Here is a 144179-nt window from a genome sequence, read left to right on the forward strand (position 1 = left end):
TATTATCTGGCAGTGGGGTCCTTATCAGAACTAAAATTGGTTTCCCGGATGTGCAACTCTAATTTTGGAAATTAAAATGTGCTTTTTAGTATTGCTCACACTTACCTAGGAACGATGGCTGTGCCAGGTGGTCGGGCAGCTCTATTGTGGCAGTAAACTCCACCAAAGAGTCACGCACATCGGTGATCTCTAGAATCTCCACAAAAGCATTTTCATGCTCAATAGAAAGAACAGAGTTCTGCAGAAAGAAAAAATTAAGTTCTAATATTTTTTATAAGCACACTCCCCCACCAGTTCAGATGATTGTTTCTCATATATTCATTGTGGTCAAAAATATTCTGCCATTATACTGCAAAATCCAAGGTATGAAAAAATGTATTTTGTGGCCATTAATTAAGGATGAAAGTGCCAATTGCGTAGAATTTGTTGTATCAGTACAAAGTGTGTGTGTAATTATCTGTCTCATATATGTAAGTAGAGCTCCATGGGCCAAGGTGTTTGATCCTGGCCTTCCATCCATTTTGCCCTGAACTCTCACACCCTCCAATGCCAGTGCCGCCATATTCTTTATCCCAGGTAAAAGGACAAAAGGAAACGTGAGCAGCCTTACCTCGACTTTGCTTTTCTTGCAACCCATCACTTTTTCTCCTGTAATAGAGAAGAGAGATTGGTATCTTGCGCAGCTAAAATGGAGGCAAAATAAAAGCTGCAGAACACGGACATGGCATGACCATAGTGTCTCTTTAAATTCTCCAAAATGCTTGACCTATCACATACTAGTGTGTGTTTAGCCAGTATTGGAATAGGCCTCCTCGGGCCCAGTGGGGGAACCTGATATCCATGGCTCACACTCAAATATTAGCTATAGATACTGCTAAATGTTATGATTTATGCAGAAAATAAGAAAGGGCTGATGGGAATTGTTCTTGGCTGAAGCCCACTGGGAGCTGCTCTTATACTGAGGCCGCTCCAACCATCTCTATTGTGTGGGGTCCAGAAAGGGCCTTGGTTGACTTAATGCAGGTGTATGAGAAAATACACATTAGCAGCAACTATGGCCCCGCTACAAAGTGACAGACACACAGACAAAAAACAGATCAAAGTGATACTGACAGATCCCTATTAGATCCATAATAACTGTAGTCACACCAAAGCCCAGATATATCCCATTTTCCTGTATTTGTGGGTAGGAGAAGCCAAAGGGAAACTGTTGATATGGTGTAAAAGTACCAATTACATAACTTTATTTTAAAAAAATTTTAAAATGATTGTAAGGTTTATTGGTTTCCATTTGGGCTCCAACCTGTGGCCCTGCAGCGGATTTCCAGCTCCCAGATGGTGATATTGGCTTACACACTATAATAAATATGCCCCTGAGTGTAGGTGTGTGAGAAAATACACATTATCAGCAGCACCTGTTGCCCTGTAGCTGTTACTAAACTACAACTCCCATCATCATCCAACAGAGTTTGGCAGTTGGCTAGACACCCCCCTAAATGAGTATAGAATATGGCAACTGCCACTTCAAAAGAACAGACACAACTAATCAAAGTGATACTGACAGATCCCTACACATTTGTGTTGCTATATTTTAATATTTCCATCCATGAAGCTGCTGCCCAACTGCCATTAACTGCCATCCTGGCTCTTTAGCACTGTCAGTGGCACAGGGAATGTGCAGAAATCTCTGCCTGCTGCTAAATAAATAATGCTACAGGATGTGCAATTCCTCCCGATTTATAAATGATAACCATAAAGCTGTAATATTTAGCTGAAAAATGTACTTACAGAGAGAGCAGGTAACGCGTTGCAATCACTAGCAATAATGCTAAGCATCTGACAGGAGGCAGCCAATCACTTGAGGCTAAAGCAGGCTTAGGGGCGGGACAATGCACCTGATTGGTTGAAGACACTGTTTACATCTGCGTTACCCCAAAACCACATGTCACAGCTGCAGCAGCCAGGCATAGGTTTAGTAATAAACAGTTGGGTTTGTGCCAGAAAAGCTTTTATTGTGATACAGATACATCCCTATAATATCTATAATAACTGTAGTCTCACCAAGCCCAGATATATCCCATGTTCCTGTATTTATAAGAGAAACCAAAGGGAAACTGTTGATATGGTGTAAAAGTACCAATGACATAACTTTAGATTTTTAAATTATTGCAAGATTTATTGGTTTCCATTTGGGCTCCCAGAATCCCCAAATAGACTTGTGCTGCAAGCTGAACATTTCTGCCTCTGCACAGTCACAGACACAGAGATCCAAAGCAAAATATTCACTCCCCAGTGTAAATACCTAAATATGTGCAAGAAAATGCCTTGTGTGTAGTGTTCAATAACTGAACCCTAAGATTTACAACCTATATATATATATATATATTACATAGGATTTGCCCCAGCACTCTTCTCTTCAGTGAAAATAGGGATCTCGGTGCACGCTCCTGTAGGTTACGCTGTCTCGTTTCCAATATATATAAATCAATAAACCAATGAAGCAGCACTCAAATCATGCAAAATTAGTGTATTTAAAATTAATACATCGCCATATCAACATTTTGGGCAAGCTGCGTGCCCTTTATCAAGCTTTAGATACATAGCACACAAATTTACAGCTACCCTATAACACATGGTCTTACTGCTCTAAATAAGATCTGTTGGTCTTGGTAATGTTGTTTAACATGGATAGGGAACTGGCTATGGGATCATGTGCAGAGGGCGGTGGTTAATGGTAAGTTCCCCACCTGGAGTAGAGTTCTTACTGGAGGGCCAGAGGGTTCGGCATTAGGTCCATTTTTTCAGTTTATTCAGTAATAACTTGGGGGTTGGCATTGTAAACAAAGTGTTTGCGGATGACACTAAATTATGCACACCAGCAGATTAGGGTGACCAGATTACTAGAAAATTCAGGGACATGTCTAGAAAGTCCAGCTGGAATGCTAAAAAGAAGGATAATTTGTTACACATTTTACTATAAGCTCCACTTGGTGTATAAATATTAGGACACCCTTAACCTGAGCCCCATATCAGTGCTTCCTTCAGCCATGTAGAGATGTAATGATATGATGAATCGTTAGATAATGAAAGCTACAATTCGTTTTATTAAACTAATGATCAACAGTTACTATAATGGTGCAGATGGGAACAAACAGCAGGATTAGCAATGTACTAATGAGATTTTCTATACTTTGAGCACCTTCAGAAATATGAGTTCAGGGTTGGCTGGATGAATGCTGTGACTTGGGTTGGGTGTGTTTGGCACTGGGTGGCACACAGCGTTCATTATAATCTACTGATTGTACCCAGCTAGTGGACTGCTAATATTAATTAACTAATTGCTGTGCTATTAGCCACACCACTTTAACTAGAAAATATACACACACACACACACAAAACAGGGAAAAGATAGAAACTCAATGCAGATATTGTCCTGATCAAACTCAAACCCAAAACCCTAGGGCTGAAAGGCAGCTATGCTAGCTACTGTGACACCAAACAAAATACTGGTTTGGGGGACAGTAAGTAATGGGTTATTGCTGGATGAGACATCTCCAAAGTTATTTGTGTAACTACATTTCCCAGCATCCTCCTGCCAACTGAGTCTGGATTATAAAAGTGACATAAGGGGAAAGTATTTTGATAAGCAGGGAATCTCATTCTGTTTTCCTTTTAAATAATAGAATTTGAATAGCATTCAGGTTCCTGTATGGACCATGCACATTTGCCTTTATGCATGTAAGAGGCATCTGCCATGTTGTTTGCCATGAATTACACATTCCTACACAATAATTGGGTTTAATAGATATTGTTTTTCCCTTTGTGTAAGTATAATGCCTCAAACGAGCAAACAAAATGACACCTCCCACTCACATTCAGTAAATGCAGACACATTTCATGCACAAAATCAGTTGCATCCACATAACTACAGAGGGACTGACTCTATATAATCTGCTATGAACATACAGAGTGAATCGCTATTATACTTGACACTTGACAACGAGTGTGTTGTTACCATTTTTATAGGACTACAGAGTTAACATTTTTTTAAAGCAAACATTGAATGATCCGCGGCTTTCATATAGCCAATACCCAGACGATTATTTGGATCTGGACCCTTCCATGTTGGATTCCATTTGGAAGCCTGATTTATTCTTTGCCAATGAGAAAGGAGCAAACTTTAACGATGTTACAACAGACAACAAATTGCTGCGGATATTTAAGAAAGGAATTTTATTGTTTCTTTTCTGTTTGTAAAGCAGGTACCTAAAGTGACATTAATTAACACTTAAGTTGCGGCGAGGGCAAAATGCATAAAATTCCACCCCACTTGGAACGCAAGTTAAAGTGCTGGTAACTCAAAAGCTGCCAAGTGGTTTCTGTTTCTTACTCTCCTCCCTGGCTGTGGGCAGTATATTTCCCAATACACGTAGGCAGCCCCTTCCCTCTTTATCGTGTGGTGTAGCAGCTCACTTTTTACCACCGCTGTGTAGAGCGGAAACAGAACTAAAGATTTGTTAATGTTTAAAAATGAAATGACTCATTTACAAAAAGATAAATTAAGGGCCATGTTTTGTGCATTTCAGACCATGCTCCAATACAATTTGCTCTTAGCTCCCAGACGTGCAACTTTGTGTGCTCCCAGAATGGAGTGTAAGGATTCCTGCCTTTCCCTGTAAGTGGCTCCACCGCCATTAGGCAGCGCTAGATACAAAGGGGCTGGTGTGAGTGGGCGACAGTATGGAACTCCCAAGCTTAAGTTGTGTTTGGATGGAGTTCCCCTTTAATCCAGTGCAGATGCCGGAAGTGTTGGGAGCAAGGGCTCCTACTATTGTGCCCTCTTGTCTGCAAGGGAAAATTGATTTTACCTACGACTACAGTTGACTAAAACACACAAAGCCAAAGGCTAAAGGTTACTCCCATAGGCAGTGCTGTAATGCTGCAGTGTAGAAAAGACGGGTCTATCCCTGTACCATACTGCTGCTAAAAAGACAAGCTACTGGGGAAACCCTCCAGACAGACAAGAGCTGAGGCAAAGCCATGTGTGACCCAGCTCCTATGTTACATTTATCTCCTTCCCGTGTGTCGGCTTTAGCCTGAGATAAATTGCCTGTTTCCACTTGGTCAGTCAGCAAGAGTTTGCATGTTGCGCAGCTCCAATCAGTCCTCCTGGGCCCCCATTCTAAATGCTAATCAGCTACTGCAAAAAAATGCAATTCAGCCCGTTTCCAACCACGTTGCACATTGAAACATTCAAACTGATGAGGCCAAATGCAGATTTCCCCTGCTACATTGGAAGTCATTTCACAAAAGTCATGTAAATAGCTTTAGAATTGCTATGTAATTCCACTTACACCAGAAAATATGGATGAAGAGCGATAGCGGATCTTGTCTGACATGACAAATTATGAATAGACTTAATCCCTTAACTCTTTGTGGGGCCACTTCTTCTACTACCTATTACTGAATCCGTTATTGGTAAAGTGTTCTACAGACCATAATGTAGGTGGATTTGAATGAAGGACTAGGGAAGCTAAACCTCTACAAACCAAGCCAACACCAATAAATATTTTACATGAAGTTGGCACTGTATTTATCCTGTTGTGTTCCTGGGAGGTATTATATATACTGATAATGCATGTGTCCTATGTTGTGTTCATGGAAGTGTTGTATATAGAATTAGTAATGCGTGCATGCTATAAGGAGTTCTGGGGTTAATATGTAGGAAACTGGCACTGCATTGATGTTGCTATGTTCTCTCTGCCTTGTCATTTGTTCTTGAGTATTAAACACTTGAGATCGGCACTAAATTCTTTTCTGTTGTGTGTTCTGGGGCAGCATATAAGGTTTTGTCTGAATCTGATTACATTGAAGGGTTCAAAAAAGCAAAGTAGAGCAGCAGGGTTGGTGGATAATATTCCTACAGCAGTGTCGAGTGCCATCTTTTGCCTCTTCAGGTCCTCTTCTGAGCATGTACAGTGTCACTGACACTCAAATAATGGTCAAGAAGATCCAAGGTCAAGAGCTGCTACAGCTCAGTGTATAAAACTAAACATTTATACACAGCATTTCTAGCTATATTCTTTATATGACTTTTGTTCATCTTTAAAGTGTGCAAAGTTACTGTTGTCCAGCGTTTGTAGCTACCTGAACAGGGCTGTTGGGGACAAATCAGGGTGGGATCTGACATCTGAGTGGACTGTAGGTCTTGGAACAGTAAAGGTGATTGTTCCAATTTGAGACTGTTGGTGCATTCTGATGTAGTTTTTATGGTAGTTGCTTTTTTGATACATTTAGTATATTTTAAGGTTTTGAGGATACGCTGTGCTAGAGATAATGTCAGTAGAGAACACATGTGAATGGGTCTGTGTCAGAAAGCCTGAGGGTGTGATGGACTGACAAAGGTGACTTAAAGTTAAAAAGGAGAGGTGCATCCTTCCTGCCAGGTACAGACAGATCTGCACTTATCCTACCTGGGGGGAGCAGGACTTACGTAGCACATCTTGTTAGCTTCCCATTGCAGCCTCAGTAGGTTTTCAGCTCAAATCCCCAGGATTCAGGTGAGATTGTTAGAGGTTCTTTTGTAGATAACATTGACCTTCTAGAACGCTTCTATGAATCTAGAACATAGGGCAGTGGCATAACTGCAGAATTCAGCAGAGCAAGCAGAGGGAGATACTGTATAAATCCTGCTACAGAACAAAGGTTTACATAAGAAAAAGAACCAGTGATTGTCCCCTTATTTAGTGCTTTCTTAGGAATTACATGGAAAAGTGCAGTATATGTATATAATGGAGAGAGACATTTGGCATTAGAAGGGAACAGGATTAGGGCTGTGACAGACAGGGATATGCCGGTGGGATGGCATACGCGGCGCGGCAATTTGCCGAAATCGCCAACGTTGCCTAGAGATAAAACTTTGGCGATTTCGGCTCTGCGTATGCCATCCCACTGGCGATTTACATTCTAGCCGGTGGGATGGCATATTGGGGAGATTAGTCACCCGCGACAAGGGGGATTTGTTGCACAGCGACTAATCTCCCCGTCTGCCACGGCCCTTACACAATGGCTTTATGGAAATGGAAGGAGCATTTGGGACATCCAGGAGACAGAAAATTTGCCCAAGTATTTGTAGAAATGAATCTCTAGGGGCAATGCAATAAAAGGGGCAAATATGCAACCAGTCTAGCATCCCATATCAGCCAAATACAGTAAATGTTTGCTGTTAAACACGTGATCAGGAAATGCACCCTGCTGATTGGTTGCTTTTGTTTACTAAACTTGGTGCAAACATAGGTACCAATGGCACATTTATACTAATTGCTTGTTTACTAAATGCCTGTTGCAGTGTGGTTTATAGTTTACAGGTTTTCAATATCTTCTCACTGGAGATTTTTCATGAGTCATTGGCAGATCCACAGGCTACTAATTGGTGCATTATTTATAAATACACCCATAAAGACTGCATATATATATATATTGGTCTAAAACAGCGGCCTTGGTGGGAACTTGGCAACCCCCTCAGGCTAGGACAGCTCACTTATTTATCTAACCATACTCAAATACATAAGCCAACCCACGATGAAGATATTATGGGTCATTTGCTATGGCAGAAGTGCAAGAGCACAAAGGGAGCTTGCCCAAGAGATGAACTGCTCAACAAAGTATTGATGAATATAAGGCTTTTTTACATTTATTTGTACATTACACAGGATTAGTTCCTGCATGCTGTCTGTAAGCTTTGGAGAAGTTGTTACAACATCAATGTTTAGTCCCTCCATCCATGCCAGGATTTCAAATGATGCAGCTGAAATTCAGCATATAACAATGATGTTTATTCATACCTTTTGAAGGAACAGATTACAGTGATAGGTAAGTTGGGCATTTCTGTGTCGGGTTAGGTTCTTTAACAAATTTTGGCTTGGAAGCCAGAATTCCCCGTTAATAAAACATATTACCATAGGTTATTCTGCCTTATCTTTATTTATCCTCATATCTGTATTTAAATAACACAAATAAGTTCTTCAACAAGGCAAACAAATCCACAGATCCTCATCAGTGATACCATAATGTAGCCTTATTATTAGGAAGAATGGTGGAAATGCTGCTCAGTTACAAAGTTGCAACTCCTGAATGAGTATCGCTCATATAATAAAATATATAATATATATTATTATACTGTCAATATATAAATTTTGTTCTTCGTTAGCTATTAGCTCATTGAAAAACTTGCAGTGTGGTTCTATGAGTTGAAATGTATGGCAGCTTATGGGTTACCTGACCTGCCGCCCTAGGCCTAGGCCTTTGTGGCTTTGCTGCGCACTCACCATAGAGTTCTTTTCAAGCCCCCCCCCCCCACCACCACCAAAATCGTCTTCTGCTGCCTATGCTTTACACCAGTTCTGATCCTTGGTTTGTATTGATCACCTATGGCACCCTCCGATGGGTGAAACAATTGTTGGATGGAAGGTGATGATAGATGCCTATACCTTGTATAGAAGATTAGGGAAGGGGCAGCTTTTATGAAACCTGCTGTTGAAACATCCAGACACAAATAAGTTTATAGGGAATCAGCAATTAGCTGACAGGATAAAGGCTCTACCAAGCTGAAGAAGTTGTAAGCAGACCCTCATAAGAGCATTATTTAATACTATGCTTAAAATATCATTATAAAGGCTGCATGCAAATGTGTGGGGATGTTTCTAGATACATGTGAACATTCCCGTGACTTGGGCACTTACAAACTGAATAGACTCTATCTAATATTACTAATGCTCTGGGTAGGTCTAAAACTAGTTTGACTTTGAAAGGTTCCCAAGGGCCACATTGATGCTTCCAGTTTGCCAAATAAAAAACAAAACTTTATCCAATCTCCTGCACATTTATAATAAATACAGAGAACTCTGTAACTGTAAGGACTACACCAGACCTATGCATGAACCTATAAACATCCATCCCGTGGCGCACCATTAGTTACTGTACTGCAGCTCCGCTATATAAGTGAGCTAATGAGGGCTTGAGTTCAGCCACCACTAAAGGGACACATGGGAAACCCCATAACAGTCACTTCCTGATTGTGTATAAGTGCATGTTTGCTTTGCAAAATACTCTACTGGCCCTTTGCTGCTCACCGACCAACTACTAGTTCTGCACTTTATTTCAACAAAACCCTTTATAATAACAAATGCAATGTGCACTTGTGCAAAGTCTGGGAAGATAATAATGCAAGGGATAGCAGATCTGTGGGAGGGATCTGAGGGGAGGCTTTCTTTCCTCTTGATCTTGTTCCGTTCCAGGACCCCCGAGCCCAGCTGCACAAGTTATATTGCGAGTGGAGCAAATATCCCGGAGCAGATGGGGGAGATGCATTCGGCCAGGCTTCTGCAAACATTACAATATCTAGAAAGAAGAGATACAAGGAAGTTACATAAGGAGCAATATCAGTTTATTACAGGGGGAACACAAAGAGTGGGTTGTACCAACACGCAGCTGTAGTTCCCACAATGATGCTGTAAAATTCTGGGGGAAAACACTGCAAATAAATACAATTTTTACTCCTTTATTTCTCTGCATTCTGTTAGTGTGCACCCTGCTCACACCGGCTCAAGTTATTTCTGGGTGACGATGTACAGTTGTGCCCGTTGCTGGTCTTTATTGTCTCTGTGCAGCTTTACCTTCAGTGCCACAGTGTCATACTTCTGAATGTGCTCATATTTTGTAGGTATTCTCAGTTTTACTGGGAGGAGGAGTTCTGCCATTACAACATGTTCAATATAAGAATATTTATTTTATTAAACATTGAAGTGAAAAAGATACTTGTTCCCAACTTGCCGGTTTCCAGTGGCAAATAAATTTAAAGCTTTACTGTCCCTGTTGGGGACGAAATAACTTTAGTTCTGCCATTACTAGCAGAGCAGAGTCAGAGTGACTGCTAGTAACGCTCTGCACTCCTACCCTAATGTTCCAGGCAGCGAAGATGGTTTGTCAGAAGTTCCTTCAGGAAGAAGATGGTAAAGGTGCTCTCTTAGTGACTGACCCTCCATTCGGTGGACTAGTGGAACCTTTGGCTTTTAGCTTCAAAAGATTAAGGGAGATGTGGAAAACAACTAATCCAGGTAATTTATATTACATGTGCAATTCCTCTGTAATGTAACTGGGGCCAGGGGAATAGCCACCTCTAAGAGTCTGGTCGGTGAAGCTCTGCCCTTCATGTCATGGGCTGCTCTGAGTCCATAAGCCCCCACAATGTTACTTTGCCTGTGCCATGTTGTATACAGGCAGAGACAGACTGTGCAGTTTGCTTCTTTTCTCCTTTGCTGTAGCCAGTAGTGGGAGGAGCCATGTATGATCTGGAGGTGTGGCCACTTGTAAGAAACTCATATCAAAGCAATATTGCCATTGTACATTGTACCTTCAGTTTAAAGGGAATGGAAACTATTTTTTTTGTACATTTGTTTTGAAAATTGCATAATACAGGTATACTTTGCTGGACATAGTCATCTCTCTCTGCAGGTTTGGGGCAAATATAAGGGCTTATTCCTACTGACTTTGGCATCTTATTTTCATGATAGATGGCTTTTATTTAATTATACCACAATTTTATCAGACACCTCCCTGATGCTGCCAGCCCAAACCCTCTGCTGTAAGTGGATTAGCTCACTACTTAAAAGAAATAGCAGGAAAGAAAAGAACAATGAAGTTTTATGCATAGCCTCGCGAGGCAACTTCTGCGATTTGCGCGAGATCGCTCCGCCGCATGTGCCATCCCACCGGCGACTTACATGTTCGCCAGTGGGATGGCAGGTGAAGGCAACTCGGGGAGATTAGTCGCCCGCGAACAGGGAGTTTTGTCGCGGGCGACTTATCTCCCCGTGTGCCAGAGCCCTTATGTAGACTTTACCTGGTGTTTATATTTTATTGTTGTATTTGAAAACACATTTCTACTTTTAGGTGGATTATGATAACCTTGCCCTGTACAAGCATGGGAGACAGTTGCCCGTTCCCCCAGACAAAATTGTCCTCCCAGCAATTGAAGTCTATAGGTATGGCATCCAGCCAGCTTACATTTCATGTGATCAGATGACTCTGACGTTGCACACATACACATATTTAAGGGGCGTCATTGCACAGCAAGAAAGGGTGAATGTAATTAACCTACATAGAATGAAATCTACAGGTGGCTGCAAAATATAAGGAACATTTCTGTAAATGGAAGCACACTGAAACCAGGTGTCTCTGCACAGCTGAGCAAATCTGCACCTGTAGCAACCCATAGCAATCAATAAATAGTAAGGTATTTTCAGACAGCTGCAGGACAATGAAAGCATGAATTTGATGCAATTTACCCAGTGTCTTTAAGGGCTCTGGCACACGCCCGCGACAAATCTCCCTGGTCGTGGGCGACTAATCTCCCCGAGTTGCCATCCCACCAGGGAACATGTAAGTCGCCGGTGGGATGGCAAACGTGGCGGTGCGATTTCGGCAAATCGCCGAAAATGCCTCGCGAGGCAACTTCGGTGATTTGCTGAAATCGCCTGCGCAGCGTGTACCATCCCACCGGCGACTTACATGTTCGCCGGTGGGATGGTAGTTCGGGGAGATTAGTCGCCCGTGACAAGGGAGATTTGTTGCGGGCGACTAATCTCCCCGTGTGCCAGAGCCCTTAGAGAAGGTGATGGTTTAAGCAGAAGCTGGTGACAATGGCTGCTTAACTGATCATTCATGAAGAACAAAGTCTGGGCTGTTCCAGTGGAGGCTTATGGACAAGATGTGTCGATATGAGGGATTTTTATACTGCCCCCAGACTGGTAAAGCTTTTAAAGTCTGTCCTTTAAACATGCAGTATCGTAATATTCCTCCTACTATGTGTAAAAAGTTGAATAGCACAGTTCTGTAATATACTGTTAGGATTGAAGGGTTAGACAAAGGCAGAGTTATCAGAGCTCAGAGCCAATGTGGAGAAAGGGGCATTTTAGACAACAGTTCGACAAATTGACTGTGGGTAACAATGCAGAACATAAACAGGTAATGCCATCAAATACAGCTCACAGAGAGGAACACTATGGCTGTATTGCAGTTTATAGAGAAGTGTGTCAGGTCATGCCGGGGTGTTTGTGAGCCCGGTACTGCTGGAATGAATGCTTCTCCTGTGCCCCTGGTGACACTCGATACAGAATCTAATATTGGAGTTTATTTTGGGCAGTTCTGGATATGTTAGTCGGCTAGTGTCCCTAGATCCCCGAGTTCCCCAGGAGATGGGACCCAGATATGTTCACATAAAAGTGATAGCGCCATTCTGGTGCTTTAATGTAAGGATAGAATTTCAGTTTCTTTGAGTAGCTTGTTATTTATTGTGTCTGTATTATTCTCTGCTTGTATCACTTCAGGTTCTGCTCAGTGTGCAAGAGATTTGTGTGTTCAGGAACAAGCACTGCAATATCTGCAATCGCTGCGCCTCTAAGGTAACAGGTTAATTATTTACACATCCCTGGATTCTATACAAATCCTCTCCATAGCATTTGGCATTCAGTAGGGCTCACATTTCCTCTCTGTGTTAAGGTGGCCATACACGTTCCGATTTCAATCGTACAGTTAAATGCAACAATCAGACTGAAATCATAGGATAAAGCCTACAATGGGAGGATGTTCTGACCATGAAATAGTTGGCAGACACCAATCATACGAAAGTGACTTCCATTGTAGGTCCCTACAACCATGATATTGTGGATCTTCCTTTCTCTGTTTATTATCTCTGTATTGGAACCTAATATTCTTTGTTATGAGCACTTGTAAAAGTACTGCCTACTCTGTGGTGCTACCAATAAGCATAGTATAGCATACAGTTTTATTGGACTATTTCCCCTCCAAGATAAGGAATATGAGCTGCAGCTGATTGTGACTGTCTCACCCTACAGGATGTCAGGCCATGGAAGCACTGTACCCAATGCAACAAGTGTGTAAAGCCATGTAAGTTATAGTATTCTGGCTTCGGCCTAATTCCTTTCAGAAACCTTGCCAGCCAGCCAGCGCAGTGTGTGTGACAAAGATAATCAATATAACAATGACACCAAAACTGATTGGTTCCTGTGGTGTCTATAAGCCAGCATATTTCAGTATATTTGTATGTAACTAAATTACCAAAATCATAATAAGACATAAAGAAGCCCCATGTTGCACCAGTTCAGGTGCAACGTCTTAATTTAACACCTAATGTTTCCTGCTCAGCTTGTAACCACTGTGCTCTGCCCGGGCACCCTTGTGGCACTGCTGGGCGCGGCTGCTTTCTGTGCAGAGGAAAGGATCACAAACGCAGGGGCTGCCCCCACCAGTCTGTCTCTGCACATGGCAAAAGGTGAGTTGCAAGGGTTACTATATAGCTGATGGAAAATCTCAAGCAAATGAATATTAAGGGGAGTATGAAAAAAGTAGAAAGAAAAAAAGGAACAATCCCTGATAACTACTCTGCCAGAATTTAACACAGAGGGTCATTTATGGACAGACAACTGCCAGACACACAGGGATCTTTCCTGCAAAGCAACAGTGACTCCGAGCTCTGCACTGATACCCCCCTCATCCTGCTCGGCTAAGTACACTAAATACAAATTGTAGGTGTACATACAAACACAATCTTCGCCTGCCCAACGAGGGTGGCTAATTAATGTAGGCAGTCTCAGGCAAGATGGTCATGGTATTGGTATGTTGCAGGGTGCCATGTAAGTGTTTCGGCAATGTATGATATTCTACATTATTTATTTGGAGCATTTGTATACAGATTTGCCTGTAAACTTATTTTACTACAGTTTGCCTATTTCTTTGAAGCACAACCTTCTTATGAAAATCAAATGGCTCTTTAAGGCAGGGGCCTCATCCCAACTTCGTACTGAAACTCCTAACGCTTAAAGCAACAGTAACACCAAAAAATGAAAGTGTATAAAAGTAAGTGTGTTTGTGCCCCATAAATTTATACTAACAAAGCTGCTGTGTAGCCACAGGGGCAGCAATTCAAAGAAGAAAAGGCACAGGCACATAGCAGATAAACACTATTGTATTTGACAGAGGTTATCCATTATCTGCTGTGTAACCTCTGCCCCCGTGGCTACACAGCAGCTTATTTATATAAACTATAATAGTGCTTCTGTAGCAAACACACAACTTATACCAGGGGTAAAGTACATTATATTTTAATTACTTTAAAGGAGAAGGAAATTCATTTTGGCATTTTACTGCCAATAGATTCGCCACATTAGTGCCACCTAGAACGCTATATTTATTCAGCAGAAAGTTTTACTGAACCTGAGTAAAGAGCCCCAGAAGCTCCCTCTGATAGCAGCTGCCATTTTAGCTTGGTAGCTTCCTGCTGCGGTTATAGCATTTAGAAGCTCAGATCACACATTCCTAATGGTGGGGAAAGTGAGGAAGTCCGATACAGAAGAACATGTTCCCAAAAAAGGAGACAAGTATTCCTGTGTTTCTTTTGATAGAGGACTCAGCGCAGCATTACTGTAAGTACTTATGGCTGTATTTACATAGACCTTTCTAATAAAGCTTACTTAGCTCCTTTAAAAACACTTTTCAATAATTTTTTGCCTATCCAATTTATATTGTTTATACCACTGTTTGTGTTTATGCCTTGTAAAGCACTGGGTGCATTTTTGATGCTATGTAAGTAAAGAAATGCACACTGAACTGCATGGTGACTTGTTTCAATAAAAAGGTTGAGGGGTCACATACGGCAAATTAGTACTAGGAACAGACTAAGTTTATAAGCATGTCTCCCTCTGGTGGTAGAAACATATCAGAGCTAATAAAAGACTTAACTGCTGCAGGTCTGCTGGAACAGGTGGGGGTTATGCTGTCTCCACTCCAATTCTTTCTCCTGTCTTGATCACCCAGTTTCTCAGTCAATACCCTTCTCTATTTCCAACCCAGTATAATTACCCATCTCTCCCCTTATGCACCACTAATCTGACCACTCTGGCCTGCCTTTTGCACACCTCATCTCTCTCTATCCAGCCATTTTAGTTTTGTGCTTTCCCTTTTCGTGTGTGCCATGCACTTAGGGCTAATCTGAATCCCAAACCTTTATTTTGTGGGACTAACCCAAACAGTAAAGTTTTGCTCACAGACTAAAATACTGATTGGCTCAAGGAGTGAGTATAAAAAAAATTAAAGAAATTTAGTCTATTGCAACCCTGCAGATTTCTTTCACGTATGTGCAGACCCAACAAAATCTGATCTAAACCTCCTATGTAGTTTTGCCCTTAAACTGCTATGAGGCATTACAAAACACAAGAACCCCGGCTATAAAAATTAAATTAGTGATTGAGTTCATGGGGGACATTTCTTGTCCTGTAACTTTATACACTTTCCAACATCAGCTGAATCACCCTCACTGGTTCTGTAGAACAGAAAGAAGCAGTAAAACAATATTAAAGGGATACTGTCATGATTTTTATGGGGTACTTTTTATTTCTAAATTACACTGTTTACATAGCAAATAATTCACTCTACCGTTTAAAATGTTATTCTTGAACCAACAAATGTATTTTTTTAGCTGTAACATTGGTGTGCATTGTGCCTGAGTCTGAGCTTTCAGAAGGAGCCAGCGCTACACATTAGAACTGCTTTCAGCTAACCTATTGTTTCCCCTACTCCCATGTAACTGGAGGAGTCTTGCTCCCTTCCCATTGTTCTGCTGATCGGCTGCTGGGGGGGTGATATCACTCCAACTTGCAGCGCAGCAGTAAAGTGAGACTAAAGTTTATCAGAGCACAGGTCACGTGGCTGTGGCACCCTGGGAAATGAAGAATATGGCTAGCCCCATGTGAAATTTCAAAATTAAATATAAAATAAAATCTGTGTTTTCGAAAAACAGATTTCAATGCAGGATTCTGCTGGAGAAGCTCTATTTACTCAAGTGTTTTGTAAAAAATGAAACATGTTATCCCATGACAGTATTCCTTTAACACTAGAAATATACTCACCACACATGCAACTTTGCATATGCCAGTCAAAGAGATATAGTGCGCCTTCATGTTCTCCAGCAGCCACCCCTGACTCTCCACAAATACAGTGCGTGTTGGGATGTCTTGGTACTGCTCCTCCAACCTGCACAAAGGGCAAGCAAAAACAGATTAATCACCCCAGCAATTTGTATCATCCTTCAGTGTTCTTTTTTAACTTTCTTTGGTTCAACATTTGGTCAGGCAGATCCCCAGTGAAGCAGCAGGTACTCAAGAAATCTCACACAAACGCCCTGTAAAGGATTGTATGGCACACAAATAAACCCAACAGAAAAAAATAACAACTGCATGGCACATGAATGTGAAAGCTACTAGTACTGTGTTCAGGTGTGTGTTGTGCAGCGTAGTGCTTTTCAGTGGACTGCACCCACCGTTTGCTCGTGTCCCAGGGGAAGCCATCTTCTGTTTCTTTATCACTATACAGGGAAGAGAGTGGCAGCTGAGCCAATACCCTATCCTTCCTGTCAGGATATCGTCATCATAGAAACATGCATCTAAACAGCTGTAGGAGCTAAAGGTTGGAGAGAGTAGAAAGATGACCCCTATGTGCAATATTTCAGCAATAAAGGCAATGCACTAAACTCTTGTACTGAACTAAACATTTTTATCGAACCCCACAAGTAAATTTGCCTTTCCTTCACCTTTAAGCCTCCCCATTAGAGCATTCTTGCATGTTTAAAAAAAAAAAATGCTCACTTCGATTCTGTGTCTTCGGCAGCACTGCCATTTAAAGAGTTTCCAATACTCACAGCTAAAAGTGCATCATTTCTGGACCTGGAAACAGTAAAGGTAATTAGTCTTGCGCATCAAATTGGCATTAATGGTCTGTATTTCATCCTGGAGAGATATCCACGTAACACGATATATGGATAGATCCTTATGTTCAATGTTCCCCTGCAGATGGAGTTTACTGCATTACAAAGTACTTTCCACATCAGTGGATTCTGTACAAAGAACTGCATGGCTACTTTGTTTTCCTGATGCAGCAGGAAGATGGTCACACTACCACTGCTCTGTGCATCACATTAGCAAGTTACAGAGCTCTATGGCCAGTGACATTACATAGTACCTACAGATCAGTGTGTAGCTATGGCTCCCAGTACATCTCTCCCCATGACAGATCAGTTAGCTGCCCAAGTAGGAACACTTTAGAGGACGAGCTCTCCAGCATGCGGAATATCACGTAGTGAAGATTCTGGGACTTGTCGTTCCAGCTGTAAGCATACAAAAGTCCAATGAAGCAACCTTGCAGGCACTTGGTACAAGGGAAGGCACCGCTTTTGTTGCACAGACATTCCTATGATTTGCTGCAATGTAAGATACATGTTACTGCCATCGTAGTTCAACACTCAGTTTGGGACAAAACATTCATCTGTTTAATTCTATGTGGAAATCAGAAATGTAATTAGGTTTTTAAATTTTCTCATTGAAATGTATAAGGAATATAGACTGCTGTTCCCGTATAGAGTTCCTCACACAAAGACAGTTGACTGCTATTTGCACTTGAGGAATGTAATGTAATAAAAAGCATGGAGTATGTACCAATTTCTAGGAACCCATAGCAGCCAATCAACACGCAGCATTTGCTAACCTGCATCCACCAGAGGCACCACACTAACAATGCCTGCCATAACCCACTTATGCAAGACGAATCAAACATCCAGTCTATGCACCACCATGATCCTTCCCAACCTAGCCAATCATAATAAAGCAATTGTTCCCAGTACAATTCTCTTCCCATCAAACTGCCATGTCAGTCAAGTGGTTCTATATGAAATGACAGTCAGGTGTGTTGCTACAGCCTATACATCGCTAGGGATTATTCTCACCAATCAGGAGAATAATACAATGTACATAGGTTTACTGCTGGTTTAGTCAAACAGTGGTCAATGACAGCTTCCATTTGCCTTTACAGAGAGTGCAAAGACTTTTCAGGGTAGTAGGGAATAGCAGTGGGCTCTCTGCAGGGATGAAAAAGATTAACTAGGTCTTCAGAATCTCTTATAAATGAAGCATTATTTTACAGGTCAGCGGGGCGCTACATTTAAACACCACTATTACTTTTCCCATGTTAAATATTATGTCTACTATGATCTTCAATGAAGGCTTAGAAGAGAGGAGAAAAATAAACTTTTCCTATGGTATGCATTAGGGCAGGGACAAGCCACAAGGTAATCCACACTCTTTACTACTACTTTACTACAGCCAAACCTCACTCAGTCAGCACTTTTGTGTTCCCAGTCCTAGAACTCTGATCAGCCATTCCTTTTGCTGTGGCCCTTATTGATTGTTCTCTTATCCTTCTTGCTAGCGGTTCAACATTTTATGCCACCCCATCTTCCTATAAGATCCATGGCCTCTCTAATCATTCAAACGAAACCCCCCCTTCAAACCTAACAGTGAAAGCGTTTCATTGCTCTCCCCAAAGCGCTATTTTACCCAGTTCCTCCCTATAATGTTTACTTCTGAAACCCAGACTGTAAATTTAATGGTTCTGGCAAATGCCAAAGGGACTACTATAAGATGCTATAGACATTCAATATTTATTGGGCCTATGGGGGCTCTTTGGGTCTCTGTGTACTGTAACTGGCAGGGCCAAAATCCCAGTCTGGACCTGTGACATCTTCTAAACCAACATGCCACTCCCTGCCCACAGTTTCCAAATGAATCAGGGGCAAAGCTAGTTTGTAATGTTCAGTTAAAAGACCATATTACCTTGTTTAGTTCGGGAAGTACGTGGCCCTCTGACATTTGGAGCATGGCTAGAAAAAGACATTTTATTAACACAATTATTTTTCCCTTCACTTGGGCAAGTGGCCAGCAAACCCAACAATACATTCCCATTTACAAAATGTAGGTACAAATTAGCTTTAAAGAGGTGGTTCACCTTCAAGGTAACTTTTGGTATATTATAGAATGGCCTATTCTTAGCAACTGTGCAATTGGTCTTTTTTCCTTCCTCTTCTACACCATCTTTCAAGTGGGGGTCGCAGTAATTGCTACTTTGCATTCTTATCTTTCTGTTTAGTCCCTCTCCTATTCATATTCCAGTTTCTCATTCAAAGCACTGCCTGGTTGCTAAGGGTAATAAGGCCCTAGCAACCAGATAGCTGCTAAAATTCAAAAATAGAGAGCTGCGGAACAAAAAGCAAAATAATTGAAAAACCATAAAAAATTACCAATTACAAACTGTCTCAGAAAATCAATGTCTGTCCTACTAAAAGTGTATTTAAAGGTGAAAACACTTCTTGCTTTATGTTACTGTTCTTTTGTTTCATTTTCCACAAAGCTGTGTCAAACACTATAAAAAACATTCCTATATATATTATTTATATGATACATATTCCCTTAAGATAAGGCAATTAATGTATTGCTTACCCACATACAGCCATCTAAAGAAAGCCTTGAAGTTTTTCATGCCACTGTCAATAACTCTACAATGAATCAAACAAAACAGAATAAAAGTTGAATACAGAAAGGTTTAGAAGGCTACATATTTTGCAAGGTACAAGCACTTTACAACAGCAAAGGCAGCCATGTTGGGCCAGGTATGCCAGGAGACTAGGAGAAACATTCTGAGGTTGCTAGGTTGGCACTAGGTAGAAATTAGGAATCCAAATATGAGATTTTACTTTCAAGGCCAAATTATTTTAAATTGTTAATGCCTGGAAGGGGTTATTAAAGATGATTACAATACAGTTTAGATTAAAACATATTTAACATAGCACTGAAAAAATGAGACCAAAAAGTGCTACAAACACTGAGCTCTGTGGGCAGTGCAGGCATTCAATAATAACCCCCTAAAAGTTTTATCCTCCATATGTTTTTAAATATATATTGTAAATAATAAGAACATCATTTACTATATGTACCAAAAGTTTCCTCCATGCAAATATGTACCAAAAGTTTGGACAACTTTAGCTGGTGTCCAGCTATAGAAACAAACAACAAGGCTGGACATAAAAATCAGGGGCTCAAAAACAAAACTATTTGTTTGCAAATAACCAGTTAGACACTGACCTGAAAACACGTCATTTCAGGCATATTATTTGTTGTCAGCACAGTGACACAGAGAGAGACTTGAGATCACTAGGCAGGCAAAGTCCCAGGCAGGACCCATAAACCTGTAGAAAAAGCAGATATTTTGTATGTTGTAACATAATTCTAGTTATACCTCAGTGAATATGAATGTAGGATTCTGCTTAACGTGCAACTAAAGTAACATGTGAATTAGGCTAGTAATTATGTAATGTATAGGGCTAGAAGGGCAGGAGACCTGACAGAGAATGTCCATGGCCCATAGTTGTCTCTGAAATTCTTTATAATGGGGCTTGATTAGTATGTTGGCTAAAAATTAGTCATGCAAAGTTAACAGCAGCCCACTAAGTACATGCATTAACATGAGATGGCGAATCTATATACGGCCAAGATTTGGGGTAAGAACCCACGGAGCGGTTCAGTCGCCCACGATAGATCTCTGTTATGGGTGTGACAAACCGCTTACTAACCTAAACACCAGTTTCATATCGCTCTATAATATGATCAGTGCTTTTAAGTAATTTATATATACAGGTATAGGACCCGTTATCCAGAATGCTCGGGACCAAGGGTATTCCGGATAAGGGGTCTTTCCGTAATTTGGATCTCCATAACATAAGTCTACTAAAAAATTAGTAAAACAATAATTAAACCCAATAGGACCGGTTTGCGCCCAATAAAGATTAATTATATCTTAGTCAGGATAAATTACAAGGTACTGTTTTATTATTACAGAGAAAAAGGAAATCAATTTAAAAAATCTGAATTATTTGATTAAAATGGAGTCTATGGGAGACAGGCTTTCCGTAATTCGGAACTTTCTGGATAATGGGTTTCTGGATAACGGATCCCATACCTGTATTACCTCTGGAATTGTTGCAATTTTGTACATCCCATAGGCATATATTTCAATTTGTCCTGAGTCTCCTCCAAGAACCAAAGCATTAAGTCTGAAGGAGCAGAACGGTGCGTTAGTAATAATAAATGACTATAAAATATAAAGATATTATAAGTCACTGATGAGTTTCATTACCATATAAAAGCAGAAGGCCAAAGGCAGAGTGATGTCTAATATTCTCATATGTTACAACAGGGGACACATTATTTATTATAATACATAAGTTTCAGTGAGCCAGGTGACAAAAATGACATCACTAAGCACCCATTATAACTGATATTATCACTAAACACTGTTTATAATGGTATAATCTACAGGATATTCATGGCTCTTGTGTATTATAAAGATGTAGTCACTATATAAAGGCACAAAGTTGAAGGATTTAATTAGGTAATGGAACTTTAAAGTGACGTTATACCCTCACATTTTAACTAAAGATCAGATACACAATTTCTTGGATACTTCTTTCAAAAAATCCTAAAAGTAAATTTTTTTTAGTGAACGTTCCATTTTCGGATTGGTTAACTATGCAGCATGTTTTTCATACAGTGCCCAATTTAAGGACTTGCCTGTTTTCCACCTTTACTTCCATCCACTGCATACATGGTATCGGTGTTTCCAGTGAGAAGGAATGGAGACTTTCAGGTTTCTCTACATCACACAAAACAACTTTCTTTGTATCACCAACACCAAATGCCAGTACTGCCAAGAAAAGGAAAACTGTGTTAAACAAGTGCTCTGCTGACTTAGAACACTTGAAAGTTAATAGGGCTGATGTGCAGATTCTAGGAACACATTTTCACATTACAGAAATGAAAAAAGGAGATTTTGTGATACTCACCGTTAAATCTCTTTCTCCTCAATGGCTTGGGGGACACAGGGACAGTGGGTATAGCTCCACCTGCAGGAGGCAGGACACTAGGTAGGAATTATTAAGAAGAATGCTCCTCCCCCTAGCTATACCCCACAGCACAGCCCACAGAGGCTCAGTTTTGTCTAACAAAGAGGTAACTAGAATAACCATATAAAAACCGTTATAACAATGTAACATAACATGGCAGATGGCGCAAAGAGGATTCCGCTTCCGGGGGAGGGAAGCCCTGTGTCCCCCAAGCCATTGAGGAGAAAGAGATTTAACGGTGAGTATCACAAAATCTCCTTTTCTCACCCAATAGCTTGGGGGACACAGGGACAGTGGGGACATACCAAAGCAGTCCCCTGAGCATAATGAGCGGTGGGCAGGAAGCGGAGTCGGAGCTAGACTGCCGCTGCTTGCAGCACCTTGCGTCCAAAGCGTGCGTCAGATGCAGCAAAGGCGTCAAATTTGTAGAACTTAACGAATGAGTGTATGGAGGTCCACGTGGCAGCCTTGCACAGCTGCTCAGCTGAGGCCTGGTTTCTGAACGCCCAAGAGGTACTGACAGATCTGGTGGAATGGGCCTTGATCAATTGAGGGGCCTGTTTTCCCTTGGATATATAAGCTCTACGAATAGTCTCTCTGAGCCACCGGGAAATGGTGGACTTAGAGACAGGTTGCCCTAGACGGGTGCCCGTGGGACTGACCAGTAGGGCATCAGACTTGCGGAATTCCTCCGTACGGTGGATGTAGAATTTGAGAGCACGTACTGCATCTAATGAATGGAGAGCGACTTCCTTCGGCGATTTGGGATTGGGGCAGAAGGAGGGAAGGATCAGTTCCTGGTTGATGTGAAACTTGGTCACCACCTTGGGGAGGAAGGACGGTACGGTGCGCAGTACCGCCTTGTCCAAGTGGAAGATGAGAAAGGGAGACTTGCAAGAGAGCGCGCTCAGCTCGGACACGCGTCGGGCTGATGCAATAGCCAGGAGGAAGACCACCTTGCGAGTGAGCCAGATGATGGGAATGGAGGCGAGGGGCTCAAAGGGGGGCTCCTGTAGGGCCTTTAGAACTAGATTAAGGTCCCAGGGGGCGCAAGGAAATCGAAAGGGAGGCCTGATGTGCGTGACGCCCTGCATGAACGTCCTGATGTCCGGCAGGAGGGCAAGGCGCTCCTGGAAGAGGACCGAAAGAGCCGATATTTGGGCCTTGAGGGAACCCAGGGCTAAGCCCTTGTCTAGGCCAGCCTGAAGGAAGTTCAATATGGTGGGTACTGAGAGGGTCTGGAAGGAGAGATGTTCCTGGGAACACCAGTCCCGGTAGATTCTCCAGACCCTGTGGTAGGCCTGAGAGGATACAGGCTTACGTGCCGCGAGGAGTGTTTTGATCACTGGTTCTGAGAACCCTTTTCTCCGGAGGATCAGGGATTCAGTAGCCACGCCGTCAAACGCAGAGACCCTGGATTTGGATGGAGGAAGGGACCCTGGGACAGGATGTCCGGATCCCGAGGCAGATGCCAAGGTTCTTCTTGAGACAGAGACAGGAGGTCTGAGAACCAAGTCCGGCGCGGCCAGTAGGGGGCAACAAGGATGGTCCTCACCTTTTCCCGCTTGATCTTTTTGAGAACTCGAGGGAGCATTGGTAGTGGGGGAAAGATGTATGCCAGGTGGAAGGACCATTGTGTCGTCATGGCGTCTGTTGCCTCGGCCAGGGGGTCCCTTGATCGTGCCAGGTATCGTGGTAGCTTGTGGTTTGTTCGAGAAGCCATCAGGTCCACCTCTGGTGTACCCCACCTCTGCGTGAGTGACTGGAAGACACTGGTCTTGAGAGACCATTCCCCGGGGTCCATGGTTTGCCGGCTGAGATAGTCGGCCTCCCAGTTTTCTACCCCGGGGATGTAAATGGCCGAGAGAAGGGTGTGGTGACGTTCCGCCCACCTGAGGATGTGACAGGTCTCTGTGAAGGCTTGGTGGCTCCTCGTCCCGCCCCGGTGGTTGATATAGGCCACTGCAGTGGCGTTGTCCGTTTGAATGCGGATCGACTGGCCGTTGAGGAGAGTCTGCCAATGGACCAGCGCAAGGCGGATGGCCCGAAGCTCGAGGATATTGATGGGGAGCAGGGATTCCGAATGGGACCAGGAGCCATGGGCTGTCCGTCCCTCCAAGACTGCTCCCCAGCCGGATAGGCTGGCATCGGTCGTGAGAATTCGCCAGGTAGGCTCTGCGAGGGAACGGCCGCGTGTAAGGTTGGTGGTGTTCAGCCACCACCGCAAGGACGTCCTGGTCTTTGTGGATAGCCGGGTCTGTTGAGAGAGGCTCCTGTTCCTGTGCCATACCGAGAGAATGTTCCACTGTAGGAGTCGGAGGTGGAATTGAGCAAACGGCACGGCCTCGATGGAGGACACCATCGATCCGAGTACCTTCATGCAAAACCGGAGAGATGGTTGAGGTAAGGAAAGAAGCAGCCGGACTAGGGCTTGGATGCGAAGCACCTTCTCTTGGGGAAGGAAGAGTCTCTGAGCTCTGGTATCGAATGTCAGTCCTAGGAAGGTCATCACCTGGTTCGGATGGAGCGAAGATTTGGCAAGGTTTATCTTCCAGCCGAAGTCCTGTAGGATGTTCATGGACAGGCGAAGGTGCTCCTCCGCTGTCTGGAAGGATGGAGCTTTTATCAGCAGGTCGTCCAAGTATGGGGTGATGGAAACCCCCCTGGACCTGATGACTGCCGCCGTAACCGCCATGATCTTCGTGAAGACACGAGGAGCTGAAGAGAGGCCGAAACGGTAGAGCCGTGAACTGGAAATGGAGATTGCGGTAGGCAAAGCGCAAGTATCTCTGATGGCGAGGGGAGATGGGGACGTGAAGATAAGCATCCTTCACGTCCAGGGCGGTGAGGAATTCCTGTGGACCCATGGCCGCAATGACCGAACGCAGGGATTCCATCTTGAATTTGGTGTAGCGGATGAATTTGTTTATGCCCTTGAGGTCGAGAATCGGTCGGAAGGACCCGTCCTTTTTGGGGATGAGAAACAGATTGGAATAATATCCCTGAAACCTCTCGGACTGAGGCACTGGGGAGATTACTGCGGCAGATAGCAGGTCTTGTATAGCCGTCTGGAAAGCCTGGAGAAGGCGAGGGTCCCCGGGAGTTCTGGACATGAAAAAGCGGTGAGGAGGGGGGGCTATGAACTCGAGGTGGTAGCCTCGCGTTATAACCTCGCAGACCCAGGAGTCTTGGGCGTGGATCTGCCACTGAGCACGGAAGAGCTGCAATCTTCCTCCTACTGGAGCCTGCTGCAAGGAGACAGACGGACAGTCATGCAGAAGTGGACTTGTCCGTCTGTTTGTGTGTGGGTTTCCGGGGCTGCCAGGTGGAGCGGAATGCTCCTCCGGGTTTGTTGTTGAATTTGCCGCGAGAGGAAGAGGGTTGAGAGGAATCGGAAGGCTTGGAGGATCTGTATCCGGAGCCACGAAAAAATCTCCCCCTGCGAAAGGAAGGCCGGGACTTGTTTTGTGGGAGGAAGGTACTCTTCCCACCTGTGGCTTGGCTTATAATCTTGTCCAATTCTGGACCGAAGAGCAATTTACCCTTAAAGGGAAGGGAAGTTAGGGATTTTTTGGAGGAAAGGTCCGCAGACCAGAGTTTAAGCCAAAGAGATCTACGAGCGGCCACTGTGAGGGCAGAGGCCCTGCAGGTTAGTTGGGCCGCATCAAGGGAAGCTTCGCAGATGAAGGAGTTAGCCTCTTTGATCTGAGACACCATGGGAACCAGTTCCTGTCTAGGAACTCCCGAGAGGATGCTGTCCAGAAGGGTTTGGGACCAGGACTGGATTGCCCTGCTAACCCAAGCGACTGCGAAGGTAGGGCGCAAGGCTGTACCAGAAGCAGAGAAGGCTGAGCGCAAGAACCCCTCCAATTTTTTGTCCATCGCGTCCTTAAAGGAGGACGCATCAGGGACCGGAAGGGCTGTGTTTTTGGAGAGGCGCGACACCGGAGCATCGACGACCGGAGGAGAAGACCAGGTGTCCACGGTTTCCTGCGGAAAGGGGTAGAGGCGTTGGAAACGTTTGTTGGCCTGGGATCGCCTCTCAGGGTTATCCCATTCAGATTGCACAATATTATCTAATTGTGCGTGTGAGGGGAAACAAACGGATTGTTTCTTGTGCCTCTTGAAAAGTAGTTTGGAGGCATCAGCGGGGTTGGAGGAGGGCCCTAGGTTGAGAGTTTCTATGACTGAGGCAATAAGGGCCTCAATTTCCTCAGAAGAAGATTTAGGTAGGTCTTCGCCTAACATATCTGAATCCGCAGAGAGCTCGCCCTCGCTTAGAGATGCATCTGGTTGAACGGGAGAATCTGCCGTGAATGGAGTGTCGCTCTCCTCATCGGATGAAGGAGGTGCATGACGCTTGTGTGAAGTGGATTTAGGAGCGTCCAGCTTGGCCAATAACTTGTTAAGGGATTCTGCGAGTCTGGGAATGCCGCTAGAAAGTTGGAGGGCCCAGTCAGGAGCAAGCTGGTTAGGGGCAGGGGCCACTGGTGGAGCCTGGTCTGGTGGCTGAGAGGCACCAGAACCTGAGGGCTCAGCAGTGTCTAAGGCCTTGGGCTGAGAAGCTGCTGGGGCAGACTCAGGAGGCCTGCATAACTCACAAATGGGTTCTTTGTGCCCAGAGGGCAAGCGCTTTTTGCATCTGGCACAGGCCAGGAATTTAATATTGGCCGAAGAGGCAGAGCCCCGGGGGAATAGCTGCTGTTTGCTGCCCTCCGCCATATTTGCCCCCAATAGTGCCCCCAAGAAATCGTGAAGCTAAGGGGGGCTGCGCTGCAGGGTTGTGCCAAGTGGGAGAGAGAGAAAAAGGTTGGCCTACCTACAGGTAGAGCAATACCCGCTGGCTGATCCCTGCAGAATCGCTGCACTTGCGACGCAAGATCTCCCCAGGAGCTGCGCCACGGAGCTACAGCACAGAGAGTGGCGCGAAGAAAGGCGCTGATGGGCGGGCGGCAATGACGGAGGGCGCGAAGCAGGAAGTATGGGCCAATGGGAGGGCAGGGTTTGAGCGCGCCCTTTTCAAATGCGGAAGTAGGGCCCCCGGCGCTTCGGGTTAGCAGAACCCGGATGGCCGGCTGAGTAAGGGACTGGAAGTCCCGCCAGCGCCGCTCCGGAGAAGAGGCGCTTACTTACCCGTGCAGCCCGGATCAAGGCTGAGCGCTCCCTTGGCTAGCCGTCTATCCCTGTACCAGGGTAGGAATGCTGCTAGGTGGCCCGCGCCGCAGCGACTTATTGGCCCCAAGGGGAATCCAACGGTGGGGGGAATCTAAAGAGGGACCTATTTCTTAAGGTCTTAGAACAGCCCCCAAGTGTCCAGGCTAATCCTGGACTTTCCCTAGGTGCAGGCAGACTAAGCCTGGTCCTACCTCCTAACACTAGGAGAAAAAACTGAGCCTCTGTGGGCTGTGCTGTGGGGTATAGCTAGGGGGAGGAGCATTCTTCTTAATAATTCCTACCTAGTGTCCTGCCTCCTGCAGGTGGAGCTATACCCACTGTCCCTGTGTCCCCCAAGCTATTGGGTGAGAAAATATTTTTAACTGCACAGGCTCTTATCAAGGGCAGATACCAGGGAAGCAATAAAAAGATAGATGTGTGGCGCTCGGCATACCCCGTGCCAGTGATTTTAGGTAACCAACAAGAGTCCCACCAGTGGGTTCCTAAGAACTTAGAACCCCCACATGATTTCTAGGCATCCTTCACCTTTAAACAAAGACAAAGAGCAAAGGTCCAAATATAGGTGCCAATCAGTTCTAGAGGCACAAAGATTTGCATCTTATAGTGAATGGCATGCAGTGTCAAATTGTACCAATGTATGAGGAGCACAAATGCAGCCCACAGACATCCACGTGCACACCCCTTATCCATGCTACAGGTGCAAATGGTGCCACTGGCTCCAACAAAATTGGGAGCCCTATACTTACCAACTGCCTATGGCACAAGGTGACTATTTCTATCTCCCAATATAGTATTTTAGAATAAACAGAGTTGTTAGCCAAAGGAAACAATGACATTTGTTACTGATAAGATGTGGTCATTATGGTGGCCATGTGAATATAACTACTGGTATGTGGATACAGGTGATGTAACAGCAAAGGAACATGACTAAGCATAGCTGCATACAGTGGAGTACTGGGTTACAGAATCCCACAGTAAAATCATTTTAGGGGCCCACCTAAACTTTACACTTTCATCCCCCTTTGCGTTTTTGCCCAGTTTAGTGCAAGCCCTATATTTAATAAACCATGTGAGCAGTCAGTGCAGTCTATACCCACACAATGTAGCCCTACACAGCTACAAGACCACTTCTAGAATAAAGTAGAGTATATTCACTTCACATTTCTTTTGCCATCTGATCTCCATGCCGAACATGTAACTTCTTTTCCAGTATTCTCACTGGGGGGTAAACTCCATACTCTCTGAATATTAGCAAGCTGGTGGAGTAGGACCTGAATGGGGAAAACACCATTAGTTGTTTGAGCTGCTGCTATCCACATACCATTGCAACACAAATCCAGAACTGAGAAAGAAATCATCTGTTTTCAGAGCAGTGAACAGGGACCAGTAAATCAGTTCTTGCCTTTAGCCAACTATGCACCCAGTACCACTGGTCTAACAGGGCACAATGTGAGTCCATGGATTCTGAGATGCACTGTACATGGTTATATTCTGCAATTAAGAATAATAGCAAACAGGGAGATTTGCCACAAACTTAACTCCTCACTAAGAGAATAGGAAACCCCACCTTGTTTTACCTTTGAAACAAAACACATATATAAATATTTATTCAACCTCTTTAACAAAACAAAGAAAAAGGAAGCTGCAATTCTGTAAAACATACTGAGCACAATTTACCTCACCGGCTTTGTTGACGAGGGCAATGAGATCTCTTTTAGGGGACCAGGCCAGAAAGATTATTTCATGGGGCAGCTGCTTCTCGCCAACTTGCCAAAAGGGTGGCATTTTGACCTCCCAACATACGACAGCCTAAAATCTGCTTCCTTGTATCTGCAGTGGAAAAAAATAAAGTATCTGTAATTTGTTTAGAACTCACACTCTTGCCAGCTACAAGCAGGATGCTGCAAGTTAGAGTTTAAAAGCAGATTGTTTATCCCTAGTGCTCAAAAGGACAAAAGCTCTGTCCCAAAGCTCTGGCACGCAGTGATTGGATCATACAAAAGGGACTCTGGCCATGAGCTACTTACAGGGGCAGATTACCCATTAGGCACCCCTAGGCTATAGCAGTGCAAACAGGGGCCCATACCATTTTACTCCCAATTTTTTAAAAAAAAAATGTGTGTGCTGATGCAGGACCTTGCAGCAGCCGGGTTAAAATTGCGTGTATATGCGCTGTGCATTACCCTGTATGCCTGCCCTGGCTGTGGCCCCTCACTTCGCATAGCATTTGGGTGCGCGGCGCATCAGTGACGTCACTAGTGCACGCCAGACGTGAACGTGATGTCAGTCATTCAGGGCGCAGACGCACAGCAACTATGCATTACATTCACGTCTGGCGCCTGCTAATTGGCTAAGTGAGGGGCCACTGCCAGGGTATATGGGGTAATGCAATGTAAAGTACAATGTTTTAAGCTGTTGCTGCTTTTGATTTGCATTTATTCAAGCTTACCGGTTGGATATGGATTGATACCGCATGATATTTTGATGGACTTTTTAGAAATTATTTGACTGCTACTAATAGTTATTAATTTGAAAGATAATTGTATATTTCTAAACTTTCATTAATAGGAATAGCCTAGAACGGGGCCCTTTGGAAAAAGTAGCTGAGGGGCCTCACATCTCATTAACTCACCACTGGGCCCCAGGCAGCAGCAGCTGTAGGTGAGAAATTTATAATCACAAGTGGCGGGGTTGCAGGGGTGCGACTGCACGTGGGCCCACACCCCCTTGCGCAATAGGGGCGGAGCCAGAATAGGGGAGGAGCAACTTTGAGGGCTGGGCTAAAAAGGATTTCACATGTGCCCATGTCCAGGGAAAGGGGGGGCAGGGGCCCGAGTCCAGTAACTGCACCGGGGCCCATGGAACCCTACTTAAGTCACTGGTAATAGCTGGTATAAAGGGGGAATTACTGTACTGAGCTCCCATAGCCTTTATATGGCTCCGTAACATACTGTAATGTGTACAGCCAAAATATATTCATCATATCCATAATTTCTGCATCTTATGGGCAATACATGGGTAATTATTATGGGCAGTAAGTAAATATCAGAAAGATTCCAGAGCAACAGGTCTGTACAAGCAAACTGCAGGGCAAAACAGCAAACTGATTAATGGGGGGGGGGGGGGCTGCCTTATTGCCATGGATATCAGGTTCAGAAATAAACTTTTCCCTTTCCCTCCTCCCAGTCCCTCAGTCCCTGTGTCTCCCCTCTGCCCCCGGGGGGATTCCAATAAATGGCAACAAACATGGGCCTGGGGGAGACACAGGCCTAAAGCCCCCACCTTACAATACACACAGTACAATCCAACCAACAACTGTTACTGTCAGTACTTGTGCCATTCCCACCCCCTATACACACACATACCTGCCTCACTGCAGGAAAGGCACTTACTAACTAGCAAACAACTCCTGCTCAATTGCTAGAGATGGGACTACTGAAGGCTCTCAGGGGATGCTGGGAGTTGAAGTACAACAGCTGCTGGGCTGCAGGCCGGATATAATGAAGGGCTGTAGGGATCAGGACACATGCACCCCTACATCCCTGCCATTCCCATACACAGAGCCCCCACATACCATAGGTACCTGCCCCATACCTACCGGTAACCCCGCTAGCACCCCATGTCCCGAGTCATGTGACCCATTAGTGCCCGGTACCGGCAGGGCTTTCCCAGGTGCATGACACACACTGCCCCGCCCTTCATCCCCCCTGTGCCAACTTTGTTATAAGGCAGCGAATGCAGCACAACCCGGACTGGCAGCGCCCGGCCCTTTCCCAACTCCACACTGACTCCCCGTTACCTGCGCACCGGGACCCGTCACGGCTCTTCCCTCCCCCGTTCTGTCACGGCCCCAGAGCACAAGTTTACAGCAGGAACCCTGTAATGCTCAGCAGCTGCCACTAGAGGGCGCCCGTTCCACAGCAAAGAAAAGGGAAACTTTTTTTCCCCCACCAAATACTTTGTTTAAAGTAACCACAAGAGGCGCAAAGTGACAAAATTACATGAGAGAGGAGCTGGGTTCCCTGTGCGGTGATTGGCTGTGCCCATTGGCCTACTGTCTGACTTACACATTATTATTATTATTAATCTAGTTAATGTCTATGTTATTACAAGTGCAATGTTAGCAGTATATTCTGGGCTATGAAATAGATTTCTTTACCAATATTCCTCACTGTTATTGCCATTTACCCAAAAACTCCTGTACTTCCCACAGATAGAGATACCAGCAGTACATACATTGCACAGGCGATTACGGTCGGCCAGTGATTATTAGAGAGTGGAGGCTCCGGGGCTTAAATCTCCCTTTTAGGAACCCATTAGTTTATTCAGAGGATATTGTGTGTGCCCCCTACTGTATATTATAAGATTATTGGAAGGCACCAAGTTGTTCCAGGGCCATCTAATCGCACAAGGCCACAGGCAAAGTTAGACAGCTAGTATGGGACCCGAAGTGACGTCACGTCTGTCACACACGCTTCCGGAAGTGATGTCACGTGCATGAAGCTAAATAATGTCACCAAATGGATCAAATAATGTCACCAAATGCTTACTGCACATGCGCGCCTGGAATTCAACCCTGGAACTTTGGGAAGTTTAAATGAACTTTTTAGTATGATCTAGAGAATGCTATTTTGAGGCAATTTGCAAATTTTTAATTATTTTACTTTTTGTTTAACTGCTCTCCAGTGTGGAATTTCAGAATCTTGTTGCTAGGGTCCAATTTAACCTAGTAACTAGGAAATGATTTAAAAGAGAGACAGGAATATGAACATCTATAACATGTAAAAAATGAAGGCCAACTGAAGAGTTGCTAAGAATAGGCCAGTCTATAACATACGACAAATCAACCTGAAGGTGAAACCTGATCTGCCTATAATTTTTATGTTTTTCTTTTATTTCTTTCTTTATTAATAACATTGGCCTCAAGCAACATATTTACTGGCCAGGGCAATAAAATACCAGCCAGGTGGCAACCCTAGGGGCACATTGTCCTTTATATTCTACAAGTGTTAGTTTTTAACTTTTTACAGCAACTTTCAGAGCTTTTACTCTCATGTACAAATCCCAACACAAACTCCCTCCCGTGTCTCTCCAAAGGTCTCACTGTTCTGCTGCTTCTCCATCTGGCACTGAGGACATGCCAGCAGCTTTACTCCAGCACTGCTCGTTTCTCTAAAATCTGAAATGCTTGTATTGCTGACCCACCACGTAACACCCCGGACAACCAAGTAGTTACCCCGCTAGCCCCTTCAGCCTCATACAGAACTCTCAGCACTGGGATTCCCTACTTACACTGCTCTCACTCTTCCACCCCTGATACCCATTGAGCTGCCTTGACAGAATTTTTGCGTCACATACAGCTCCCTGCACCTTTATGTTGTGTAACGCGCACAGGGCCGCCATCAGGGTGCACAGGGGGTAGAGTCGTCCCGGGCCCGGACGATTTTAACTTTAAAAGGAGGCCCGGCTGTGCTAAAGTTTTCTTAGTAGCTCAGGCCCCCTTTAATCAATTCCGGGCCCTGTCATTGGTGGTCAGCGGGTGATCCTATTGGTCACGCCCCGTGCGTACATGCACGTCAGTACGCACAGGGTGCAACCTTATAAAAGGGCCTGTCTTCTTTCGGCACTCAGAAGTGCCTCGGTGTTGTGCAGGAAGGACGTCGCCGGAGGAGTCCGAAGCCGCCACTGAAGACACCGGAGGAGCCAAACAAGACGCGGGGGGCCCTGCTGCTACCAGTGTACTGGGGGGTGGGGCACTGCTGGCTACCAATGTACTAGGGGGGGCACTGCTGGCTACCAATGTACTAGGGGGGGCACTGCTGGCTACCAATGTACTAGGGGGACCCTGCTGGCTACCAATGTACTAGGGGGACCCTGCTGGCTACCAATGTACTAGGGGGACCCTGCTGGCTACCAATGTACTAGGGGGGCCCTGTTGGCTACCAATGTACTAGCGGGACCCTGCTGGCTACCAATGTACTAGGGGGACCCTGCTGGCTACCAATGTACTTGGGGAGGCCCTGCTGGCTACCAATGTACTAGGGGAGGCCCTGCTGGCTACCAATGTACTAGGGGGACCCTGCTGGCTACCAATGTACTAGGGGGACCCTGCTGGCTACCAATGTACTAGGGGGGCACTGCTGGCTACCAATGTACTAGGGGGGCACTGCTGGCTACCAATGTACTAGGGGAGGCACTGCTGGCTACCAATGTACTAGGGGAGGCACTGCTGGCTACTAATGTACTAGGGGGGCACAGCTGGCTACCAATGTACTAGGGGGGGCACTGCTGGCTACCAATGTACTAGGAGGGCCCTGCTGGCTACCAATGTACTAGGGGGGGCCTGCTGGCTACCAATGTACTAGGGGGGGCCCTGCTGGCTACCAATGTACTAGGGGGGCCCTGCTGGCTACCAATGTACTAGGGGGGGAACAGCTGGCTACCAATGTACTAGGGGGGCACAGCTGGCTACCAATGTACTAGGGGGGGAACAGCTGGCTACCAATGTACTGGGGGGGGAACAGCTGGTTACCAATGTACTAGGGGGGCACTGCTGGCTACCAATGTACTAGGGGGGGAACAGCTAGTTACCAATGTACTAGGGGGGCCCTGCTGGCTACCAATGTCTCATGTCTGTGAGTCCTTTTTACTGGTGGGAGAGGGGCCCAGAAAATTTTGTTGTGAGGGGCCCGATGATTTCTGATGGCAGCCCTGTAGTCTTACCAACTGCACATGTACAGGGGTCTTGAACTTGGTGCAGGAGCAAGGCTATACAGAGCTCAGCGTTTTTTTTTTCCTATGAGGCTTCTGATCATCTTAACAGGAGAAATATAGGAAGACTTAAAGGCACTATTGAGAGAACTGAAGGTATGTCTGCAGTTTGAGATTAACTCTTTATTAGCCTTTCCATCTCCTTTAAGATAGCAGCTTCAATTTTAGCTTGACCTCACTTCTCTGCTTGCATCTCTCCTGCTGCCTTGACTCTCACTGCTGAGTGGAGGGGGAAGGTGTGAACTAAGAGAAGGAAGTCTGATCCTGTAACCCGTGTATAGAACACAAGAAAGGAAATGCAGTGGTTCTTTTCACAGAGGACATGCAGTACTGTTTATAGCTGTACTTAGACCTTTCTGCTAAAGCTTAGTTTAACATTTTCTTCTCCTTTACGGGGAATAAATATTACAGTGTTAACCAATATCATTGGTGATGTTACCTATAGCAATCAGTAATTAAGTAATGAACGGTCAGAAAACACAGAAAACAAAAGCAAAGATCTGATTTGTTGCCATGGGCAACATCACTGCCGATGTTGGCTTTCACACTTATGATCCTGTCTGTAAGTCACCCACCCCACTGCACCCTAGCTGCAAATGCCCCCAAGATGCACTAAAACTGCCACAGATGATTGTGAGTTGCTGGTGGGGCATCTCTGATGAACAAGTAACTAACATTTTTGTTTCATTACTTCCACGTTCCTTCCTGCGATGCCCTAAATCCAGCCCTTCTTTATATAATGTCTTAATATAACTCTATACTGGTAAACAAACTATAACTCATGTTTCACTAAAGCTCTTACCAACAGAAGGCTCTTATATAAATGTGCATTTATACAGAGGCACAGTAGCCTTGCCCATGCCGCTACGCCATGAGATACATCCAACAGCGAAGGGCCCTGTTTCCGAGCCAATCTTGCCGCCTCTCCATACTTCCACCAATACACAACACACTGCGCCATTTCATCCAAGGCAATAATCTTACAGAGCGAAAGGCGCGAATCACGCAGGGGCGGGGCCACACACGTCAGAACAGCGGCGCTTCCCGCCAAGTGGGTGCGATTAGTGTGGGGAGAGCGATTGTATTGGGTGTGCTTGGGAACTGTGGGGCTCTCGCTGCTGTGACAGAGCTTCAGAAAAGCGATCATAAGTGAGTAGAAGTTATTGGGCGTTACAGTGTGCCAAGGTGGGGGTGATAACAATCAGAGCTGTCAGTAGTATCCTGCCCAGCCTTTCAGCCTCTCACAGAGTGCCCTCTTGGGCCTATAGAGGCAGCTTCCCAGCCAGGTAGTTGTGCGCTAATAATGTATAGAGTAAGCGGTGTAATGGAAATGTAAGGCAGATATAGCTTTATATTGCCTGAAGCTGACGCGCAAATCATTGTATTTGTGGCTCATACTTATGGGAAAGGAATGAGCCTACACAGTCCATTGGATTCTATCATTCACAGAGTGAGGTCATGTGGGGCATTTGCTGCCTTCGACTACACCTACCAAGTCGAGGGTAAGATGCACCCTAGCAACCAAATAGCTGCTAAAATCCCAAGCTGGAGAGCTGAGGAACAAAAGGCTAAATAATTCAGAACCCAACTGCAAATAGTATGAGGTAGAGAACAATATTCTTAGTTAATTTAAAGGTGAACTACCCCTTTAACATGGTCTGTTCTTTCATGGTTGCATGCAGTAGCACCCCATTTCCTGGGTGTGACAGAGGGCCTGGGTGCTATAGGAGGAATGTATCATAGGAGGTCTCAGCGTAGGAACCCGCTATACCCGACCGGCTCTAGCAATGCAGTTGTGTTTATACACATCCTTTAAAATTGGCAACATTCCAATACACATTTGTAACTTTTTAGCCTTTTTTTTTTTTTTTAAAAAGAGCTGATGACCCTCATACATTCAGACTGAAATTGTAGGATAAAGACCTAAAAACACAAAACGGAGGATGTTCTGAACATCAAATAATTGGCAGACATCAATCTTACAGTAGTGACTTAGAAGGATCTTGTCCGATACACAAATTCATGCACAGATTTTATCGTTAACCGACCAATATTTTCTAACCTGGCCAATCACCTCAACCAGGGGTGTCAAACTCAATTGCACAGGAGGCCAAAAACCAAAACACACTTTAGGTCGCGGGCCGAACAGGATAAACATTTATTGAACACACTAAAATTCAGTTGTCTTTGCTCTTATGTCATTTTATTAGAACTGGACACCTGGCATCTTTTTTTATCAACAGGGTAGAGGGAGAGAGTACACTTACAGAGGTGGGGGGAATGTAGGGGTACAGGGAGAGAGCACACTTACAGAGGTGGGGGGAATGTAGGGGTACAGGGAGAGAGCACACTTACAGAGGTGGGGGATATGTAGGGGTACAGGGAGAGAGCACACTTACAGAGGTGGGGGGAATGTAGGGGTACAGGGAGAGAGCACACTTACAGAGGTGGGGGATATGTAGGGGTACAGGGAGAGAGCACACTTACAGAGGTGGGGGGAATGTAGGGGTACAGGGAGAGAGCACACTTACAGAGGTGGGGGGAATGTAGGGGTACAGGGAGAGAGCACACTTACAGAGGTGGGGGATATGTAGGGGTACAGGGAGAGAGCACACTTACAGAGGTGGGGGGAATGTAGGGGTACAGGGAGAGAGCACACTTACAGAGGTGGGGGATATGTAGGGGTACAGGGAGAGAGCACACTTACAGAGGTGGGGGGAATGTAGGGGTACAGGGAGAGAGCACACTTACAGAGGTGGGGGATATGTAGGGGTACAGGGAGAGAGCACACTTACAGAGGTGGGGGGGAATGTAGGGGTACAGGGAGAGAGCACACTTACAGAGGTGGGGGATATGTAGGGGTACAGGGAGAGAGCACACTTACAGAGGTGGGGGATATGTTGGGGTACAGGGAGAGAGCACACTTACAGAGGTGGGGGGAATGTAGGGGTACAGGGAGAGGGAGAGGAGCACACCTTTCATTTCCACAGCAATTCACTTTCCCATCTAACTCCTGCAAAGCAATTCCCATCAAATGACTGTAACGAGCTGGCGCTCACCACACTCAACGCAGTACAGGGGGGGTGAGGTGCGCACGTCCTCCTGAGCGCAGCCCCAAATGTCCACGGGGGAGGGGGGGTGCGAGCCACTGAGCTAGCTCAGCCCAGCCCCCCTAGACTGCGCACCACTAAATCACATTAATAAATGATTTGTTTATTACAACCGCTTTAGTGACACGCGGTACCTGTGAATGCTGATTTACTTGCTCGTTATGACTTACTGACAGTAAGCGCATAACAAGCAAGTAAATCAGTAATCATTCATAGGTACCGCGTGTCACTAAAGCGGTTGTAACAAAAGGAATCATTTATTAGTGTGAATTAGTGGTACGCAGTCTAGGGGGGCTGAGCTGCTACCAATCTTTAGCACCTACCTGCGGGTACTCGTCGGGTGCAGTCACACAGTGGAGTCCGCTCCCTGCAGCATCATAAACTTAATTATTGCGGGAATGCCAAGGCAGCTGAAGCGCTGCATTATGGGACTTGTAGTTTGTTTTACCAGTGCTTGATATCCCCGGGCCGTTGAAAACAATAATAATAAAATGATCCCCTGGGCCAGATAGAATTACATGCCGGGCCGGATGTGGCCCGCGGGCAGTGAGTTTTACACATATGACCTAAACAACCAATTGCCTAATCAGCCGATGGGACGAAAATTATCGGAACAATAATTCTGAGCCCACAAACAGCCTGAATATTGTAAAGATATTGTAAGACTGATGTAAATTATAGCTGCCATCAGATGGTCAGAGCAGGATTCTAGGGGAAGCTGTCAGATGTAACTGGACGGGTAGAGCTTGTGTTAAAAAAAAGTCATAAAATATAAATAAAATATGTTTTCGGAAAACTGTTCCTGTAAAATGGTTCTGTTAGAGTCCATGTACTTTATAGGTGAACTTATCAAGCCCTTTAAAGGAGAAGGAAAGGCTAATAAAGAGTTAATCTCAAACTGCAGGCTTACCTTCAGTTGTCTCAATAGTGCCCTTAAGTCTCCCCATATTTCTTCCGTTCAGATGATCAGAAGCCTCATAGGAAAAAAAAAATTCGGAACTCTGTAAAGAAAATTCCCATAATGCCTCGCTCCTGCACCAAGACCCCTGTACATGCTCAGTTTGTAAGACTATAAAGGAAGCTTCCTGCTGATTTGCTCAGATCCACATTCCTAAGGGGTAGAGGAGGGCGTTCTTAGCATTGTTGTGGAAGAGGGGAGAGAGCTGCGTGTCTCTGGCATAGGAGAACAAAAAGACAACAAATCCTGCTTATTTTGACAGAGAACCCAGTGCAGCGTTTCTGTGAGTGCTCATGGCTGTATTTACATAGACCTTTCTGATAAAGCTTACTGTGTATACTTGAGTATAAGCCTAGTTTTTCAGCACCCAAAATGTGCTGAAAAAGTCACCCTCGGCTTATACTCGAGTCGGGTGTCATGGGTCCCTCTAGACTAGCACCCTCTCTCATTTGTGTGCAAATTAGGCCACCTGCAACCAGACCCTTCAGTGCCCTGGCCTAGGCTCCCACTAGCAATACTTATTTCCCCTTACACCTCCTCCGGGACTGGGTCTGTTGCCAGTTTGCCAATGTGCAATGAGCGTGGGGTAGTACTCATATTGTTTTTGTTGACCCTCAACAAGTCAGCAAGGCCGGTGGGGAGAGAGAGGGGGTACTGTTGTGCTGGGCCCATTGAAATCTTTGTCCAAATGGGGGGCCTGGTGAAAGTTAAGCAAAACTTTTGCAGAAAAACAGAAGCAAAACTAGTGCAATACGTACAAAACTTTCTTTGTGACTAAAATGCTAAAAGATTTTTACCGTTCTAATTTGGTGCAAAATGTGCAAATATATTAGGTGAATCGAACAATCAAAAGTGCTTATACATCAGCCCAATGCAGTGTATCACACCCACACGATGTGTCTAAAGTAAATGCTCACCAGATTTGATTGAAATAAGAGCATGTAGAGAAATCAATTCGGCTATTGATTGCAGTGTATCCTTAGTCCTCAGAGTATATGGAATGAAGAGGAATCGAAAATAGTATAAAATCGTTTAAAATGTAAAATAAAGCCCCTGCACAATGCAAGCTACTTACAGTGTGAAGCAGTATATCAGACACAACAAAATGCCTGGGCGATTTTATACTATTTTCGATTCCTCTTCATTCCATATATTCTGAGGACTAAGGATACACTGCAATCAATAGCCGAATTGACTTCTCTACATGCTCTTATTTCAATCAAATCTGGTTTGGACACATCGTGTGGGTGTGATACACTGCATTGGGCTGATGTATAAGCACTTTTGATTGTTCGATTCACCTAATATATTTGCAAATTTTGCACCAAATTAGAACGCTAAAAATCTTTTAGCGTTTTAGTCACAAAGAAAGTTTTGTACGTATTGCACTAGTTTTGCTTTTGTTTTTCTCTTAATTCCATGCACTTCCATCAACACGATTTACACACATCTGAGACCCATCTAAAAAGGGAGGGTTGCTCTTATGAGGATGCAGCACACAATCACACAGTTTCTACTATATTGAAGATTTGGTTTCAAAGAACTCCACCAAGAAGCGCTGAGTATTTGGGGGACCACCCTATTAACTGTCACACAAAACTTTTGCAGATACTGGCTAGTAACTTAAGTCACTTGCAACACAAGCAAAAGACAATACAGAGAAGCTTGAGAGCGGCTGTCAGGGGCAAGCTCCACTGACCATAAATGAATTAAAAAAACATTGTCTAAAATCCACTGCCTGAATTACTTATTAGGCTTTTAATTAACTATTTTAAAGAACTGCTTATTATAGCATAACATCAGCTGTTTATATTGGGAGCTATTTACAAATTGATATGAGTATCTCCTACATCAGTGCTGTCCAACTGGCGGCCCGCGCCCCCCCCTCTGTGTGGCCCCCCATCTGTCTCGCTGCTTTGATGGCTTACTCTTGTGTAAGCTTTAAATGGTATCAGTACTGTGATTAACTGCCCCCCTGCATGGTTCTCACCTCAGATTTAGGCTGTAATCAGGCTGTATTGTTTAAATATGTAATCCCCTGTGTTGTTCACACCTTTTAATCTCTGCGTTGTTCACCCCCTGCAGTGTTCACACCTCAGGTTTAGACTGTAATCACCCACACTGTTCCCCTGTTCACACCTCAGACAGACTATAGGAGCAGTAGAAACCCACAAATAATCCCTGCACACTACAAAAAGAACATATACTGAGTTTTAAAGTTTTTTAATATATAGTTATTGTGCAGACTGTAGGAGCAGTGCCAGCATTGTGTCAGTGTATGCTGCCTGTGTCCAAGCAGCATAGGGCAGGCAGAGTATGGCACACACAGGCAGCATAGGGCAGGCAGAGTATGGCACACACAGGCAGCATAGGGCAGGCAGAGTATGGCACACACAGGCAAGGGTAGGGCAGGCAGAGTATGGCACACTTAGGCAGCATAGGGCAGGCAGAGTATGGCAGGTTTTTGCTGTACTACAACCAATAATATGGGTATGGTCATGTGATAACACGGGTGTGGTTTCAAAAAGGGGAGTGGTCAAAACTGGCTTCCATTATCGGCCCTCCACCACGTAGGTCGGAAAAATTCCGGCCCTCAGTACCACAGAAGTTGGACAGCACTGTCCTACATGAACTTTACAACAGGGAAATGACTGTTTTTTGGGCCCCACAGGAACATCAATGGACCCCTTACTTAACTTAATAGTGTATTTAGTGCTAACAGTTTGTGGAATTAGTATGCTGTAGTTATGCTATTATCCTGCTTTTTAAAATACTAGTCAAGGACATCTTTCAGCTCGTGAAACATAATTATCTCCAAAAATGTTTCCATTTTCACGTGCTAAAACCGATTCAATTCCCATCATTATGGAAGATGTGTTCTTGCCATATTTTTCCCAAAAAGAAATACTGTTAGTCTTAAGAGATTTTTACCTAAAGTATTTTTTTTGACCCGTATGGCAATGAAACATGCAGCTTTTCTTGGAGTCAGCTGCACAGCGGGGAGGTGGCAAAACACCTTGCATCATTTTACCATTCACCTCATTGGCAATTGCCTTGCCTTCAAACTAAAGTGATTCTGGCTGCAATGTTCCTTGCAAGCCAAACAACAAGACACTTGGGTAACAATACACAGAATCACTGCCATGCCATTTACACTAGTTTTGAAGCTAGCAAAATGTTAGGTGGGGCTGTATAAAATGAAGACAATCAGATTAGAAATGCTGTGTATACAATAAATTCTCTTTTTCCCCCCCTTAGTGGAAAATGTGTACGTGTCTCATGTGGAAGATGCTGTGACATTTTGGGGACAGGTAATTTTCTTAATTCAGATCATGTATAATGAAAATAGTCTAATTATGTACGGATCAACAGAGCTGCCCTTTTATGTAGTGGTGCTTATACAATCTTATAGAAACACTACATATTCATCCTGCTCGTTGAGTTTATATTTGTATATTTTTAATATTTTTGTGCAGTTATTTAGATTTTATTTTGATAAATTTAGGAGTAGTAACAGATGTGTGTGTAAAAATTATATAGAATATTGCATAAATACCCTCCTAAAAGGAACAGGTGAATAAAATAACTGCAGAACAACTTATTTATATAAATAAATAATGGTGACATATACATATTGCTGCCATCTAGAGGCCAAAGTGTATGAGAATCCAAGAGTGACAGAAGATGATATGGATATTAATGAGTATAGGGCTAACATCCTGTAGTGTATAGGTCCAAAAGACCTTCCTGTAACATATTTGATCTTTCACTTCCCCTTTGTATTAGGTTACTGTGTCTTCTGACTCAACCAGTAGATGCTGGTTGTTAGTGCAATGGGGTACATAGCAAAAGCGGATGTTTTATAGTATGCATCATTCGTATGCACTGTGTATTTCAGGTGCGATGACTACAACAGCGTTTTCTAATTACATATTTGTTCTTGTAATTCCTATCCCTGCCCTAATATGTTTATTTAGTATTTATTTCTGTAGACCTGTTGTGGTTATGGCAATAAACATGTTTTGAGATGTATGTACATATATACATACTTTAACAGTTTTTTTTTTTTAAAGGTTTTGTGTTGGGTTTTTTTCCCCCATTAATGCACAGCAGTATAGGAAAGACATTCTTAGATCCTGTATGTTTTAGTGTATAATTGCTGCTTGCATTATAAACTATTAATATATGTTTCTATTTATATGAAAAAGGACATTAATTGTTTCTTACAGTCAATTAGCAGAATACATGACATTTCAAAACTGTCTGATTCCTTGGCCAAGACTTGCCCTACAATGAGCCCTGTTTTTGGAACTCCTGACCATGATAAGGTAAGTCTTCTAACTTATGTATTTTATTACTGGGTTGCGTTCAGCTGTTTTATGAAATCTGCATCTAAAATTTGCCACATTTAGAATAAAAGCTGTAAAGCAAATTTATTATATAACAGCAACTAGCACTGCTTTGCTACCAAAATTGATTTATGCAGCTTATTTAACATCAAGTACTAGGTTCTGTTTTATTATTACAGAGAAAAATAAAATAATTTCTTAAAATGACTGCTGTGGGAGATGTCCTTCCTGTAATTTGGAGCTTTCTGGATAATAATTTTTGAGAACAGAGATGCTATACCACTATAAGAATAGTAGTTATATTTACTCATGAGTATGTATTTTTCAAATGGAAAAAGGTTTTAAAACACCTGTCATTTGACATCTGTGACATAAGCAATAGGCTTAAAGAAGAAAGGAAAGGTAAAAACTGAGCTTTATCAGAAAGGTAAATGTAAATACAGACAAAAGCAAGTACAGTAATGCTGCGCTGAGTCCATCAAAAGAAAAACAGGATTTCTTGTTTCCTTTTTTGTAAACATGTTCTTAAGGTATCTGACTTCCTCTCAGAAAAATCCTTCATTCCCAGGGCCAGAGTCTGCACAGCTCTCTCCTCTCTCCCCTCTCTTGCTCCCCCTTCCCTTAAGAATTCATGAATGTGGAATGTGTGATCTGAGCTATAAGGGCTAGACTGCAAACAGGAAGCTATGAACACCAAGCTAAAATGGCAGCTGCAATCAGAGAAAGCTTCTAGGGCTCTTTTACTAAGCTATGATAAAGTGTTCTGCAGAATAAATATAGTGTTCTAGGTGGCACTAATGTGGGAATCTATTCTCCTTTAAAGTGGACCTGTCACCAAGACATAAAAACCTGTATAATAAAAGCCCTTTTCAAATTAAACATGTAACCCAAAATCATTTTTTAATTTAACACATCTTTACCCATTATATAAGCATTTAAAATCCCAGCTGTCAATCATATATTGCCTGACCCGCCTCTATGCCTTAGGCATAGGGGTGGGGCAGAAAGTTACTTTCACTTTCAATTCAGAACTTCTTAGATGTCACTTCACTCCTCACATGGAAATGGGTATCAGGTCCCCCCATACTGGCACAGAAACAAGATTTTGGCAGGATGCACAGCTTGCCTTAATAACAATGTCCACAAAATGGCGCCGGCCTGTTTTCTGCAATTGTGAATTCCAGTGCTGAAGGAAATAAGTTTAAAATAATTTATATAGTGTAATTGAAGTTTATTTTGCTTGACAAACACAATAGAAAATAATTTGTATTTATTTCTTAGGGTTTCTTAGGGTCCCCTTTTAATTATACAGTCTATAATTATAATACAGGTATTGGACATGTTATCCAAAATGCTTTGGACCTGGGGTTTTCCAGATAAGAGCTCTTTCCGTAATTTAGATCTCCATACTTGTCTACTAAAAAATCAACATTAAATAATAGTGTGTTCACTAATGTTTGGCACCCCCAGTGAGTAACCCTTTCCTTCTTTAAGTTATCACACAGAAATTAGTTAATACCATATAATAAAATGGTCCCCTACTATGCTTTAACTGTAAATGGTGCTGCTATAGCTCCTTATGTTCTGAGAACTTTTCTCATCAGTCAATTTAGCATTCTCAAGTGATGCCTCAGGCATGGGCAGTATGTTTACCATTCAGATTATTAGGAAACAGTTCCAGGGACTAGGGTGTGTGGATCAATTGCATTGTCCCAGAGAGGAAGAGGAATACAAAAATCCCCATGTGCTTAAGGGCTTAACACAGGTAATGTATGGTCATTTGATGAGTAAAGCTGTAAAAATTGAATTTAAAGTCAGAAGGGGCATTAAAATATTTGTAACAAAATTACATCAACCTTTAAAGAAAACAATGAGTGTTAGTCTGTATGTTGCATTGGATTAGCTTTGTATGTCTACACAATGGCTCTTTTGTTTAAATAGGGGAAAGCCATTTTAGTAGCTTTTTTGGAATATATTTGTTTCCTTTGTTATATAGAGTAACAGTAGGTCACACCGTCATTGCAACTTCAAATTATAATTGAAAAATGTTAACTGATGGGCACAATTAATAAAAATTAATATTATTATCAGGCTTCTGCCAGGTAGTCTCTCTAGTGTCCACTAAACAGGCCAACCATTATGTGATGGAAAACTTTGTAAAGCAAGACGATGTTCAATTGAGTCCTATAGTAAAATGTTGGAATTTTGACAGTTGACTAGATCAAACACATTGCCTGATTTGTAGGGATGCATCGAATCCCGGATTCGGTTCGGGATTCGGCCGAATCCCGACTTTTTTTAAGGATTTGGTTTGGGCCGGATCTGCGGTCCTGGCCTAACCGAATCTGAATCCTAATTAGCATATGCAGATCACAATTCGGGAAGGGTTAAATGGGCAGTGAATTTTTTTTAACCCCTTCAATCCTAATCCGCATATGCTAATTAGGATTCAGATTCGATTCAGGATTCGCCTGAATCCTGCTGGGTGGGTTTGGTGGTTCGGTGCATCCCTACTGATTTGTTCAGTCAAAGTCAGATTAAAAATTGTTTTAGACTGGCCAGGTTTTCATTTGCATTAACTAGTTGTAGTAAACACAAATACCCTGTTTGTGGGCTTCATTTCCTAAAAAATTTGTTTGATCATAACTTTCCTTAAAGAATTATAATGCTGTAAAATACATTTCAGGTTCTGTGTCTGTTCCCATTTTAGATATATGGTGGAATGTTTACAGCTGACACATGCTGGTATAGATGCAAGTTGAATAGTATTCTAAGTGATGATCAGGTAAGACACTTGTATTGCTTTGCATACAAGTGGTTTTTAAGCATTTAAAGACTGCATTTTAGGTGGATTTCATGTTTCACACTGAACATTATGATAGGCAGCCAGGGAATGGATTCATACATACAGTGGTCTTTATGTTGGATTTACAGTGGTGTGAAAAACTATTTGCCCCCTTCCTGATTTCTTATTCTTTTGCATGTTTGTCACACTTAAATGTTTCTGCTCATCAAAAACCGTTAACTGTTAGTCAAAGATAACATAATTGAACACAAAATGCAGTTTTTAAATGAAGGTTTACGTTATTAAGGGAGAAAAAAAACTCCAAATCTACATGGCCCTGTGTGAAAAAGTGATTGCCCCCCTTGTTAAAAAATAATTTAACTGTGGTTTATCACACCTGAGTTCAATTTCTGTAGTCACCCCCAGGCCTGATTACTGCCACACCTGTTTCAATCAAGAAATCCCTTAAATAGGAGCTACCTGACACAGAGAAGTAGACCAAAAGCACCTCAAAAGCTAGACATCATGCCAAGATCCAAAGAAATTGAGGAACAAATGAGAACAAAAGTAGTTGAGATCTATCAGTCTGGTAAAGGTTATAAAGCCATTTCTAAAGCTTTGGGACTCCAGCGAACCACAGTGAGAGCCATTATCCACAAATGGCAAAAACATGGAACAGTGGTGAACCTTCCCAGGAGTGGCCGGCCGACCAAAATTACCCCAAGAGCGCAGAGACAACTCATCCACCATAAGAAAGAGACTGGGCAAAAACGGCCTGCATGGCAGATTTCCAAGGCACAAACCACTTTTAAGCAAAAAGAACATTAAGGCTCGTCTCAATTTTGCTAAAAAACATCTCAATGATTGCCAAGACTTTTGGGAAAATACCTTGTGGACCGACGAGACAAAAGTTGAACTTTTTGGAAGGTGCGTGTCCCGTTACATCTGGCGTAAAAGTAACACAGCATTTCAGAAAAAGAACATCATACCAACAGTAAAATATGGTGGTGGTAGTGTGATGGTCTGGGGTTGTTTTTCTGCTTCAGGACCTGGAAGGCTTGCTGTGATAGATGGAACCATGAATTCTACTGTCTACCAAAAAATCCTGAAGGAGAATGTCCGGCCATCTGTTCGTCAACTCAAGCTGAAGCGATCTTGGGTGCTGCAGCAGGACAATGACCCAAAACACACCAGCAAATCCACCTCTGAATGGCTGAAGAAAAACAAAATGAAGACTTTGGAGTGGCCTAGTCAAAGTCCTGACCTGAATCCTATTGAGATGTTGTGGCATGACCTTAAAAAGGCGGTTCATGCTAGAAAACCCTCAAATAAAGCTGAATTACAACAATTCTGCAAAGATGAGTGGGCCAAAATTCCTCCAGAGCGCTGTAAAAGACTCGTTGCAAGTTATTGCAAACGCTTGATTGCAGTTATTGCTGCTAAGGGTGGCCCAACCAGTTATTAGGTTCAGGGGGCAATTACTTTTTCACACAGGGCCATGTAGGTTTGGATTTTTTTTCTCCCTAAATAATAAAAACCCTCATTTAAAAACTGCATTTTGTGTTTACTTGTGTTATATTTGACTAATAGTTAAATGTGTTTGATGATCAGAAACATTTTGTGTGACAAACATGCAAAAGAATAAGAAATCAGGAAGGGGGCAAATAGTTTTTCACACCACTGTATGTGGATTTACATATTGGGCTTCTTTGTCCTTTAATTAACTTCTGGACCCACCTTATTACTAGTAGAGTGGCACAAAAGAAGCCATTACTTAAAATGACCTGGCTGATGTGATAAAAAGGTTTTGTATTCAGATAAGAGCACAACACAGTTTTTTCAGCTACATTTACAGACGTGTATATAAAAAAAACAGAATCAACCTCCATTATTATTCCCTTGTTTTGTCACTGAGACTCCCCAACAATGTGTATTTTCCAAATACAGTTGTGTGGTGACAGTAAACAAATCAGTGTTCTTATGAGTCCCAATGTGTACATGTACATAGGTAACTGTTTTATGTGTTTCTCTTGCATTCACATCCTTTGAATGACAAAAGTATAGAACACCTTGTGGAGAAACTGAATGCATAAAAGAGTGTGCTACGGCTATTTTAAACATTGTATATTTTCGTATTGCCTAGTGTCGGGCAACATATATCGACTATGGAAATTCTGAGGTTTTAAATCGGTCCAGCATTGTTGAGCTTCCTGATGATTTACAGTTTCCAGCTATTGCCCAAAAGTATCGAATTTGGGGACTTCAGCTGCAGGAATGTAACAACATAGAACAGGTAACACTATTCCTGACATCTCCACCTTATAGTTTTTGCCATTTAACAGTTTTTGAATGGGAAAATTGCCCTGAAGTTTGCATTTTATGTTTTACCTCCCAGTACACCATCATGTCTTTGTAAGCACCATCTTCTTTCTCAATTCGCCTTTGGCACGTGTTAAACTTGTGTTTTTAGAGGGAATGAAATAGAGCTCTAAGAACCATGAAGTGGTAAAAATAGAAGGGATAAACAGCTGGTCTAGATCAGAATTGTCTGGAAAGGGACATGCTGGTAGCTCTGCTAAGGCGAGTTTTCAAGCATGAAGAACTTTTTTTCCCCTGGAAAGACACATTTTAGCAGTTGTTTTATTATAAATTTTCTGGCCATATTCTTTTTGTTTTAGGTTTAAATTCTCTTTTGGTGGTCTTCCCAATCTGCAACTCTGAGCCTGGCTGATCTCATTCTTATCTTTCTAAAGGAGGAAGAAAGACATTTCTAAGAGGATTGGCTTTTTTTCTCTATGGTAGAATATTTCCAAATTCTTCATTATTTGGACCCCCAAAAGTATCTTGTTGGGGAAGACTTATTTGGTGCCTGTTGTCTTATGGCCAGATCAAAGGGGGCATCTGCAACAAAACTGACCTTATATTTGACAGTCTGACATTAGATGACTAATAAAATGACTTTTTCCAGATTATTAATCCATAATTTAATTGCCCTAGAGGTTAAAGTTGATGCAACTTCAGGCCTACAGTATGCATTCGTAGACAAAAAGACTTTTTTTAATAGTAATCTCTAAACACTTCTCCATTGGTTTCTATAAAGCCGCTGCATCATGTATTTGTAAAGTTGTTTTGCATGCAAGAAGAACCGCAGGTGGCTTCCTAGACTTTCATGTAGGACAGTGCTGTCCAACTTATTACATTTAGTGGCCCAGTTATATCTTTTACAGCATGTTGGAGGGCCAGATTCATCTTAAATAATGATGACATATAGTAAAGTCTGTAGAGCCTTTGAGCAGACTGGGGGGGGGGGGCCTTAAAAAATAATTTGGAAGGCCATAGGCCTCCAGTTCAACAGCCCCAATGTAGTAAATACTATTTATAAAGTGCCACAGACAACTGCTATGGAGTTACCTAAAAAAAAGTAAGGCAATGGCAACTAAACCAGACAATACCTATCTCTGATGTAAAATACAAGAAGCTTATTTCTATTACATGATGTGGACATGCCCACCAATCTGTATATATTGGACAGCTTAGACATCCTGCAAATAATTACTCTGCAAATATGCATCTTAGGAATTCTAGATCAACCCACCCTATCATAATATGCCAGAAAAAAGTTTAGATTAGTGCTGTTCTATTAAAAAAAAATAAAAAAAAAAATATATATATATATATATATTATACTGGAACTAGGAGAGCCCTCCTAGGATTTAAGGAATTGTGAGCAAAATGTAAATGCAAAAATAGAAAGGTTTATTACTCGACGCATCGGCCTCACACAGAAACCTCTTCAGGTTTTGTTGCTGCAAATGGTGTGTACCCTATGGACTATTTTATATATATATATATTATAGTGCTGCTCTGGATGGGAACAACTCTCCCAGCGGTACACACATGGATACAACTGACCAACAAGGTCATCCCTATGATAAAGTTGACTGCAGAAGTCAGCGGTACAGTTCAAAGGTTCAACAAAATATGGGACCCTTGGTGTGACTTAGAACCCTCCCTTTATTGTCTGTTGTATATGTCTTTGATATCTGGGTGCCATAATACCTCTAAGTATAACCATGCCCACTTACAGCCTTAGGCAGCAACTGTTACTAACTCTGTAAATGACCTGGTAATCTAACAGACTGTATAATTTATTAACTGGCAGTGTTTTCTATTTCCTTTTTGTTTGTTTTTGTTAAAAGCAATTGAAAAATGTACCTTAAAAAAAAAAAATCAAAAAAATTCTATTTATAAAGTGCCAACATATTCCGCAGCACTGTACAATAAATTGGTGCATACATTGAACATGCTGATTTAGATACAAAGCAACCAGTAAGTGATTCAAGAGGTAAAGAGGGTCCTGTCCAAGGAAGTTTACTGTCTAAAAGGAAAAGGGGTTGTGAGACAAGGTAAGGGGGAACCTCAGCAGGATCCGTTACAACCACCTTTTCTTATCTGATCTGTTTTTCCCATTCAGAATTGATCATTAAATTGGCAGATAGTATAAATTCTTTTCTTTTCATATGCCAAGTTTAGTCTACTACATGGCTGTGGCAGAAAATAAAATGCATTTTAAAAGTTTATTAACATTTTAACTTACACAAAATGGTGTCATTGTAGACATATCCGCATTGTATATTTGATTAGATTTCTTGCAACATTCTTTATATTAATGTATTTAATAATATTGTGATATAAATAGGAAAAAGGTATATCCTCTTTATTTTTGTTTGTCTGATATACTTCTACCCCTTTTTAAGTAACTTTTCATATAAAAGATAGTCATATTGGTGCTAAAGATTAATGACTTTGATGTGCTTACCCCCTAGGGCATGACATTTCTAAACCAACTAATTGCAGACAAGAAAGTGTTTGTGCAGCAGAAAGTTACATATAAAGATGGCACTATTGCTTGCCAGGTTTGGCATGAAAACATTGATATTGGGGAAGAGGTTGCAAATAAAGGATTTGCAGAAAAATGCAGAAATGTTAGCAGTCCAGAAGTGAAAACAGACCTATCTGTATGTAGTTTAAAGTCACCTTCACCATGGACTTCCCGAAAATTTGAGAGACCTCCCATGCGTGAGCCAAAAACCTTGCCTGTATTAATCCGAAGTACCATTAATCATAAAGAATCAGACACCTGGATGGAAGTTAACTGTGGGAACAGTTTCACAGGAGCAAGGTAATTGAAAGTTGATTTAAAAAAAGAACTGCATTGTTATATATGTGGCTTTGAATCTAAAATATTAAGTCTGCATGAAAATACATGTTTTTATTAACGTGGACAGATATATGTAATCTCAAACCTTAAAGAACAAGGAAAGCCCTCAAACCTGCACTTTGTCTAATAGTAGACACCCCTGACCCTTGCTGATCCGCTACCTTATTTCCCCTGAAATCTCCTTACTTTTAAAATGTAAGAGGCCAGAAAATCCTCCTTGCTCTCAGATTGCAGATGCCTCTTAATTCTGTTTACATTATCCTCCAGACCTAAATTTCCTTGTGCACATGCGCCACCTAGTGGTGAAGCTGCAGATCTTGTTGGTTGTAGTGTGTTCCTGTGTGCGGAAAGTCCGAATCATTACAAGTATGAGTGCAAAAAATTCGTATTAAATATGAAAATTTCAGATGTGCATTAATCGTATAGTGGTGGTACAGTCTGAAAGTTACGAAATTTTCGTATCTGAATGATAGTAAATGGCGTGAAAAGCTTTCTGACTTTGAACCTTCAGTGTACCTATTTGGACTACCTATTTTCACCAATTAAAACAGAATTTGAAAAAATTCGAAGTAACCACGAAAATTATTTTCTTGGTTGTGCGAAAATATTGTGGTTGCGATCCAAAAGTCACAAAATTTTCGTATCCGAGCAAACGGAAATGCCGTGAACACCTTTCTGGCTTTGAAACGTCAATGCATGATTTTGGAAGCCTTCCATAGGACTCTACAATCTACAGCTCCAACCTGGGCAAAAGAAAATCACGATACCAAAGCTTGAATGAATTCCGAAATTGTCGTAGTCTTTGCAAAAAATACGACTTTTTTGTGGAATTTAAAGTAAACCACGAAAAACAAGTACTATTTTAACAATATTATCATGGTCAATACGAAAACTTCTTACAATTAGAAAAAATTTGAATTTTTCTCATTCGTGGTCAATCATGTTTTAATGAATGGGCCCCTTGGTCTTAATGACAATCGCACTACTCGCTGTTTGTGACATCTTCCTATACTGGTAAAGTGCCTAGTTCCTTTGAGAGCTTCAGGAGATATTGTGCAGAATATAGATGCTGGGTAAGCGATTTCAGTATTCTTTTTATGCATTCTGTCAGATGGGCAACATTTATGGTGAGGCTTTCTTTGTCCTTTAAAAGAGACTGTGTGAACTTTATTAAAATCTTATGCAAATACAACTATAGTTTCAGCATGGGTAGCGCTTGTTTTGTTTTTTTTTTGCCTTGCTGGGAAACTTTGGGGCATGGATTTTGTGATATATCTTGTATTTAAAAGCGAAATGTAAAAACGTTTTGTAAAATTGCTTGCAGTGCACATCTAAGCACCTTTGCAATATGCATTATTTTCTTCTTTTAGATTTTGTAGTAACAGTTTTACACAAGTTGTATCATCAATTTGGAACAGGCAACAACTCCAGCAGGGGATGCTTCTGACATTTCTCTGTTCAGCTATTGGCTGAGAAGTTATCAAAGAAGTGAAAGAAATGAGCAGAAAAGTGTCAGGGAATGGCAGGGATTATGTATATTTGCCATTTAAAACTGCTCATATCAAGAAAAGGAATAACACAGAATGCAGAATTTGAATTGCTATGAAAAGTATCATATTGAAAAAGTGAATCCTTCTTGGTTTTTTTTATTTGCTTCTTGCTTAGGGTACGAACTCCTGATGTTAATTTTGGAAATGCTAAGAAAAATGACTCCAAATTATTAGAAGAGATTAAACTGGTAAAAGATGAGAGAGATTCTTTAATAGCAAAATCAAGTACACTTGCGTCTCAGATCGGCAAGCTACAGCTTGATTGGAAGGTACATACATATTGTGAAATGTGTACGTTTCTTTAAACGATAAGTAAGCCTTTAAAGGGGATATATACCATAAACTTTTAAAATGCACTAAACAATAGAAGTAAGTGCTTTTATTTTAATACCTTTGGGTTCAAATATGTCCATAACTGCTTGAAAACTGTGCTCTACCCCCCCCCCCCCCCCCTTTTTGCAAGCTTCCAGCTTAGACTCTTCAGTATGTGGCTCAGAGCCCCCAGCCCTGATAGACTTCACTGACACAGCAGAGCTACTTAAAGTGCAGTGAATATGCATTGGGTGGGCGGGGCTTAGCGACTGCTCTACTCGCTCCTCTCCCCTGACCCAATGTTCTTCCGGGTTAGAAATTTAGTGTGTTATATTTACACCCATGCACAAAGTACAAACTTGAACTCAGGACCCCGGTGCTGCAAGGCAGACATGCTAGCCACTGTGCCATTGGCCATTGCATTCTTCATTTAAATTCTTACCAACATAACACTCATGACCATTGGAGCTCTGTTCCATTGTTCTGTATGCAAAATTAGAACTGTGGCGGTTTGCATCTTTATGCAAAGATTGGTTATTCTGTACTCATAGTAAGCTATGTTCTTATTATAGGTGTTGAGAGGGCATCTATAAAACCTGAAAATAAAGGTATTGGTAATTCCTTCTCTGTGAACTATGTGAAGTTTTTAGTCATCCAAAGCCTCATATGGTTGTCAAAGCCAACAGACAAGCTTTACCCATTTAAAAAATCATTTACTGTGCCTATAGAAATATAATTACTTTCATTGCATTTACTGAAGATTTTGTAGTTTTGCATGTGTGCCTTATCTAGTATAAATAAATCTAAAGCAACTGGCCTTGTTTGGTAATCATTGAAGACGTTTCACTACTCATCCGAGCAGCTTCTTCAGTTCAACTGTTGAGTTGAACTGAAGAAGCTGCTCGGATGAGTAGTGAAACGTCTTCAATGATTACCAAACAAGTCCAGTTGCTTTAGATATACCATGACCTGGATGAATGAAAATCTTCATAGACATGTGTGCCTTATGAATTATTACATGTATGGGGAGCAAGTTGTCTACTTAGACCTTTACAAATATTCAGGAAAGCCTCACAGTTTAAGAAACACAGCTCTGAGGCATTTCAAGTACATCTATGTCCAGCCCTCTGTTGGTGAACCATAAGAGGTAAAAAAGGCCAGGACAGAGCATATAAAAAGAATTCTGCTGTTTTAAAGGATTTTAGGGAGTCTTAAGCCATGAGGTAGGAACATAAATTGGGTTCCCATGCTTATAGTTTGTCAGGATGGTATAATAATAATACAGTGAAATTTCTTACAGTAGTAGACAAAAGTAATTCAAAAGTGACAGCTATTAAGAAAAAAAAAAATTCATTCTAAAACAAACATTGGATTGCAAACCTATTTCCCAGACATATTCTGGTCCCCCCGATTTACTAAAACCTAATGTGTTCATTGATATGCAATAATGTTTTGTTTTGTTCTTCACCTGCTTAAAAATAGTAAATGTCCCGGCTGTTCACTTTTTCCCTCTGTTTTGCTTAACAGAAAGAAAAGGAGATATATGAAGAAACTATTCAGGATCTAGAAAGGAATTTGCAGTCTGCAGTGGGAGACAAGTTGAAAAGTTTAGCTTCTAAATTTGAAATGCTCAGATCTGTAAGGTGAGGTAGATCTGGTTTTCATATGTGGCAGCATAGCAAAATGTAATTATTAATTGTTGCTATGCTTGTATGCTACAGCTGATCTCTAGTTATATTTTTTTTTCTAGATAGTTTCTAGAGTTAATTGTAGTGCAATTTAATTTAATTTGTAGTGCAAGAGGAGGAAAAATCTCTGTAAATATGTAGAGAGCCGTTTCCCATTGGTTTAGTCAAATAGGTGACTTAGGTCAATTAGATAAATAGATAGTATGGCTAAGGCAAAATCCAGACCTGGATGCTCCCATCTGCAGCTCTGCAGCTGTACTGACAGGCTCAGCTTCGACCTGAGTGTACTTACACGGAGCGTAGATCAGCACAAAAATGCCTGCTTTGATGTTTTTCAGGACAATCTCCACATTGGTTTTTGTAGCTGCACTCAGGCTCATGCTGTGCCTGTCAGCACACCTATACGGAGCTGCAGTAGAGATTGGATTTGCTGTTTTCGTCTGTGGCCTAAAACCTACTGACAACCCCAAGCACCCTTCAGAGGCTTTTTCCCCATCTAAACTATACCTCCATTGACCCCTAGCGCTGCACCTGTCTGTGTACCTGTCTTTAAAATGCAGGCTAACACAGCTGGGTTGTCAGGCACCATCTTATGCCACTTCAGGCTTTTTTTTTTATATCGCTGGCATGAATCACGCTCAATTTAAACTATACACAGACTAGATTTAATTCCATATGCTCCTATGTCAAAGAAGAGGACCCAAAGTGGAGCGAGATGGTGCCTGCCAACCCAGAGGTGCAAATCTGTATTTTTTAGCTGGGTGCAATTTTGGGACTTCCCAGTGCTGGGGTTTGGGTGGGACTGTGAAATGGTCCTGGGCTTGTCTGTAGGGTTTTGTGCTCCTTTGAGTAAACTGTATTGGTAATCCATACATTTACAGTGGTGTGAAAAACTATTTGCCCCCTTCCTGATTTCTTATTCTTTTGCATGTTTGTCACACTTAAATGTTTCTGCTCATCAAAAACCGTTAACTATTAGTCAAAGATAACATAATTGAACACAAAATGCAGTTTTTAAATGAAGGTTTACGTTATTAAGGGAGAAAAAAAACTCCAAATCTACATGGCCCTGTGTGAAAAAGTGATTGCCCCCCTTGTTAAAAAATAACTTAACTGTGGTTTATCAATTTCAATTTTCAATTTCAATATCAATTTCTGTAGTCACCCCCAGGCCTGATTACTGCCACACCTGTTTCAATCAAGAAATCACTTAAATAGGAGCTACCTGACACAGAGAAGTAGACCAAAAGCACCTCAAAAGCTAGACATCATGCCAAGATCCAAAGAAATTCAGGAACAAATGAGAACAAAAGTAATTGAGATCTATCAGTCTGGTAAAGGTTATAAAGCCATTTCTAAAGCTTTGGGACTCCAGCGAACCACAGTGAGAGCCATTATCCACAAATGGCAAAAACATGGAACAGTGGTGAACATTCCCAGGAGTGGCCGGCCGACCAAAATTACCCCAAGAGCGCAGAGACAACTCATCCGAGAGGCTACAAAAGACCCCAGGACAACATCTAAAGAACTGCAGGCCTCACTTGCCTCAATTAAGGTCAGTGTTCACTCCACCATAAGAAAGAGACTGGGCAAAAACGGCCTGCATGGCCGATTTCCAAGGCGCAAACCACTTTTAAACAAAAAGAACATTAAGGCTCGTCTCAATTTTGCTAAAAAACATCTCAATGATTGCCAAGACTTTTGGGAAAATATCTTGTGGACCGACGAGACAAAAGTTGAACTTTTTGGAAGGTGCGTGTCCCGTTACATCTGGCGTAAAAGTAACACAGCATTTCAGAAAAAGAACATCATAACAACAGTAAAATATGGTGGCGGTAGTGTGATGGTCTGGGGTTGTTTTGCTGCTTCAGGACCTGGAAGGCTTGCTGTGATAGATGGAACCATGAATTCTACTGTCTACCAAAAAATCCTGAAGGAGAATGTCCGGCCATCTGTTCGTCAACTCAAGCTGAAGCGATCTTGGGTGCTGCAGCAGGACAATGACCCAAAACAAACCAGCAAATCCACCTCTGAATGGCTGAAGAAAAACAAAATGAAGACTTTGGAGTGGCCTAGTCAAAGTCCTGACCTGAATCCTATTGAGATGTTGTGGCATGACCTTAAAAAGGTGGTTCATGCTAGAAAACCCTCAAATAAAGCTGAATTACAACAATTCTGCAAAGATGAGTGGGCCAAAATTCCTCCAGAGCGCTGTAAAAGACTCGTTGCAAGTTATCGCAAATGCTTGATTGCAGTTATTGCTGCTAAGGGTGGCCCAACCAGTTATTAGGTTCAGGGGGCAATTACTTTTTCACACAGGGCCATGTAGGTTTGGATTTTTTTTCTCCCTAAATAATAAAAACCCTCATTTAAAAACTGCATTTTGTGTTTACTTGTGTTATCTTTGACTAATAGTTAAATGTGTTTGATGATCAGAAACATTTTGTGTGACAAACATGCAAAAGAATAAGAAATCAGGAAGGGGGCAAATAGTTTTTCACACCACTGTATCCTTAATTCAGATAGTTTTAATGGGTTTGTTCACCTTTAAATTAATTTAAAGTATGACAAAGACATTCATTCATATTCTGAGGTAATTTGCAATTAGTTTTAATTTCTTATATTTTATTTATTTTTTCAGTTATTCAACTCAGCAGCTCTCCCGTTTTGAGTTTCAGCGGCTATCTGGTTTAAACGATTTTTTTCCCTTAGCGACCAGGAAGTGGGTTGAATGAGATACTGGAATAAGAATAGTAAAGGGACTGACCAGAGAGATAAGGATTAAAAAGTAACAATAATACAATTGTAAACTCCCAGTTTAGGGCTCTGGCACACAGGGAGATTAGTCGCCCGCGAACAGGGAGATTTGTTGCGGGCGACTAATCTCCCCGTGTGCCAGAGCCCTTAAAGGTGAACAACCTCTATAAGGATAGGTGGAGTAGAAATTAATCCCCTCCTCATATTCTTCTGCTGAACTGCCAGTAAATTTTTATTGCAATGTTTGTGTGAATAGTATGTTGTGTTTTTTAAGTGAGAGATTTCAGCTATGCACATTATTTAACAGAAATATTTTCACCAACAGACATGAAAATGAAAAAGTACACAGTGAAGATGATCTTTTGCAGGCTGTCATAGTTGTAACAGAAGAAAAGCTTGTACCTCCGTCATCGCTAAGTAATCTAGATGAAACATGGGAAAAATACAACCTGGCACAAGAAACAATCAAAAATTGCTCAGATATAGTAAGATAACAAGATCATGAATATCTGTAGGATTTTATCAGTGGGTTTATTTTTTATTAAAGTAGCTTTAACAAAGTGGCATGGGTTTTACTACAACATATGTAAAATATTCTATATTGTTGAAATAACATTAACATTAACATTTCTTGCTTAGGAATATACTGTAGAAAAACGTACCCCAAGAGAAAAGAAATAGATTCAAAATTGAAACAAAAAATAATTTACAAATAATTTACAAAATTTATAATGGGATGCTAATGGAAGTCATACCCAGTGCCACGTGGAGGCTCAGGTGTACAAACCCAGAGCCTGTCTCCAAAGTATCCAATCCCAAAAACAGTTAAGGAAAGTCAAGAAATCAAACAACATTTAAATAGCTCACCAGAGTCCAGAAGTGGTCCGGTTGCCCAGGGCCCCAAACCCGTAGCTGAAGGGAAATAACGATAAACAGTTAAGAGAACTCCAAGCACGCTGGACAACGGAGTTTGCTAAAAAAACAAACAAACGGTTTTTACTGTTCCATTTAAAGTCAAGGTGCCTAGGAATATACTGTAGGTTATAATAATGTGTAACATTGCTCTACATAACCTAAAGCCCTTCTTGTATCACAAATATAGGACTTTTTAAAATTTTTTGATATATGCTTAACTTTCTTACTGTCATTTGGTATTTACTCCCATGCACAGAAACATGACAATGGCAAATTGCTGAAACAATGTTCAGAAAACCTGTAGATGTTATATTACCAGTAAGGTTGCATCATGTATCCTGGTGGTACCTCTATACAACAGAGGTGACTACTGAGGCTATGAGCTCACTTAACACTTAGGCCGGACTGGCAATTTGCCCTTTCAGGCAAATGCCGATGGACAAATCTATCTCCTCTTAAAGTGGGCCGCTTGCTTTTCATCCCATTTCAACCCTTTAAGTGCCACAGAACGTAGAATATATGTTTTGCAGCACTTCCAGGTTTCAGGTTTGGGAGTGGAGGAGAGGCTTATAAAGGCAACAAGTGCCCCCTGAGACGCAGACATGCAAACTAGGTGTCTGCACTGCATGCACTTCTCCTTCATTGCTTCGAGCCCCTTCAGTAAGATCTGCAGCCTCTTAACACCAAATACTAATACAAACTTATTTACATTTACACGTACATACATTTTTAGGGTGTTGGGGGGCTTTTACATATTGATAGTCATAGTGCGGATAGTCATTTTATTGTTTTTTTTTTTAGCCACTTTATTGCATTTTCAGTTCTGCACTCGGTGGTGTTCGCTTGTTTCTGTCTGTAAAACTTAATTGGCCAGGGAAAAATATTCAAACTATTATCTTGATTGCTAATAACACTAGACGTAAAAAACAAAAAGCACCGATTTTAGTGGTTTCATTGGGTTTTAGTTAATCTATGCAAATTGGACATCAAACTGTTGAGTAGACCCCCTAGATTTATGATTTAGGATGTTTTATGTTGGTGTGTTATGTATGTTATATAATGGGGTCAAATGCAAGCTTTGTGACGATTTTTAGAAATTTCATAAAAATCATACTACTCTTTAACCTAGCTTTGTAATTTGGTAGTTTGCTGTAGAAATGGGTGATTTATTTTTTCTGTAGTGAGTTCTAATTTATCCCTTTCATAAATCTGTCCCTAAGGGGGACAGTTACTAACTGTGAAATCTGTTTCCCCCAAGTCGCAAATTTTTAGAGATTTGCTGTGTGTCAAAATGGCTAAATATCTGACAATTCGGCAGTTAAAACTTGCCGAGATCATGTAGAAGTCAGTGGCAATTTTTCCCACGCCTGCTTTTTCATTGCAGATTGCAGCTGTTGGATGCTGGAGGGGAGAGTTGGAGGAGCTTGAGGACGCTTGGGGGAGAGTTGGGGGATGCTGGGAGGAGAGTTGGGGGAGAGTTTAGGGAGCTGGGGGATGCTGGGGGGAGAGTTGGGGGAGCTGGAGGACACCTGGGGGAGAGTTGATGGAGCTGGGGGATGCTGGGGGGAGAGTTGGGGGAGCTTGAGGACACCTGGGGGAGAGTTAGGGGAGCTGGAGGACACCTGGGGGAGAGTTAGGGGAGCTGGAGGATGCTGGGGGGAGAGTTGGGGGAGCTGAAGGATGCTGGGGGGAGAGTTGGAGGATGCCTGGGGGAGAGCTGGAGGACGCTGGGGGGAGAGTTGGGGGAGCTGGAGGACGCTTGGGGGGGGAGCTGGAGGATGTTGGGGGGAGTGGGGGAGCAGGAAGGAGCGGGCCATAGTATGAGGACACTGGGGTACGACCAGCAATGTTTTGGGGGCCTTGGGCTGGCTACCAATGTTTTAGGGTTGTTGCCCTGACTACCAATGTTTTAGGGGGGGCCCTGGCTACCAATGTCTGTGTCCTTTGTACTGATAGGAGAGGTTACTGGTGGAGGGGCCATTGGGGGAAGGGTGTGGGAGGAGGGGGGCCCAGAAAATTTTGTTTGCTAAGTTTGCTCATAGCCTGTACAGAGAGATATCATAAAACTATGGCACATAGGGATTCCCCTGTACTAAGCACAATTCAGCAGGAACAGTCCCCTGAGTTTGCTGCATATGATGGCTACATGAAAGCTGATCAGTGCTGCTCTGTTCTGCTATTGTTGGGTGAGTCAGGGAATGGGAGTACACTGCAGGGCAAATTGCATTCTTTCCATGGGCATGGGCTCCGCAGTTGGTAAGGCCGACCCTGCACACACGGGGACTTTGAGGCACACAAAATATATTTATTGAAAAAGATCTGATGTTTCGAGCACTAACGGTGCTCTTCCTCAGGGACAAACCAGTATATGTGTGTGTGTGTGTATATATATATATATATATATATATATATATATATATATATATATATATATATATATATATATATATATATATATATATATATAGAAGTCCAAGAATTGGGTGCACACCAGGATATTTTTTAAAAATTAAAACGTTACTTTTATTTAAACATGCTGTTAAAACAGGCCAACGTTTCGGTCTCCTCCTAAGACCATTATCAACCTTGATAATGGTCTTAGGAGGAGACCGAAACGTTGGCCTGTTTTAACAGCATGTTTAAATAAAAGTAACGTTTTAATTTTTAAAAAATATCCTGGTGTGCACCCAATTCTTGGACTTCTGGATAATTAGACACATGGAGGTAGCACCCAGGTGATTTATATTACGGGTTTGGTGTGCTGAAAATTTTGTGGACTGTATATATATGTATGTGTATATATATATATATATATATATATATATATATATATATATATATATATTTATTTAATTGAAGAACAGAGTGCTGCACACACAGGGACACATGTCAACGACATCTTTGGTGTTTTTCCCTAATGATTGACGTGTGTTGATGAGATCATTCCCCACTTTTCCCGCCACTGAATGTTTATTAGACAATGGTTTTGCTGTGTGAGTCACTTTGAAAAAGGCTAGTGATATAGCCGAAACGTTAGTCTTCTCATTAAACACCATATTAATTCTATAAGTCCTGTGAGTGCGAATCTCTTCTTCTTCTCTATATATAAAGAAGAGCACCGTTAGTGCTCGAAATGTTGGATCTTTTTCAATAAATGCTTTATCTTTTTGCAAAGTCCCTTTTTTGCCAGCACCCAGGGCTTTTGATCTTTTGGATGGTGTGCTCCGTTTGTTCCTATATATATCATATATATATATATCATATATATATATATATATATATATATATATATATATATATATATATATCAAACGAAAAAAGAGACTGCTGGCACTCTCGAAACGACAAACTTCAGGTAACAAATGTAACTGGTGTTACAGCCGAAACGTCAGTTCTCCACTTTAATAAAAATACTGAAAATGAATTCTAAGTCTTTGCTGATTCTTGCACAATATTGTCATAGACCTCAGCATATATCTGAACAGAGTTTTTGTTAACTTGTCATTTCTTCCACAGACAAAACTTAGTTTTCTTATAAACAGAAGGGACAATGTACAACAAGAATTGCTTTCTTCTGTAGACTCCTTTATGCTTGAAGTGGATGAGTTACCGCTTAATGCTCGCTCTGCAGATTTACAGGTATAGAAGTATGACTGTGTTCTATGTAAAAACTTGATTAGGTGTGTACCGAGCTTGTCTTGATTGTAGAGAAGTATTATACAAAAACAGCCTGAAATGTGTTTCTGCAGGCTGGGCCACTGCCATCTTTCCCCAGCTGTCCAGGAATCCTCTTCAAGTGTTAAGGCTTTGCACATAATGTGCAGAACGGACCTTTCAGAAGGGTTCTTTACTGTGCAAGAGCCACACCTACACATAGGGGGTGCCAAAGAAGAAATTAAGAACCACAGGCCATGGGTCCTTTAAAGATTAATACACCAAGGTTTTAAGTGTTATAGATATTTTCTAAATTTGAGGTTTAATTTTTTCATGTTCCTCTCTTACAGTTTTAAAGTTTAGTAATCCAGGTACAGGTTCTGAACTGTTACAGTTTGCTGCATTAGTTGATAACAATTCTCAACAACATAGAATATTAGCAACTATTGTATCAATTATAGTAGCTGACTTTAATAAAGCACAGGAATTATGCTCAGCATTGTATGAAAAGAACTAACAGCGACCCCTCTCCCAGAGAAACATTGAAAGGTGAAAAATGAAACTTTAAACTAGTGACGAGCGAATCTGTCCTGTTTTGCTTTGGCGAAAAATTTGCAAAATGGCGCTTGTGCTATCTGAAAACAACTGAACTCCAAAAAATGGGTTTAGAAGCTGAACAATCCCTTTAACTAAACAAATCCTGCTCTTGCCAGTACAAATTGGAGTTACTTTTATGAAACCTGTCACCTCTCTGTTGCTGTAGTAAATTTTGGGGAGTAGATGTGACCCTTGTAAACAAGCAGTGTTTGAGAATTATATGGACGTGCAGCATAAGACATTATCCAGAACAGCAGGCGGTGGCCTTAGGTACAGGGAGAGTTGTAAAGGTAATTCGATATAGTCAGATGGTGGCATTCAGACAGAACAGACAGAAACCCATTATTCATATTGCTTAGACAACTGCCCATTTCATTCCCCACAGTTATTAAATTAAGGGGGTGATTTATCAACGTTCAAGCTTGATTTTTTTTTTTTTCCATGATTTCAGTTATGTTTTTAAAACTCACATGTCTGATATTTATTACGTGCAAAATCCCCTAAAACTCGAATTTAAAACATCAGCATCTAAAATCTTGGGAGATTATGTAGAACTAACAGGAATTTTTGCCCTAGGCAAAGTCAAGCCATATTGTCAATTCAACATTTTTGAGTTTTTCTAGCTTCTTTTGAGTTTGTAAACTCTGAAATTCCAAATTTTTGAGTTTCTTTTGTTCTAATGAGTTTTCTATATTAATAAGCAACCATTCAAATTTTTTTTATTTTTTCTTAGTGTTCTGTAATGAGACAGAGCCTCTTCTTGTTGAATGATGGCTTCACCTTCATAACTGACGAGTTACTGGTAACGTTCCCTGAAAATACAGCAGTGAAATTTCCTCCACTGCAGACTAATAGCTTACTTTTTTAAAGAAGGAAAGGCTCCCCCAAGGCACCCCCAAGTGACTTCAATCGCTTACCTTGTACCTTGTGGATTTTTCTGTAGTTAAACTTGTACTGTAAGTTAATAAGCAACAAAAATACATACAGTATTGGAAAATGGAAAGTTTAAATTACTTCTGGGAGTCCAGCAATTTTCACAGCTCACAGAAAATGTACAAATCCATTATCCTGGTCTAGCTTTACTTCCAAGAACAAGCAACTGACAAAATTTCTTATTGCATTGCTATCCTATTAACAAGTTGGCTATATCTTGCATCATATAGAGAGCTTAAGGCAATTGCCAGTGAGACAGTGGGGTGGGGGAAGAAGCCCATAAAAAATATCACTATTAACATGACCCAAAGATTCATAACTAATAAGCTACATGTCCAGCCATTGCTCATCTGGTGAATGATCAGAAAAGGCCACTGGTCGCGTTTTCTCCATTTCTGACTGCTCAGTTCACCAGGTGGACAAAAAAAAAAAACCCCACAAAAGATGAAAAAGGGGTTTCAGTGGTAAGGGTCAAAAACTAAAGCCTGGTCAAAAAACCTTTAAAAATGAAAAAAAGTAAAACAGGAAACCTCAATCAGAGAGCTGGACAAATATCACAGCTAGTTCTGTCTCTCAGTTATGTAGGGAAGCTTATTGCAACTAGAAACTTATGGTGGTTCTGAAGACTGTGTGTTTTAGGGAATAGGCAGATCCTGCCATTCTTATTGCAACTAGAAACTCACTGTTTGTCTCTTTTCTGTACATAGGTCTTGCTATCAGCACTTGAATCTGTTTATGGAGAACCTTGTGGCATCAAAGAAACTGATGCATGTTTTGATGACTTTCATAAATGGAAACAAGCCAAAATGGAGCAATTCACACGTGTCAGAAATGATACTGACAAGTTTCTTGGAGCTCTGTCATCATGGTTTTGTAGCAATAAAGAGGTACTGCCTTTTTAAGTTCTAAAATGTAACAGCTTTCTATTAAAAGCATAGTGGTGGTTAAAATAACAATTGTGCAGTAGGCCAGCAGTTATAGAGCTAGGCCTTCTGCTAAATTCTTAGCATCATTGATGAAGGGTAAAATTGCTCAGATTGGAAATTGGTGCAGCCATCTTTGTCTCTAATAATTTGGGCTTCTTAAAAATGCAGTGTTTGAAGATCCCAAGATTGCCATGTGTGTTATTGTCCTAATGAGCAAACCCTTGTATACGTATATTAAGCACCAGTTAGGTAAAGGAAATAATCAGCTTTGTTAGTATTTACAGGATCAGATGGCATTTGTGTTAGAAATGTTCCACTTTAGGTTTCTCCCAGCAGCTCTAATTAAAGGAACAGTAACACAAAAAAATTAAAGTGTATAAAAGTAACTAAAATATAATGTGCTGCTGCCCTGCACTGGTAAAAGTTGCGTGTTTACTTCAGAAAGTCTACTATAATTTATATAAATAAGCTGCTATGTAGCCATGGAGGCAGCCATTCAAAGGAGAAAAGGCACAGGCACATAGCAGATAACAGATAAAACACTATTGTATTCTACAGAACTTATCTGTTATCTGCTATGTAACCTGTGCTTTTTCTCCTTTTTTCCAGCTTGAATGGCTGCCCCCGTGGCTACACAGCAGCTTATTATATAAATTATAGTAGTGTTACTGTAGCAAACACACCAGTTTTACCAGTGCAGGGCAACAGTGCATTATATTTTTATTACTTTAAAGCTCTTTCATTTTTTGGTGTTACTGTTCCTTTAACACTGGGAACTAGAAAAAAATGTTTATTTATGCTGTCTGCATTCACCATTTATCTGCATTCACTTTGTCTTCACAGTTTTTTGACTTGTCTTCTGAGAACTCATTAGAATCTTCTGAAGTCATAGGGAATATTGATGAAATATTGGACCAAGTAGAGTCCCATGTATCAAAGGAATTGGATGTATCTTTGGTGGTATGTTAATATAGATATTTTCAAGCTCATGTTTTTTTTAAAAATCTAAATAAATGCAAAGGGTAAAATAATTTACTAAATTGGATCATACATTGGTTGATATTGACCACTCCAGACAATGGCCTGTTTGTCTTACATCTGGTTGGGAGTATATTGCGAGCAACCTTGAAAATCCAATAGGGAGAGGATTGCATCAGATTATGGACGTGGTCTTATCCTAATAGGTCTGCATAAGCCTCTGTTTCGATATGATAATTGGCCCAGGTTAATTTGGTCTGCATGAAGTCTAGACCTGCTAAATTATTTCAGAAGTCTCCTGGAATTTTTGAATGATTTGGTAACTTCAGTATAATAATTGATTGCTTTCTCCAGAAGAGTAAAGGGCATATTTATTAGGGATGCACCAAATCCAATTTTTTGGATTCTGCCAAACCCACAAATCCTTCATAAAGGATTAGCATATGCTAATTAGGCCACGGACGGGTTACATCTTCATTAGCATATGCTAATTAGGTTACAGAAAGGTTACATTTTCAATTTCTGTGTTTACTTGACAAAAAGTCACGTGCTTCAGTGCACAGCTGGGGTGAGGATGATTTTGGTTGGGGTTTTTGCTGTTGTGCCTGTCAGTCAGTAGTATGACCAATTCCTGTGGGAAAATAAAGAGGCAAACCCAGCCCTTGTTCTGCCTGGACAATAAAAAAGGAGGTAAAAAGCTTTCCGAACTTTTTCCTAGATCGTTACACATTAAGGGCAAGAAACAACGTTGCCTGCGCTTTACATGACTTTAGAAATCGAAGTGATGCGAATGAGCTTTCCAGAGGCAACTTCTATTGTTGCCGATGGAAACCCTTTTTGGAGCGGTTACTTGCCTGCGATAGCAGAGATCTATTGCTTACCGTAAAAGAAAATTCACCACCTAAAACTTGGCAATATCATGTAGAAGTCAATGGAAGATGTCCCTTGCCTGAAAGGTCCTTTTTTTGCCTCGAAATTTCAGAGGTTTTGGATTTTTGACACTGGTTTTTGTGCGACAATTCGAAAAAAGTTGCATTTTCGGCGGCTTTTTCCTGCTTAACCTTTTTTTTTGTTTGTAAATAAATGTTGTAGTATGTCAATAGTTACCACTGACAAACAGAAAAAATGTGAAGCCAAGATAATTTTGTTATACTTCTAAAGGAAACTAGTGTACACAAATACAGTTAATAGTAGTAAACCTTTTAAATTCCCCCAGAGAGAAACTGTTGTACACAAATACAATGAATAGTAGTAAACCTTTAAAATTCCCCCTAGATATATAGATATATATATAGAGATATAGAAGTATAGATATATCTATAGATATATAAAGAGAAAGTGACAGAGAAAAGTTATGTTTCTATTCATTTTCAGGAACATGATGAAGCAGACAGGCAAATTATAATACATGCCTACAACAGGGTTGTACAATGTATTCATGAGGAGCTTCATCTTATTTCTCTTGTGACGTCTAAATATTCAACTAGTTCTGAAGTAAGTTTTACTGTTGGGTGTTTCTTTAATCTAATTTGTGCTTAATTGATATTAATGCCAGTGTTTGTATAGCTGATATGCTTTATCTCATATGAAATGTCTTTTTGTAGATTTATGCGTCACTGTTGTTCATATCAGCCAACTGGTGTCTCACAAGCTGATACAGTTTTGAAGATGCCCAACTGGAGTCTCCACAATGCTGAGACTAAGGTGTATATGTATTATGCTGTGTAAAAAGTGGAGTAAAGCATTTCAGGAGGTGTTGCCCAGAGCAACCAATCGGCAATTTCAACAGTTAGAAAACCAAAGGAAAGCATCTGATTGGCTGCTATGAGCAACATCACTGGTAATGTTTCACTCCACTTTTTACACATCATGATAAATATACCCCAAAATCTAGTAAAAAGGGTTTAAATGACAAACATGAATGTAGCTCACTCAAATTCTTCCTCTTTAGATGAGATGGGGTATATGATTTTTATGTAATGTTGATACCCTCTCTGACAAAAAAAACATTCAAATTCTGTGTTTAAAAAAAGACAAAAAAAAACGTGTCATTCGAGTGGTGTATAGCATCATCTAAAAATCATTCTAAGGCTTTACAAGTCCTTTCCATAAGGGATGTCAAACTGGTGTTCTTAACCTTGTTTTTTTTATAGCAGATAAGGCTCTGCTCTTAAAATTCACACATCATAAAAACCTCTTGAGGCTAAGGCTGGACAAATAACAAGATGAACCTCTATGCAAAAATTCTCATAGCGTGTGCAGAGTCAGAAACCTGGTACAGATGGGTATGAGATGGGCTTACTGTCAGATTTTTGTTTTTCGGTTGACTTGGCTTTGCCATATAAACTCAAGTTGGAAAATATCCAAGTTTTTATGATGACCTTAGCATACTGTGGGGATGTTAAGAATTGTAGCAGTTAATTCTGGGTAATTTTAAAAATTTGAGTTGCTTAAAAAATTCTGTTTATATATTTTCCTTTCAGTTCAAAAAAGGCATTGTTGATTGGGTTGATTGCAGTCCGAATATCAATCAATTGATGTCGGTTAAGAAGACTATCAAAGGATTAAAAGCTAAGCTCCGGTGGAAGTTAGTTGAAAGAAGCAGTATTGAAGATGTATGTGTATTGGGTGGATCTAAAATTTTTCATCTATGTTTTGTGCTAAAACTGAGCAAGCTGTTATACCAACTGGTAGATTGCTTTGTAAAGAGAACAGTCTTATACAGTTTGCAGAAGGGTTCTGGGATAAATATAAACTCAAACTCTCAAGCTGGCCATATATGATAACTTTCACTCGTTTGGAGATATTGGGCTAATTTGACCGAATTACAGTGATGGACATAGGAGATGCAGTCCCCGATCTGACGGGAAAATCAAACCTGCCTGATCAACACCTGCCCAATTTTCAGCCAGATATCGACTCTGGAGGCCCGTCTGGGGTCCACATACAGGGCACATACACAGTTAAATCAGTCTGTAGGACTCAAATAGGCAGTTTTAATTTGCCTGCGTATGGCCATCGTTAGAGATATACATATTAGTGCTCTGCATTTCATCCTACAGTATGCAGAATATGACCCCTTTTATATTATTTTACTGTTACATGAAATTAAACTGGACTAATATAAATTATAAATATGCATGTATGGAACTTTTTCATGTATAGCTTTAGCATTTTAATCTAATTTGTTATCTAGTTGTTAGTAAATTATTGTCATGAGTATTAAAAATGAACATCTTTATTAAATTGAATTATACCAGGTACTATTTTAAACTGTCTTGCAGTCTGATGAAAGCAATGAAACCATTCTAGCCGAAATAAAGGATGAAGTTAAAATGCTGAGGAACACAATTTTTTCAGAAATAGTCAGAGAACAAGAGGAATATGTAAGTTTACCTATTAGATTTTATTTTCTGTTGATTAAAAAGCAGTAATGGAGCAGCAAATGACTTTTGCATAGTACCCACATTAGGGAGTACAGTAATGTTTTACTAATAATCTTGACAAAAAACTAAAGTATTCAAAATACAATGTCTCTGCTTTAGTCATTGGATTCCTGCTGCCTAGAGTTGAGGTCCACCCTTAAAAAAACATACACTGGCTAATCCTTTAGGTATCCAACTGATGATGGCATGGGAAAAGTAATATACAAGGTTTACTATATGTGCATAGCCACCATTCATTGTTCCACTCATTTGGACTGACAGCATCTGCCAATGCAAATGCACTTTCTTGACAGAATTGCTGAATGTATAGTCTATCAAAACACCATCCGCCACCTAGCACTGATACCCATGCTTAAAACTAAAACTAAAAACTAAAACTAAATTGCTTAACCAAATATGGTCGTGTAAAAATAAAATCTGCCACCCCCTTCCCTTGGGTGGATATATTTGCCAATGAAGTATATTAGAAAATGTTAAAACAGCAGTCTGAATGCTAGATTTTTAAGAGTATGTAGCAAATTGTTCCACAGGTTTTCCTACTAATTGGCTTTCAGGCTGGACCACTACCCTTGGGGTATTTGTAAAATACCCTACTTTTCACTTTGTTAAATAATGACAAAATAGGCTTTGCTCTCTGGGTCATTCAACTTCACTTAATTGATTACAGAATATTGAGTTCTTGAGATTTTTCACTTAGTGTGCTGAAAGGCCGGATCCCAAAACGAATCCTGAATTTGTTGCATCCCTATTGCACTGAAAGACAGCGCTCTAAAGATTTAGTTGCAAGTTTCAATAATACAGTTTGGAGATTCTTTGAAGACAGACTTAAAAGACAACGATAAATTAAGTGTTTTTTTATGAACATGGATATAGCCAGTATACCAGGTCTCCTAATTTCTAACACTCTTCTTTTTTGTGTGCATCTTAGAGGACACTTAGCAGTTTGGTCCAGAAGTGGTTTCCTGAACTTCCTCTACTTCATCCAGAAGCAGGAATATTAAACTATATGGTAAAAAAATGCAGTGATAGAAAATCTGTTTATTACTGAACTTTGCATACCATAATATACTTGTACAATACTGCAGTCTACCTGGTCCTTTTAGGCACGTGGTAGGACAGCATTATGAAATGGCAGCACAATGTGAAACAGAGTTCTGACTCCTCAACTATGAGGATGTTAGGCACCCCCAAGTGACTTTAATTGCCTAACTTTTACCCCGGGCTGGTGCCCCTGCTCGGAGAGAACAGCACCAGCCCGGGGTAGCAGCGATCGCTTCCTCCTTCCTGGTTCCCTGTGCGCGCATGCGCAGTAGAGTGAAAAGCCGAACTTTAACAGGAAAGTTGGCTTTTCACTCTACTGCGCATGCGCTGACCGCTGGCATTTTCGGAAAGGGAAGCAGGAAGGAGGATGCGCTGCGCTCCAGGTACCCCGGGCTGGTGCTGTTCTCTCCGAACAGGGGCACCAGCCTGGGGTACAAGGTAGGCGATTAAAGTCACTTGGGGGTGCCTAACATTTTGGCACCCCCAAGTGACTTTGCCTTTCCTTCTCCTTTAAGTGTTTATCTGTTTTTCCCGGACACTGCTTGTGTTTTTGATATCTGGAGCCTAAGGGTAATTGGAGCTACAAAGGCTGTGTTCTGCCTGAGGACAGTATCTATGCATTTTCTCCCAGCCATTTATTGCCAATTTTTGGCATTATTTTGGCCTATGCTAGTGTATCTCATCCACCTGATTCTGGGGACCCTCACAGTAACACATTTTGGTAAAAATATTTTAACATTGCTTCACATTATATTTCTGTTTTTGTACTTAGAATTCTGGAGGTCTTCTGTCTGGTACAGTAGAGAGGGACATTTTTGATGCAGAGCCAATGAAGGAACTTAGTAGCAAGCGTCCGCTTGTACGGGCCGAAATTGAAAATAGAATGGTCTTGTTGAAGGTAATCTACACTAATAAACCACAATATTTGTATACTACATCTTCAGATCACATCTTAAAATCTCAAAAAACAATAATGTTATGATGCTCCCTGTGAAAACGCACTGTTGTGTCACAAATTATCAAGTAGAAAATGGTTTGTCATATAAGCTGATGCTGCAGGGCTAATTGTTCAGTTCTGATGCAATTGCCCTGGTTTCAGATCTGTCATGTAATGTGAATCTGAATGAATTACTAATCGGCCTTTTACTGTTACTTTTCGGTCCCTAAGCTCAGTAAGTGACAACAGCACAGAGCATGTGCATTGAATCATCAGAAAAGAAGATGGGAAGCTACTGGGGCATCTTTGGGGGCACAGATCTTCCCTGCTAAAGGGCTGCAGTTGCCTTGGGCTGGTACAGAAGCCCACAACATTTCTGCACTACTTCTTTAGTTAGGCTTTAGTTCTCCTTCAAATAAGAACTTAGGACATGGTCACATGGAGCATTGGCTATGTTGCTCTCCACCTGAGAGAAGCAACTCCACTCTAATCAGTGCCTTCCTGTAGCTGCATTGACAATCTCAACTTCTGTCTGAGTGCAGCTACATGGAGCGGAAGTGGAGATGGGCCCGACAATGTTAAAGCAGGAATCTTCAGGCCAATCTCTACATTTAATTCACTCCAGGTAGCTGTGATTTTTCTTCAGGATATGGTTCATTTTACTTTTCTGGGATATTTCACAGGTGTACAGATTATAAGTAGACAAAATATTTTTTGCAAGCTATTTATATTAATCCCAAATAGCAGAGATTGCAAGGTCTTATTGGTTTTTAAAAGTTAAATGAATCTAGCCCTGATTCTGACTTGAACAAGAAACTCTGGAGCAATAACACTTTGATATAACATATTTTATATAAGAGCTTTCTTTTCTTACAAGGGTTATTCTGTTGGGGTGGACACAGAAGAAAAAGTGGTTGAAAGAGCTGCAAAATATCATCAAGCTTGGTCTATCCTGAAAGAGGATTCTGGATTGATGGAACTGGTCTGCCTTTTTTTCTGCAAGGTAAATTTCTTTGATTTAAATATTTTTTTATTTTTTTTTTAATAGATGTTTTTTTACTCCTTGACAGAGATACTTTCATATTCATAAGACAAATTTCTGCTATGCTTTCACATAGAGTATTATGTGAGGTCTGTGTCATCTGGTGGTGGTGGACTGCATTATGGAGTAGGGGACAATCAGGAATCACTGATTGTAGTGGGAATCACTTGGAAGAAGCCCTGTAAAGATTGTTGCTTTAAGTACTGATGATTAAAACATTGATTTAGCCATTTTTTTGGATATTTGTTTGGCTTCATCAACAGATTTTACGATATATACATATATTAGACTAATATTTTATTTTAAACCTGTAATCGAAGGGTAACAATGGTCTTTGGATACGTGATGAAGGCTTTCTGTATTTGAGAGCCATTGATTGAGCATTTGTTATTTGTTAAAAGGATACTAACCTGATTTGGAAAGGTAAAAAACAGTTCTTAATTTTAAAATCAAGCCAGTGATTAGAATAGCTTGAGGCATTAATTTAAGCCCTTTAGTTCACCCAAAACAATTGCAGTGTATGTGAAGCGATTCTGACAGTGCATCTTTCTAACCGGTTTAATTTGTTTTTTATATTAAAATATGTATGTATCAGTGATTGTAATATAATGTTGTGTTTTTTTTTTTTATCACAGGCTGACCCACTTGTGTACCTGATTGTTCCATTTTATCCCGAAGAATCTTTGGCTGCTGTACAAGCAAAACATTCTTTGACATCTAGTGTATGCATTGTATTTTAGTACATGTATTTATAGTTTATAAGTTCAGCAAATCATAACTGACTAGCAACAATTCAAATAACCTACATTCCAGTAATTATTAATATATTAGGAAGTAAATTACACAGGCACTGCAGTTTGTGTTGATTGACTTTCCATGAGAATCCAGATCTTGTAAAACTATGTACAGTTATAAAATCTGTTATACGGAGCCCTAATATTTGGAAAACTCTGTAAACTAGGACAGGTATCCTGCATGCTACTCTCCATATCCTGTTAAATCCAGACCAGGAATTATTCCTACTCCCCCCAGGGGAGAGGAGGCATGATAGTAAACAGGAATATTAGCTGTAAAACTCCTGCCAGATAAGCATTGCTACTCTAAATTAGATTTGTGCATACCTCACTGAATTTGGGGAACACCTCCTTATTAGAATGCCTAAGAATGTTATACTGTATGAGAGGTCTCATACTTTGGAAAACTAGGTTACCTTGTTTAGTATAGTACAATGTTTATGTACAGGATCACTTTAGGGAATACACTGCGTTATAGTGTGAAATAAAAGTAAACGTTCTTGCTACATTAATATGATTTATAGTTTTAATGTGACTTCATCTAATTTTTTGTGCCTTTTAGGAAATACTGAAAGTGATGGGTGGAGTTGCACACGGCTTGCAGATTCTGCATGGTGCTGGTATTGTAGTTGGTGCCCTGCATGAGAATAATGTATTTGCTATTAATCGGGAGAAAGGAATAATTGGAGATTTCGACTTTACCAGGGATGCAGTAAGTACCAAGTTAGTAATACTTATGCCATGTGTAATGCATTTTGGAACTGGATGAGACAAAGAAAGGAAAATGTTGGTTATCACCTTGTCTTTTAAATTAATCATTAGTGGAAAGTTTTGCAGAATAAAACAGGGGACTTCACTGTTGGTCTGGGTTAGTAAGGATTCCTAGTGGCTGGCCCACTCTTTTTAACTACTGTTGAAATTTCTTCAGCCATATATATTTCTGTTTTGTTTGTCTACCCCTAAATTTAAATCTTTATTTTTTTTCTACTTTTACTGACCCCCTTCCCCTATGCATTTTGGTCCCATCTGCAATTGCAGGGTCTTTTTCCTTTATAATTACACCACTGTTAAGGAAGATTCCCTTTTATCTGGCAACATTATCAGCCACACAGGTTGAACACCCTGATTGAGGTTCAGGCATTAAAATGTGGTACACTGTAAATCAGTGAGGTTCAGGCATTAAGATGTGGTACACTGTAAATCAGGGGTCCCCAACCACCGGGCCACGGACCAGTGCCGGGCCGTGGCCTGCTTGGGATGGCATATCGGGGAGATTAGTCACCCGCAACAAGGGAGATATGTCGCAGGCGACTAATCTCCCCGATATGCCATCCCACCGCTTGAATGTAAACCGCTGGTGGGATGGCATATGTGGCGCCACGATTTCCCGAAATCGCAGAAGTTTCCTCTTGGGAAATCGCGCCGCCGCATATGCCATCCCGCTGGCGATTTACATTGAAGCTGACGGGGTGGCATATCGGGGAGATTAGTCGCCTGCAACATGGGAGATTTGTCGCCCCGTCTACCACGGCCATAAAATCGTGTAGTTTCCTCTCAAGACAACTTCCGGGATTTCAGGAAATCGCGGAGCTGCGTATGCCATCCCACCAGCGATTTACATTTTCACCGGTGGGATGGCATTTCAGGGAAATTAGTTGCCCGTGACAAGGGAGATTTGTTGCAGGCGACTAATCTCCCCCGTGTGCCACAGCTCTTAGAGACACAAATGATTTCATCTCTTGAATCCAGCTGAAGCAATTTAAAAATGTCTTGGTATAGTTTGTTTATAATCTCTAATGTAGCCTGTTATGTCTTCCTGGGTCATAGGCAGTTGCCATTTTTATCAGCAGCTTTCCGGTACCACTTCACCAAAGCAAGCAACATCAAATTTTGTCACAAAAAAACCCCCAAAATTTTGGAATTTCGAGTATCTGTTTTCTTGGATCACATACCCTAGCAACATATAGTTAAAAAGATAGAGAATAGAAAAGCATATATATGCTACAATATAGTTATTGTTGTGACTTTCTTAGAAGTAGATAGAAGAGTTTTATTTTGAATAATTCTAATTGTGTTCTTGTACTTTTATGCTCTAGAATCAGCGTAGTTCCATTACTATGGTTGGGTTTCCTCATGTTACTGCTCCTGAACTGAAACTCGGACAAACTGCTACAGAAGCCTCGGATATGTATGCTTATGGGTGCCTCTTCTTGTGGGTATGTTTTTCCCAGGGTCTTGCTGTGCCACGTGTTCTCTTTAAACATTTGCTGCAGCGTAGATCAAAAGGGAACCAGGAACTGTAGAATTTATTGCATCAGTACGATGGTACTTTTTATGCTCTTTCTGTTAAGTTCAACATCACAAGAACTAATAAAATACTTTTAGTTTGCAATTTTAGTCCTAGTTTGTAGCTTTGAGGTCCTGCAAGATCGCTTAAAAACACTAGTGTTTTTATTGTAATCTACTGACACAGTAAGAAAAAAATGTTTTTGTTTTTTTTTGCTTTCTCAGTCTTGTTTATATTGTCTTCTTATGTCTACATTATAATAGTGATTGTTAATATTTTTTAGCTTAGTTTAGGAAGCAACAAAATTACAACAAAACAAGATGGAACACCTGATTTAAATCATCTTACCTTAGTAAGTATGTATCTTTATAAATGATATGCACATTGTATACAGCATATGTATGCTTGCAAAATGTTAATGTTTTTATAGTTCTTCCTCTAAAAACTATTTTCTATGTTTGGTGAATTAAGTCCAAACTGTGAGAGATTTCCATAAAAACCTACTGTTTGCCTACCAGTTTAGGTGGGTTATAAGATCATGTTGTAAAGAGAATATTGTATGTGTACCGATATGTAATCAGAATTCCATAAATAAGCATGTACTGTTTAAGTCAAGTGGCACAGTGGGGTGCTTTTACCCCTGCTGCCCTCCAATGCAGAACAGTGGCAGTAAAATGCCACTCTGCTTTTCAGCGCGCATTCAGATCTCTGGCAAAAGGTCAAAACAGATCATGCTTCTTTTGCACAGTTTCCTATGTATAAACACTATTACCAAGACTAAAAGGCTTAAGTTTAGAAAGAAAAGTGTTGCTTTTGCAATATCCAAGTCAGATCTTTTGTGGAGGATTTCTTATTGGACTGAATCCAAAAATTATGGATTTGACGCATTCACTTTCAAGTGTAACAGTGTTATTACTTTGAAACATGGCAGTGACTGTTTTTAATCAAATATGTGATTTCACTGGCAGGGTCAGAGTGAGGTGTTATGAGGTGTATTATTGTGTGCTTTGTCTCCTGCCCCCCAAGTGGTATATTCTGCATGTGGCAATGCTCTTGTAAGTACCATATCTTGTGTCAGCCACCGACAGACTGAGCCACCTGTACAGATTTCCTAACTGTATACCTAAATTAAAATAACTGGTTAAGCACACTTGCTTTTTAAACAAACCCTGTAATCAAAATATTTCCATTTTTTAATAGAGACACAATCATCTTTTAGTACTGACATTTAAAAAAAATATGGGATTAGTCTTTGCAGGTGAAGCAATCCGTTCTTCATCTGTATTTATATGCTGTAAAAGAAGCATCAATCCAGTGGCAGTGACTTCATATAAGCAGAACCCCACAAAGTCTCAACTTCAAGAGACTTAAGACATAAAGTACAAGAAAGTCATATTCAGTAAGAGCTGCCAACATAGATTATGATTATAATTGTTAACCTTGGACCCCCCGTTGGTGTTTCTCTTTATTCCACCATTGTGAATAGCCCTTCCAACACCATGCCCTGGAGTATTGAGATCGCAGTTGATATTGGGATGGTGGTAGCACATTGTCAAGTGAGCAAAAAGTTGTTTGAGCAGTGAAAGTGTGTCGCTAATATTGTGGAAAGTTACAGTAATATTTTATCTGTTCAGTGATTGTGTAAGTGTGACAACTATCTAACCCACTAAAACTCATCCTGAAACCAATTACTTCTGTTTACTAGTAAGTGTTGTTTACAGGTTGTTCTTTATTTTTATACAATGTCAGAGTGTCTGGTGCAGCAAGCAGCCTGGTCAGGGGCAGCCTGGCAGCAAAAAATATTCTGTGCTGAGACCAAACGTGTCTTGCTTTGAATATATACGGTACAGGTATGGGACCTGTTATCCGGAATGCTCGGGGATCTTTCCATTATTTGGATCTCCATAACATAAGCCTGCTAAAAATAATTTCATATTGAATAAACCATATAGGCTTGTTTTGCCTCCAATAAGGATTTAATTATACCTTAGTTGGGACCAAGTACAAGGTGCTGTTTTATTATTATAGGGAAACAGGAAATCATTTTTAAAAATGTGAATTATTTGCTTATAATGGAGTCTATGGGAGATGATCTTTCCGTAATTCGGAACTTTCTGCATAACGGGTTTCCGGATCCCATACCTATATACCTAACTACAACAATTCAGCAGTGAACCCTGAAACTTGGAAGGAAATAGATATTTTTGTGCATTTTTAAATTAAGATGCATATTTATTTTAGGTGTCACAGTCACAAACTGGTAATACTAGTACACCAGTATCTGTATGTTCTTTAAAAATTGTTGTATTGAGATTTAGTTTAGAGTATGTGGTTATTTGTCTTGTCTTATGGTAGAAATGGCACTCCTGGGCCTTTTTCTAGTAGCTTTTTCTAAAGCTGATCATACATATGAAGTTCTGGTCTTCACCAAGCGAGTGGATCTTTGTTTAGTATGACCACCTATGTGTTGGACCATATCAGGCTTTTTCAATCCTTTTGGTCCTCGGGCCAGCGATCGGATCATAATGGGTGCAAATGCATGTCTCAAATGCATGCCTACGTGGCTATCACCCTGTGGGACTGCTCGGTAAATATCTGCCCGATTCTTGACTTGCGTATCTGTCAGGGAGAAGGAAAAGCTAAGTCACTTGGGGGTGCCAAAATGTTAGGCACCCTCAAGTGACTTGAATTGCTTACCTTCTACCCCGGGCTGGTGCCCCTGTATGGAGAGAACAGCACCAGCCCGGGGTAGCAGCGATCGCTTCCTCCTTCCTTCTTCGCTGCGCGCGCATGCGCAGTAGAGTGAAAAGCCGAACTTTAACAGAGAAGTCGGCTTTTTCACTCTACTGCGCATGCGCCAGACTCGGAGTCGCAGCGAAATGAAGGAGGAAGCGCTACAGGTTCCCCGGGTTGGTGCGGTTTTCTCCTAACAGGGGCACCAGCCCGGGGTACGAGGTAAGCGATTCAGGTCACTTGGGGGTGCCTAACATTTTAGCACCCCCAAGTGACTTAGCCTTTCCTTCCCCTTTAAATGGACAGATAAGCTGCTGACACAGGCTAAATGTGCCAAATTTGAAGCTTAAAGGAATCTACTGTGAATATAAAAATTTAATTTAACCTTTATCATAGTGAAATAAGAAACTTTCTAAATATAATCAATTCATTCTGTACTATTGCTAAAGTCAAGTTCATAATCACTATCCATTTTACATCATCTGTTTGTCTTCATGCTCTTTTCATGCACAATGGTTATTATTGATATTTAGATTCAATATATCTTTTGGGGGACTCCCTGTGCTAGCATATGTATTAAAGTTAACTAATTCCAGCACAAACTAAATCTAACAAAATAACTAACTTTGGCGCAAATCTTGTATGTAGAAAGAGACAGGAATTGTGGTTATTCTAAAAGAGTAAACTCTAAATCATGATCTTGGTAAAAGAAGCCCGCCCAGCTCCGGAAACAGTTTTGCAAGCCAGTAGATAAAAGCTAAATAAAAGAACTGGAAGAGAACTGTCTCCTGTTACGCTACAGCCTCATGGGGCTGATATTTGCTCTGTGAATAAATGTGGGCGAGAATCAGCCAATCTGCTGGCCTGTGCTGACTCCTGTGTCTGCACTGAAAGGCACTGTGTTGGCAGACGCACAGAGCAGATTTCAGCATGGAGACACATGAGTATACCAACATAGGCCCATCAGATTAGCTCAGTGTCTGTTGCCTTACATTATTTAAGATTGGGGGGCAGACAGATATTGCTTGCAATAGTAATTACAAATAACTTGTTATTGTTTCATTAATGCATAATGCTTAGAATTATTATTAGAATTATATTTTAGAATTATATTTTTTTTCATTGTGTAAAATCCTTTTATTGGGTAGCTGACCCTTTCATCCACTTGATTACCCTTATCCTGTGCAAGAATTAAGATTGATTAAGTTTTTCAAACGGCAAGTAATTTTATTTTCAAAAACTTTGCTTAGGGAATGTTACATATGAAATGGTAGAGCAGCCTTTAACCAGTTTTTGAGTATGTTTTGCGACCACTATAAGTTGTTCTGCATTCTATATAATTATTTTTATATCTAATAATAACAAGAATTTTTATTTCTGGCCAGGATCCTAAAATGAAAAGTCTGTTGTCTGGTCTTCTTCGTTGCGGAGATCGCCTGCGTGCAGAAGAAGTCAGGGCGCATGAATATTTTCAGTCAGCCTCTATTTTGGTTTCCAGTACCTCTTATGAAGTAGCTGAAGATACACCAGCAGATTTTGCTTAAGTTACATGCTTTCCAAAAACTCGTTCTTAAGCTTTTCTTTTCACTTAGATGAATCCCATACATTCTCTGTTCCTTTTAGAGAGTAGGCCTGTCTAGTAAATCTGTATTCCTTTTTTATTACTAATTTTCATTCACTTGTAACTTGCAGTTTCTTACTATATTTTCATATTTGCTTAGTCTAAGCATATGTTGTGTTTGTATTTAAGTAATTCTGCTATTATCAGGCAGCACTACCTGTAACATTTTCTGTTCCTTACGTGAAGATCACCTCTCCCATTGTTGCTCTTGTAAGTTTGTCGCAAATGTGTGAATTGATAACTACATGCTATATATGGGGTGATATACACAAATTAAAGGACATTGTTAGGCTTAATCAAGCTGTGGAAATTGTGTGGTGTTACCATTTTATTCCAGTTCATGTTTCCCTTTTACGTGTAACCAGCACCTTTGCACACAAAAATCAAATGCTTCATAGTTTTTTGAAATGCCCTATATTGTAATGAAACTTGCTATTTGAATGAAAGCAAACATGCTGGAATGAATGCTGGAAAGTCACATACAAAAAATGGATCTTTCACTTCAAAATATGACAGGTATAGGATCCCTTATCCTGAAACCCGTTATACAGAAAGTTCCAGATTACAGAAAGGCCATCTCCCATAGACTCCATTATAAGAAAATAATTCTAATTTATAAAAATTATTTTCTTTTTCTCTGTAATAATAAAACAGTACCTTTCACTTGATCCCAACTAATATATAATTAATCCTGGGAGGCAAAACAATCCTATGGGGTTTATTTAATATTTAAATGGTTTTTAGCAGACTTAAGCTGTGGAGATCCAAATTACAGAAATATCCCTTATCCGGAAAACCCCAGGTCCCAAGCATTCTGGATAACAGGTCCCATACCTGTACTTTAATAGCAAAAGAAGCGAATGAGTCCAAAGTGCATAACACAACATTTAAGGGAGATGTGTTAACCTTCCCTTCCTCAGCTGTCAGCACTTGATATTTCATTACCAAAGTCAAAGGTGTAAAGCTGCAGCTGCCTTCTACTTTCTGCCAAGGTTAATGGATCTCTCACAATCCTCTGCAAAACAATTCAATAAAGAAACAGCGCTTTTATCTGCAAATAGGGGTATAAATGCAATACTTCTGTTATATGCACACACCTTGTGTTGGGAAACAGAAAATAAATTAGTCCAAGAAGATTTTGTTTGGGAGAGGATTTATATGTACTGAAACCCCTCAGGGGTTTGTAAGTACCCGGCTACACTAACTAAAGAATTCTCCTTTAACATTTCCTTTCAGATCCTGTTTGCAAGATTGGGATAAATATTTGGGCAGAACCAGCCTTTTTTTAACATTATATTTTATACATGTAAACCCCTACTTTGTAGACAAGATTATGTTCTCTTTTAACAGTGGTTGTGGTACACCACATTAGGCTTATACACACACCAAAAGGATTATTAGGAACACCATACTAATACGGTGTTTGACCCCCTTTCGCCTTCAGAACTGCCTTAATTCTACGTGGCATTGATTCAACAAGGTGCTGAACGCATTCTTTAGAAATGTTGGCCCATATTGATAGGATAGCATTTTGCAGTTGATGGAGATTTGTGGGATGCACATCCAGGGCACGAAGCTCCCGTTCCACCACATCCCAAAGATGCTCTATTGGGTTGAGATCTGGTGACTGTGGGGGCCATTTTAGTACAGTGAACTCATTGTCATGTTCAAGAAACCAATTTGAAATGATTCGAGCTTTGTGACATGGTGCATTATCCTGGTGGAAGTAGCCATCAGAGGATGGGTACATGGTGGTCATAAAGGGATGGACATGGTCAGAAACAATGCTCAGGTAGGCCGTGGCATTTTAACGATGCCCAATTTGCACTAAGGGGCCTAAAGTGTGCCAAGAAAACATCCCCCACGCCATTACCCCACCACCAGCCTGCACAGTGGTAACAATGCATGATGGATCCATGTTCTCATTCTGTTTACGCCAAATTCTGACTCTACCATTTGAATGTCTGAACAGAAATCGAGACTCATCAGACCAGGCAACATTTTTCCAGTCTTCAACTGTCCAATTTTGGTGAGCTCGTGCAAATTGTAGCCTCTTTTTCCTATTTGTAGTGGAGATGAGTGGTACCCGGTGGGGTCTTCTGCTGTTGTAGCCCATCCGCCTCAAGGTTGTGCGTGTTGTGGCTTCACAAATGCTTTGCTGCATACCTCGGTTGTAACGAGTGGTTATTTCAGTCAAAGTTGCTCTTCTATCAGCTTGAATCAGTCGGCCCATTCTCCTCTGACCTCTAGCATGAACAAGGCATTTTCGCCCACAGGACTGCCGCATACTGGATGTTTTTCCCTTTTCACACCATTCTTTGTAAACCCTAGAAATGGTTGTGCGTGAAAATCCCAGTAACTGAGCCGATTGTGAAATACTCAGACCGGCCCGTCTGGCACCAACCATGCCACGCTCAAAATTGCTTAAATCACCTTTCTTTCCCATTCTGACATTCAGTTTGGAGTTCAGGAGATTGTCTTGACCAGGACCACACCCCTAAATGCATTGAAGCAACTGGCATGTGATTGGTTGATAATTGCATTAATGAGAAATTGAACAGGTGTTCCTAATCCTTTTGGAGTGTATATATGACTACTAAAAATTTACACTGCTAATTTTTAATGTCTACGAGACATAGGAATTATGTATCCTGTAAAAATGGCAGCCTTTTATTAATTGTTTAATGAATTTAGTGACCCAGTGACAAGTTGCACCAATAAAATTTTTGCAAGTTACTAAAGCCACCATACAATAGTAATGCACTTATTCTGTTTGTAAAAAAGCAAATATTGGCTGTGTGTGTACATTCTCAGAATTTGGTCTAAAAATGTGTCTTAATTGCTTTTCTTTTGCAATAAGACAAAAGGCAAAAGGCCTCATAACAGCATCTGTAAGTGCCTTCCCTTCAATACCTAGTTATGATCACAAGATGTCAGCACAATCTGTTTTATCAACACTTTTTCGTTTCAGGTTTTCCTATAGCCTGCATTTGCTGACAAGTACTAAAAATGCTTATTTTATTTAAATATATTTGTGCAAGTTCTGTGACTATTCTTTTATAGGGTACATTGTGTGAATCCAAGGAAGTTGTGCAAGTGACTTTGCCATTCTGTGTGCTTTGTATGAGCATCAGAATACAGAATTTCATTTGAGTATGATTTGTTTCAGCAAAGTTTATTTCCCATAATTTCATTGCCCTAAAAAAATAGGGGTCATGGAGCAACTGAAGTTTCACCTAACAGCAAGGCAAGATTTCATTGACCTATGGTCTGTGTTTGTTGGAGCAGATAGCAAGAATGACTCGTTATCTGTAAAACTAACGTAAAATGTCCATATCCAAGATTTTACATTATCTTTAATGTACCCTCAGTAGTGAAGAACCCCAAAATGTCACCACTGCTCAGGGCAATGTGTTTTTTCCCCACACCTTCCTAAAATTCAACAAGGCTCTCAAGGTTTATTGAATAAAGCAGGTGACTTAAGGCTCTTAATAGCATGTCCAAAAGGTAATGTTGCCCTTCTATGCTCTTTTACAGCAATCAAAAAAACTGTGCGGAGAGAATGCACAACTAACACCCGTCCATGGCCTGCAAGCCCTGGCCCAATCACTGTCTGTTTAGGCTCCAACTGCCTATCTGTTGGGATGACGAAGATGTTTGCTTTTAAACAGGTGACTAGTAAATGCTACCTGCTGATTAGTTGCTATGGGTTACTGTTCTTGGGCAAACTTAGTGCCTTTTGTTACATAACCCCAAAAACATCTGACTGCACTATTCAGGTAGTTCATTGCTTCCACATCTTTTTCTCGCCTAGTGCTGTGATGACCATTGCAAGAGCTGCATGTTGAGGGTTTAACATTTCACCCACTTAATATAAATGCTGTGAGACTGCAGTGTTAAACAATGGCTGTCAGTGTGGCCTGGAGGAGTTATTTTTGGCTACTTGCATTGCAGTGGTTTTTTCCATGCTGTAAGAAATATAGAAATTTGCAACTCTGTTTTATTACTTTTCATGAGCAGCCTCAAATACCACACATAAAAAGCTTTTTAAATAACCAATGCTTGTGCTTACAGATTTTCCCTTCCTAGCCAAACATTTACTGCCCTTTAAGTATATGTGCTTCCCTCTACTGGAATAATGAGGGTGCACGAAGGGTGATGAGAATATGTGCTGAAAAGAAGTGCTTGCTTTATATTTTATTTACAATAACATGAATGAGGAAAGTATAAACTGTATGACCATTCTTGCTTTCCCTCTAATAGTAACAGGCAAGTGTTGAGCTAGGGCACCAGTGGGTCCACCAGAGAACCTTTTCAAGGGCCCACCAGCCAGAGTTCTAAAGCATTTGTTTAAAAGCGCAACACAGCACAGATTTTTTTATATTTAATTTTGAAATTTCACATGGGGCTAGCCATATTCTTCATCTCTCAGGGTGCTACAGCCATGTGACTGTTTACTGCTGCACTACAAGTTGGGAGTAATATCAACCCCCCCCCCCCCCCCCCCCCCCCCGATCAGCAGAACAATAGGCAGATAACAAGATAGCAACCCCTTTGACAATTGCTAAAGGATTCAGCTGCCTGCACTGCTAGTACTCTCCTGAATTTTACTGAATGGGTAAAATTGCTTACACTGCTCACCAATAATTTAGGGTGGCTTCATGCATTTGTCTGCCAGCTAAAATACACAGTGGAAGAGCTGGCCCATGTACCATTAGCCTCAATTAGCTTGTAGTAGTTCTATTGTGATGTTCTGGCTGCTTCTGAAAGCTCAGATTCACTTTATTTATAAAGCGCCACAAGGGTACGCAGCACTGTACAATCTTACAACATACAAAATTACACACAGGGAGGACAAGTGTTATAATAAATACAATAAATAAGTATAAATAAACAGGGAGTAAGTGCCATGTGGTATGAGACACAGTAGGAAGGAGTTCCCTGCCCTGTAGAGCTTACAGTCTAAGTGGTTGGGTAACATACAGACACAAATTGCAAGGTAAGAGTGCACCAGGTATGGGCATTTGCCCTTAAGCGCAGGACTAGGCAAATAATGTTTTAGTGCTCCAGAAGGTAGAGTCTGAGTTTTATCTTAAAGAGAGTGGGTGAGAGTTCCCTACGGAGGGATTCAGGGAGGATAGAGTTCCAGAGGTAAGGAGCAGCAAGATAGAAAGGTTTAAGACGAGAAAGCGCAGTGGGTGTGGATGATGTAAAAAGATGGAGGCTCTGAGAGAAGCAGAGGAGACGACCAGGAACGTGCAGAGAGACCAGTGAAGAAATGTAGTGAGGAGCAGAGGAGTGAAAAGGGCTTTGAATGTTAGCAGAAGGATTTTGTAAGCTATCCTTTGCGTAACAGGCAGCCATGTCCTATTCATTCCTATGGGATTTTCAGAAGCCTATTTATGAAAAGGTGAGTTCTAACTTTCACCCATTGATAAATACACTTCTAAAATTCCCATAGGAATGAATAGAACATTGATGAGTTTTTGTGTATTAAGCTCTAAACTCACATTTTGATTAATCTGCCCCTAATTGAGGCTGAGTAGGTTCCCTCTTAGGTGAGAGCAGGAGGATCCTGGCAGGAGATTAAGATTGCAGGGGAGAGAGGTGCGAGTCCGGGAGGCCGGTTAGTAGTAGATTGCAGTAACCTAAGCGGGAAAGGATAAGGGCATGTATTAGTGTTTTAGCTGTTACTTGTGAAAGAAAGGGGCGTATCTTGGCAATATTGCAGAGGAAAAAGCGGCAGGTTTTGGCAGTGTTATTAATATGGTTAGAGAAAGAGAGGGACTGGTCAAAGACGACCCCAAGGCAGCGTGCAGAATTAACACGGTTAATGGTCATGCCATCAATAGTAATGGTGAAAAGAGAAGGGCTAGGTTTGGGTGGGAAGAACATGAGCTCTGTTTTAGCTAGGTTAAGTTTGAAGTGGTGTTGGTTCATCCAGGAGGAGATAGCCAGGAGGCAGTTAGCAATCTGGGTTAGAACATCAGAGGTTAGTGCAGGGGTGTCTAAATATATCTGGATGTCATCTGCATATAAGGTATATGTAAGACCAAAAGAAGAGCCAAGCACAGAGCCCTGAGGCACTCTCACACTAAGCTGAGCCGCGGTAGAGTATTTGTTAGCAAGAGCAACAGAGAATGAGCGGTTAGAGAGATGCGCTGAGATGGCTGCCTACATACCAATATTACAACTAAAAAACACATTTGCTGGCTAGAATTCCAAGTAAATGTGATGTGAGAGATCAACAATGCAGTGGATACAGATAAACTGCAGAGGATAGTACAGACAGCAGTGCAGACCCCACCTATCTATGCCATTGCTGTTAACAACCCAAATTATATGATTGTTTTAGATAATCTGTGAAATCTCAGTCGTTCATTTACACTGTGCAAATTTTTCCTGAGATGCTCTCCCTGCCAGCTCTGTATAATAGCTTCCCTGGCTTCTCCTCCTTATCTGTGGCAATAAATGTGACATCTGCCTTTTCCCAACCACATCACCTAAAATAGCTTTTCCCTATCTTTCTCACCCCTTAAAGGACATGTAAAGCCTACATTTTCCTACAATGTATATCAGTTGAGAATGTCTCACCCACCCAAATGGCATTATTTGTACTGCATATATCCCCTCCGTTAGCCAGCACCATCACATTTTCTAAAGCAAATAGCAGATTTCACCTGGCGGCCATTTTTCCTCTGTTACATAATCAGTTACATTTAAATCTGCAAACAGCCTACACACACAGACCCTTATTCAGCATACATTTCATCAAGAATGCAGGCTCACACAGGCACAACTGTCTCTGATAAAAGTTCTGCTTTGTTTGAGCACTGTAATTGTAAAGCTGAGCTCAGGAGAAAAAAACTGAAGCAGACAGCTAGAGCTGAATTTCTATGGGAACCAGCAATGCTGTCTCTTCACTGGTTGCTAGACTGGGGGGCGTGTTTAGTATCTGAGCTTAGAACAACTGAGCATGCCCACAAGCCAACAGCCAAAGCAAATTCCCAAGGGAGGGGGCCGAGTGGGTTACAGGAGTAGAAGCAAATTTAAGTGATTAAGGAGATATGGCAGGTATTGAAAGATTTAAAAGAGGCTGTTCACTGATTATATTTTTGTGTGTGGGGTTTACATACCCTTTAAAATAAATGAAAACACAAGCAGCACCTTGAAAAGGTAACAAAAAAATTAATGCTCCACAAAGGGTGCAATTGGACAAATCCCAGCCATTCCAGTACTGAGTCAGAGAGAAGTGTTTGCCTGACCTAAACAAGTTCTTTGCAGTAGTTCAGGCAATGTATACAGTTCCTTATTGGCAATTCAGTATACAGAGTTCTCTGGCTATTTGAAAATGTCCCAATAATAAAACATAATGATGTAACGTAATGAAAGTAAGGAACTCTGGCATCTTATTGATACATTCAGATAAAATTGATTTAGTTCCATGGAACCAGTAATAGGATTTTATAACAGCTTCAATGTAGGAGCATAGTTATTAGCATAACACAAAACCATGTAGTATCCAAGCAAGGGAAATAGATTGTTCTATGAAACTGAAACCAGAACTCTCTGTCCCCTTTAGGACAATTCTTTCTCCCCAACCTGCTGTATGTTTTTTATTTAATTTTTCACATGAATTCCCTACTGGGATGGATGTATGGCCTACTAGAGGGTACTCACTTTGCCTTTGTGCACTGTATGGCAAGAATGACGTATAACATAACATAAAGCTAGCTAATACGGTGTCCATATGCTGGGTTACATGTCTGCAATGAAATGTGATGCCTAATTTTGTAGTTGTTTATGCTCAGTTTATGTGCACTTTCTTTTTCATTAGAAAGATGCAGGATGCTGTTTTATAGTCTAATTCCAAGGCCTCACTGTAGGATGATGCTTGTAAAACACTGTTAAGTGGGGTACGCTATGTTTTCAAAGCCTTCATTTTCTCCAGCAAAATAAGGAAATTATTATTTGCATCCTGATACTGTTTCCTTTGAGATACAGCCCTACAGAATCACGATCTGCAGTGCAGAGATAACCTGCTTTGTAGAGCCCAGAATTAACACTTTAAAGAATTGAGGATAAGAGCACAGCAGGTTCCCATTTATATATGTGCATTTTAGGGCTCTGAGTAATCACAATTTTTTTCTTCTGGTACTTTTATGGGAATATTTAAATGATATTATCTGTCTGGAAATGGATACTGCATTAATTAAACAACTGTAGTGTGATAGGGGATAAAAGGAATTTTTAGTGGTTGCCTTGTTTTGCTACAATAATCAGCTAAAATAAAAGTACAAAGATGATTTCAAAGTCATCACCCTTACTGGGCTCTAAAAGCTACCACACGCTGCTTTCTCAGCCTGTGTATAAGCACTGACCAAGAAACCACCACTCCGACCTGCTTTATAACATTTCTGCATTGGCCCGGATGGCCCGGATGCAGACACACAGCACACACACAGCACAGATACCTCCTGTAATTTGTAGTGGAATTTACCGGAAGGGTCATATGTTAACCTGCAATGTTTACTAGAATATCCAAGTGTTCACCCCAAATCTTCTTTAAATTCACATTCAGGTTGCATCCACCCCCATCCACTGCTTTGCGATGCCCACCTTGAGCCAGTCACTGATTTGGATCCTCTATTATAGAACATTTGATAACTTTCTTCTTACAGCTGTCCTTCCCCTGTTTCCACCTTTTCAGTTTGAGAAGCATCTCTTTCTGCTATATAAAATCTGAGATGTCATTAAAAGCGACATTCTGTAAAGAAATGTAGTATTTAAATAATAGTGGTTAGGCTTTTCTTTCTGGACTTACCACCATGTTTTAGAGATATCTAACTCAAAAGTTATTGGGTCATAAAACCAAAGCCAGGCGTTTTTCAGAGCTTTACAATAATTTGATCACTGTCTGGTGCTGTTTAGATTATTAAATGACCAACTGTGACTTCTATGTGTATATATAAACAAAATGCAAATAAATGTACACACACCAAAAATGTCATTCAACATTGCTGGTTTGCTACTGATTAAAGAAAATGTAGCAAAACCATAAAGGCAATACTTCAACCAACTTAAATTGGCACCTATTACATTTCTCTAATAAGACAACATCCAAATAAAATGTGGGATTTTAGTTCTAAATTATGGTCAACATGATGAATAATACAGAATATGATATTATCATGGCAAGTTTTTTTTGCTTCATGAAGACACACACTCCTATTAAGAGCAGCTTTGAAGGTTACAATGGAATATGCATACACTTTGATATCTTTTCAAATCGGAATCTGTTATTATAGCCTTTAGTAAATACTTACCTCTTATGCCCAAAGTGCCTAGAGAACATCCACCCTGGTTGTATGTTTTTAAAACATTGATTGGAAAGGCCTGGGTTATTATTGCTTGGCTGTGATTTAGGGGCAAAGGACGAGACTAGTACTGAAAGATGACTTTGGTGAACGAATTTAGAAACTTGTTCAAAACCTTTTGATCCATATTATTAACAGCAACTCATTTCTTTTCAGCAGGCTTCAATCACTGGAAACTGCCCTAAGTATTTCAAATTAATTCAACAAATAATCCCAGCTTTTGATTTATATGTGTGTCCCATGGAGAGCATATGGCTGGAAGGCAGAGATCAGCAGGAGCGGCAACAAATTAATCATCTCCTGGTGAGGCAATTAAATATAACCAACACATACTCCAAAGCACCCTTCAATTGCTCAGAATTACCATTTGCAGGAAATGTGCATAAGGGTGCTACTAGCAAGCCAAAAATCATAGACTTGGAATAGTTTTTCCTTTAGCTATGCCACTAAGATTGACCGTGTTACAGGGGGTTTTCTAACAACATAACAATCCATGACTGGGGTTGAACACTCAACCTACAGCTATACACATACAATATGTGGCTAGTACGGGTGCAATTATTGTCTATTTGTAAGGAATTGTGAGGATTGCAGCAACTGGAGCAAGCAATAAGCCGAATGTAAACATACAATACATTTGTTGTGTCACCGGAAAACTTAATATATTTAAATGTTGGTATAAAGTGTCATTTTTCTTGGAGTAACATGATTGTCAACAGAGTTGTATTCACAGTTCTCACTATAAAAATCCTTTTCCGAATATTTAGATAAAACCTAATTTCTTCTTATCGGAAGAAACCTACTGGTAAATAAAGCATTTGAAAAAAATTCTTATATGCTCCCCCTGAATATTTATACGTAGTTATCATATCTCCCCCCAAGCACCTTTTCTTCAGCATAAAGAGGCCCAACTCTGCCAGTCTTTATGGCTGACACTTTCCTTACCCTTTAACAGCTTAGTTGCTCTTATTTGGGCCCTCTCTAATTTACTGATATCCTGTTTGAGCAGTGAAGACTAAAACTGCACTGCATAATCAAGATGGGGCCTTACCGGCGCACTGTAAAGTGGAAGAATGCTCCCCCCTCCTCTGCAAATCTAAGCTCATTTTAATACAGTGTGTGCAGGATGAAGTCACAGACAGAAAAATGGGAAAGGTTCCCTAATCCCCTACAACAGTTTAAACCTTGTTCCTCTTGTAGCTGCTGACTGGCAGTGCTTACTACAGCCAAGCTTATTATCTACAAAGACTCCAAGGTCCTTCTACATTATGGTTTGCCTAGTCCCATTAAGGGTATAAGTGGCTTGCATATTTTTACATCCCAGTTGCAACACCTTACATTTATCGACATTGAATTGCCAGTTTGTCAAGATCCTGCTGCAAGAATGCCACACCCTGGATGGCCAATTTTTCCTCTGTAACTGAAACTGTCCATGCCTTTAACCAGCTATGTGGCCCTGCCTTGGACCCTTTCTAATTCAATAATATCCCATTTAAGCCCTGGAGAATAAAACTGCATGGCATATTCTACATGGGGCCTTACCAGTGCTCTGTTAAGTGAAAGAATGACACCCTCCTGTGATTTTATGCCCCTCTTAATACAACTCAGAAATGTGTTTGTCCTTGCAGCTGCTGCCTGGCATTGCTTGCTACAGCCAAGTTTATTATCTACAAGGACTCCAAGGTCCTTCTTCATTATGGTTTTGCCTAGTGCAGTCCCATTAAGTGTATAAGTGGCTGCATATTTACATCCCAGATGCATGACCTTAAATTTATCAACATTGAATCTTATCTGCCCGAAATGCCAGTTTGTCAAGATCCTGCCGCAAGGATACCACATCCTGTATAGTCATATTATATATAAATTTGTGGGTATCTGATCTAGTGCAACACAACACTGTACTAGAATCATGAAGGCAGAGGCAGTCTGACTCTTGGTATGACTACCTATGAAGGTAAAAGATTTGGTAACATTTCCCATTGATTGATGATGTTTAGGGTCAGGCCGTTCGTTATTCTACATAGATAGTGTATGCAAGTAATGTCAAGGCAGTACCTGGATCCCTAAAGTCCAAGTGTATTAGCATGGATCATCAATGAATGAGGCAAGAGAGACAATCTTGCATTCTCTGTGATAGCTGATACCTCACAGAAGTTATATGTTGTATTTAGTTCCTCTGCATTAACCCGCAGCGGTACACTATCAGAGTGAAAATTGTTCTTATTTTAAAGAACATTTGACCAACATCAAACTTTATGACAGTGACCCCCCATCTCCAAGCAAAGGGCCTGAAAAGTCTGCAGTCGTACCTGAGGGACAGAAGAGGACATTTTAGTAGACAGCAGAGATATTATTGTTACTGATATTTAAATCTGAAGTATAATCTGTACATAATTGTTTAGGAAAAGGGGTAACAATGAGACTTTGTTTACAGTGGTTATTTAATATACAACAAGTTAAAATATTAGCTGAGTGATTGAAGGAGGAATAGGAAAAGACAGAAAAAAGTAGTTATAAAAGAAGAAATCTAACAATCATTGTTCTTTATGTTTGCCAGGGTCACTGACCCCAACATGCAGGTACAGGTATGGGAACCATTATCCAGAATGCTCGGGACCTGGGGTTTTCTGGATAAGGGGTCTTTCCGTAATTCAGATCTCCTACCTTAAGTCTACAAACAAAATTAAACCCAATAGGATTGTTTTGCCTTCAATAAGGATTAATTATATCTTAGCTGGGAACAAGTACAAGGTATTGTTTTGTTATTACAGAGAAAAAGGAAATAATTTATAAAAATGTAAATCATTTGATTTAAATGGAGTCTATGGGAGATGACCTTTCCGTAATTCGGAACTTTCTGGATAATGGGTGTCCGGATAAGGGGTCCAATACCTGTAGCATTTTATATCCCAAAGATATTGTTTATGAAGTTCCCCTTTTAATCAGCTACTAAGCCCACCCAGTTCTCCATTTTATATACAGGTATTGGGGAGAATAATTGGTAAGTACTGTACTTTTATTTCTAGTGTGGATATGCTTGGGAAGTAATAGGTCCCTTTCCTGTGCCATATAGGTTCTGAGACCTGTCCTTAAGTCTCTTGGTGAGCCATATAGCTAGCAGTACATCAGGATCTTTCAGCATTACTTTTCACTTTATGATTTACCAGTGCTGCTAAGTGGATTGCTGTACTGAAAACTTCAATTGCCTGTAATAAGCATAATGTCTCTTCTCTGGTTTGTATATTTGGTTTTGAAGCTCTAATGATAATGTTCAGCTTGTAGTGTTTCTGTTTTCACATGTATCAAGGCCTCAGCATGTATTTTGTCTAATTTTTATAATCTCTGTTTTGAGAAAACTGATACAGCTTTTTGATGGTTAGCAAGGAATCACTCTTCTGTACTAAGAGTGTTGCCAATATTATAACAATATTTGTGCTTTCTCTTTGGAACACATAAGTGTGTTTTTGTTCTCATGGATATATGGATTAAGTACCTAGTCCCTCAGATCATGGTGTCCCATTGAGTTTCCTGAACTAGTAGAACTGAACCACTGTACAGTATGTGGTATCTCTGATGCATCTGAATGTTTTGTGGGGTTTATTTACACAGTATTAGTAGCAAAATAACATGTTTTATGGCATTTCCACAAAACACGTGCTGCTGCATCTGTCTGAGGACAAGTCTGTGAAGCTATGGTGCAGTGGTACATTGGCTGGTCCTAAACCTGTGAGGTTTGGTTTAACAAACTACCTCTTGGTGTGGTGCAGGGTGTTGGCTTTAGGCAGGGTGCTTGCTGGTGACTATATTGTCCATACCCTGCCTCCTCTAATTATGTAATTATACACCACCCACCTTTGCATCGTTACTTGTTGCTCAGCATTTCAGAACTATCTAGCTTTATGGTGCTTTAGGTCATTGTTCTGCAGGAAGACCCACAATCAATGACAGAGACCCTGTTTTTGACAGTGGGCTCAAAATTGTACTCCAGAATGCCTTGGTAATCTCCTGATTTCACATTGCTATGCATAGGCTTAAAGTACCCAGTGACAGGGACAGCAAAGAAACCCCAGAACACCAGACAAACATCATCAAACTTCCTCAATGTTTAATTGTAGGGATGGTATCTTTTTTTTAAGATTTAATTAAAAAAAAAGAGATATTCTCCCAGAAGATTTTTTGCTTTTTTGGGTGTGTTTTGGCAAATTTTGCTCAGGTATTCTAATTTTTCTGTCAGCTATCAGGTCTCCCTGTGTCTCCTACCATAGAGACCTGTTTTACTGATCTGGTGATACATGGAATGAGTTGCAACTGTTTTACCTTGTTTGTGGGGGGTCAGCTTGAATGGGTCTGGCAGTAGTCAATCTAATTTCTCTGATCGTTCCCTGCATGCGTGCGATCCTGAGGGGGCGCGGAGAAAGGGGGTGGCCTTTGGGAGCCCTAAAGAGAGATCCGGCGCTGCTTGCATCCATGGCATTAGAGATGGTTACAGTACCATGCCTCTCAAATTCTTGATAAAACTGCATAGAATAGACACAGAAACATTAGAATCTCTGAAGTTCTCTGCCTTCATCAATATATAGCATGGTACACACAGAAAATTTGGACTGGTTGAATGCAAGGATGTCCGCAGAAAAATTTCCAGGGGGCATAAAGGTTATCAACCTAAAGCAACTCTTTTTAGACGCCAACTTTGTAACACGGTAGCCTAGGGCACCAGTGGCACATGTAGTTTGCTACCGACAATATGAGAGTAACCTATTTGCTTTGGGGACATGGCCTATTGGGAGGCCTCTTCTCACATCACTGAATGTTCACTGTATGTGTGCATATCTTAATCTGAGGTTTTAAGCTTTTTAGCCTCATTGAAAATGAATAGCACAATGTGATTCTCTCCATGCGCTCTGGAATTTTCTGTGGGGTTTTTTTTTCCACAAACTTGAATTTTGATAATTCTGCTCCTAAATTCAGTGTGGAAGATTTTCGTGTTGAATAAGATAAATTTGCTATTTTTTTGTGTGTTGCTTCACAGCATAATTATTTTAAATTATTTTGCAATAATAATGTGGCCACAATTGTAACTGCATCATCCAGCAGTTAAAATGTCTGCCAATAATGGCTTATAATTTAGTTACACATGTCTTAGATCATGTTAGCGTGACTGGAAAGGCAATATTTCTAATTGAAAAGAAATATTACATACATCTTATCAAGTGTTTTTAGTATATTTAATACTATGGATAAACAAAATAAATTATTCCTTTGCGTCTTATTTTAAATTCACATTACATGCACAAAAGGAAGTCTCTACTATAATTACATGTTTAAAAAAAAAAAAAGAATAGCAGAAACTAGAATGAGAAAGAGGCAACAGACTGTAGAATGACTGACAATCAGAAGTTACAGAGATAGGTGGATGGGAATATCGCTATGACTGAAAACCTATCAACAAAGAGACTTATGTTCCTGGAAAATTGCAATGGAGATTCTGAACATTCAAAGCTATTCATAATGCAGGATGCTTTTTTATGTGTGTTTTGTATAGGAATTATGGAATACTTTGAAAAAATATCTTAGCAATATATATTTAATACATTTCTATTTACGTAATAAACTGTACATAAAAATGCCCCATTGATCATTTAAACCAACTAAAAGTTAATGTTATAATACAGTTCCCAGAGACCTGGGTAGCCTTGATGCTGCCCGAGAATTGTAGCTGGGAAGGAGCTAAACAGTCTAAACATTACATTATAATACCTGAAAACCTATTTTTTGAGCTATTTTGTTCCAGTAAATTGGCTATATATTTTGCTATATGATTCAGAGAGTTTAAAACTAAACATGAGTCAATTAATTTCATTTTGAACTGGCATTTCCTGGTTTGATAGTAACCCAGTGACAGTTTTGTCACATTAAATGTCCTTTTGTTGCCCTTTCGTTGCTTCTAATAGGTGAGTAGGGGACAAATGACGGATTACTTGTTCTGGCATTTCCACTATAATCCTTTCTTATCAGTAATTCAGGGAATAACTAGCACAACTACATAATTGTAATAAATCAATGCTATATTTTTATATTGTTCAACAGCTGCTCATTGAATAAATGCTAACCTTTTTCAGATTACTTAACCCTATTGTTCCTATATGATCTTGTTTTTTTACTCAAATCCAATGGAAAAAAGATAGACTTAAACAGATATGGGATCTACAATCTAGATCACTAGAACACAATTAAGTTTTCCAACCGTGCGAAAAAACGATATAACCAGTATGTCACTATTGTCAATACTGTATACTCATAGTTTATTGTAAATCTTAATTTACGGTAATTTAAAAATTGGCCTAATGATTCATATTTTTTAGGTACCGTTTGTTCTGCAACTCTGAGGTTTGGCATTTAAACCACTGTTGGTTAAATCTAACAGGAGGCAGAGAACAAGAGTCAGGGGATGGATTGCCACCTAGAATGCCTTTTACCTGGATGCCTGGAGGGTAAAAGTGATGCTTGATGCAAATGATTTGATTTATGATTGTATTCAAACTGCGTCCTTTTCACTTGGTTTCTATAATATTCAGATTGCTGAATGGGGTAGCTTGCTGCACCCAGGTTTTCCTCTGTAACTCTCTGCATTGGCATATGCTGTCCTTCATTACGCATGAACAAAAAGTATTCTTTTAAAGCAGAAGATTGCGTTATATCCATGCATCAACTCACAAACACAGCTAATATTTTGCTAACTGAGCAAGCACATTCTGATTGCTTGCTTATTTGATGCTTCTGTTACTATGGTAACATTTCAGGTCGGTTGGTGGGGCATCTTTTTGCACTTATGGGAAACAATATTTTAAGAGCTAATACCTGCTAAACAGCACTTTAGATATTTAAAAAGAAAGCAGCCTTTAAAGCCTCATGAGAATATAAAATTCCTTTCATTTAAAAATATTCTCATTTATTGAGAGGGACTCTATCACATTTTTCATATACTGATTCCTTTTAATAGTCCTCCCTGGTAAAGCTTCATTCTAGCAAACCCATTTCTAAATGAGGAGTTACTTTGCAAGCAGCTGAATACACTGCAATTAGTTTGATCTTAATATTACGTGTGGCTGCATCGTTTTGTTCCCTGTCCCACACAAATGATATCTGCATAAAAACAGTCATTTGTTTGCATTTTGTGTTCTTGTGCTTCTTTTTCCCACAAAATATATATACGTGTTCAGTGAAATGTAATTGCTGGGTGAGTCTTTTCCAGCTGCAGCTGTTGTTTTTGTTTTGCTTGCCCAAAGCAGAACAAATAAAAGATAAGCACCGCTACCTGGAATAACTCAGCTGTCTAGGTGATCTTATCAAGCACAGTTTATGGAATAATCCTATCATGTGTGCTCGCAAAGGGTCACTCGCGTACGTCAGAGATTTCACTTCTATTGAGGGATTTCTGGATGAAGGCAGAGCTGCTTGCATTGCATGGATTGATATTCTGGCTTTTTAAATCTAAGGATGCTTCATGAATTTGTAAAGAAACTTATGATCATTTACTAACCATATGGGCTTAGACCTGGTAGCTGTGCTCTACAAACATCTCACATGCATAATTACAGTTCTCTTGCACCCATAGCTATCCCCACTGACCAAACATTTAACTGAATCTCTAATTTTTACTTTAGGCATGCTCATGAGTTGACTTTCAGCAGCATGATGTTGCTGGGGCTCTGGATTTGCTCAGTACATAGTTGCAGCAGTACAGTAGCTCAAACAGCCATTATAATTACCCAGAGATATGCTGTTAGAAAAATGAAAGCAAATATCTGGTTGATATGGTTTACTGCATTGGAGAAAATCTCCTCCTGTAATAGTAAATAGTCCCTTGTGCTTCTGTTTCTGATCCTACTTTGTAGTTGAATGATATTGTCCTGAGGAAACTCCAGTAGCGTAGAAAATCTATATTCTCTTCATCCAATAAGCGTGGTTGGAAGTCCCACACAACAAAGATGCATCTATATCCAAATGGACATTTAAATGCTAAGTAGTTAAAGCTGTAAACAGGGTCACTAGGACATCTTACCTAACACCAAGCCTTCATAGAAGAAATGGCTTAGGGAGCCAGACCTGTTTTCTCAAGTCCATTAATCTCCCTGTCTGTACAGCACTAAATAATAAATTGCCTTCATATATTTATCTTTAATTTATAGAGGAGGACACCACTCCAAACTCAGTATTCTGAGGTGGTGCAAATTGAAGTTTGATTAATGTAATTGTTCAGAATGGCTTGTAGACTGATATTTCAATCTCATTTGGGGCCCTTATTAAAGTGATACTGACAAACTAAAAAACTGCTCTTCAAAATATGAATGTACATAAAAAGTTACCTATAGGTCATGTTGATCATTTTTTGCTGATAGGCTTGCTTTTGTAAGTAATTCTTAACTGAAGTTCCTAAACCTGACTGTTTAGTAAACCTGACTGTCTCTTCTTAAGTTATAGCTTCTAATGCTAAGTGACTACTGCTGCACAAATATGGCAGCCCCAGTGGCGTAGCGAGGGGGGTGCCGAGGGGGCCATGGCCCCAGGCGACGTATCAGAAGGGGCGGCGGCAATCACCATGATATTTAAATTTAAAAAAATATAGGTATATTTTAGGATTCGGTTCGGGATTCGGGCCGAAACCAGCCTTTTTTCAAGGTATTCGGTTTCAGCCGAATCCGTGCTCTGAGCCGAACCGAATCCGGAAGTGCACCCAATTTACACACAGCAAGTACCCCCCCCCATAGAAAGAAACCCCAATAGACCCAACAATCCCATCCCCATCAACGTACCCCCAACAGACCATCGGCGGCGGCTCCTTCTCTCTTATGGCGCGGCAACAGGCGCTTTTATAAGGTTGCGCCCGTGCGTATGACGTCACACGTCAGCGACGAGGCGCAACCTTATAGAAGCGCCTGTTGCCTGTAAGAGAGAAGGAGCCGCCGCCGATGGTCTGTTGGGGGTATGTACTATGGGGGAAATTGGGGGCACTGTGTGGGGGCTACTGTCTATGGGGAAATTGGGGCACTTTCCATGGGGGGGCCAGGTCTTTGTGGGGTATTGTGTATGGGGGCACTTCCTATTGGGGGCACTGTGTATGGGGCAATTGGGGCTCTGTGTATGAAAAGTAATTTACGAAAAGTAAATTTTTAATCAATAAAAAAATTTAATGCTGCTTTTTTTATTTTGTCTATTTTTTTTAAGAATAACTAAATAGAGGGGCGGCAAATTTCCGGTCGGCCCCAGGCGACGAAAGCCCACGCTACGCCACTGGGCAGCCCCCTCATAGAGGAACATAGGGGATCACATAGATAGCATAAAAGCGTTGGGCAAATACTTTTATGGCAAAATTATCAATAGCATGCAAAGACAATGTTATGATAGATGTAAAAAAAGGTTTAATTTCTGGTGTCAGTATCTCTTTTAGGCACAATACACAATATATAATTACTCCTTCTCTCTGCAAGACTTCATTTGGGGAGTTCCTCCTGGCACAGGGGATTACTGTAACATTTTTCATAAAGCTCTGCTTCTGCCTTAAGCTCCTCTCATTCATAGTTATTCATAGTTCATTCATGTTACATACAAAATGCTTTGTTGCTGTAAACAAAGAGGGGTTTATCATAACTTGGGGGCTGATTTACTAACCCACGAATCCGACCCGAATTGGAAAAGTTCCGACTTGAAAACGAACATTTTGCGACTTTTTCGTATTTTTGCCCGATTTTTTCGTAGCGTTAAAACTTACGCAAAAAGTTGCGCCTTTTTCGTAGCGTTAAAACTTAAAAGGTGCGAAGTTTCGCGTAAGTTTTAACGCTACGAAAAAAGCGCAACTTTTTGCGCAAGTTTTAACGCTACGAAAAATCGCCAGATTTTACGCAACTTTCGTAATGGCTACGAAAAACTCGCGTTTTTACGCAAAAATCGTATTGGTAACGAAAAATTCGTAAAGACGCCGAAAAAATCGCAAAAATTACGAAAAAATCGCAAAATACCGATCATTACGAAAAAAACGCAATCGGACTCATTTCGACCCGTTCGTGGGTTAGTAAATGTGCCCCTATGTGTCAAATGCTTTATCTGCCAAGCACATACGGCATTCATAGAGGTTTCTCTCTGCAAAGGTGGCATGTGCCCCTATGATTATCTGCAATGTTACAGGGCAGTTGTACTCCATTCTTTATAAGAAAAAAAACTCCACTTAGCCATTAAGTGAATGCCCTAAAGGTATGGGATCTTTTATCTAATTTTTTTTTTTAAAGTTATTTTTTCTGTAATAATAAAACAGTCCCTTGTACTTGATGGTGAGCTGAGCTGCATGAATCCATATTGGTGGCAAAATAATCCTATTGGGTTTAATTAATGTTTAAATATATTTTTTAGTAGACTTAAGGTATGGAGAGCCAAATTATGGAAGGATCCCTTATCTGGATAACCCAGGTCCTAAGCATTCCGGATAACAGGTCCGATACCTGTATTCCTGAGTATATTTTTTGGTAACTTGGCCACAGAAACTAAGAGGCCACAGCTCTGCTGTTTCTGCATCCCCAAAATCCGGTTGATACAGACTACAGATGATCCTACCTTAAGAAAATAAAAATCCCATACATATCCATGTGTCCATATGGTTTTTGGGACCTAATCAAACTGTTGCCTGTACATTTTTCATATTGCCATGTCACTGCCTTAATGGACAGCGTGAAGATTTGTAGCCTTAAACTGGAGAAGGGAATACAACCTGGCTCTTTTGCAACCTGTCCTCTTTAGGGCTCTGGCACACTGGGAGATTAGTCACCAAAATTTTGGGGAAATCACGGCGCCGCATATGCCATCCCACCGGCGATTTACATTCTCGCCGGTGGGATGGCATTTCGGGGAGATTAGTCGCCTGTGACAAGGAAGATTTGTCGCGGGCGACTAGTCTCCCCGTGTGCCAGAGCCCTTAGGGATCCTTCTTGACTGCTCTGACTAAACTTCTGTTAAAAGCCACCTTACCCTGACTCGTAACAGAAATTGGCAAGGCACTATTTAAGCCAGTGAAAATAATGTATTGAAATTTAAAAAAGAGTAATGAGGGAATGATAAGTTTTTTCTGTTATTTTTTTTTTTTTGCCTGCTCATAAAAAAGCAGCAGTAGGATTTCTGGGGTACATATAGCTTCTTATTTGTGTATTTGTTTTTTTTCTGTAAGAGCTTTATTAAAGTGAAGGCCAAAATATAAAAGAGCTGCATAAATTCCTGTCATTAATATGTGCACTTTAGCATACAAACCAGCGCTTCTCTGTATTAGCATCTCATAAGGCAGTTGATTTTTGTGGCCTTGTACTTTCAAGGAGCGAAAGGGACTTTGCAGTGCATCTTGCTCTTTGTTACCGTCTTCAAATTCACCCCTTCCGCTTCATTAGAGTTGCCATCTCTAATGCTTAGTAATATGCTGCCTGCCCTTCTGGCAAGAAGATGGTTAAATGACATCTAAATCAACAGTATACCCAGAGATCACAGGAAAAAAACTGACACCATCTGATGCATTAGTTTGTTTAAAAAATATATTGATGGACATCACTCACTCTGACAAGTGCTCCAGGGAAAGCAGAATAAAGCACTTACCAACACCCATACAAATAATTTCTCTTTACAAAGCACATAATCCCACACAGGCTGACACCATGGAAAATCTTTTAAACACTTAAGAGAATGAAGTAAAATACAAGAAAGACAGACAGGTGGGTTTTAAAACATATTACAGAGAATAATACGGGCTGGTGGGGAAAATGTTATTTTATACAATATTTTTAACCCTTCTTAATACCTTCATGTTCCTCTTGTTTCTGGTCCATAGGCTACTATGATAATGAGTCTAGGGGGCAGATTTAATAAAGATTTTATGGGGATTCCTGCAGTCATTTGATCATTTTTTTTAATACACACATAGCTGTGACATCAGTAAGCCCCAGTTATAATTGATGACATTAATAAGCACTGTTTATGACCATATATAATTAAGTACCATCTTCACTCTTACTATGTTTAATGCATTGGTATGTTATATGCTATAGGCAGTTTATTATTCTAACTGCACTACAACATACAAAGGTCATTGTTGACTGGTTCTGGAATGGAATTTTGTACCACGCTGGTAAATGTACCCCAACAGCAGGTTCCATTTCTTCATTCTTCATTGTTAATTTCCATACTGATAAAATTAACTGTACAGGTATGGGCCCTGTTATCCAGAATGTTTAGGACCTGGGGTTTTCCAGATGATGGATCTTTCTGTATTTTGGATCTCTATATTTTGTCTGCTTTAAATCATTTAAAAATTAGATAAACCCAATATGGATTCATGTAGTTTAGTTACCATCAAGTACAAGTTACTGTTTTATTATTACAGAGAAAAGGGAAATCCTTTTTTAAAATGTGAATTATTTGATTAAAATAAAGTATAAATGAGATGGCCTTCCAGTAATATGGAGCTTTCTGGATAATGGATCTATAGATATATATAAGATGTATCCAAAAAATGCAGCTCATCCCATGATTCAATCAAAACTAATTGGGTGCACATAGGTGAGTGGCTTGTATTATATACTATACACATTACCCCAGTTGCTGTGTATATAATATAGTATATTATACAAGCCACTCACCTACGTGAGCTGCACTTTTTGGATATATCTTGTATGGTAATGTCAATTTTTTCATAAAATAAATAATATAGGCACTTATTACTTACTAATATATCACAGCTTAACAAATGCCCAAAGGTCAACATGTAATTAACCTCCATGTAAAGCAAGAAGCCAAAATTAGACTGAATCACACAGAATATTATTCTGGATTCCTAGAACAGAGACCCTTATGCAACGGCTTAAACTATCAATTCTACGAACTACCCTTATAAAAGAACTTGGTTTTCACCAAATTTGGTAAATGTTTTAAAGAACCGCCACTATTTCCAAATGAATGCTGTAAGGACATGGGCAAATTTAACAGTACTAGCCCACTTGTCATATGAAGAAACAGAGAGACAAAATAGCATCAGTGTAATGTTGCAGAGAATAGTATCCTGAGTGGATGCAATAAAAATCATTTTAGTACATAACAACCAAGGCATCGATAAAATAATACAGATACACATTTACACATTAAACAGTAAGTAGTAGCAATCTGATAGACAGTACTTGGTTTATTAAGTGGAATATAAAAAATTGAAAATCCTCCTTAATATACAAGCTTTATTGGCAATGTTTTATTGACTAGTAAAGTGGATAAAGGTACTTGTATCTCAGATGATATTGCTGTAACTCAGATGCTATCACTGTATTACTTTTTCTGATAAGAAAGAGAACAGTATTTAGGTCTATTGAAATATTAACATTTTGCAGTAAAGGTAAGAGGCTGCACACCATACAAACAGTGATAATATTAGCAGCTCTGTGGCCCCAATGAAACACAGAAATATGCTGAAGTAGAACTTATCACACTCTATATTGGTGTTTATGGATATTTTTAATCTTTTGAACTTCATAAAATAAGGCAACAGAAAAGGAGGAGGCTTTATCAATTTTCAAATTTGTGTGAATTTAAATCTTTTTTCAATTTGAATAAACTCGAAGTATTACTAAACTTTAATGTTTGCTTATTTATTAAAAACTTGAATGCATCAAATTCAGATTTTACCCATCATTTCTAATGGTCTACAAACTCTCAAAAACATTAGAAAAACTCAAATTAAAAAAACGCATACATTTTGCATAGGATAGTTCCCATTGATGTCTACATGAGCTTGTAAGCTTTTATATGGCAAAGTTTTACAGTTGAGTTTATTAAATTATTTTCACTTAATAATTATCAAACCTTCAAGCTTTTGAAACTGTAATTCGAATGCATGAGTTTTAGCACCAAAAATCTGAATTGCTACAAAAATTTGAATTTGAGCGTTGATAGATCACCCCTCCCAGATACTTCAGTGCTACCTAAGGACTAAGGATATAGCAGTTGTCAAAGAGTATACACGCAGAAGACTGCAGTTGAAGATCAGAGCCAAACGCTGATTGGCTGCCATGGGTTACAACTCTAGAGTAAAAGTGTTTTTAAAAAGTCAGTCAGTTCACAGCTATATTTTATACTATATTCAACCACAGCAGCAGGTGTTCTCCTTGGTATGGCAAAAGCAATCCAGTGCTTCTTGTGCTTCCAATGTATTCATCATATTTATCATTAATCCACTTTATGCTTCATGGAACCCGAAATCCTATTGTATTTGCCTCATGGAAACATTGTGTGGGCAGACTGTTGTACTAGTTAAATTGAGCATTGCTGGAGCTAGGAATTCTGACAACTAAGACAAAGCTGGCAAATTGCATAGCACATATGGTCTCCAGGTGTAGTAAAGACAAAAAAAAATAAATGTAACTTGTATTACAGACTGGAGCTCACATAAGTACTCTTCCAAGCTGATAGGATAGCGTATAATTAAAACAGCTAAGACTAGGGCAGTCATCAGACAAATGTAGAGTTTCCCATTTCATTTTGGCCTCTATGACTTGGACAGCATTGGCAAAATTTAGCAAACCTTGCACGAGCCAGTACATTCATCACTAGTATGTTTGATATCCACTGCTAGCTAAAGCCAAAAACGTACATCACTATAGGTCCAATAGTATGTAAACACCATTTTTAAAATTGTATGTTGGACCACACTCTTCCAAACTGTCTCTTAAAGCAACACAAAAATATTTCCTGGATATCATGGGTTTTTATGGAAGAGAAGGTGCTCGCATACCTAATATCACTGCTCTCAATACCAATAGGTGGTAGTAGTGGTGTAAAGAGGTGCAAAGGTCACATCTATTGGTGTCTGGAACAGTAGAAATACATTTTCTGTGGTGATGAATAGCACTTGACCATTTGGAAAACTGATAGATGAGTATGGGTTTGCCAGATGCCAGAAAAACACTACTTGCCTGCATGCATAATGCCTCTCTTTTGTATGCTTGTAGCTAATTTGGCCAGATCAGTTGCACTTTTATTGTAGTTGTAGTAGTATATTTTACTTTGCCTTGGAGTGCTCCTGCAACCCCCTTTTTTGTACTTTAGCAGAGATATTCTGTAGGAGGAATGGCCAGACTTCCATGTGGTTGCAGCATCTCCACACCCATCCTATTAATGGTGGTCTTATGCCTTTAAAAATGGGTGTTGGTCTGGGTGGTCTCTTTTCTTTAAAAGCCACAAGTGGGGGAAGATTAAGCCTGTGAAACCAATGCTTTGGTCTTGGCAATCTCTCTCCTGTAAAAGCTAATGGTGGATGAGGATCAAGCTTGTAACTAAGATCAATGTTGAGGAGACACTTTCCATAGAAATGTTAGAATGCAAGGAGGTGCCAACCTATGAAAAATATGACCAGAGGTAAATAGTTACACCAGCCATATGGGGTTTACCTTGACATGATATGGTTGTTAAGCAATTTTATGATCATAACGTTGTAACTAAAAATTCTTGTTTGGAGATACAGTATATGCACTTGCATAGAAACTATATTATTAATGAAACAGGGGACCGGGTATTCCTTGTATATGCATCATGGCATGATGCCCCTAGTTCCAGTGATTTCAGAACTTAATTCTCAGTATGCAGGGACATTCTTGCAGTTTCATATTTCTTGCTTGTGGCAACAGATTGGAAAAGGTTTTTTTCCCTTTTTCAGCTTGATTATGCCCCCATGCATTAAGTAAGATCTTTAGACATTTGGTTTCCTAAGATATAAATGGAACATTATTTGCCTGCACAGAGCCCTGACCTCAACTCAGTTGGACACCTATTGAACTGGAATCCAGCCTTGTTCCAAGCATCTGGGCCCAGTCTCATTGAATTCTTGTCTAACATGTAATAGGAACTGTTCCCAGAAGTGTATTATAACATCAAAAGGAAAACCAGTTTCATATTAAAACTTTTAATTCCCTTTGACTGGCAGGTACTGTGCATATATTTCCCTTTTCCAATGTGGATACTACACTTTGATTTCTGTAAATACCTTTACAACCCCCAAGATGGAATGAGCTATATAAACTTTATTATTAATCAGAGAGCCTTAATGAGAATCTTTATATCCCTCTCTGAAAGCAAACTCCCTTCGTAGTTGATCTGAGAATACATGAAATTAAAACAGTCTCTATATTATCAACCACAACTGATGTTTCATACAAACACAAATTCTTCCATGGTTCTGATCTCTGGAATGTATCCATAAGCTCATTTAATTATCGGAGGTGGACAGTATATCAGCAACAGAAGATAATTATCTGGAGGTCCCACTTGCACATGGGAACGAAAGGATATATTCTGGCTACAATTGTCTTTCTGACATAAATTATTGCACATATTAAAATATATATCTTCAGGTGATGATCAAGCGAGCATTTGCAGAGATTAGCGTTTTGGAATCTGACTTTGACTTGAGGTCATTTCTACTTTTTCAAATGAGTTCCAGAGAAGAACAATTACTATGTAGAATGAATGAGTCAGTCAGGCCAGAAGAATTCACAGCTGCTGCCCCATTTTAAGGGTCTTATTTACTGTTACATCATAAAAAACACAAAATGAAATGTGTATTGTATATACTTGGAAAGAAATTCAAAGGGAGAGTTCATGCAAGGCAAACTGTTTACTTAAATGGAGGAATACAGTGCAAGACAATCACAAATTATTGTGGGATAATTATATGTACTGGGTACTTATTTTGTATTCTACTAGAATCCCTTGTGTCCAAAGGTAACCTGCTTGTTTTGAACAGGATTGTCAAGCTCCTAAGAAAACAGCACAAAAATATGATAATGTAGAACTGGGATCCAAACACTTCAATGAAGACAAAAGGTTGTGCAGTTTCATGCCAAATGCTTCGTTAAAATTTCCTTCATCTTCTAACACATGTTCAGGACAGTTTCTTGGCAATTTGCCTTCAAGAACACAACATAGAAATGCCCCCCAAAAAAGATAAAGCTTTTCCACAAGTCAAGCTAAGAACTGAATTAATAATGGAGCTGCAGACAGGCACCCTAGACAACACAGCTGCAATATTGCCCCTTGCCCTCTGCTGCATGTGTGAGCCCATGTATACACAATGTCAGAGTGGGGGAACGCGGTGACCAGCAGCAGCAGTAAAAGGTCCCAGGGTAGGCAGGAGAGCATGCTGTTGCATTCTGGGCGGGTGCCTCTCCTGCCTACCCCTAGTTCTGGCCCTGGCTGTAGACCTTATTATAGCAACAAGCTAATCTGGTGTTGGGGTGCATTTGCCAGTTTGTAAGGGAATATGCAACTATTCCAGTAACAAGATGAGTAAATATAAATGCATAGACAGGTGCTGTATTCCTATGGAAAATAATTCTCTTGCTTAAATACCATAGAGACCCTTTTTATGTGCCTGGTTTTACATTTCCCAGAATAGGCACAGTTTGTTTGCAATCCCATTAAGGCAAGCTAGGTTTTTGTCTTTCTCTGATTTAATCATTTTCCAGCAAAATGATAGAGTGAATTATTGCACCCAATCCAGAATTCGGCTCTGTATTCGGCCAGGCCTTTTTTGGCAGGGTTCAGATTCAGCCAAATTCACAGGCCTGCCCGAACTGAATCTGAATTCTAATTAGCATATGCTAATTAGGATTTGGAAGGGTTAAATGTCACCACATGAACACGGAAGTGGAAAACTTTTCACTGCTTGCGTGCCGACATTTAACCCTTCCGAATCCGAAATAGCGTATGCTAATTCGCATTTGGTTCGGTATTCATCCGAATCCCTTAAAATGGATTCGGGGGTTCGACCGAATCCAAAAAACTGGGTTTGGTGCATCCCTAATTATTCGCTATGCATACAATGTAATTTAGAAATAAAAAGTATATTAGAAAAATCAGAACAGTATCCCTTTAATGAATTCTGAAAGAAAATGTGCATTTGTCATGTTAGACCTTCTGATAGACTTTTATTGTCAAATTGTTTTTAAAGGAAAGGCATTTTGGCATTTTATTGGCAACAGATTAGTCACAATAGTTCAAGCATTATATTTATTCTGTAGAAAGCTTTAGAATACCTATAGCCTATAGCAGGGATCCCCAACCTTTTTAACTCGTGAGCCACACTCAGGTGTAAAAAGTGTTGGGGAGCCACACAATCATAAAAAGTTCTTTGGGGGTGCCAAATAAGGGCTGTGATTGGCTATTTGGTAGCCCCATGGGGACTGCTGGCCTGCAGGAGGTTCTGCTTGGGGTAAAACTGTGTCTCTGGGCTTCCAAAACTTGTCTCCAAGCCAGAGCTTTAAAAATGAGATCCTACTTTGAGACCACTGGGAGCAACATCAGAGGGGATGGGGAGCAATATGTTGCTCACTAGCCAATGGTTGGGGATCACTGGCCTATAGGCTCCCTCTGTTTGTTTAAGATAGCAGCTGCCATTTTAGCTTGGTTTCAGTAGCTTCCTGATACAGCTCTAGCTGCTGGTAGCTCAGATTACACAGCACAGTTGGGAGGGAGAGAGAGATGATGGGAGAAGGGAGAGGGAGAGAGGAGAAAACTGAGCAGACTCCTGCTGTGCCCTGAATGATTTTTCGGAGAGCAGAAGGTCTGACACAGAAGAACATGTGTATACAAAAAAAGAAAAGAAATCCTGTGTTTCTTTTGATAGAGAACTCAGTGCAGCTTTTCTATGAGTGTTTATGGCTTTATTTACATAGACCTTTCTGATAAAGCTTACTTAGTTTTTACCTTTCCTTTGATTGCCCTTCATGGGCTCTCCTCCATGTTACAGTGTAAAGAAATAGAATTCAAGAGTCTATGAGGTAGTTCCTTTTATCGTAAGTCAATATTGTATACTAAGCTAGGATGGTTTTTGAGTTGTTTTTTCTTATTAAATGATTTCTGAGGAATAGCTAATTTGATCAATAGCAACAGCATTCTGAAACTGGCTATACATTGTCAGATTTGGGCTACTGATTAAGCAACTCCTGACAGAGCTGGCAAAATATTAGCCAAAATCCCAGCCTCCCCAATCTGTATCTCATCAGGTGTTCACACATCAGTTGATATGGCTGGATAATTACATTGGGTAGAAAATATATTGAGCGAGTCTGCACAGGTCCCCCATGGGATAAGATCAAAGTGCAAAATAAAATCAGAACATTTTCATTGTAACTTCCGTTTATTACCAAGGTCTGTAACTTTATCTTCCCACACCTTCCAAACCTTGTAAAGTTCAGTATAATCCTCTGGCCTTGATACTTCATTTCTATGCAGTTCTCCTCAACATCAGTTAAGTATTATTTCATAAGCTTCGACATAAGCTTCGAGTTTTGTCATTAGAAGGTATTGTCATTGTTTAGAATTGATGTCCCATAGTCCCAGAAGTGTTCCTTGTGTTTCATTTTGTATAAAGTTCAATAATAGTAATCCTTCAGGGTATTTAAACTAAAATTAATGCAAACCTATTCCATAAATTAGTTAAAGGTCAATACAAGAAAACAAAATACACAATTACTGTCCCCTTGCAGCCCCAGCTTTTGTTGAAATACTACTTGCAAAATCCCCTCGACTGGATGCTGGGAGTTCCAATTCAGCAACTTCTAACAGTGTTTATATATATACAGAAAATATCTAGCAGAATATTTTGCAGAATTTAACTTGTCCTTTGCATTGCTTTCTACAACCTTCTCCAGTCTCGTACTCTGGACCCAAGACAAAAGCCCTACCCTAAAACCCATCTTGAGCTAAAAGGTTATAGGTTGCATAGATCGTACGGGACAATGTTGTGCTGCATGAGGAACTGTGTTGATAAGACTTACCAGCCATGATTGCTCATACAAACACTGTAATGAAACAGTGCCCCCCCCCAGTGCCAAAAGCACAATGGAACCCATCAGAACACTCACTTGCTTTATTTAACTGGTAACTTTAAGACCAAACTTGTCTTAGACATGGATGAACTTCTTACTCAGAATAAAAATGTCCATACCCAGTGTTTTTTTAATCCATGAACTGGTTAGAATATGGTTCTATGCAAGATAAAGCAAAAGTTAATACAGTGCTCACATATTCACCAGTGGTTTGTGCGTAGTCTCTTACAGTATAGTCATAGTTAATATGTATTTGGTACTTTAATATAAATGTCCTTTTCTACAAAACTGGGGGAGTGGCATATATAGGCTAAAAGAGAGATTAAGTAATGTTATATCAGTAAGGCAAAAAACATCAGGATTTCATAATATCTGAGATGTGTTTATGGAGTATGGGAAAAAAACTCAGCAGTCAGGCATCTTGATGAATAAAGAGTGTGTGTGAATGAGGTAAGGGTATCAATAGCCGATCTGTAGGAACCCACTTTGGGTGGACATGACCTTAATGAAAAACTCATTTCTACTTTTAAATACATCCAGCAGATAATTTTTATCCTAGAAACTATTAAAGAATTTTATTAAACTGTATACATATTGGCAAATATTGCCATGTTACATCTTTTACATTGAGCCACCATTTTGTGATGTATGTGCTCCCTCATTGGTCACCTGACACCGCTCTGTCCATTCTTTGGCTGATGCAGCCTAGCATGTATGCGTGCCCTTTGTTTTTGTTGGATGGCACTTCCCTTTACAAGCCAGAAAGACAGATTTAAAATGGCACAAGTTCCAGTATGGTTTGTTGTTTGTATTGGTGCTACACAATTGTTGCTGTATTTAATCATTTCTGCACATATTGGATCACCATGACAACCATACTGTTCTACCTGGATACAATATATTTCTGATTGTCCCTTTATGTCTTGTCATTTGGATTCATATATTAAAGGAGAAGGAAAGATTTAAAGGAAGTAAGCTTTTTGAGAAAGGTTTATGTAAATACAGCCATAAGCATTCACAGGATCCTTGTCTCTGTTTTCCTCTGCCAGAGACACGCAGCTCTCCCCTCTCTCCCCTCTCCTTTTCCCTGCAGGAGTGAGACATAATGGGAAATTTATTTACAGAGCTCAGCCTTTTTTCCTATGAGGCTTCTGATCATCTGAATGGGAGAAATATGGGGAGACTTAAGGGCACTATTGAGACAACTGAAGGTATGCCTGCAGCTTGAGATTAACTCTTTATTAGCCTTTCCTTCTCCTTTAATACTTTGTACATTTAATCATTATATGTTTGGTGTTTAATTGTTGATTAGAGATGAGAAAAAAAATGGCAACATTTGAAATTTTGCTAATGGGAAAAAAAAGCAAAAAGTTTTGTAAATATGACACCCATTGACTTCAATTCACTTGACATAAGAAAAACCTTGAGAAAAAAATGCCTATTGAATCTTATGCATTTGATACAGGAAAAAGCACCCATTGACTTCAATGCATTTGGCACAAGAAACAAAAACATTGACCTTAATGCAGTTGGAAATGTTTCTGCAGTTTTGCGGGATTGTTTTCAGCAATTCAGGGCTGTTTCACTCATCACTATTGTTGATGAAATCACTGCATATTGTATTAGTAAATGTGTCTGGATCAATGAGTCCTTTTTTATGTAACCTATTCTCTCTAATAGATGTCTCTGTCTGGATGTGAATCTCAGCACATTTGGGTTTGGAAATCCAGTCTATATTATTCATTATTATCCATTGCACTTGACAAACAGGTAAGCCCCTCTCCTTTGTACTGAGGAGAAGCAATCATACGAAACCTCGGTAAATGTGTTTACCTAAATCGCCACCAATATATTATTCTCTCCTTGTGCTCCTTCTCCAACTAATCCCATAATCCTCTTTAAATCTGTTAGTGCTGGAGCCTGTTGGAGTAGATGTAGCAAACATGCTTGTTCTTTTGTAAATATATTTTTTTCTGAACAGTTCTGAAGTGACATTGTTTAATAAGCTTTTTTTGCAATGTGTTTTGTGATGGATTTTGTCATAATCTTACTATAGGTAACATATACAGTAGGATAGCATTCAGCATTTACAGGCAATGCATGGATTCTATACGAAACTGAGATTTGTATTTTGAAGTAATAGTAAATAAAGCTGCATTGCCTTTTTATAATCAAATTGCTTTGTGCCTTCCACAATCCTTAGCTTCTAAAACCTACACTCATTTCCTCATGTTACAGGGGCAGTTCACATTTACAGACTATGATTTTTAAAGAGAACACAAGAAATGAAATGTTTTTTTTACTTGCTTACTATTTACTTTCTATCTTTTTTCCCAGTTTTCCTATAATGTAAGTTTTACAAATTATGTACTTTTGTTTTTATCTCTCTCATGAAAGCTCTGTAATCTGGGTTGCTGACCTTCTAAACTGTGTAAACGATACATGAGTTGCCAGATTTCTTGGCAGCATCAGTTAGGGGCTGGAGTGGCTGAGAATTGTATTTACAAGTATTTCTAATTTTAACAGTTTAGAGAGCAGGCAACCTGAGTAGGTAAAACCTTCTACTGGCTATATTAGTACCGTATATACTTGAGTATAAGCCGAGTTTTTCAGCACCAAAAATGTGCTGAAAAAGTCGCCCTCGGCTTATACTCAAATATTTGAAGATGTCATTCATTGCACAACCACCCCCCGCCCCCCCTGTGGGCGTACGCTCCTGCACGCGCACTCGCTCGCACCCCCCCATGGGCGTACGTTCCTGCGCTCACGCATGCTTGTTCGCACCCGCCCCCCCGGCGTACGATCCTGCGCGCGCACGTGCATGCATTGTTCGCACCTCATCCACCCCCCCCCGTGAAAGTACTTCGCCCTTGAGTATTTGAAGATGTCATTCATTGCATGCTGTCTTGCCAGATTCTCACTCTCTGCTTCTGGGTAATGGAAGTGAAAAGCTCAAATGCTAAATGCATATTCTGCGTATTAAACTTATATTAAGGACATATATTTTTGTGAATGCATTATAGCAGGAAGTAGATATTTGCAAATTCCTATCTATTTAGTGGGGCGGATGCACTCTCACAAATAGAAGTTATTAGACAGTATAGACAGTTAAAAAAAAAACTTAGCAGTAGCGGCTGCATTTCCCACCCTAGGCTTATACTCGAGTCAATACATTTTCCAGTTTTCTTAGGTAAAATTAGGTACCTCGGCTTATATTCGGATCGGCTTATACTCGAGTATATATGGTAGGTTATGGAATGCAAACTTTCTTGCTAGGTCTTGCTTCGGGCACTATACCATGACTGAACTGCCTAAAGCAGTGACAGTAGTACAGAAAGCTTGCATTCTATAAACTACTTAGCCAGTAAAAGAGATGACTTACTTATATATATATTTTCTTCTGTCACCCCTACTTTAAAAGCAGAGTAGGATGGACATAGAATTTCAGGAGTTTGGAAACATGTAGTAAACCTGTTGGGTGCTACCCAGTGTGCATGATCCCAGTACTGAGCATCACTTCCTACTGAGATTATTGGTTCATGTGCACTGAATTCTTTCAGTTGAGAATTTATTATGCCAGACTCACTGTTGTGTTCTATAGCTAGTGTGCGGGATGGCATAATCATGATGGCATAATAAATCTCCACATGGTTCTTTAAATGTAGTTGTCATGTAAGGAAAAAATGAACTTGGTGATCTGTTTCTGCAACATCTGCAACTTATATGTTTGTGATGCTCCCAAGTATTTACAAGGGGAAAGAAACCTGTTCTTTAAGTTTTGTAATGTCATGTTGTGATAATTAAAGGGATTCTGTCAAGTGACTAACCTATTAAAGAATCTTACCAAATTGGAATTTATATATTGTTAAATATTTACCTTGGGCCACCATTTTGTGCTCCTTTGAAGATCACCTGACAGGAAATAATGCAGCTATAGCAATAACTTGAAGAAGTGCAGAAGTAAAAGACAGAACTTTGTTCATTAATTGGCTGATGTGACCTAACATGTATGTGTGCCTTGGTTTCTATGTGTGCACCATGAATAGTATGATCCCAGGAGGCGGCCCTTAATTCTTAAAATGGCAATTTTCTATTTAGGATTACCCAATAGCACACCTAAACCTCAGTACACACACCTAAACAAAGTGAAAAATATACATGTAATGTGCTGACATGGTTGCATTGAAAGATTATTATCGAACCTATAACCAGAGGCCCAAGATTTACCTAACGCTGACCTGGGAGTATGTATACCCCAAGTCCTCCGCTACATATTTCTATAACCGGCACACACACAGTGGAGATCACATTGGTAAACAGCAACTCACTGAAGCTGAAGTTTTGGTCCGGGTGCTTAGAGCCCCGAACCCGTAGCCCAAGGGAGCAAATTCAAATCTCAGAAGAAACGGCTGTCGAAACACCACGGACAGCCAGAGAATATGTAAAAAGTTCAGTCTTTATTCACATCCTTTAAAACCCAGAATGCCTGACACGTTTTGTGCGTTTGCGCACTTAATCATAGTCATTAGTAGTATAGCACATACTATTAATAAGTATATTTTTATGAAAAAAGTTCATTTAGATTCAGTGTTTTTTTTTTATAAAGCAATATAATTTAAGCAATTTGTTTTTATAGAGACCTGCAAAGTTCAGGGGAATAATTTTCCTTTAAAGGAGAACTAAAGCTTAAATAAAGTAGTGCAAAAATGTTGTACATTATGTTTTGTGCTTCTGTACCAGCCCAAGGCAACTACAGCCCTTTAGCAGGGAAGATCTGTGCCCCCAAAAATGCCCCATTAGCTCCCCATCTTCTTTTCTGCTGATTCCCTTCACATGCTCTGTGCTGGTGTCATTAACCTGAGCTAACCATTCACAATATACTGTATATATAGACTATAAATGTCTCAATATAAGAATGATTAGTAATTAAGATAATTACTACATGGCAGCTCTGAAACAATTACAGTTATCATCAGAATTAAATAATCAGACCTGTAGCACCCGTTTATGTGACAGGTTAACCTCATTTTCTGCATAATAATTTGCGATGATCCCTAAGTTTAGCTTCTGAACAGCTGCTCAAACCACGCTTAGCATTGTCACTGACACTCCTAACAAAATCCTACATAGGGATCTCCTGTGACAAACTTGTATACCTGGGTCATTACTACTATAGAGATGCAGAAACTTTTAACTTTTAAAACAGAATAAAAAAAAAAAAACCTTTCATTGACTTTTCACTTCCTTTGATGAGTATGTTACTGTGGCTAGATTATTTTCAAACAGAAATGACAACAGAATTCTTAAAAGAACATTTAAAGGCTAATAAAAGTTCAGTGTGCAAAATGCAATTTTAGATGCAAATTTTCTTGTTTTTTAGCATTTCCCCCAGAATTACAGTATAATTATATCTGAGTGCTGAGTTTCACCCGCTGCATTAATACAATGCAAATGTAGCTGCACATATTGATGTCGGAGTCAAATGTGTCCAAGGTTGGCAGAGTGGGGTTGTGTCAAACGATTGAGCCTTTCATTGCTTTATTTTTGCCATTTGGGTTCATCCAAAACACTGGCTTGTAGTTTTCTTCCATGACCATGACTTGTAGCTTTCTTCCAATGAGGCATCAAAGGCATGGCTATATCTTAAGATGAGCAGGTGTTGGTGTTCCAATGTGTTTGTGGGTATACATGTAGATACTAATGATTATGTATAAGCTGCCTGTCCCTTTCAGAAAACTGACTGATGTTACGTGTTGCATTTCTTAAAGCTCGTTTTTTGACATGGTGCAAAGAAGTCATACAGTATCTTTAATTAGATCTCTGACCTGAAAATTGCATCCAGTAACCTCCAATAAGAAGTAACAAATTAATTTATTGAAAACATTTCTCAGTAGTGAAACATAACACAGAAAACTTCTGAGATTTACCTGCTCAGAGAAATCTTTTTTTTGGCTATCCTTAATAATCATGTACATTATACACTGGCTAAAATATACATTGTATATATTATCTGAGCTGCCACATTGAAGAAGGAGAAATATGCAGTCTGTATGTGCTATTGTGCATTACTATTGCTGTTTAGGGCCTCAGTGTAAGTTATGAGGTTTATTCTGTTATAACATACAGGTACAGGGCTTTTTTTACAGAATGCTCTGGACCGGGGCTTTCCGGATAAAAAGTCATCAGTAATTTGGACCACAATATTGTAATGGGGTTATATAATAAAAGGCACTATGTTTGCAGTAACCCATAGCAATTAATTAGCAGGCAGCATTTAATGATCACCTGTAAATTAAAATTGTTTTTCTATATAATCTGTATGTTCAGTGTTCAAGTAATTACACACATTAGGGTCAATTATATTGGGATCCAGTTGACCTGTATGTTGAGCAATCAAGCAAAACAGAGCAAACTAGTACTGTTGGGGGGGGGGGGGGTGGTTTGAAGCTGGACGCTCTATACACAAGGGCTCATTTATCAGTGTTTATCATTGCTCCGATTTGTACACCAGAACTGTGCTTATAATAACTTATAGTACATTCTAGAACCTGTTAACATATTCTAAACTTCAGAAAGGGAATTCTTTTCAGCAGACAGCCAAGCACTAAACTGGTTCTGCATGGTTTGGAAACTGTTGAAGGCAGTAAATTATATCTAGCAGTGACTGGTGGTGGATGCAAAGGGAAGGGACACAAGCTGAAATATGTTTAAATCACATTTGTGTTAACCTCCTTATTTCTGTTCTGTGTCCTCCTGTGTTCTACTGTAAAGGGAAAGTATTCCTCATAATTTATTTCACTCTAATGAATTCAACGTACAACAGTAATGGGTCAGAATGTATGTATTGCAATTATACTGATTTAGGAACAAGGTGAATCATTTTGTGCTAATTCTATAAGTACACAGAACTGTACATAGACATTGTCAGCTGCCAAGCCTTGTCACTCCTGTAAAATTTCAGAGGCAGCTCTTGCGAGGGGGCGCCACTTTATAACACTTACAAATCTATTGCAATTCAGTCCCATCATTAACTGATTGGCAGCCAGGTTGGGGGTTGTAAAACCAATGTCACTTTCTAATGCTCGATCAGTTCTCCCTAGAGATTATTCATCATAATAAACATAAAACACACTGTGAGCCACTGTAGGTTGTGAGCTGCTGACAGTTTACATTGCTTTGTCACTGTTATCTCAAAAACACAATCTTGGTTTTTATACATCATATACTCACATCTGTGGTTTAGAGTAGGAATAAGCAGTTGTAGTTGACTGCTGTAGTTTAATTAGGGAGCTGCAAGTTATAAATAGCTATTTATACAAGATGTTCTAGGTGCACAAAACACTTCATTAATAGATTAGCATCTTCCATGAGGGAGAACATACAAAACATACAACAAGGCAATTTTTTTTTTACTAGAAACTGTTAAAAGTCTTTATTCCCCCTAGTACTGTAAGCAAGAATGTGCATGACAATGATGGGATGCATTATAGGAAGAGTTAAATGAAATGACTAATCTGCTCAGAGAAAATGACAGCGCTGACAGACCTGCTGTTCCCATCAATTTGTTCTCTCTGCATAATGCCACTGAACATGGATTTTTAAAATAATGTTCCCTTGTTCCACTATGTATATGAATTGTTTGACAAGACTACAGCCAACAGCTTTTAATGTCATTGGACATTGATTTATTTGCTGTGGAAAATGTTTTGGAATGGTGGTGGTGGGGGTGGGATGGGATATAATCCTGTTCTTTAAAGGTAGATTCCTGGTCTCTAGTTTAAGAGAATCCATAATGAGCAATAACACACACATTGTAAGTTTTGGTAAAAAAACTAATGTATAGAAGGAACAGGATCAGCTACAGGTAAATGAATTTCAGGTTCAAGTTTATTAAGAAAGGTCCATAGGTTCATAAGGCAATTTATTAGACTTCTATAATTGTATAGTGAGGACCATTTATGAATAAAGCAATCAGATAGGCCCTTTGATGTGATTCTCACAATGAGCACTCATACTTCAAACAATCTGTTTGTACCGTAATGTCACATACTGTATGTACCAGGGAAAGATGACAGCAGGGCATTTTGCATGATTTTTTTTCTGACATAAATGAATTACCCAATATAAATACAGAGCTGTCAACTTTCCAGCATTGCTGGCTTGGGGACGGTGGTGAAAATTTGCAGCTTTAGCCAAAAGTAACTTCCAGAAGCGATGTCACGTGCATGTGCAAATGCCTGAGGGAAGCTGAAAAATCACCGGAAATCCTCCGGATGACGTCAATGCTTGCGTACTGCGCGCCCATATTTTGATGTTAAGTTCGGGGAATTTAAAAGAAAATCAGAAGAATGCTATTGGATGATGGGAGACATGGGGGAGAAACCAAAATCGCGTAACTCCTAAAAAAAAAAAATTGGGGTTTGACAGCTCTATAAATAGTCATTTTAATTTAATGCATTTAATCTAAACATATTAGCACTCTAGGGCCCATGTATGCCTGCAAGTGCAGAAGTGGTCCCAGCTATTCCCCTGCAGTCAGTTCTGTGTAACACCACGTCCATTTAAAGGTGTTTAAATCCTCCTTACACTTCCTTTTAGATACCCTAGAGCTAGTGCCACCTCCAGACTAGGTGGTAGCTCCATGGTTTCCCTAACGTCCTGTGTCATTTGGTTCAGTATTGCCAAAAGCACAGGGCAGACATGTCACTCACAAGCTAAACCCCAGAAATTAAACCAGCGAATACCAGAGATGATGCCAGGCATTTGTGCCCAATTTGTGATGAAGCACATGTGAATTGGACACAATTTTGCAGGATACAGTGAGATGCCACCAAGCGCATTGCCTTCTTGTGACCACAATGATGCTGGAATTCTGGAAAATAAATGCTGCCTTGTGGTAAAAAAACATAGTGATGGCACTAAAAAGTGCTTACTGCACTTGTGGAATTCTATACTGAGTAAGGAATTCCATACTGAAGTGTCAATTTTGTGTAAAAAAGGATTTACCAGTGCATTATATTCCTCTAAATATAAAAGGAATGTGCTGAGGAAAGTTGTGTTTCAGGATGACTTACAAAAAATGAATCCAAAACTCTTTTATTCCCACCCATCTGTTCCACTTCCTGCTGCCTTCTTCCCCAGGCTGTGCAGGGGGGCAGTGGCACTCAGCACACTGCGCTGCAGTATAGGAACCAATCAGCAGCTAGGTGGACCTGATAGGGAACTGAAACATGGCTTTGCTTGTGTGACTGCAGGGCTGTGATTGGCTCGCCCCCCCCTCCTACTGTGCTTTTGGAAGGGACCATTAGGACATGCCCATCCCTCATTTAAAACAGGAACAGGGACCTTAGCAGATCTATAGAGAGCTCCAAAATTTTTTAAAGATAATGACTATTTGTGATCCAAAAAATACACCATTTAAAAGCAAAATAAAACAAAGAAACACAATTAAGAATATTACACTGTGCAATGCAAATATTTGTTCTTGGCAATTTTTTTATCATTATTGTCCCCATATGTATAGACTGCATTTTACATATTAATAGCAATAAAAAGAAAACCTACATGTCCCATAGCCATTCTAGTAAGAACAGTATTCCGCAGCTAATGTCCCATTGTTGTGGTTGGCACTGGTACATCAGTAGCGTAATAATACAATATGAGAATTGTTTCATAAAAATACTTGGGTCAAAGTAGTTATGGCAGATGGAGCACCTCCAGAAAGGAAATGACAATGTTTTCCCCTGGGACTTAATGCACAGGATGTAAAGAGTTTCCAACCATGAGGCTTTGCCCACCTATATGAAGATAAAGAGCGCAATAGTAACAAATATTGCTCTTTTAATTTATCATTTTCCATATTTTTATATTATAATTTACCCATAATGCCTTATTAATCAATATATCTAGAATGATTATCAAGAGCAGTAGCCATCATACTGTTTACCCTGTCAGTATCCATAAATAACCTTGAAACAATGAACCATATACCAGTACCCTATTATCATGACGCATACAATATCATATTTTCTTGTAGCCAAACATACTCACTTATAACTCTTGCCAGGTAAATATAAAAACAAGTGTCCAAGAGGAGTCATGGCTAGAGCATTGCTACACAAAGAACTTCATCCTTCAACCATACTCCTCAGAGGATAGGAGAATTATGCATGTTTTTGGCTGGGTAAACTATAATTTATATATTTACTATGCCTTCGTTCTCCTATTAACTGTTACTTGATGCCCCCCTACTGGCATAGGATGTACATTCTTTTAGCTGTTTCACAGGGCTGGGCCCTAGAGACCTTGTGACTAATTAATAAATAAAGAGAAAAACATAGCAAGCTTCTTTCGCAGTAAAAGCAGCACTCTGAATATTTATATCATGTATTCATTTCCTTTCCTTTTAGCCAGACACTAAATAGAATAATGCCACGTGGCAGTATAAAAATGATTGTAGACAATTCCCACACTTTATTTGGGAGGTTTAAAGGCCTTGAAATATAAATATCTGATGGGAGGCTTTTGTTTTATGTGAATAGGGTGCTACATTTGATTATTTTTCTCTTAACAAAGCAACCACTTAAGATTAATGTCACATGTGGCATTTATGTTATTATTAATACATGGGAAAGTTCCATGTCATGGGGCACGGCAAGTAATTGTATGTTTAGAAAGAGCAAGGTCTACTGAAACATAAAACAGTATAATATATATATATATATTTTTTCCCCCATATGTGATTAATATATTTTTACGCTATATAAATTATAAGTAAGTTCCGGTACACATTATGGGTTTTAATTTTAGATCCTTTGGGTAATATAGGTGATATGTAGGCGCCCATTCATTTTTATAATGATTAAGTCCCCAGATACTTTGGAGTGTGGACCAGTAAATTATGGTGGGATACCAGTAATAGAGTCCACTCTCAGTGAGATGATATAAGAGATTATGTTGGAGTAGATTATTTGTGTTCCCAAAGGAGTCTGAAAGTATTGATTTTAAAATGGGGTACACTGTAACATTTTGAAGTTTTGATGGGAACACATTGGGGATATGTATATACTCTTGGAAGTTCTTTTAGATATGGATTGGATATGTTATGAGATATACACTATAATATTTTAATAGATTGATAGATTTGTGTTTTTTTACATATATGCATAAGATAATTGGTGACATGCACTGATTAGTTAACACTTGTATTTAAATGTGTGTTTCACTTCCTGTCACTATACTAACGATGATCATTAACGGATCGAAACGCGTAGATATGGGTACAGAATAAAGATTGGTGAATAACCTATGCAGACTTAGGGGCCGATTCATTAAAACACGAGTTTGAATCCCGAATGGGAAAAATTCGTATTGGATACGATAATTTCTGAAGATTGCAAATATCACGAAAATGCTTACGAAAAAATCGTATTAGTCACGATAATATCGTATTGGCAGTCCGAAAGTCACAAAATTTTCGTACCAAACGATTGTAAACAGCGGCAGAACCTATCTGAATTTTTCACGCCAGCGTACGAAAAAGCCGCGCAAGTGTACAAAAAGTTGCGCAAGTGCGAAAAAAGCAGCGAAAATACGCTTGGAGCGTTCAAATGAACGCTCCGAGCATTCGTGTCTCCCCCTTTGTGTCCATTGGTGCTTTCTACAGTATTGCAGTATATATATACAGTACAACCCCCATTTTAAGCTTTTCAGGGGACAAGAAAAAAAAATGCATTTTCCTGGTGCAAAATCTGGGAAAATGTAAAATCAGGGAAGTTTATTATATATTATATATTAGTGGGACCACAAAACAATGGTGTAAAATGCAGGAAAACTTCAGGGGATGTAAAATTGAGGTTACACTGTATGTATATAATACAAAAGAGTCATGAATATCCTGTAAATTATTGATGATCAGTTATAATCAGTGCGTAGTGATGTAATTTCAGTCACATGACTCACTGATACTAAATAATGTACCCCCTGTTGTAATATATGAGGATATTAGAAGTTCCATGACTGGTATAAAAGTACTCTGTCTTTGGCCTTGTGCCTTTATATGGTCATGAAACTCCTCTGTGACTTGTAATACTCTTCTATTTTACAATAGAGGGTAGTTCATTCCCTATATACTGCACCTTTAGACAGTGCTTTGGTGAAGCTGATCAAGTTCCTATTCCATGCTGCGATCTGCTGTATCAGCTTGTGTTTCCTTTCTCTTGTATTTAAAATGTAATGGTTTCTGCTAAATAATTCAAAGATCTAAATTGTATTCAAAGGCTTTTCTGGCACCAACTAAGAGCGGTTATTTTATCCTTAGCCTTTGATCACTGGATCCTAGCAGAGCAGTGGTGAGAGTAATATGCACTGTGATAAAACACTGAAATGAGTTGCTCACCTAGTCTGGAAAATTTCATAGTACATTCCTAAAGGAAAAGTAAAGCCTTAAAAATAATATTTATGCTATTGTAATTGCAAAGAGGTTCAGTAACCATGATTTCAACGCAGTTCACAGAGCTTGGGTCCTAGTCATTTTTTGATTAGCAGTTACATGTTCAGAGTGCTGTGGGTCTCTGTTGAAAAACTAAGCTTAGGGGTCAAGCAGACATTGAGGTTTACCAATCACAGATGCTGATGCTGCAGGGCTGTAGATTAATGCACTGGTTTCTGAACTAGCATGTAATGTGAGTTTGAGTATAAATATACATTATGAGTCAATCCCAACCGGCAACTCCAGTTGGGACTCAGCAGAAAAGAAAATTGGGGTTCTACTTGGGGCATATTTTGAAGCACAGATATTCACTGCTAAAGGACTATTTAAGAAAGCAGAATATGTAGCATTTTAGCCTACTTTTATTTAAGCTTTTATCTTCCTTTAAATCTGATTAGGGTTGCCTTCGATAAAACATTTAAGCATTTCATAAAGGGTTATTTTTTTATAAATTATTTCATTGGCTCAAAATTTCAAAATCTAATATTTGTTCTTTTCTTTTGCTTAGTTTTATAGGAGAGCATTACACCATGAAGCCTTCTTGAGACAATGTCTATCCCAGCACTTATTAATGCTTCAGTTAGTGCTACATTTCCCAAAGTAAATTTCCTTTCATTTCCTGTTATTGGACTGTACCTTTCTCTTTCACATGTTCTGGCCTAAATTCTTGTGTATTGGATTCAGCCTTAGCCATAGCCATCTTTTTGCCGCAAACTGTTACTACTCTCACTCTCTACTACTCACTCTCTTTACTACCTCATTAGACGACCATTTCTGTTAAGTTAAGCCAGCCAGGTGCCCCAGGCGACCTGGCCGGCTCTTCGCCCCCACCACTGCTTACCGCTTCCTCCTCCCACACGTAAAGCAGGCAGAAGGTAAAGGTTCACACTTACACACTCACATATACTCAGTAAGCCATGCCCAACTATTTGGGTTTATTTCCGCATGAAAGTAATTAAGGTTTTTTGGGTTTATATCATCCTTTGCAACAGGGTCAGACTGGGAGTGCAGAGCCCACCAGGACTGTCGTCCCAGGGGCCCTGCAGGTGCCCTTGCCTGTAGCCTCGCCAACGTCCTCCCCTGAGCGTGTGTAAGTTTAACGTGTCAGGGGAGGAACACCATCAGCCGGGGGAGCGCCGGCAAGGGTCAGCTCTGGGCTGTTGGGGCCCACTAGGGCTGGGCCCACTGGGTTTTTTCCCGGTGTCCTGGCAGTCAGTCCAACCCTGCTTTGCAAGAAAGAATGCAGAGTTACATAATCAAGAGGCCAAATATATGTCTTTTTTTTCAAAGACAAATAAATAACTGAAGCAATGGACTATCAAACTGGTGAATTCTCAAAAGTAGATTTTCCGTGTACTTGCTCCTTTGCTGTTGTCTGCCATTCACAGAGCAATTGATCCTAGTGTCACTGCTTTCCAAGAATGGGAGTCTATAACTAATTTTGTTGCTTAAACTGTCATATGAGGGTGCTTAGGGAGAGAATAGTGAAGATTTAAACTAAGGCTTAGCCACTGTCAAAAATCAATCTGTTTCTGTAAAGTACACAAAGAATATACGGAAGGCTTGTATCCTACTCTAAGCTTATTTCTCAACGTTTCACCCACAACAGTTGAATTTACTTAGGATGAATCACTCAAGGTAGTCCAGGCCTACTCTCTCCCTGCAACAGAATACTTCTCCCTCTCACTGACAGAATGGTCACCACCCTTCTGCTTCCTTCTTCCTTTATTGCCTCTTCATTCTGTAAAAAATGTTTTTCTAGTGGTTAGCCTTATAGGGTGCTGTCACCTACTACCCAGACCTGCACATCACTAACTGTACATATTAAAACAAACTTTACATATTAAAATGCAGCCTTTATTTTTACTTCTCTATAAATGTATATATAATAGTTCTTCAATGGAAAGACTTTTAGTGGTAGCTGCCCCAAACAAAAATGTCACCTCCCCTGTAAGAGTGTGGTTCATTCCCATATATTTCTCTTTCCATAGCTGTCTTTACTATTGGATTTTCCAGCTGATATTTTATTAACACCTTGCTAAAAAAAAACCTTTAGGGAATTAGTCTGGGCTAGAATTGCAACCAAATGAATGTCTTCTCACCTATCAGTTTATAACACACTGTGAATGTCCAAATCATGCAAGAACCAATTTAACAGATTTAATCTGCACAGTTTATTACAGAAATACCAACAGAAAGCTTTCTAGTATTTAAGCCTGAAACATGAAGTAGGTGCAGGACTCAGAGTGGATATGGAAAACACATTGATATAAGCATTTTGAATTAGATGTAAAGGGTGCCAAGCACTAATTAAAAACCACAGTAACGTTAATGAGAATCATATAATCCTTGAATATAAAAGGAACAGTGGATCAATTTATATCACCTTGATTAATAGGTAGAATTAAGAGACAGAACAACAGGCCTATGACATTTGTATGTAATTAAAACACAATCTTTTTTACTAATGTTATTAAAGCTGATCATTTGCCTTTCTAACTGGTTCAGAATCACAAATAATGTGTGTTCGAGTGCTCAGCACATTACTCATATAATAGAATCACAGTAGGTCAGTGTCAGACTAAGGTGGCATGGGCCCACCATAAAAACTCAGCAGCAGTGTTTTAGAGTATAGTTGCTTTTACAGGTGGAATAGTTGTTATGTATAAAGTCTGGTTGTCAGATAGGGTTGAAAGTGTTCTTAAGTTCTTTCACACCTCTGAAAATTAATGTGAGAAAGTATAGCTTATAATATTTGCTTCCTCTCTTCTTCCCCATGTGCAAGGTTCATTACGCACACAACGCATTGGGTACCAAGCAAAGCCTACATGACTCATTAGCTAATGCATTATTTTTGAGGAAATGTAATCACAGTATGAGATGAGGAGAATCAATTTATCAGGAAGAACATAAGCTTCGAGCAATGTTACCCTCAACACTAATGCTGCTGGTATTTACATACCAGAATTCTATAACATGTTACAGCTGTAGAACATACCCCAGATCCCCATTCTCAACATATCAATTCTACTTGAAGGTTTATTCTGCAATTGTAATCAGTGACAAACATTAAGGTAATATTTGCTAGAAAGGTAAATAAATGACAGCTATTCTGCAAAGTTTACCCATTGCTTCTGATTTGCTGATAGTGAAAGTAATTAGAATACTATATTTATCATTTATTAGCAGGAAGACTGGAAATATGAGATATTTGCCTGTGCCTTACAGAATTAAAATTCCAGTTTAGTGGTTAATACATTACCACTGAATTTAATGGAAAGTATTGTATAATTCACTGGAGATTAGGGTCACAATTCAGTGCAATATGGTTACTGGCTAAATTGAAAGATACTGTGTTATGCGACAAAACTGATCATTGAACTAAACTAAAGGCTAGTAAAATATCAAAATAAAAACAAATTATGTATTATTATAAAAAACATGTGTCCAAATATAAATATATATATATATTTATATACAGGTATAGGACCCGTTATCCAGAATGCTCAGGACCAAGGGTATTCCAGATAAGGGGTCTTTCAGTAATTTGGATCTCCATACCTTAAGTCTACTAAAAAATCAATAAAACATTAATTAAACCCAATAGGATTGTTTTGCTTCCAATAAGGATTAAGTATATCTTAGTTGGGATCAATTACAAGGTTCTGTTTTATTATTACAGAGAAAAAGGAAATCAGTTTTAAAATTCGGAATTATTTGATTAAAATGGAGTCTATGGGAGACAGGCTTTCCGTAATTTGGAGCTTTCTGGATAACGGGTTTCCGGATAAGGGGTCCCATACCTGTATATGTGTTTTTAAAAAAAATCTGATTTCCATAAAAAAGCTTCTGAAGCTAACTGATCTATCTGAAACAGCAATCTTTTAGTATTTTTTTTTTTTTTAAAACAGATTAATGTAAATTGCAAAAATACCACCTTTTCCTTGACTTTTTATTCATAAAAGAAACACAATGAGATAAATGAAAACTTATTTAGAAAATGTAGGGGATCAGGGAACCCTTCCCATTGTTCTGCCTGTGACTTCATTTAGCCTGGCTAGGGAGGCATTGGAAGCAGCCTCGACCGAGGCCACCCCCATTCTGCTCCCCCCGCACATGCGTGAACACAACCCCCCCCTAAGTTTGTGCCGACCTAGGCCCGGGCCTTTGTGGCCTTGCCACAAATCCGGGCCTGAGTGGAAGAATCCAATTGACTGGGAGCTCCAGTGCACATTTGGCAAAAGAGAAGAACCCAGAGAGAGACAGGGTTTGGAGCCAAACCCACAAGTTGGACCAGCAGAGGTTATAAAGCTGTTCCTGCTGCAACATCCAGCCAGAACTAGTGTGAGGATTGTGTCCAGGAGATCAGACAGATTCCTTCTTCAGCCTGTGGGAAGCTCGAACAGGGGTTAAGGCCCAGAGCCCCAGCTGTTTACAGTAAAGAACGCCCATTCTGCTCCTTGCCAAACTGCTAGTGTGTCTGCATATGGTAGCAACCCCAGTGAGTGGGCCACCCGAGGAACGATTTTGGCAAGGATACAAGTGTGGGGCCCCTGTGTGAGGGCAGGTGTTGTTTGTGTACCTGCTACATAGGGGTCCAAGGAGAGGTACTTTGGGGATGGTAACCCTACTGGGAAGGGACGTTTTGCATTGAAATTAATGTTCATTATCTAATCCCCTTCAGAGTTTATTGTGGGACTGTGATAGCAAAAGGACTGTGCTAGGTAGACAGTCAGTGTGTTATCTGCTAGTGAAACAGATAGGTTCCCATGTGTTACTAGTGCAGAAATGTTAATTGTATTAGATGCCAGCTGCATTTCTTTCATTTTACATAAAGTTTATTTTTGTTACTGCAAACTGTGTGTACTGGACTTTATTTTTACTAGTGGAATTCCTTGGTGTACTCCTTGGTGGTGGAGGCACTGCACAGTATCTTTCATAGCAAAGAGGTCCAGGGCTGCTGGATTCCAAACACAGGTAACCTCCAAGAAGAGTAAGTGTGTGATCCTGTTCTACAGTGTGTACCAAGAAAGGGTTACAGAAACTACTACCAGTGCTATTAAATCAGCACTCTTCTGTGTCGGCCCTGCTGGAGGCTGGTGCTGTGAGTGTCAGTGCACACAACACGGTGTGAAAGCTTTATTTTTAAATAGGAAAAAAAAACTATGAACCTGGAAAATTGGTAACTGGGGCTTTCACCTTTTCCTCCGGGGACCAGTGTAGGCCTTGGCTGAAAACCGTAGTCATAACTGCAACATTGAGCCAAAACCGACATTACTGCAATGAAGAGTAGGACAGACTGGAGTAATCCAACCAGGGAACTCAGTTTCATGAGTCATAAATCACACACACTTTTATACACGTGTCTTCCCTGAAGACTCCAGTACCCCTGTCTCTACACAGTGCCCAAGCTTTACACAGCATGCCTTTTCTGAAGCCTCCAGGACCACTGTATCTCTACAGTGCCCAAGCTTCTTCTGAGATATCTCTATACAGCTCTTCTACAAGGCCTCTACCCTAATCGTACACACTCACAATTCCTGTCTGGTGTACAATCGTTCCTGAGGCTCTGCCACAAATACTTACTCCTGGGTACTCAAGTTGTCCTTTCTAGATGAGCTTATTACCATCTTCTACCTCTCTGTCAACCTAGCAAGGAGCAGGTGCCCACCTGGTTTAACTCAGTGGCGTCTGTCTCTCTGCAGATGTTACCAGGCCAAAAGAGCAAAACACTGCCTTATATAGGCTCTGCAAGTGGTCTTAGCCCCACCTGATAGCTAAACCTACACATTAGTTTTTACTATTTTAATCACTAAAATAAATTCTTTATTTACAAACCCAGTTTGATTAATCATCTTGACAGTGTGTTGCCATCACTTGGAAATACTGGTTGTTAAATAACCTAAAATACTTGTCCCTACTGTCTGGAAAACAACTTAAAAGATGGGAGTTGCTATTTAGCAGACCTGGCCTCATATGAAATGTCTAAGTAACGGAACATTTATACAGCAGAAATCATAACATGCCATAATTTAACGTTACTAGATGTTAAAATGCTTTTAAGGGGTCAAGCTAAACAACAAATGGTGAAAAGCTAATATGAATCAGCTTGGGAAGCATTTGCAAAAGGGCATTGGGACGTGGGGGATTCTGAGAAATGAATGTACTAATAACATGAAAAAATCTAAGTGTTTTATATGCATTTCAATTCAATGTACTGTTGCTCTGAACTGGTAACAACTGCTGCCCCATCGGGGTTGCCATTAAGGTTGAATAGGATAAAATGCACGTTTACACACTATATGACCACAATTATACTGTTCCATTTGTTTGGCCATTTGAAGCTCCTCTTCGATTTCACATCTGCAAATACTCCATTCACTGACAAATATGACACGTCAGCACGTTACATTTTCAAACCTGCTTGATCCACAAACAATGATATCAGTAGAACATGTATATGGATGTTGTTTCTCACAGTGTTATCAGTGAAAGGCAAGGTTTAGGGGCTCCATAGTGCCTCAGGTGCATCCCCTAGGCACCACAGACCCCAGGCCAAGTTAATTGTCCCAACAGGCAGTCCCCCATAATGCATCCAAAGGCCCAGGAATCCCAACAAACCTTTCCACTGCCAACCGGAAAATCATGTCGAGCTGGTTTGGATTTGCCTTTTATGTTATTTTTGAGGCCATTCCTGAAAAAACCAGAAGCAGTACACTTTGCAGCTGTAGGGGGTAAGAAGGCCGGATATCTTAACCAAGATTCCTCCCACTCCACTCTTATGGTGCATTAAATATGTTTTCTCTGCCTATATGCTGCTGTGGTTTTATTAAACATGATGTTTGCTTTGTACATTCCACTGCTTTTATTCTGGGAGGTGTTTTTGGGGAATAAGGTTGGCCTGCATACAGGGTCGGACTGTGGGGTGCAGGGAGGGGCCCCTGCCCTGGATCACCCATCCCCCTCCCCTGAGCGAGCCCAGTCCAACCCTGACTTCTTATTTAACATGAAAATATTGCTTAGTTGTGTTACAACTTTTTTCAGGTAATATTGACAAAGTTGCATTAGACTGTAGCCTGCTGCACCTCTAAGCCCGTTTCACCTTGACAATCTGGTAAGCTTATTATAGAATAAAAAACTCTCCTATATAAAAATTATTTTGAGTTGGCAAGAATACTTTATTTGTAGATGCTCGATCATCAGATACAAACTTTATATGCAAAAAAACTTAAATTTTTACATAGTCCTTTAAATATGAACATGACCATAGGAATGCTTGGCTTCTCATGTAAAAATGTTCACATTTTATTTAATAAAATTATTCCAATTGCCTACAAAAAAGCTGCTTAGCCTCTTAACCGGTTTTTGATTACAGGTAATTGAAAAGACAAGTCTATTATAGAATAACGTAGCAGACCTAAAGAAGAATTAATGGAGGGATTTGAGATATCATTGTTTAAGAATTATTCTAAGCAGAGATAATCATTACCCTTATAAAGCAAGAATATAGATTTTAAAAATAAGAAGAACAGCTAATGATTAGGTCAATACTATAGTATGGTCATTTCTAGAAATTATATTTAATTAATATAAATTTATTAATAAAAGGTCAATACAATAATGATACAAAACTAAGTACAGCAAATATATGCTTTGCTGTGCCTTCTGGTGAGCAGGCAACTTTTCACTTATAAAAACAATATTGTTAACATATGGGGGTTGCTCTTATTCTTTCTCCTTTTTTTCCCCAATAGGTTTATATTTTGCATATTAACAAGGAAGGAAAGGAAAAGAGGGGAATATAAGGAAAAAAGAAAAAAATCTTGTGCGTTAACAACGGTAGTCAGTTCTTTGTTAAAATCCATTAAAATGTTTATTTAGTTACTGTTTGGTTGATGGCCGCATTCTAAATTTTACAACTTTTGCGTATTTTCTGCGATCTTTTAGTACATTTGCACAACTTTTTCGTACTTTGCGACAAAAAATGTGACAATTTGTTTGACAAAATCGTATTTGTCGCGCCGAATACAAAAGTTTTGGATTCATTCAAACTTCGACATCGTGACTTTCCTTGGGCCAGGTTGGAGCTGCAGAGTGCCATTGAGCCCTATGGGAGACTTTCCTTGGGCCGGGTTGGAGCTGCAGAGTGCCATTGAGCACTATGGGAGACTTTCCTTGGGCCGGGTTGGAGCTGCAGAGTGCCATTGAGCCCTATGGGAGACTTTCCTTGGGCCGGGTTGGAGCTGCAGAGTGCCATTGAGCCCTATGGGAGACTTTCCTTGGGCCGGGTTGGAGCTGCAGAGTGCCATTGAGCCCTATGGGAGACTTTCCTTGGGCCGGGTTGGAGCTGCAGAGTGCCATTGAGCCCTATGGGAGACTTTCCTTGGGCCGGGTTGGAGCTGCAGAGTGCCATTGAGCCCTATGGGAGACTTTCCTTGGGCCGGGTTGGAGCTGCAGAGTGCCATTGAGCCCTATGGGAGACTTTCCTTGGGCCGGGTTGGAGCTGCAGAGTGCCATTGAGCCCTATGGGAGACTTTCCTTGGGCCAGGTTGGAGCTGCAGAGTGCCATTGAGCCCTATGGGAGACTTTCCTTGGGCCAGGTTGGAGCTGCAGAGTGCCATTGAGCCCTATGGGAGACTTTCCTTGGGCTGGGTTGGAGCTGCAGAGTGCCATTGAGTCCTATGGGAGACTTTCCTTGGGCCAGGTTGGAGCTGCAGAGTGCCATTGAGCCCTATGGGAGACTTTCCTTGGGCCAGGTTGGAGCTGCAGAGTGCCATTGAGCCCTATGGGAGACTTTCCTTGGGCCAGGTTGGAGCTGCAGAGTGCCATTGAGCCCTATGGGAGACTTTCCTTGGGCCGGGTTGGAGCTGCAGAGTGCCATTGAGTCCTATGGGAGGCTTCCAAAATCCTGCACGGAAGGATCAAATTTAGAAATCTTTTCCTGCCGTTTACAATCATCAAATATGAAAAATTTGTACCTTGTAGAGCAAAGGTAGCAAAAACTAGCATATACGATTTTTTCATACTTTAAAAAGCACAATACAAAAAAATCGTATTTAATACAATTTTTTTGTATTGTGCTTTTTAAAGGTACGAAAATCGTACTGTGATAAATCTACCCCATAGTGTAGTGGAGCTGGTTCTACCAAGGTACTATTTCCCTAATGTTTTGGCAACTTTCATATTTCCGTTTATTTAAATGACCCCCTGCCCACTTCCACTGGAAATTCATAACTAAAAATGGGTTTAAGGGTCTGTAAAATAGTTTTTTCTTTAATAAATATAAATAAATGGAGGGCACTCACTTCACACTCAAAAAAAGCAATATAGGTGTTTGGTACCCAAGACAATAATTTTAAAGGGTCAAAGGCTCTTTGCCAAAATGTTGGGGTAATTCTCATCTTTGGGAAGTGTATCCGCTAACCTGTGTGTCTCCTTTTTGCCTATGCACTTTTTTGTGGTATGTATTATTCTACAATTTTATGTGTTATTTTCTGTAATTTTGCAACTTAAAATTGATAGTTGTTAAACCTTCTGTATATTATATAAAGGATTATTACTCTTTTAATACTACCACTGTGCTTGTGTTTTCTGTGTGCAAACCCTTATTCTATGTAAAAGAATAGTTTTTTCTTTCCCAGTTGTCATTGGGACTTATGCAGAAGATTTGGGTGTGGGTATTAGGAATGTTCAAAATCATAACAAAAGAAATGTATTATCCTTATTACCCACTGCTGCACTACCTGTAGACAAATTTGGCCTCTGAGTACCACTGTTTATATCCCCCATTCAGTAGCAGATAAAGGGTATTAACCCTTTTGATAAAGGGTATTAACCCGAAACATGTCGTGTTACCACTACCCATAATAAATGTTTTGCAGTTAATCTGCTGGAGCTTTTTTTTTTCCTATTTTTGGATTTTTGTAATTATGTGGGATTAAATAAATGGGTATATGAAAAAAGTCAGGCCACTTTTTTAGTCAAACCAAGTAACAGACTTATGAAAACATGGCCCTGATAGACACCCTCCTAATGTTCTGGGCATAACCAAAACTGTAATTAACCATTCATTCTTAAATGCACATCCCCGTCACTGCTTTAAGCCCCTTAAAGTGGCCCCAGACTTTGGGAACCCCAGCTATAGTAGGAATAATCACAATAAGGATTTTCAACTGAAAAGGGAAGCACAATCATTTGCTTAGTACTTTTCTGATCATAACGTCTCATCCACATCCTCTATTTACATGAATGATTTTAGCTGACTACAGTTGGTGGTATATTCATCATGCTGAGTAAGTGGAGTGAAGCATTATTGGTGATATTACCCAGGGCAACCAATCAGCAACTAGATTTCAACAGTTAGAAAAGCAAAGCATCTGACCTTAGTGTGTAGATTCTGGACAGAGGTTTTGCTATTTCCTGCCCATGCAATTTGGGGCCATTCTTCCTTGGTTAAATAAAACCAGGCAAACTGTACAGAAGATTTAATACAGAGTAAAGTAACCTAATTTACACCTTTTATTTAATTTACAATGACTTCTTGAACTCACTTGATAGCACTGGAAATCTAAGCTTCTTTCGAGAAGATAATTTAGTCTCTATAAAAGCAAAGTATAGTTCACTGAGATGAGTTGATTATTCACAAAGTGCATGAAAAAGAACCCACATTCTTTTGGAATAGGTGTTTTACATGATAAAGGCCCTTTACAATGTATAATAAAATAGAGAGTTGAAGAGTCAGGTGCTGAGATTCCATTTCAGTTTACTTGTTAAAAAAAGATATTTTTGCATAAAGGAAAGTGCACTAAACACAGGGACTACAATAAAGGTAATCGAAATAAAAAAAGTATTAAAATAAAAGCATGGAAAAACTAAACATTTTATCACACATTTTGATCACTAGTGACGTTATCCCTTGGAACACCAACAGAAAAGTGTAGTTTTAAAAACACATTGTAGGCAAAAAAGAAATATGCCCTGTTTAAAAATTGTTTGTGTCCAGAAAATCAGTTTTTGGGGTGTCCAGTACTTTTTGGCACTATGGAGCATACTGTGGTATGGCACTTTATTAGGACAAGTTTTATGCTCAGCAGCACAGCCCACAGCAACCTGCAAAACAAAATATTCTTATGTGAGTTGAGTGACTGAGCTGCCTATTGTTCCTTTGGATTGTTGCAGAATGAAAATGCCCATTTAGCACCATTCTCTGTTCTCCCAGTTGTTTTCCTGTGTTCGTGACAGGTAACGTTGATGTTGTGGCCCCTGTCATTCACATAACCCCACCATTCCCCTTTCTAAAGTATTCAAATAGATACTTCATGGGTTGATTAAGAAGTTAACTCAAAATAACATATCTAAAAGCTTGTTATGACATTATAAACATCAATATCAAAAATGTTTTCCAAATCAATTGCCTCCATTAGCCGCTGAATGTTGTGCTTGTGGAAATCCAATTCCCCACCCCCTCAGAACCCTGAGGCCAGCCCCCTTCTACTTAACAGCTCTCCCCCTTCAACAGGGGCCTAGAGTCAACTAGCCTTAAGCTGGCCATACACGCACCAATAATATCGTACGAAACCTCGTTTCGTACAATATTCGGTGCGTGTATGGCAAGTTGGCGAGGTGACCGATATCGCACTAGGCTGCTGATATCGGTCGACTTGCCGATCGGCTAGGTTAAAAGATTTTGATCGGGCGCCATAGAAGGCGCCTGAGCAAAATCTGCCGTTGGGGCTGAATCGGCAGAAGGAGGTAGAAATCCTATTGTTTCTACCATTGTTTCTACATAACCATCCGCCTACTACCTTTCTTATAAAAATCCAGTCTGGCTGCAACTGCTCCACATCAACCAACACGTGATATCCCTGCGAAATGCTCTGCTAAGGAAAGGTGGGTAGGGGCTCCTAAGGTAAAATGGCACCTATACTCTGTTCCAACCCCCTGTTAAACTTCATAACACATTCCCACATTCAATCATTAACTGGACCACATTGCCCAAAATTCCTTGGGACCTAACTTGGCTAGGGGGCCTCCCTGCCTACCTATCTCTTAGCTCGATTCCCTCCACCTCTCTGGTCCCGTGGTCAACTCTAAGGGCTTATCCTTTTAAATACCTATCTCAGATTTGACAACTTTAAACATACACTGAGATTTATTCAGCAGTAGATCTTTCCATAATGGCACCCATTGTCATTAGGTGTTCCTTAGGAACATGTGAAAAGAGATGTGAGAGCTATGAAGTTGTGGAATTCTCTCCCTGAAGTGGCTGATACATTAGATAGCTTCAAGAAGCGGGTTGATGACATTTTAGAAATTGAAAAAATACAGGGTTACTGAAATTAGTTCTTATTACAAAGTTGATCCAGGGACTGATCTGATTGCCATCTTAGGGTCAGGAAGGAGACAAATTGGAGAGGCTTCATATGGGTTTTTTGCCTTCCTCTGGATCAGCTAGCAGTTGAGCAGGTTTTATATAGACATAAAAGTTGACCTTGATGAATGTGTGTCTTTTTTCAACTTAAATTATCCTGTTAGTATGTTAGATTAACAGAATGTAAATAGGAAAAAACATACAAGCATTAAAAATGAAATAGGTTCATATGTTATTGTTGGTGACTCAATTACTTATCACCATCTTGTCCTCTTCTAAAGACTCTGCTCAACAAACAGCAAAGTTATAGAACAAAATCCCTTCATCACATTATTGTAGATTACATTAACTGTCCACACAAAATTCAGTACAAATATATATTTGTACCTGTCTAACATGCCAACAAATTCCAACTTGAATTCCAAGAACCCTTATGCAGGTGACATAAAAATAAAGATGAACATGGCAAAGAGTATTGCTTAGAACATGAAGTTAATGATTCCATTTGCTGCTGTCAGATACATTTCACATCCGCTTTCAAGGCCATGCACTATGGTTTCTAGTCAATGAAGGGCCTCTGGGGCATTCACAGCTGCCACTGGGAATTTAGCAAAAGGTTAATGAATTGCCAACTTCTGAGAACATGAAACATATCAGTATTCCGCAATCTTCTGAACTTTGTTCACATGATTCTGTAGCACAAGTGTGCAGTTCAGTAATTAGAAGCTCAGATGACAACATCAGTTATTTCTTTTGAACAGCAATATATGGACTTTTAGTTTGAATACTGGACAACAGTTAAGATTAAACAGAAATGCCTTAATTTGCATTTTGTATTTATCTAATCAAAATATTAAGGGGCCGATTCACTAAAGGTCAATAACACTTATCGCATGCTTTTTTGCGTTAAAAAGCATGCGATAAATAAGTCATTTCGCATGCGTTAATCCACATATCGCATGTGCAAAAAAACGCATCATCGGTAAGCGTTATTTCTAACGCATTGCATTAATTAGCGAATAGAAATAGTACTAACGCACGATTTATAAAAGCATATGAAGCGTTAAACGCGCAAAATATTGCATTAATCTGTGTGAATATTAACACCTACTTATATATATATATCGCACAATGGAAAATAAAGCACACGGCAGGAAATAACTCAAGAAAAGCGCTCATCGAGAGATAAATAATGCAAAGAACATCACTTCTTAATTATGACACGTGTCCTTTTAGTGAATTGAGCGTTAAGTCGCAAAAAATGAGAAGTGATAAAATTTTTAACGTATGCTATAAATAGCGCTTGTTTTATCGACCTTTAGTGAATCGGCCCCTAAGAGTGTTACTGACTTAGCATGCAGTTTAGGTTTTGTGGCAGGGGAGCCAAGATGGACCTATTGGTCTCATTTGTGGACCATAAAAGTATATATACACTCTCCCTTACAGCTCAGTAAAAGTGGCCAATGGTGGCCCTGCATTTTCCTGCTTATCTGTTGCTGTTATATGTCCATTACATATTCATAAGTAGTACTGGAGAGAATAGTTTATAACATGCACATTACAGTATCAACCTTGTGTTGCAATGGCCAAAAGTAAAAGGGGAGGTGGTATTGGTATGAAGGGGCCGATGTTTTGAGAACAGCCAGGGGCCCATGGTTTATTGAATCTGCCACTGTTGCTAAAGTATTGCATGGCACCCTACGTACAGTACTTATACATGCTTATATATCACCTTAAGCACTTCTTCACCAGTGGAAACAATCTCCTTGTTGCCAACCTTTCCTAGGATCCCCCATAAACTTCTGGATTCTTTATCCAGTGCATTGTAAAGAGGTAATGGCACTTTCCTGCATTGAGTCTCAAATGTTTTTGATATAGGACAATGTTGTGCTGGCTCTGCCCGCTCAATCAACTCTACTCGACTAAATTTACTATCCACAAGTAAACTTAGGTCCTTCTTTATCAGTGATCTACCCTACATTCTGAGGGTAAGTAGCTTGCATATATAGACATGCCAAGTCCATAAATGTATATTTATGAGCACTCAGTTCAATTGTTCTGAAACAGTTTGTGTCATCAGCAAACACATTGCTTTCAATGCCTTCCTCTAATTTGCTAATAAATAGATTAAATTAAAATAAAGCCAATACAGAACACTTTGGCACATATCTAGGAACCCTAGTCCAGTTATATTTACCACTAACCACTGAGTTATATAAATATAATGCATTTGCTAACTTTATGAGACACAGCTTAAAAAGGCAAGATCTCAGTTCCCTCCTCCCCATTCCATAAGCAATAATTTCATATCATCTATATTAATCATTAATTTGATAAAGTATATTTACAAGATTTACATTAAGCAGCATCCAATCCTAGTATATTAGGCATATTCAACACTTGCTTATTTTTACATATGGTACTTAGTAGTAAATAAAAGGAGCATTTCTAATCACAATTGAGTCTCAACCCCAATGAATCATTTAACGAATTATGAATCAGATCTATAGAAATGCAATTGAAGAGCCCTATAATTATCTTTAGTATGTCTGTCAAATGAGAACAGCAAACGAGGATGTGAAATGCATTAACAATAATGTGGTCAATTGCAATTTGAAGAATTAATTATGCCTTCTGATTCACGGCAAGGTCATCAGCACAAAGAGGAATTCATGAAACATTTAGGAATGCAAGTACGGTACATGCTTCCCTTAAAGGCCACTGATGTAGAAAAATAGGAATAGATAATACAACACAGTGATGGCTCCGAGAATTTTCAGTAAGTAAGCGAGTAAAAGCCTGTAACTATAATCAAAGTTCTCCCATGCAGAAAGGAGATGTATTGTTTCTTACTTATTTCATCCACTGAAGATTTTCTAAACAAAATCGTCCAGTTCAGAGGGTCCATTCGCCTTGGAGAATATGTTGACATGTGAATTTGAAAAAAGACAAACAGAAAACATTTCAAGAACTGTCACAAATTACATAATTCAATTAGTTTGGGTCGACATTTGTTTTGTAAAGGTGGAAAGTGCCAATCATTGCTCACCACATGATGTTCTCTAACCACTTTAAACAATTCACACTCTATAATTCCTGTAGAACCCCCATATTCATGTGTTTCAGGGAACCAGAAAAAAATGGTGTTTAATACAGGAAATGTAAAATTGGGGAACTGTGTTAAAGCAACTTAAGCCTCAGGTATTTAAAGGATATAAGCCCAGGAGACAGTCTTTCAGTACATTACAGTGTTAATGACAAGATTTAAGCAGTGCAGCATTCATTTTACACTATGGGGCAGCATTGGCATGGCTCCTTTCATAATCGGGTGCACAACCTAACACTATAATCAGCTTGTGTAAGGTTATAGGAGGTGCAAACTAACTGCAATTCACTGCATTAACAGAAGGACCCAGGGCAAGGTATTTCATAAATAACAATTTATTTCATAAATAGCACAATTGGTGTAGAATTAGGGGAAAACATGGTGTTAAATCCGGGAAAAGTACCAATTGAAATGCATTATGATTTAGTGACGCCACAAAAAAAGGTATAATGTACACATTTCTCCAGAAATAAAATTCAGCTAGCAGCACACCATTAGGGGACCTTTGCCATTGGCCAAATGGGTTATACTAATATGTCTCTGGAACTGTCAGGTAACCTTAGATAGTTCAAAACCAAGGGTATTAATATGAAGTTGGCCTTTGCTGAAACAGCCTCTGTCCTTTTGGGAAGGTTTTTCACAAGATGTTGGAACATTGTTGATGGAACTTGCTGCCTTTCAAACATAATAGGTTGGGCTCTGAGGATAAACGATTGGACTTTAGTGGCATTGGCGTCAAGTTCTGCAATCTGTGCAAACCATTTCTGTATAGACATTACTTTGTGCATGTGCAAAACAATAAAAAAAATGGATTTCTGAACAATCATTTGGCTTTACTTTTACAAATAATGATCCATTTATTACAAAGGTTGCTGTTGTACTTGAAAGGTAGAAGTATGTGTGTAGCACGAGGCCCCTTCTATTTCAAAAAGCTTTTCACCATTAGCAAGGTTGAGGCTGTTGGCAGTAAAGCTTAATGAGGGGGTCAGTTTTATCACTGAGAATTGATTCACCTGATAAACGTCACTGAAACCTGGTTGTTGGCTAATGGGTAAATGGAATCCCTACAATATGGGTTTATGGATCAACATCTAAATAGGTAAAATAACGTATTTGTAAAGATACTATTTAATGGTTATGTTGAGTTTTGCAAAAAATAGCACTTATTTTTATTCTTTCCTAATGCATTTATTCGCTTTTCTCTCTATTTTCAGTTTTATGAGAAATGAAAGTGATCATTTCATACAAAGACATAAAAAGAAAATCACTCCAGCCCTGGCCAGAAGGTTTTTACAGAAATACAGTGGCAGAGCTGGGGGTGTGAGGGGGGTAGGCCAGATCCAAATACTAAGACCATCATTTTAAGGGTGTGGGGGGTGCTTCAGCCACATGGAAGCTTGCCCATTCTTTCCACAGAATGACTCTGCTAAAGTACAAAACTACACTAAAGTTGGTGTTGGGGACACTCATTGATGACAGGTAAGATCTGAATGGGACCCAGGTCAGGACTAGGATTCAAAACAGGCCTTGGTATTAGAAATATACTTAAAGGTCCTACAACAGTCTAATAAACTGAGACATGGCATCTCGGAGCAGTCTGAACTGGTCTAAGACCAGGTGAGATATATTGGGATACTTAATACACAAGTATATTAGATAGTATAGAAATGTTACATAAATAATACATACACATAAACCAAGGGAGAGGGGAAAGTGGGGCAAACTGAGCAGACTCATGCCGCGCCCTGAAGGATTTTGCTGACAGAAGGATTTTGCTGACAGAAGGAAGTCTCACACAGATCATGTATACAGAATAGAAGGAAGGACATGTGGTGTTTCTTTTTACTGAGAGCAGCAGATCTGTAAGTGTTTTCGCTGTATTTACATAGACCTTTATGATAAAGCTTTAACTTAGCTTCATTATTCTTATCTCTACCCTGTAGTTCTAGCAGTTAGTAAGCAATACAGTAAAAGCTTATGTAAAACATCTTTGGGTATGCTATATTTGAACAATAGGATTCTTTAAGTGGGTTCCTTTAGGGTGAAGGCACATGGAGCTACTAGTAGCAGCTACTTGTCACGGCTACTAAAACAGACAATGCTGATCATTTACTGATAACTGTCTCTACATGTGTTTTAGCAGAGGCAATTATCAGTACTGCCTATAACAGGGAATTTTCGGGCAATTTTTCTGTTTCTGCTTAACTAGTAATTTAGGATCTCTGCATGTGCATTAATTTACAGTAACGGGTTTTTAGTTACAAATTTATGATCATAAAATTGACAAGCCACCATACCATGTCTTCCTACATGTGTCTATTCTTTATTTCTTCTCTCCCCTAGGTCGGAGCTAATTCAAAGCATTTCTACACATACAGAGGTCTTTTTTCAGTAAATATATAAAGCAAATTCAGAACTGTATTTCAGATTTTCCCAAATAAATAATATAATGGATGTCTGTAAAAAATAATAATATGCAATTCTCTGTAGAAAGGATTCATTTGAAATATATATATATATTTTTTTAAATAGTCGCTTATCTTTACATTTACAATGGGAAAACAGTGGAACATTTCCTTTTGATGGGATCAGTTTTGTGATGCTTTAAGATGATAGATTGTACAAACTTAGTCTGATATTCTTTGAATGCTGATGGTTTGGCATCTCATAATTGAAATGTGCCGGTTGACTGGATTCATGAAAGGGTTCTTTCAGAGACAGGTATACCTATCAAATATGGAATTGTGTATCTTTTTTGTTTGTTTCTCCAGAGATACAAAATGCTATTTTTCCAGTGTGGGAATGGCAATTTCATCAAATGTACAAATACTGCACGCACAATATAGGACTGATTCACTAAAGTGTGTTAAAATGTGTGCTATTTATAGCATGCGTTAAAAATTTTATTGCGTCTAATTTTTCGCATTTTAATGCACGATTCACTAAAAGTATATTTGCGTTAATTTAGACGCGATGCTGTGTGCATTATTTAAGTCGTGAAGACTATTTTCGTGCTGTATTTGACCGAACGCGCGCTAATCAACGCACCGCGCACAAATAGTTGCTGTGTGCAAAAAAACGCACGCCATATTAGCCATACACACCATTACATTCGTAAAACTACTTTTATGAAAATGACCATTTCCCTGCAAACTGGAGGCTGCATCACTCTGGGGCCAACACAGACTTGAATAAATCCCACTGCAACTCCATATTGTGTTGCCAAAAGCTCATGAACTGTACTTTTCTATAATTACTGCCTGCCCCAAGTAGGTCTGTTTTCGCACAGACAAATGCAATATTTAGCTCGTCTAAGTGTTTGTGAATTATGAGTTAGTATTATTTCAGCGTGCAAATTAACGCATGCATTAAAATTAACGCATGCAGTATCGCTAAATTTAACGCACGCGATATGCGACTTAACGCATGCAATAATACTTTAGAGAATCGCACGTTTTTTGCGTTTTAACATGCGATATTCATTATTGCACTTTAGTGAATCAACCCTTATATGTAAATATGTATATTCTGCAGGGCTTTACAGATATTATACATTAATAACATCCGCCTCTGCCCCACTGAAGTCTAAGGTTCACACACAAACTATGGTCAGTTTTATCATAATCTAATTACCGTATATACTTGAGTATAAGCCGATCAGAATATAAGCCGAGGTACCTAATTTTACCTAAGAAAACTGGAAAAATGTATTGACTCGAGTATAAGCCTAGGGTGGGAAATGCAGCAGCTACTGCTAAGTTTTTTTTTTAACTGTCTATACTGTCTAATAACTTCTATTTGTGAGAGTGCATCCGCCCCACTAAATAGATAGGAATTTGCAAATATCTACTTTCCTGCTATAATGCATTCACAAAAATATATGTCCTTAATATAAGTTTAATAAGCAGAATATGCATTTAGCATTTGAGCTTTTCACTTCCATTACCCAGAAGCAGAGAGTGAGAATCTGGCAAGACAGCATGCAACACAGACTAGTTAAGTGACATAAGCACACATGGGTACTGATTGCTTAGGATGCCCTGTACAAATATTTGTTGAAGGACAACAACAGGTTCTATTGGTTATTTAAGGGATACTGCCTTACCATGCCTAGGAGCAGTCATTAGAGTTGGACATTAGTTTTTGCCCTTTGCCACCCAGCACAGAACAGAGCCGTGTACAAAGCTGCCCAACTGCACCTGTTAACTAATAGCCACTACCATCCATTGTTTATGTTCTGCCATTTTAAAGGACATTACCACCCACTGTCAATAAAAAGGCCACTCTTTGCCATATACATTACTTACAATGTTCCAATAAAGGTTTTAATAAATCTAACTGCTTCAGCATCTGTCTGGCAGTTTATATGCTCTGCACTTCTGCTTCTGACTCCTGCTAATCAACAGACACAGAGGAAATTGATTTGGGCTACATTGCTTTAATATTTAGAACCAGAGAAAATGGTTCGTAGCAGTGGGGTGTGTGCGCGTGCGCGCAGGAGCGCATGAACGTACCCTCAAGGGGGAAGAAAGGGGTGCGCAGGAACGTACGCCCACGTGGGGGGGTTTGCGAGCATGCACGCAGGAATGACATGTGCTGAAAAACTCGCCTTATACTCGAGTATATACGGTAACTGTCCTGTTGTTTTTCGAGTGTAACCAGAATAAAGCTGGCCATGCACCTGCCGATAAAATTGTACCAAATGTAGTTTTGAGCGAAGTTTGGACTGTTTGTAGACTTCGAATTGTTGTCTTGATAATTTTCATCCCATGGCAATGAGTCATTTAGTTGATTGACCAGGTTAGAAAATTTCAGTCGGAGAACGATAAAATTTGTGCATGTACATATGGTGGTCCTGTTCTATCATCCAATCCTTCTGGACTTCAGAATTTTCTCTGATATCGAATTATATATATATATATTATATATGTATTGTAAAAAATAATAAAAAGTAAGTTGAAAAAAAAAAATTGCGCATATATTGTGTATGTGATGATATCCTTAGGGGGCCTACAATGCTTTTTTTTGAGGAAGTCACTTTCATATGACTGGTGTCTGCCAAAAATCCAATGTTCAGAACAGTCTCTGATTTGTTATTTTTAACACAATTTATGCTACAATTTTAGTCTGAATGTTTGATGATGATGATTGTTGCATTTAAACGTACAATCGATATTGGAATGTTCATGGAAGAAGACTAAAGTCTGAACATGTATGGCCACCTTAAGCCCACACCAATGAGGTATACGGGAGAACACACAAACTGCTTGCATATACTAGCTCATATTAAGGGACTGCTACTGAGCTTTTTAGATAGACAATGCAAGGAATTTTTCAAACTGAAAGTTGTGCTTTTGTATCCTGTACACCCTGAACATATGCTGTATTGGCTTCAGACAGTCTTCAGACTTTAATGCCAGTCAATTGATCTGTCCTAAGTCAAGGAAGCCAAACATTCAGTTTTAAAGTTAGTAACTTCACATTTAACAACAGTCATATCCTTCCCAACCTGCTCACCAACAAAATAAAAGTCAATCCAGGAAACATTTATTAAGGGTTTCATGAAATTTCCTCACAAAATCTGTTTTTAAAGGAGGATAAAAATAGCTATACAACAGTTAATCTCTATTGTTGTTTAAGGGCTCTGGTACACGGGGAGATTAGTCGCCCGCGGCAAAACTCCCTGCTCGCGGGCGACTAATCTCCCCGAGTTGCCTTCCCTCTGCCATCCCACCGGCGAACATGTAAGTCGCCGGCGGGATGGCAGACACGGCGGCGCGATTTCGGGAAATCGCCGAAGAAGACTCGCGAGTCTTTTTCGGCGATTTGCGCGAAATCGCGCCGCCGCGTCTGCCATCCCGCCGGCGACTTACATGTTCGCCGGTGGGATGGCAGAGGGAAGGCAACTCGGGGAGATTAGTCGCCCGCGAGCAGGGAGTTTTGCCGCGGGCGACTAATCTCCCCGTGTACCAGAGCCCTAATATTGAAGGAGTCTGCAGTGTTCAACTTCTAAGCATTTGTGAGGCAGTATACTCCCTTGTACAATATGAGTTCAATGAACAGGGCTTGCCTATTGTTTTAATCATAAAAAAAATCTATTGTTTTAGTTACTTCTTGAGCTAAACAGAGGAACCAAAGCTGCTCCATGTTTAGTCCTTGTGAGATAGATAATTAGATTACAAGTACAAATTGTGGGATTTTAAGGCTGGCACAAAAATAGGACACTTCCGTATGCTTAAAGCTGGCCATACACATGGCGATCTAACGATGTTTCGTGCGACCATCGGTCGCACGAAACATCATCAGATCCGCCACACACAGTCAGGGCTGAAACAGCAGATAAGGAGGTAGAAACAATAGGATTTCTACCTCCTTCTGCCGATTCAGCCCTGACTGCAGATTTTGGTCAGACGCCTTCTATGGCGCCCGATCAAAATTTTCTAACCTGGCCGATCGGTGAGTCGTCCGATATCAGCAGCCTCCTGCGATATCGGTCGACTCGCCGACATGCCATACACGCACCGAATATCGTACGAAACGAGGTTTCGTACGATAGTATCGGTGCGTGTATGGCCAGCTTAAGGGGCTAACAGATTCATGCCACATCTTTGTTTCTTAACAACCCATTTCTATTTGCCTGATTTATTTTGATTTGCTGTTGAGTTTCAGCATATTATAACTTTACTCACCAAACAAAAAGTTAAAACATACTAAAGAAATATAAAATGCCTGATATGAGTAAATTTCCTGAAAACCAGAATTATTTCTATGGCTTAAAAAATCAGTAAGGACCCATATTAATTATATCAAGTGCCAAAATGCATAAAAAGTTATATAAACTATTAGCTGGTTTAATTAGCGTTATTCAATCTTTATTTTCTAAAAGCTAAGGCAGTTTGCTCATATTGTGAAATATTAATGTATTTAAATTGCCCTGAAGTGGCAGACTTAGCAACGTAGCAGCGTAGCAATTCTGTATTTATCTAATGGTGTAACAGATGAAATTCATTAACTGATATCCTTCAGTAACACAAAGCAAAATGGCTTAATTTCTACAAAAAGGTAATCAGGCAGTAATGCTATTAGGATGCTCAGTGCTGTAGGGGCCTTCGATTCATTGCTTTGTGGCACAACGCTTTCATTCGCAGTCATTTACATCCTCTAAAGATTTCATGTGTGTGCTAAATTGGCACCATGATTACAAAGCACAAACTGAAAAGAAACATTAAGAGATAGAGGCACAAAAGCTGATGATAGGTAAGTGTACGTTTTCTTAACGACCTTCAGTCATATTCTCCTTTTGGCTTGCTGCTAAATAAATGAGTACATTAAAAGTTAATGAATGATATGCATTTGAGAACACACAAAGATGGTACAAAGCATTTCAAATACACTGTTGTACTCTGATCACATGGCACATGACAAACATGGCGTCTATCTGGCCAACATTACTATAGTTCTTCATAGCTATCTACTAATTATGAGGCCTTCCTGGGGCGTAACCATTTTGGAAAGTGGGAGTGCGATTCTAGAAAGTATGTTTATTGCAGTGTGCACAGTAACACATTAGTTGAGAGGTTCATTATTTTTAAAAATACATGGTCATTTTTCTTTAATGCTATAGATATAAGTAATAAGGATCAGATTTATAAACTGCTGCATATATAGATTTATTTCAATAATTCACGAACATATAAGAAAAATTATCCTTGATTTTGCTCTCTAGGAAACTTTTCTTTTATTTTTATAGTTTATCCACTGGGCATAGTTAGTTAATTTGTTTTTGTTCTGTTTTTCTCTATTTAAATTACTTATTTTGTTTCTCTGTAAGCATTCTTTTTTATTAATTTCTTATCTTTTTGAAGGACAAACTGTCGAATGTGACAGTAGCAGTGGGTATGCATTAAGATTGCAGAGTAAAATGCCTGTCAACTCCATTAGGTTTCCTGAACAGTTTGTATATTATGCACACAATTCCCATTGACTATTATGGCATCTTTAGATCATTGTAAATTCACAATTAAATAGATGTAGGTGGGTGGTGGGCATGTTTTCTCCCCACAAAGCTATAAACTTTATTGGGATAAAGTTCATATCTATAGTTTGAATTTTGGAGTTTCCAAGTGCTAATTCAGAATGTCAGATGGTTAATTTTTTTGCACATTGTGCAAGGATATTCACTTTTAGTTTGTTAACATTGGACACAGCTATAGCTGGTGTGACATGCTGACTGCCTGTACATGTAATTTTGGGGGAATTAGCAATGGTAGGCAGGCATGCAGAGGATCTGGAGCATAGAGACAGGGACACCATGTCTTCAGGTAAAACACAGGTTTATTTAGGGTCAGTTCTTTCCAACATTAACATAGGACAGTTAATCAACAGTTCAGTGTTATGATATGTCCCTCCTTCAGGGCTCTCACCTTCCAGGGTTACTTCCACACTCTGGAACACTCAGGCTTCACCTTAAGCCTTGCTGAGTCCTCTCAGCTCTCATAT

The 144179-nt window shown here is 40.0% G+C and overlaps 3 protein-coding genes and 1 long non-coding RNA gene across 7 annotated transcripts in view; 1 reads left to right on the forward strand and 3 right to left on the reverse strand.

Annotated features, from left to right (window-relative positions):
* LOC116411778 (calcium-independent protein kinase C-like) overlaps positions 1 to 666 on the reverse strand; it is a 4000-nt gene extending 3334 nt beyond the window's left edge. For both annotated transcript variants that reach the window (XR_004223339.1, XM_031904649.1), the window contains exon 1: positions 1 to 666. This exon is cut by the window's left edge and continues 722 nt beyond it. The gene's annotated coding sequence lies outside the window, so the exon portion shown is untranslated.
* Positions 667 to 7780: 7114 nt separating this feature from the next.
* Positions 7781 to 20547, reverse strand: LOC105947542 (anaphase-promoting complex subunit 4). The gene is given in 7 exon segments (XM_031904573.1): positions 7781 to 9399; positions 15984 to 16107; positions 16394 to 16484; positions 16487 to 16533; positions 16719 to 16826; positions 17126 to 17236; positions 20531 to 20547. Coding segments are annotated over 7 exon segments (507 nt in total). The 3' UTR covers positions 7781 to 9390.
* Positions 20548 to 34814: 14267 nt separating this feature from the next.
* stk31 (serine/threonine kinase 31) lies at positions 34815 to 78749 on the forward strand. Of its 3 annotated transcripts, none has more exons than XM_002933400.5 (23): positions 34816 to 34954; positions 41132 to 41184; positions 42103 to 42201; positions 44933 to 45007; positions 47151 to 47300; positions 49834 to 50189; positions 51894 to 52047; positions 53618 to 53733; positions 56861 to 57020; positions 60967 to 61089; positions 63342 to 63521; positions 64404 to 64520; positions 65913 to 66032; positions 67022 to 67153; positions 67823 to 67924; positions 68913 to 68993; positions 69798 to 69923; positions 70840 to 70965; positions 71640 to 71726; positions 72361 to 72510; positions 73895 to 74014; positions 74369 to 74437; positions 78204 to 78749. In XM_002933400.5, coding segments are annotated over exons 1-23 (2856 nt in total). In that variant the 5' UTR covers positions 34816 to 34953; the 3' UTR covers positions 78363 to 78749. The 3 variants fall into 3 exon arrangements, with proteins under 3 accessions (XP_012821031.2, XP_002933446.3, XP_012821032.2); XM_012965578.3 differs by having other exon boundaries at positions 74369 to 74441; positions 78204 to 78292; XM_012965577.3 differs by lacking the exon at positions 44933 to 45007 and having other exon boundaries at positions 34815 to 34954.
* Positions 78750 to 89982: 11233 nt separating this feature from the next.
* LOC116411458 lies at positions 89983 to 94552 on the reverse strand. Its single transcript, XR_004223106.1, has 3 exons — positions 94293 to 94552; positions 92134 to 92333; positions 89983 to 90125 (listed from the first exon to the last, which is right to left on the reverse strand). It is a non-coding gene; the product is annotated as an uncharacterized LOC116411458 (long non-coding RNA).
* Positions 94553 to 144179: the final 49627 nt, after the last annotated feature.

Source organism: Xenopus tropicalis, chromosome 6 (assembly GCF_000004195.4).
Source record: "Xenopus tropicalis strain Nigerian chromosome 6, UCB_Xtro_10.0, whole genome shotgun sequence".
NCBI lineage: Eukaryota > Metazoa > Chordata > Amphibia > Anura > Pipidae > Xenopus > Xenopus tropicalis.

Bases quoted from the DNA above. Each gene is read 5' to 3' on its own strand.
- stk31 (XM_002933400.5), top strand. The intron at 57,021-60,966 runs GTAAGATAACAA...TTTCTTCCACAG, and splicing joins TCAAAAATTGCTCAGATATA to ACAAAACTTAGTTTTCTTAT. The intron at 72,511-73,894 runs GTAAGTACCAAG...TTTATGCTCTAG, and splicing joins TCGACTTTACCAGGGATGCA to AATCAGCGTAGTTCCATTAC.